Source organism: Adiantum capillus-veneris, chromosome 8 (assembly GCF_014529385.1).
Source record: "Adiantum capillus-veneris isolate H3 chromosome 8, ASM1452938v2, whole genome shotgun sequence".
NCBI classification, from domain to species: domain Eukaryota; kingdom Viridiplantae; phylum Streptophyta; class Polypodiopsida; order Polypodiales; family Pteridaceae; genus Adiantum; species Adiantum capillus-veneris.
In genome coordinates, this window is record NC_140938.1 from 28,638,345 (window position 1) to 28,782,523 (window position 144,179).

General features: G+C 43.0%; 1 protein-coding gene and 3 pseudogenes across 14 annotated transcripts; 3 read left to right on the forward strand and 1 right to left on the reverse strand.

Moving 5' to 3' along the window:
• Positions 1 to 2,839: 2,839 nt before the first annotated feature.
• On the reverse strand, positions 2,840 to 67,458 carry LOC147451865 (paramyosin-like protein). 14 transcript variants are annotated; one of them, XM_086517737.1, is made up of 14 exons: positions 67,172 to 67,458; positions 46,393 to 46,552; positions 46,215 to 46,283; positions 8,066 to 8,130; positions 7,873 to 7,966; positions 6,824 to 6,940; positions 6,529 to 6,636; positions 6,168 to 6,338; positions 6,009 to 6,088; positions 5,742 to 5,889; positions 4,749 to 4,829; positions 4,361 to 4,483; positions 3,398 to 3,461; positions 2,840 to 3,264 (listed from the first exon to the last, which is right to left on the reverse strand). In XM_086517737.1, the coding sequence occupies exons 1-13, from the start codon at positions 67,363 to 67,365 to the stop codon at positions 3,408 to 3,410; spliced, it is 1,464 nt and encodes a 487-aa protein (XP_086373863.1). In that variant the 5' UTR covers positions 67,366 to 67,458; the 3' UTR covers positions 2,840 to 3,264; positions 3,398 to 3,407. The 14 variants fall into 14 exon arrangements, with proteins under 14 accessions (XP_086373863.1, XP_086373866.1, XP_086373864.1 ...); XM_086517740.1 differs by having other exon boundaries at positions 2,840 to 3,307; XM_086517738.1 differs by having other exon boundaries at positions 3,393 to 3,461.
• LOC147451866 (putative pre-mRNA-splicing factor ATP-dependent RNA helicase DEAH5) lies at positions 8,201 to 20,928 on the forward strand (annotated as a pseudogene).
• Positions 67,459 to 67,807: 349 nt separating the features above from the next.
• On the forward strand, positions 67,808 to 73,763 carry LOC147451867 (uncharacterized; annotated as a pseudogene).
• Positions 73,764 to 74,236: 473 nt separating this feature from the next.
• Positions 74,237 to 75,418, forward strand: LOC147451868 (uncharacterized; annotated as a pseudogene).
• The last annotated feature ends 68,761 nt before the right edge of the window (positions 75,419 to 144,179 follow it).

Below are 144,179 nucleotides of genomic sequence, written 5' to 3' on the forward strand. Positions count from 1 at the left end.
CGTGTCCCAAGGGCTCCCGCACGCAATGGGACAGTTCCCTTGTGAATTGGACGAGTTTTCACGCGAGAAAACTCTCCAAACTCGCAATCTTTCGTGATGGAACTGTGCGTACCTGTGGGGGATTAGCAATTACCTAATCCGGTTCCTGTTCAGAAGGCTCTTGCCTTGGCAAACGCGCATAAACCCCCAGAACTGTACATAGGTCAAATGAGAAGCCCACTAGTGGGGCATAACATACTGTACGTAGGGGAGAAAGAGAGCAGTATGTAGCGTGCGGGGCATCACTCCCGTCACCATACTGTGCATAGAGGGCAAGGTAAGCATTCCATAGCTTCTGTACCTGCTACAATCCACCTGAGGCTGAAAATGGTGTCCCCTTTGTTGATATGCAGCTCGTTTTTGCCTCCCAGAGTAGCAAAATCGCTCACAGGCTGACACGTCGCCCAGTTACCGAGTTTGGGCTTTCCCTGCTAAAAATATCTCAACTGGTGCGTCAGTTGACTTGGCAGCAGAGCAATAAAATGTTCCCCTTGTCATTCCAGAGCTAATGACGCGAACACATTTTCTGGTCAAAAATAGCAGTTCCCTAAATTTTAGGAGATGCTTCCATGGCGTCCCTATCGGTCTCCTGACCATCATTGAAGACTACCATTTCACCAACATCTACAATGTGGGTTAATTTACTGGCCCCTTTCAACTTATAAAGTTGCAGTGACTTGACGAGTGGCCCAAATTCCAGTTTGGCGCACACGAGCTTCCGTACTCATCAGAATTCAGTGCTAACTCGCCCGGGCAGTCCCTGTCTGACCGACCTAGACCCCCAATGTGAGAAACCCATTTGGCTGCAACCGTTTCACACTGGCCATGTAATGTCCACTTGCACCTTTTCAAGGGTTTTGGGACAAACAAGTAAAAATAAAATAAATATATCTAATACTTATTTATGGAAGGCAACAGGAAAAATACACCTCCTTGTGACAAGCTCCCACCTGTATCCACTGATGTGAGGCATGGATTGCCCAGGGGCTTGGTGTGTCTTAGAGTAGAAGATGATGTCTCTTCCAGTAAAGCTATCCTCAAAAGCACTCACATCAAGACGCATAGATCCATTGCAGTTCTAGGCAGCTACTTTGAGTGTGGTCCCATAAGTCTAGCACCGTCATGTGGAGCGTCACTCTAGTATTACCACTTTTCCGTCTCGGTAAAAAGCGATCTTGCCTTTTCCCCTTGCCGCTCTAATCTCCGGCATTACTTCCTGCATATGAGCGATCTGCGAGAGGGTGAGATCATCCCCGAGAAAGATGCCAGTCTCTTTAAGAGTTGGTCTTTTCTTCAAGAATGACTTCTTTGCTTCCATGGAGGGAAAACGGAGGATGAGTGCTCTTTCTTTTGAGGTTTCTCCACTGCCTCCATTTTTCTTTATGTTGCCCACTCTCCATGCCCTTGTGTGTGTCGGCTCATGAATCTCCATCAAGGTTGTGAGTTCTTTTACTTCTTCGTCCACATTGCCTTTGTCTTTAAGACCGCAAATTCTCACATGTAAAGCGCGCACCCTTCTCCTCTGCTCCTCCTTTAGTGTCTGGTTAATGATGTTGTTGGGTGTGGAAGTGGGCGTTATCTCCTTGTCTTTTCCTTTCTTGGCCACCTTGATCCATTTCTCGGCTTCGTCCGCCTTTTGTTGGGTTTTGGTAAGAACATCCACCCAAGAAGTCGTCATTTCTTTGTGCTGTTCTTCTCCCTCTTTGATGCACCGTACTTGCTCCTTGATCATGTTGATTTCTTCGATTACTGAGGGTTGCAGTTCGCCCTCTTTCAGTGTGTTTCTTGATCGTGCTTTGGCGAGTTCTTTCTTGAGTGACGTGATCTCTTCCTCTTGGGTCGTCACTCGGTCTTCCAACGTGCTTATCTTGCTCTCTTGGATCAGCACGCGTCCTTCGAGCATGTTTATTGTGCCCCAGAGATTGCGGTTCATCTTGGTAATGATCTCCGTCAGAGAGAAGCAACACTAAAAAAGAGGGCAGCGCAATAGGCGATAAGAGTTAAAATATAAAGAGTTTAGAGTTTAGTAGGTTAAAAAATTATTAAAAAGGAGGGGTGCGATAGGCGATGGCGGAGGGGGGTTGGGGGGGGGGGGGGGGGGGGGGGGGGGGGGGGGGGGCAACACGCAGGGTAGCGGGAGCGCAGGGGCAGGGGGAGCGGGTGCGCAGGGGCAGAGGGTGCGAGGCAGGAGAGGGAGAGATTTCCCTGCGGTGCGGGGGTGAGCGGAAGCGGGAGCGCAGGGGCAGCAGCGGGGGGGGGAGAGGAAGCGGGAGCGCAGCAGGGGGGGGGGGGGGGGGGGGGGGGGGCACGCGGGGCAGAGAGAGAGAGAGAGAGAGAGAGAGAGAGAGAGAGAGAGAGAGAGAGAGAGAGAGAGAGAGAGAGAGAGAGAGAGAGAGATGAAATGTTATATTAAACGTCTTTAAAAGGCCAAAATAACCTATGAAACCAAATCGACCAAATTGATACAATCCTTGTGGATCTAATCCAATGTCTGGTTACAAAAATAAAATAAAATAAAATGAAGTAAAGTGAAAGACTAAACTAAAAGACTAAAATCGTCAGATTGAAATCATCATCATCATCATCCATGCCCAGGATGCCCAGCATCGGGCGTTGTCCGAGAAAGTATTGCATCGATCGCTGGAGAGAGAGAGAGAGAGAGAGAGAGAGCTTTTTAACGTCTATGCGAGGTCGAAGTCGGCCCATGAGACAAATCAAGCATACATGTGTGTGTCCTCTGTCTATCCGAAAAGACAAAATAGTTCAGACTGGTCCAAAATAAAAGAGAGAAGAACAGAGATGAAATGAAATGTGCTATTAACATCTGAAAAAGGCCAACATGACCTATGAGACAAAAAGTTACAATCATCCTAGTGTGATACAATTGTTTGAAGCAAAAATAAATCAAGGTGACCTACAACTAGGAAAGCTACTCCAAATGCATCCGGTGTGACAATAAGAATCAAAATCATAAGGGCGGGTACAATACAAGGAGGGGAGTTCATCCCATAAACTGTGGCATGGGTCTCTATAGCGTAATATCTATTTTCCCCATCGTAAAGAGAAGAGAATGAGAGAGATTTCTTCATTCAATGGGTGAACTTCCACTGGATCTGCACGAGTGCCAGGGAGGTATATTTTCGAAATTACATTTTGTGGATTCAATGCTGCTGGTTGGAATTGGAGTTGTGGAGTGGAGAGAAGCAGCCGTTCATAAAGGTGGCACTGCTCCAAAAACAGTTCACATGCTCTTCACCTGTCAAATAGTCTATGCGGGGGGCCACAAGAGACAAATGCAAAGATTTCTCGAGCGGTGGACATCGAAACAGAAACTCCTTTTAGGGAGTGCTTACCTTACCTGGCAATCATCAAGTGGTCTGATGAAGGGACGATCGTAGCACCTCATTCCTCACAGATTCGTCCTGCAAAATTACACATGAAGAGAACGTGAGAGGCAGCTTCAGATCAGTTTCTCAGGATGTTGATTACTCACTGAGCAAGCAAACCAAATTGCAAGGAGAACCATTGATGCATGATACTAAGCACCCATAAGGTCATTTGGCAAAAGGAAATTAAACTGCAACTTCTTAAGCCACTTCAGCCTCAACCCAGCTGACGTGAAACCCTCGGCATAATTTATTTACTTCCAAGGGAAAATTACCAAAGTACCCCTGAAATTTGTGAAAATTCCCCCAAAACCCAATGAACCCCTTAAATTTGCCTGAAAATTCCTATAACGCCCTTCAATTTTCCAAAATTCCCAAAATACCCCTCATTAACCTTGAAAACATCTCCAAAAAGAGTTTGTTGTAGAACTGTTTATAGGAAGATTGGGTTCTCCCTCAACAGAAAACCATAGAACTAGGCTTCTAGATGGCATTGTGGGCTCTAAAGATGAAATTTTTAGACACAGATTCATCTATTTGTAAGCTAATAGGTGGATAGTTTTGTCTAAGACACTTAACAATAAATTTCTATTGTCAAAGAGATTAGAGTACGCAAAAACTGGGGCAATCCATCCAAAAATGGGTATATTCGGGATTTTTTAAAATTTGAGGGGTATTTCAGGAATTCCACAAATTTCAGGGGCATTTTGTTAATTTTCCCTTACTTTAATTAGATTTCCTGGGGAATTTTTAAGTGAGCATTGTTATTCTCACAAATGCTTTCTGACCCAAGGTGTTCATAATCCATCTGAATTGTTTAAAAAGTTGCCCACTTTTTATAAATCAGATGTGCTTGAAGTCACATCAGCAGGTAAACATAAACCACACAGGAGGGTGCCTCAAACACAAAACGTGCGAAAAAACAGTCCACTTACTTGAAAGAGATTCATTAAATTTTCATAACGCCTTCTTTCTGCAACCAGCTGGTCGTGTCTCTCCTTTAGAGCAGATAAATCATTTTGCTCTGTCAGCAACCTGGCTTCCATTTTCTCTGCCTTCTGCAAACAGAACACCAAGGCAAACGCTTGATGAGACGTACATAGCAGTAAATAATATGAGCTAAGTTTCAAAATTCCATTCAAGTCTGACAAGACAACTATTTCAACAGACTTACAAAAAAATAGTTGAAACACAAACTTCCACCTTGTGAAGTCAAAACAGTGACTGTGTAGCAAAGTCTCTTGTGAATACAAGCATTCTCTACAAAAGTCTTTTGAGTTCAAGAATTACACAAACTCTACAGAGCTATAAACCATGGTTTACCTGACCCACTCCCTTTCCAATGTCGCTCATTGAGGCCACAAAATTTGTGTGTCCTCTTTGCGATGTCACGACTTCCTCAAACTGCGAAAACAGCAATAACTTGAAATGTCATTAAACATGTCATTTGTATTATTACATCAGATAAACATTTCTGGTTGACTGTTAAAAACCACCAAACATGACAAAAAGAGAGAAAAGGAAACCACCAAGGTCCTTCACAGGTCTCCTGCAAGGCTGATCAAAAACCAAACGGACCAGAAGAGATAATAAAGATCTTCAGTCTCTTAGAGAAAGGCTGGACATTTATGAACAGACTATTTGGCAAGCTCAGAAGAAATTAAAAGATCTGCAGACTGTTAGAGATTCTAATTTCACAAACAGATTAATCTGTAAGCTTTATTAGAAGCAATGAGAGGTTCTTAGGACAATGAGAGAATAAGAATGTAGGCAAGGTTGCAATTCAACTAGTTCTGTACCATATGATCAGTACAAATCCTTAACGGCTGTCGTTCTATGAGTTGCACAAACAAAACTCGTCTATGGATGTCCTTAATATTCAAAACATGTTACCTTTTTTGGCCATTAGCAGTGATTCTTAATGTCAAACTTGCAAGCAACAGTCCTAGTAGTCCTTCACATACTTGAGAACTACTAGGACGGTTGCTTGCAAGTTTGACATTAAGAATCACTGCTAATGGCCAGAAAAGGTAACATGTTTTGAATATGAAGGACATCCATAGACGAGTTTTGTTTGTGCAACTGATAGAACGACAGCCGTTAAGGATTTGTACTGATCATACGGTGCTGATCATATATAAGTTTTTTCTGTACTTTACCAACCCATTATGTTCCATGCTTTTTTTTCTCCGTAGCATATTAGCAGACAACCTTACAAATAAGACCCATTACTGTGAACTTAGTATGTCTAAAGAAAAAGGAAACAAAAACAAACAATGCATTACCATTTCTTCCTTCTAAGTACCAGAATACAACCTGAGCATGAATGGAATTAAGCAAAGAAATCTCCTTCAATGTAAGCTCGTTTGCTTCAGCTAAGGCATTATATGTTGCAAAGTGCTTCCTTGTTTCCTGCAGCTTTGCCTGTATATGAAGATAAAGCTCCACAAAACACCGCTCATACCTACAATCACCCATCCCATAACATTCTCAAACTAAAATGCACTTGAGATGAGTACCATTTTTCAGTGAAAGAAAACTTCTACAAATAAGCACCATCCTAATAAGAAAGGCTAAGCATACTGCATCAGCTCTGAGTGGGATGGCACTTCATCGAGCTTTCGACGATAGAGTAAATAATTTTGATTCTTTACTGCCAGGTCCTACATAAAACATTACATGCCTTAAATTCAGAATATTCCAGGTAGAGGGTTCATCACCAACGAATTTAAACTGTCATACCCCTCTTAGCAGCTTAAGTTTTATAATATCTCGCTGCAATAAATTCTCCACATCAGCTCTGTGACATCTCTCTTTACAAGGTTTTTCTTCACCCTCAAGGTTCTGAACGTGTGTCAACTGTTCTGTATGGTTCTGTTTGCAGCTCACTCGTAAACTATGTTCTTCAAGACTCTGAAATATTCGACAAAGCAACAGCAAAAAAAATTATATGACCCATGAATCACAAGATGAAAATCAAGACTGACAGATACAATAATATGAGAAGCTCTGTCACCACTACGCAACAAAAACTGTGTGTACCACTCTTACAAGTGCAATAAGAAGAGTTTTCAAAACCTTTTAACCCAAAAGATTTTCCTACTTTTCTCTGTTCTAATAAGGGCAACAATTTCTCTCCCAGCTCCCCTGCTCCTTCTACTCTTTCTTTCAATATCTTTGTTTCCAAAAACAGCTCAGATTCTTCCCTCCCCTGCCATTTGCACGAATTTTTAGTGTGTAAACAAGAACATGCGAAAATTTGGCCATTACTATTCTACAGAGACATGAAAAACCATAAAACAAACAGATGACAAATGCGTTGGACAAGTTTCAATGAGAATCTCCTTATATGCTTCTCAAAAGCTTGCAAAACTATGTTTTCATGAGCAAGCTAGTACCTGATATTTTCTTACCTCCTCTGTTTTCAACAATTCTGCTTCAAGGTCTGCTTTCTGCTCTCGTAAAATTTTATTAAGCTTCTCCGCCTCAGCAATCTGTTTCAACAGAGCAGCGGCCTGTCAACAAAACAGAGATGCTATTGGAACACAGAAAAATATCTTTCCAATCACTCGTTGCCCCTAATCCACCATTGAAGCTTCCTCTCAAATCTTGAGATGTGCATATATCTGGTGTGAGCATGTGTTTGCATGAATGGCCACTGTGGAGAACAATGCTCTAGCCCACATAGAGAGTACAAAAGAAGGGCTTAGGGTTCATTAAGGATAAGCTGAAAAAGTACAAGAGACCCAGGAGGGGTGCCAACATTGCAGGCTGGCTGTACCTGTGTTTTTGTGTAAGCCTACAACAGCCCAAGTGCCTCTATCTCCAGCCGTTCCTATAGAAGAATTACAGCCCCAGGACAAATCAGAATGAGCCAGTTGACGTTGGAAGTACAGCCTAAGAACCAGCAAATCCCACATTTTTGGGTACATATTGAAGATCTGACACCAGCCTTCAGATACGCCAGTGGCAGCCCTAAGATTGCAACCCTGAAGTCCTGAGCAGTGGTCTTTTACCCATCCTTTTTGCAGCCTACAGATCAGCCCTCTGATCTGCATATATCAGCCCCAGAATGTCTCAAAGATGGGCCCCAAAGAGGCCTTCTCTTCTGTGTTTTTGCTAACACACCACTCCCAAGATCTGCAAGTTTCCAGCCCTTCGATCTCCCTAAGTGCTGTCGAAAGTAGCCTGAATCAGGGCCTATTCACATCAGACCCTCAGATATCTCCACAGAATCAGTGATAAGGGAGATTGTGGCCAGGCAGAAGCATACATCCCTACAATGAGGGGATCGACCCATGAAGGTAGGAGGCTCCATTTGGAATCATGCCACTAAAGCACGATGTATTGTCTACCCCAAAGACCCAGCCACTACTTCCATTCAACGTCAGACTCCCAGCCAGAGTTAAGGAGATAAAGATTAGGGTTCCTGTAAGAAAGATGGTACCTGCCTTTGATGACTTGATTGAGCATTAGGAAAACGCTGACTCTGAGACTCCATTTCCCCAGATTTTTCAGAGCTAAGTCCAACTACAAGCTCTCTGAAGTGACAAAGCAGAATGCTTTGACCGTTACCAACCTTTTACGACTGAATGCCCCTAAAATACTCTTGAAGCGAGAATGTCTTAAAGAGAACTTACTTTTTCCGCCTATGCATATCATCCTCTTTCGGCAAGGGACAATCTGATGCTACACAGGAAGAGGCCTGCAATGAGAACAAAGACTTCAATTACAATAACACATAATATCGCTGTATGAAACATTATAAAAACTATATGAGGGCAGGCAGTAAGCCTCACAAGTGGCCATCCTCCAGGACTTGGGCGGCTAGGACTTCCTTGTTTGTCTACACATCCTTTCATTTGCCCTAGGAGATTAAACATGCCCAAAAAAAACTTTTGACCTGATTACTTGGTTGGCCTAAGGGTTTTTCCGGAGACGAGGCTACAGGATACTACTTGGCGTAACAGCATTCATGGATCAAAAAACGATCGGATTATGCAGCTGCATGCCATGCTCCATGCGTTTTTGACTGTTGAGTGCATCAAAAACTTTTAAAAGCTGGTCTTGCAGTGGATACGCTTTATAAACAAAGCTTGCGGAAAAACGGCAGATTCAGCTTCCCTGGGCTTTCTGTCCCTGATGACAGGGAGAATCAAAGGTCTGCAAAAGGAGCTTGAGCATGAGGCTAAGTTGAAAGAGGAGGAACAACACAGAAGCAGTGGTGATGGTAGACATGATAGCAGAAGTGGGCATGACAGTTGACACGATGGCAGACGCTGTAGAAGAGATGATGATGGAGATAGCACACATGACCGACATGATGATGGAGATCGTTGATCGACATTAGAGAAGGTATGAAAGACGAAGACACAATACGAGAGAGGATGAATATAGAAGGGATCATAGCCACAAGGACGGTGATTGAAGAGAGCATGATGATTGCAGGGATAGATACAATGGATATGCTGGCAGTGACAATGACGATGAGCGCAGAGACTAGAGCAAGAGGGATCGAGATGATAGAAACCCTAGCTCTTCAAAGGGGTATGAACCACAGGAACTTGAGTTTGTTCAATATTTACGGAGGTAGGGCTTCACATGTTATGGATCATGGGTGCTTTGTGCAGCTTGCGGGCTTCGTGATTGAAAGGAAGGGGACTGTGCCTGTGTCGCAAATTGCTGTAACAGACTTGGACACTCCAAGTCGAGAATCTACCACGACAGCACAAATAACCACTTCAAAACCGTTCACAATTGATTCGACACTGGCCCGACGGAGTTCCGTGCCTAGAGATATTGGCCCCAAAGACTGGCGCCCCTTTCGGTATTTCTTTTTGTATTAATCTGTGTTCAAAGTACAAGAGTGCAGGCAGGCGCTCACAATCAGACTGTGTCCAGATGCTCTGAGTTGTGAGAGGCAAGCCCGCTTATTTAAAGGTTACATGGGATGCCAAAAGCAGAGCCCCAAAAGCTGGTAAACTCAAAAGCTTTGAAAATAAAGCAAAAGCCTTTTCCTCTCTCTCTAAACACTTGCCTAAAAATAAAGCAAAAGTTGTTTCTTTCTTGCTTTAATAAAATAAAGCAACCTTCAAAAACTCCAGCGTAAAACTACAGCCAGGATTGCATAGCCAAAAAGACTGCCCAAAAAGCAAAGCTGCTGCAGATTTGCAGCCTCCGCCATTTCCGCCACGATTCGTGGGCTACCACGTCAGTAGACTGTACGGAATTGCCACATCAGCAGACTTTCCGCAATTTACGCTGCAGCCAGCCAGGTCAGCAGCCACGTCACCATTTCAACCCGCAAAAAGGGGGTCCTTGCGAGGGGGGGGTGTGTGTATTGGGCAGCCACGTCACCAGTTTGTGACATACCCCCCTCTTGAAAGCATTGTAATCACTCTCGATTACGCCTGCAAAACAGACGAGCCATAAACTGCCTTAGCAGACACTGACTGTTAGTACCTAGGCACTAGGAACACACATCTAGCACATGTACCAATCGACAGTCACATCATACGACATCAGAGAACATCACTTGACATCACAGGACATCACATGACAAATCACATTCAACATTCATTCGGATCTTAGACCATGATTTATCGGCAATGCAGTTAGCAATCGCATCTAGATCCACTTAGGACCTCGTAGATGCCCGATTGACTAACCCCTATTGCAACCATGTCTATTCGAGATCATTCAGACCAAAATGCTGCAGTCATTTGGTCTATCAGTTCCTGCACTTAAAAACAACAAGTCAAGAACAAATCAATTTCATATTCAGGAATTCCATTTCATAAAGTCATACAGCAAAATACTGTCAGCTCTCAGTATCCCTAAAGCTCAAAGAGACATCAGTGACTCTAGTATTCTAAAAATCGAGGCATCTGTTGACAAAGGAGCGGAGTAACTCCCCTCTTGTGCAACCCACTGCACCAGATCTCCGGCCAAGCTGAATTCTGGGTTCCATTTGGAATAGACTATGCTAAACCAAAAGCTTCAAGGTAAAGTTTCACAATCTGAGGAGTATCTGCTAGGTCCTCCTCCTCCATCCACTTCGCATCCAACGCAGGATAGTTCTTGAATTTAACCAAGAACTGCCTTCTTACTTTACCCTTATTCTTTGTGTCCTTATGTGCCAAAATCTGTTCAGGAACAAGGATCTCCTCGTTTTCTTCCACTTCGGGTTGCTCATCAGGCTCCCCATCTTCGGGCACATCACCTTTGAAAGGTCTCAAGAGACTCACATGAAATGCATTGTGAATCCTCTAAGTGTCAGGCAGTTTCAGTCGGAAGGAGACATCATTGATCTTTTCATAGATCTGGAAAGGTCCATAGTATCTCATACTAAGCTTTGGAAAAAGCCTCTCCTTTCCCTTCTTCTTTTTCAGGCATGCCTTCTCAAAACGTAAGAGCACCCAATCATCCTCCTTCAATTTTAAATCGTGACGATGGCGATCCACTGCCTTTTTCTGTCATTCTTGAGATTTCTGCAAAGCCTCGCGGACCTTGGCAAAAGCTGTGTCTAAGTCGCGGATATACTCATCAGCTTCAAAAATCTTATCCTTCGTGCTTAGGAAGGGTGGAACCTTTGGAGCACCTTCAATAATCTCAAATGACGCCTTCCCCATCGAAGAGTGTATCGTGTTGTTGTAGGCAAATTCCACCAAAGGTAGATACTTTTCCCATTGAGTCTTATGATTTGAGATATAAGACTTCAATAAATCTAAAACCACCGAATTGGCAATCTCAGATTGCCCGTCAGTTTGCGGGTGGAAAGATGACGAGAACTGCAACCGCGTGCCAATGTTCTCCCAAATTGCCTTCCAAAACAAACTTGTAAATCTGGGGCCCCTCTCGGAGACAATCGTCTCAAACATGCCATGTAATCTGAAAATCTGGGCCACAAACAGTCTCGCTAAGTGATCCGGCTTGACTATTTTTTCTTCACTGAAATGAAATGAGCTTGCTTGCTAAATCTGTCAATAACAGTCTAGATACCATCGTGACCACTCTGTGTTCTCGGGAGATCAAAAATGAAATCTATTGCAATACTTTCCCAGGGACGGGTGGATATGGGTAAAGGTTGTAACAATCCCTGTGCTTAATGCCTATCAAACTTGACCTTCTGGCATACCCAAGCACCTGCGCACAAATTCGTTCACATCCTTCTCGAGTCTCGGCCAAAAGAAGTATCTCTCTACCCCTTTCACGGTGGTAGCAATGCTGCGGTGACCTGTAAAAGGCGGACAGTGGCATTCAGCCATAACCTTTTCCCTCAACGCCTGTGTAACGCACAACATGGTTTTCCTCATCAAGTAACCATTTCGAATGGAATATCCCGCTATTGTCTCCCCATCCAGTATCCGTGTGAAAACGTTTGCAAAATCCGGATCTGTGGCATACTGGTCGACCATATCCTTGAAGCTCCTATGATGTATCGCAGAAATAGCCAGAACCAACGGCTTCCGAGACAAAGCATCTGCCACCAAATTCTTTTGTCCCTGAACATGGACAATCTGGAAGTGAAACTGTGACAAGATGTTTGCGCACCGCATCTGCTTTTCTGATAGCTACTTGTGTGACAAGTAGTAGTGTAAACTCTGATGGTCTGTAAAGACATTAAAATCCGCTCCGAGTAGGTAGTGCCGCCACTGAGTAAGAGCATGGATAACCGCCGAAAGCTCTTTCTCATAAATTTGTGCTGTCAATTCCGGCTATGAGAACAATCGGCTCCCGTAAGCAATGACATGGCCTTCTTGCATTAAGATTGCACCAAGAGTACGACCACAAGCATCACAATATACTTCAAATGACTTTTTCAAGTTTGGCAAAGTCAAACTGGTCTCGTAGTCAATTTCTCTTTCAAAGTCTGAAAGGCAGTCACCTCTGTGGGTCCCCACGAGAAAGGGACTCCTTTCTGTGTCAAGATATTGAAAGGGGAAGCAACCTCTGCAAACTTTTGAATGGACCGCCTGTAGTACGAACACAATCCCAAGAAGCTTCTAACTTCATGGACATTCTTCAAATTGGGCCAATCATAGATAGTCTCTATCTTGGTCGGATCCATTTGCACTCCTGCTGACACAATGTGTCCCAAAACGTGTATCTAAGGTAAGAAAAATTCACTTTTCTTTGCATTAATCACTAACTTGTGATCTCGTAATGCCTGAAAGACCTGAAGCAGATGATCTCTATGTTCTGCCTCATTCTTGGAGAAAACAATGATATCGTCAAAGAAAGTGCCAACAAATAGTCTGTACTCTCAAAAAATCTTGTCCATCATCCGGTTAAATATCGCAGGAGCATTGGTTAGGCCAAAAGGCATCACCAAAAACTCAAATAAACCAAAAATCGTCTGAGAGGCTGTCTTGTAGACATCTCCCGACGCGATTCGAATCTGATGATATCCCACTCTTCAAATCAATCCTGCTAAGATACGAGGATCCCTGTAATCTGTCGAGTATATCATCGATCCTAGGAATCGGAAACCTGTTCTTGATGGTAATTTTGTTGAGAGCTCTATAATCGATGCACATTCTCCAAGATCCGTCTTTCTTCAAAACCAACAACAACACTGGAGAGCAATACGGTGAAGTACTAGGCTGGCCAAGACCCTTTTCCAAGAGGTCTTTCACTTGGTTCATAATCTCTTCGTTCTCGGCTCGGCTCACAAGGTAAGGTGGCCGGTTCGGTGGTGTGCTTCCAGGTATCAGATCAATGGTATGATCTTCAGGACGAGCAGGTGGTAACTCGCCTGGCAGGCCTTCTAAGAAGCAATCGGCATGAGAGTGGAGAAAATCTTGGCATTCTTTATCAAATTCGGACATATTTGTCCTATCTTCATCACTCAACTCTTTCATAAAGATCGAGTAAACAAACAGACTGGATTTCATTACCTTTGAAATGATCGAAACCTGATACAGTAGGGACAGGCTCGCCCTTAAGTTTAAAGTCAAGCACAATGGTTGTAAGCTGTAGCGGAATGGTTGTTTGAACTTTGCTCAAGATGAGTGCTCCGAACTGTGCTCAAGGTTCTTTTTTGTTCTTATGGAAGGGAGAGCCTTCCGTTCTTCATGAGAGAGTGCAATGATCACAAACAAGAAGATGGACACTGTGCGTGAAAGTGTATGAGATTGAGAGATAGAGAGAGAAGAGAATACGACACCAGAGACGTTGAAAAACCCTCCTCCGAAGGTCCCACTCTCGTTGGCGAGAGTGGTCTACTATTGATTGCACAAACTGGTACAAAGTGGATGCATGTGACTGACGCAAATCTAGGCTATGTCGATGTTGACGACGGGGATGACGAGACCGACTCAAGGGCTGAAAACTAATGCAATCTATCTACTGTCCAAAAACGCAAATCGCTGAAATCTGCTGGGATCAAAAACGCTGGTTTGGCTGAATTCTTGCTGGCTGAAAACCACTGTTTTGGGGCGGTAAAAACGCTGAAATCTGCTGCTATGCTCTGCTGAAAACGCCAAGGTTGTGGGCGATTGTGGTATGCTGAAAACACCAGCAAGGGGGGTGATCTATGGCGATGATTTCTTGGAGGAAAAAACGCTAGGGGCTGAGATTGTCTAGCGATGAAGCTAGGATGAAAAACGCCAAGGCTTGGGACTGTATGGCGATGGGTACTGCTGAAAACGCCAGCCAAGAGAGGCCTAGAGCGATGCTTGATGGAAACGCTAGAGAAGGTGAGGTTCTTGCTTGGAGGGAAAACACCACCAAGGGGATCTTGCTGAGAAGTTGATTGTTGAGCAAGGTGCTCCTGTTGCCTCTTCTACCAATTAGTGCTAGTCTAGGTTTGCTTATATACAAACTTACTCAATTTGCCCTACCTACTTTCCAACAAAAGTCACTTAAATTAATAAGTGAAAAATGTCAAAAATAGGGAAAATAGGTCAAATACACTGAAAAATTCCCTTGAAGGATTCTGATGGGAATGCTTATGATCATGCTGTGTGCAACCAGAGGATATGCATCTACAGTAAGTGCCTGGGCATGCACGGTCTACGAACAGACTCACAAAAGTGTCAGAACACTCGCTAATCTAAACTGACTGGACTGACTAAACCCTTGTCGGGCTGTAGCTTGTCCACGGACACATAGGGTTGGATGTGTCACGTGACATCCCCTCCTTTTCAAAGTGAGGTACTGGTACCGAATTGTATGGCGTCGAGGGAGAGCGCCAATAACATCTGGAATCCGGAAAGGGACTCTTCGGCCGCCCACTCTGATGTGTGGGTCGTGCAGTACTTGAACTTCATAAAGGTCTGCAACGCTTGCTTCTTTAGGCCGCGTCGAAAGCGACATAAAGTCTTGTGTGGCTCCTTCAATGCTTCGACTTCGTCGAGTGTCATGCTTCTTTCTTCTTCAAGAATCTCCATGGCTGAAAATTCCTGAAACCATTTTCAACACAAAACCATGAACATACCTATTCCATGTAAAGTGATTGGAAAAAATCATGTCGTCCTAATAGACTATGCATGCAATGTAGATGAACAAAGAGACGGAGTGCCAAACCGTTCACCACACACACGCAAACAATGAGATCGAATCTTTCTCTTATGAACTAGAGCAATCAACTGTGGCAATTCACAACGGAAATGCCCAATGCTTGGTGCTCATACTTTCATATGCTCTTTCTACAAATGTGTCATGCCAAGGAAGAGATATGGAATGTGACGTCCTTGAATGCATACTTTTCAGCTTTCATGAACAATCCGCATACAATTGTGCTCATTCATGAGTGAAACGTTCTCAACGTAAAATATGTCATGCCTAAGGATTCAGTCGTGATACAATCATTCATGGATATGCTTACTGATGGGAGTGAGTTGGAACTGGCAAGGTACATAGCTGCCGTCAAAACCTTGCTATTTCCTGTCTTCTTAGTTGTCACAAAATAAGCATTAAATTGATGCAACCAAGAATGAATAACCGTAGCATCCATTTTACCATCATACTTATTGAAAGTCAACTTCTCTGTGACTGGGTTGTTGGATTCCGCATCCCGGCTTGCGCCACTTGAGAAACTACCAACATCTTTGGCTGGTTCAGACTTTGAGGCAAGAACTTGTTGAACCAATTCTTGAGTGCGTAGGTCTCTTTGAACCTCACGATCGGCCTCCAAGGCCACTCGTCTAGCTTCGGCTTCCTTCTTTCTTTGTGCTTTTCTTTCTTTTCGTTCATCGTGCTCGCGTTCCAAGGTAATGCGAGTCGCTTCTTGTTGTATTGCCTTTCTTTCTTTTCGTTCATAACGCTCGCGTTCCCTGTCCATGCGAGTCGCTTCTTGTCGTGCCATCATGTCCAACATCAACTTGACCATCGCCTCCATAGAATTTGGTACAACTCGTGGCGTAGATGGAGAAGGGGGAGGGTCGGAAAAACCTCCTGGTGGGAAACATTCTTCGTCGCCTCTCTCATGCTCATCACCTGTATGCGAAGTATCCATTCCGCTTCGGGTGATGACCATGCACTATGATCTTTGGTTCTTAAGTTCACGAGGAACTTGGGTTCTTGAGGGTCTTGGGTTCTTGAGGTCTTGAGGTCTTGAGGTTCTTGAGGGTCTTCTTTTGCTTGCAATCTCTATTCGAGAAGGATCTTCTCTTCACCCGAGTTCTGCTCTTTTCCGCGGGCGCACCCCTTGGCGGCCTTGTGCTCACACCAAGGTTGCTTTTTCTCACCTCACGTCGATTGGCCGGCCGCTAAGTGCACAAACCGCTCTCAATGAGTGAAAAGAGGCACAAGGGGAGGCTGGACAAGCCCTTCTTTCCTGGAATTCCTGTCACTCTTCAAAAACACGATTACGAATCGACACGCCCAAGCGAACTTGGGTTCGTGCAACCGCAACAAGCAAAAAAATTCTTGTGATTCTTGTGGTTCTTTACTTGAGTGATACAGAACATTGCCAAAGCTCCGGTACCAATGTAAGGTGCAGCGGAATGAATGTTTGAACTTTGCTCAAGATGAGTGCTCTGAACTGTACTCAAGGTTCCTTTTTGTTCTTATGGAAGGGAGAGCCTTCCGTTCTTCATGAGAGAGTGCAATGATCACAAACAAGTGAATGGACAATGTGCGTGAAAGTGTATGAGACTGAGAGATAGAGAGAGAAGAGAATACGACACCAGAGACGTTGAAAAATCCTCCTCCAAAGGCCCCACTTTCGTTGGCGAGAGTGGTCTACCATTGATTGCACAAACTGGTACAAAGTGGATGCATGTGACTGACGCAAATCTAGGCTAGGTCGATGTCGACAACGGGGATGAAGAGACCGACTCAAGTGCTGAAAACTGATGCAATCTATCTGCTGTCCAAAATCGCAAATGGCTAAAATCTACTGGGATAAAAAACGCTGGTTTGGCTGAATTCTTGCTGGCTGAAAACCACTGTTTTGGGGCAGTCAAAACGCTGGAAATTTGCTGCTATGCTCTGCTGAAAACGCTAGGGTTGTGGGCGATCATGGTATGCTGAAAACGCCAGCAACGGGGGTGATCTATGGCGATGATTTCTTGGAGGAAAAAACGCCAAGGCTTGGGACTGTATGGCGATGGGTACTGCTGAAAACGCCAGCCAAGAGAGGCCTAGGGTGATGCTTGATGGAAAGGCTAGAGAGGTGAGGTTCTTGCTTGGAGGGAAAGCGCCACCAAGGGATCTTGCTGAGAAGTTGCCTTTTGAGCAAGGTGCTCCTACTGCCTCTTCTGCCAATTAGTGCTAGTCTAGGTTTGCTTATATACAAACTTACTCAATTTGCCCTACCTACTTTCCAACAAGGATCGGTACCCACGCAATTTGGAACCAGTCCTGTTTTCATCTTGCCTTTTCTTCCACGTTCCTCAGCTGCTCTCGAACTCTCAGGCCTTTCGTTGTCCTTGTCGTTCTGTTCTTTCTGTGTCTTTTTAGGGCACTTCGTGGAGATATGTCCAGTTTCCCCGCATCCAAAGCACTTCTCTTCCCTGATGTAGCGAGCCCGCTTCTGAGGAGTAAGCTTGGGTCTTGCATCTTTCTTTTCTGTGTTGCTCTTTCTCTTTCTGCTTTCACTTTCATTTGTCGAAGTCTGTTCGGCTCTTTGTGTCATGATCTCATCGGTGGGGTAGGTCAAACTGCCAGAGTGAATGGCAAAACCCCGTTTCTCATGACTCATCAACTCCTGAATGGAAGCTGACTTTTGTTCCAAGTAGTGATCTCGGATCTCTGTAGGAAGACCCAAGGTAAACCGCTCAATTTGTTCCTTGAACGTGATCTTCTTAAATGAAGAGGCGAGTAGAAAAGAGCTCCAGAATCTCTCGCAATAAGCGTCCACTGTATCCTTCTCGGTCATCCGAAGATGGTTCCAAGCAGTTTGTTTATCGCGTTCATACTCTCAAGTCAGCCAAGAAGAAATAAAAAGCCTCTTGAATTTCAGCCATTTACTGGCACAGTCTTGTTTAATAGAAGCGTGGACCACCAAGTTCGAGCATTCCCCTTCAAGTAAGAGGCAGCTCTCCGAATCTTAGAGTACTCTGAGTAACAACCTCTCGCGACAGCAATGTCAAACTGTTGTACAAAAGAGAAAGCCTTCGAAGCATCTCTATATCCTGAAAACGTGTCAAATTTAATTGACTGTCCACCTTCCTTAAACTCTTGGACTTTCTTGCTTTTGTCTTCCAGAAAGTCATACTGGTTGGCTTTATCAAAATTCTTCTTCTTTGCATCAAAGTTGTTGTCATCAGAGTCCGAACTGTCTGTAGACGAGTTCTATGTAGAACTGTCAATCACGAGGCGAGATTTTGACTTCTTTTCCATTTTCTTGCCCTTTCCAAAGCGCTCCTTCTTGCTTCGCTTTTTGCCTTTTCGGTCTTCTTCACTTGAGTCAGATGAGCTAGAAGAACTGGGTACTCCTTCAAATCGAACACGCTTCTTTTGCTTTCTTGCCTTTTCAAAAGTAGACTGACGACCCAAATAACCCGGGAAGCCAGTGCCTTTCTTCTGCTTTTTGTCGTGCTTTTTAGCTTTGTTTTGCGCGTCAAAAAGATGAGCAATTCGTGCATCAACCACCTCTTCTAATTCCTTCTCTGTATACTTCTTGGGAGTAGGAGGTTTCTTGAGAGCGGGTTTTCGGGGTGGTTTTGTGGTCTTTTGTTTCGGGCACCTCTTCAAAAGAAGTCTTGCTCATATAATTAGCCAATTTTGGATCCTTCGCAAAATTGAGCATCATCTTTGTTGCATCGCCGATCAATTGTCGACGCTCCATCTCTTGACGCTCCGCTTGAGTAGGCCGAGGCGGGCCATACTCCTCGCATGAATCTTCGTTGTGATCCCTTCCTTCCCGCATCTCCGGATGCAGAGGGAGTCGACTGATCTTTGCTTAAAGCCATAGGTGCCGCGGAAATAAAAAAATTAGGGATCGGATTTCCCGTAGAAGAGAAATCGGCCGTGCTCTGATACCACGATAACAGACTTGGACACTCCAAGTCGAGAATCTACCACAAATAACCAATTCAAAACAGTTCACAATTGATTCGACACTGGCCCGGCGGAGTTCCGTGCCTAGAGATATTGGCCCCAAAGACTGGCGCCCCTTTCGGTATTTCTTTTTGTATTAATCTGTGTTCAAAGTACAAGAGTGAGGGCAGGCGCTCACACACAGACTCTGCGTCCAGATGCTCTGAGTTGTGAGAGGCCAGCCCGCTTATTTAAAGGTTACATGGGATGCCAAAAGCAGAGCCCCAAAAGCTGGTAAACTCAAAAGCTTTGAAAATAAAGCAAAAGCCTTTTCCTCTCTCTCTCTCTCTCTCTCTCTCTCTCTCTCTCTCTCTCTCTCAACCCTTGCCTAAAAATAAAGCAAAGGTTCTTTCTTTCTTGCTTTAATAAAATAAAGCAACCTTCAAAAACTCCAGCGTAAAACTACAGCCAGGATTGCGTAGCCAAAAAGACTGCCCAAAAAGCAAAGCTGCCGCAGATTTGCAGCCTCCGCAACTTCCGCCGCGATTCACGGGCTGCCACGTCAGCAGACTTTCCGCAATTTACGCTACAGCCAGCCAGGTCAACAGCCATGTCACCATTTCAGCCCGCAAAAAGGGGTCCTTGCGAGGGGGGGGTGTGTGTGTACTGGGCAGCCACGTTACCAGTTTGTGACAATTGCCCCATGTATGATTGCTAATGCAAAAGATGTTGTGAAGAGAGACCAAGAGGTATTGGTCAAGGTTGTTTCCACGATGGAATAAAATTAACCTTTCCATGAGGGATATGGACCAGCAAACAGGGAAAAATCTTCTGCCAATAAAAAGAAGCTCTTTAATTAAGAAATCTAATCTCTCTAGTAGGCCTTCAACAGGTCGAAAAGGGCTTTCTTGGATTATCATCACAGAAAAGGATGAAAATGGCTCTTCTAGCCGACCACTAAAGGGAATGAATTCACTTGAGACATGGGAATCTAAGCAGATAATAGTGTCAGGGGTCTTGGATGTGAGGGATTACCCCAATTATGATGCTGATGGATCTAGACTCTTGTAACAAGACGAAGGTGCTGAAGACGAGCTTAAAATTGAGTTCAATGAGGATGAACCAGCCTTCTTAAGAGGGCAAACAGGGTACTCCATTGATGTTCGCCTGTGAAAATCGTAAGAAATCCAGATGTCTAATTTCAGAGAGCCGCAATGACACATTTGATTTAGCCAAAGAGAGGAGAGAGTTGCGAGAGCAGCAGCAAAGGACCATGCTTGATTCCATCCCAAAGGATCTGAACCATCCTGGGGAAGACCCCACGCCAGAAATAGGAGAGCAGCATCTCACTCAAGAACTTTGTGGTGTAATCTCTGCATATGACATGCCAGAGTCGAAGAAGGATGCATTTGATAAGGCACCCACATTTGGCTAGAGGTCAAAGCTATAACTACAGGAGCCAAGACAAAGTCTTCCCATTTGCAAGCTGAAAAATGAATTGGTTAGCAGTCCACGAGAATCATGTTTTAGTTGTGATTGAAGAAACTAGTTCAAGGAAAACAACACAGGTTACACAATATCTAGCAGAAGCACGGTACACAACAAAAGGAAAAATTAGCTGCACACAACCTCAAAGAGTGGCCACAACGTCTATAGCCTTTGGTTGCTGAATAATTTGGTTGCAGGCTTGGTGAAGGGGTTGGCTACGCAATTAGGTTTGAGGATTGCGTGGGTCCTGAGACAGTAATCAAGCATATGACAGATGGAATACTTCTGAGACAAGTGCTAGTGGATAGCCAGCTCTTAGCGTATTCTATTATCGTGCTTGATGAAGCACATGAAAGGACAATACACACTGATGTTCTCTTTGGGCTTCCTAAAGGACCTAGTCAGGCGGCGAAAAGATTTGCGTCTAATAATCACCTCAGCTACACTTGCACTATTCCAAGAAGAATGGTTCATGTCAAGATTTTGCATGCAAAAGCAACAAAAGAGAGACTATCTAGATGCTGCTAACGTACGGTATTTTAAAAGAATGTTTGACCCAAACATTCTTGTCTTTTTGAAAATCTAACAAACCTTAGAATTTCATCTCAAAGGTATCGCTCACTGCTGCTGTGCTCGCCCCTCCTTGCTCTCTTCGCCATCGCACCCCCTCTCCCCCCCCTTCCTGCTTCGTTTCTCCTCGTCGCACGCTGGTGACAGTACCCTCGCCCAAGAAGACGTATGTCAATGATCTTTCCCACCTTTGCTAGGAGACGGGCCTGTAGGAGGTCGTGCACCTCGTCTCTGCTAGATCGACTGCCAATGATCTCACAGATAATAGAGGTGGCCTGAAGGCACTCCACCTCTGTTGCAAGGCTCGCTTGCTCTGCTAGCGACAGAGCAAGTTGGATGGTGGGCTAGGTGGGGTCGGACGAGGGGACTTCATCCGAGTCCCTCTGAGGCGGCGTATGAGCTTCCATCTGTGTCTGCATCTGCAAATGAAAGTGAAGAGACAGAGTTCTCCTACTGGAGCGAACCTCACCTAGCGAGTCTGAGGAGCTGTTGACGAAACCTCGTCGACTACTATCTATCCTTTTTGTTGATTTCTTTCTTATTATCTATTTACTTTCACTTTTTGGAAACACCCCTCGAGAAATCTAACTGCCCTGCATTGCATAACTAGTGTGGAACTATCCAGAGGGAGTCCAGGCCTGAGGGCAAAAGAGCACTAAGGTTGGACAAGGACTATGGTTAGCCAAAGTGGGGTCATTGACTAGCCAAAGTGGAATCCTTTGCTACAAAGGCTACATTTCAGTTCTGGGTGTGGCTGCAATGTACAAAGGGGGTCAGATGACCTAGAAAGATACAATGGCAGCATCTCCTAAAATTTAGGGAACTGCTATTTTGGGACCTGAAAATGTATTCGCGTCATTACCTCCGGAATGACAAGGGAACATTTTATTACTCTGCCGTGAAGTCAACTGGGCAACCGGTTGGGAGATTTTTAGGCGGCAACCCTGAAACGGGAAAATGCTTGTAAATGCGCCAAGTGGCACATTTCTGTGCACTTGCCTCCTCAAGGAAGAAGTGGCGCTGAATTTATAGCTGGCAGGCTCATTCTGCAAGTTTCTATCACAGGTTAAGAGCTATGGAGTGCTTCCTTTCCCTCTTATGTACAGTGCGGTGCCAGGAGTGATGCCCTGCACGCTACGCACTGCCCTCCCTCTCCTCTATGGCAGTATGTTATGCCCCTCTACTGGGCTTTTCAATTGACCAATGTACAATTGTGTGGGTTCATGCACGATTGCCGAGGCAAGAGCCTCTTGCACAGGTACTGGATTAGCTAGCGGCTAATCCCCCGCAGGTACAGGTGAATTCGGAGAGGTTTCACGCCAGAAATCTCGTCCGATTCAAAGGGCAAGTAGCCCTACAGGTGCGGGAGCTCGAGGACTTGCTACGGATGCGACCGGCACGCGAAACGGAGCCTGAAACAGTAAATTACAGCCTGCTGTGTATTTTTGCAGGTTTAGGGTTTTGGCCCTAAACGGTCCCTAATACCCCCACGAGGTTCGGGGACGCGAGGGGACCGCTGTACAGGTGATCTGGCGCATTTTCGGGGCTGAAAACAGAGAATTCAGCGTGCTGCAGATTCTCGCCAGGTTTTGCAAAGTGCCCGTATGCATCGGGAAGGTCATTCAATGCGTGGGAATACTAGCTGTGAAGGATCCTAGTACAGTTATGCTGCCGAAATCGGGCCGGAACAGTTGAAATTCAGCCAAGTTTGTGCGGGGCAGCTTGTAGGGAACCACAGCGTTTATTCCCTCTTTTAAATAATAAAGAAATACCGAAAGGGGCGCCTAAGTTGAGGGCCAATCTGGTGTCGGTCTTCTCATACAGGTGCATTCTAGCAGCCTGTATCTCTTTCCCCCATGTTGTGTCTTGAAAGTACAGGTAGAATAGACGACTAATAATGGGTGAAAGCTAAATCAAGGTTTGAAGTAAAGTCTACCACCCTTTTTGAAAGTACAGGCCGGTTTCATGGTTCCATCGACGGGATTAAATCACTTTTTCCCATAGAAGTGAGCCTTGGTCAGTTTGGGCTTGAAGACACAGGGGATAATAGACAAGACACAAGGAATTGCAATTATGGCTGACAGACCAGATGATGTGACTGAAGAGGTTTCCTCTTCACAGGGTCAACAGACACATGAAGTGGGTGAGTCTTCAAGACCACCACAGACGGATGATGATATATTCAGGACCCAGTTGGCTACTGTTGTGGCTATGTTCACACAAGTAATGCAGAACCTGAGGTTTTTAGCCTTTCTGCAACCTCCTCTTCGTCTCACCAAGTTGGGTCACTGGATCGTATTCAGAAGCCTGTTAAGGCTCAAGCACAGCTGATTCATACTGCACAGTCAATGGAAATACCTGTACACTTGACAGAGAACATGCAGTCTCCACAACCCGTGCCTAAGGTGCAAGAACAGGTGGCTGAGATGCCAGTCTTTCAAGCTGTACCAGTTCAGCCAGCCACTTTTCAACACCCTATAGTTGGTTCTAATGGGCAGGGAAGCAACCTACAGGCTATGCAACAGGTCTTCCCACCACCTTCAGTACACCCTGGCTATTTTGGAGGTGGATCGGTATTCCAGAGCATGGCTGGTCATGCACCTGGAAATCAGTTTTACACACCAGGAACAGTGTTTGGGGATGCTCAAACGATGATGCCTAACCCCATGTATGGTGTCACGGGCATGCTACCAGGGTTTCAAAGCACTCAGGGCCAATTTGAGATGCCACATGCAAATTTTGGTATGGCTGGAATTACAAATCAGCAGCCAAATATGGCATTTCCAGGTCAACTTAATTGCGGTCAGGGAACACAAATGAACCCTAACAGTGTTCTCATGTTTCAGTCACTTCCATATGACAATTTAACGCCGCTGGAGAGGCCAACTCCGTACAAAGAAGGTGGCAAAGGTGTGACATTCACGACCTTTACAGGGTTTGATGACAGGAATAAGGCTCTCTCATTCCTCTAGCAGTTTGACAAGGCCTATGCAGGGGGAAACTTTACAGAGGCTTCAAAGGTCCGCAAGCCAGCCACTTTCTTGACAGGGAATGCGGGACAATGGTGGACAACTTTATTGCTTCAAGGGCAAGCTCCGTCCACATGGATTTACTTCAAGCATATTTTTGCAGCAGCATGGTTATTTGATGACTTCGAAGCAAATCACATGACAGAATGGCACCAACTTAATGCTGCTACTTGCAAGAATCTGGATGACTACAATCGGAAGTTTTGGAAAGCTCTACTTCTGGTAACTTCCTATAGGTTTGTGCCATTGACAGAACAGATTGAAAAATACTGTTGTGGCCTACCCAAAGGATTGAGAAAGTACTGCACGAAGACCAAAGTCACTACTTTGACGCAACTCATCGAGGTAGCAAACACTGGCAATGGTTTGCTCAAGGGAGAAGATTGTGAATTCAATACTGGCGTCAAGGAAGGATAAGCCAAGAAAAATTCAGCGAAGAACTACGTTCCCAATGAGGTTCCTAAAGGGACTCGGGAGCCGGCCAATGCAGGGAAAGGCAAAGCTACGGCTGAATCAGAAAAGGGACCAGCGAAGAAATGGAAAAGACGTTTTCCTCGCAAGTCGGAAGAGCAAAAGAAGGTCCCGAGGTCAGAGAACAAATGCTTCATCTGTGAGCAGCCTGGCCACATTGCTTACAATTGTCCTACAAAGAAAAGGCCAGCTCATTCTAAAGACAAGGAGGACAGGAAAGGAAAGGAGCCCATGGCTGGTCTAGTGCCAGATATGGTGGGCGACAAGGCAAATTCAGATGCAAGTGAGCTTTGCAGAGCATGGGGAAAGGTCAGGGATCAAACAGTGCTTATCTTCTTTGATCCAGGTGCCAAAGCCAACTTCAATTCCCCAGAATTGGCTTCAAAGTTGGGAATCAGACCAGAAGAGATGGGGTATACAGCAGAGGCAGGTTTAGCATGTCCTGGCCATACAGAGGCTGTGACACCAATCATCGAAAAGTTGCGCCTACATATCCAATCCTATGTAGATGCTGAAGAATTTTACATCATGCCACTGGACGGATGTGATGTGTTGTTAGGTATTCCTTGGTTGTTTCGTGTACAGGGAATCATGGATGCCTACAACAAAAAGATCACTGTACAGAGCAGGGGAAAGACTCACATTTTGGATGTAAAGCTTAAAGGGGAGTCTATTCCCACTGTATCAGCTTCTGCTATTACTTCTGTAATGAAAAAGCATCTTTCTGCGTACTTGGTTTTTGCACGTGAAGTTTCAGATTGTGATGAATCAAATTTATTTGTGCTAGATAAAGAAAGGTCAATGTTTTTACAACAGTATAGTGACTGTTTTTCCGATTCATTACCGTCTCAGTTATCTCCACAGAGACCTGAGGATCATGCGATAGATGTGGTGCCACGCAGTAGCCCACCAAATAAGTGTCCGTACAGGGTTAGTGCGGCTCAGCAAAAAGAGATAATGGGCCAAGTATAGGAGCTGTTAGAAAAGGGGCTGATTCAGCCCAGTTCATCTCCATTCTGTTCTCCAATGTTGTTGGTGCAGAAAAAGGATGGCTCATGGCGTATGTGCATCGACTACCGTGCACTGAACAAGAATACCATCAAGAATAGGTTCCCTATACCTAGAATTGATGATATTCTGGACAAATTAGAAAGAGCAGCTATGTTTAGCAGGATAGATCTAAAGAGTGGGTACCATCAGATCCGCATTAGATCAGAGGATGTGCACAAGACTGCTTTTAGAACGACGTTTGGCCTTTACGAATTTTTAGTGATGCCCTTTGGTTTCACAAATGCTCCTGCTACGTTCAATAGGATGATGGACAGAATTTTCCGTCCACACCAGCAGTTTGTTGGTACATTCTTTGATGACATGATAGTCTACTCAAAGAATGAAGAGGAGCATAGGCATCACTTGGCCATTGTGTTCAAAGAGCTACGCAGTCATAGGTTGCTCATCAATGCAAAGAAAAGTGAGTTTTTTCTGGAAGAGATTCACTTTCTGGGACACATTGTCTCAAAGGATGGTGTCAGAATGGATCCTGCAAAAGTTGAAGCGATGAAATCATGGCCAGATTGAAGACGGTGCACGATGTCCGAAGTTTCTTGGGACTATGCTCCTATTACAGAAGGTTTATCCGAAATTTCGCTGAGATTGCTTGACCTTTAGATGGACACAGAAAGAGATTTCAACTTTTAATCTCTTAAAGGAAAAGATGACTTCAGATCCAGTCATTGTGTTGCCAGATCTTAGGAAGTCATTTGTGGTCCAGTGTCACGCCTGTGGTAGTAGCATTGGTGCAGTGCTAATGCAAGATGGCAGGGTAGTAGCCTATGAGAGCAGAATTTTGCAAGGGCCAGAGATGACCATGCAGGTCTATGAGAAAGAGTTACTGGCTGTGATTCATGCGCTCTTAAGTTGGAAACTGTCACAAAGTGATGACGTGGCGGACAGCAGAAACCCTAATTTTTGCCAGAAACCCTAAAATTCCTGCAAACCCTAATTTTTGCCAAAAACCCTAAATTCCGGAAATCGCGGAGGCGGATTATTATTAAAAAAATAAAAATAAAAAAATTTGGAAAATGATGAGCGACGCGAATTTTGCTTTTGCTTTTTTTTTTTGTAAAAAAAAAAGAGAAAAGACTCTCTAAGAGAGAGAGAACTGATGCTTTTGATTTTAAAAGCTTTTGGGGCTCTGCTTTTGGGCATCCCTTGTAACCTTTAAATTAGTGGTGAGGGCCTCACTTCTGAGGGCATCTGGACGCAGAGTCTGAGAGTGAAACCCTAACCGCTCTCTTGTACTTTGATGATTGATTGATACAAAAAGAAATACCGAAAGGGGCGCCAGTCTTTGGGGCCAATATCTCTAGGCACGGAACTCCGCCGGGCCAGTGCAAATCTATTGTGATCTGTGAATTGTTTTGAAGTGGTTATTTGGTGCTGTCGCGGTTGATTCTTGACTTGGAGTGTCCAAGTCTGTTACAGTGGTATCAGAGCACGGCCGATTTCTCTTCTACGGGAAATCCGATCCCCGAATTTTTTTCCGCGGCACCTATGGCTTCAGGCAATGATCAGTCGACTCCCTCTGCATCTGGAGATGCGGGCTGGGATCACAACGAAGATTCAGACAGAGAGTATGGCCCGCCTCGGCCTACTCGGACTGAGCAAAGAGAGATGGAGCGTCGTCAATTGATTGGCGATGCAACAAAGATGATGCTCAATTTTGCCAAGGACCCGAAGATGGCAAAATATATGAACCAGACCTCTTTGGAAGAGGTACAGATGGAGTGGCAGAGAACCACAACACCACTCCCGAAACCCGCTCTCAAGAAACCTTCTGCCTCCAAGAAATATACGGAGAAGGAACTGGAGAACGTGGTTGATGCACGGATTGCTCAGCTTTTCGACGTGCAAAAGAAAGGCAAAAAGCACGGCAAAAAGCAGAACAAAGGTACTGACTTCCCGGGATATTTGGGTCGTCAGTCGACATTCGACAAAGCAAAGAAACGGAAGACGCGTGTTCGATTTGAAGGAGTACCCAGTTCTTCTTCTTCTTCTTCTGGCAGTTCTTCTAGCTCCTCGGATTAGAGCGAAGAAGACAGAAAAAAGCAAAAAGCGAAGCAAGACACAAAGCTTTGGAACGGGCAAGAAAAAGGCAAAGAAGGCTACATTTCGCCCAGAGACTGACAGTTCTACTGAGGACTCGTCTACAGAGAGCTCAGATTCCGATGACGGAAAGTTTTATGCGAACAAGAAGAATTTTTACAAAGCCAACCAGTATGACTTTCTCGAAGATAAAAGCAAGAAAGTCCGAGAGTTTAAGGAAGGTGGCCACTCGATCAAGTTTGATACTTTTCAGGATACTCAGATGCTTCGAAGGCTTTGTCTTTTATACAGCAGTTTGACATCGCTTTCGCGGGAGGACGCTATTCAGAGCACTCCAAGATTCGGAGAGCTGCCTCTTACTTTAAGGGGAATGCTCGTACTTGGTGGTCCACGCTTCTATTAAGCAAGACTGTGCCAATTACATGGCTGAAATTCAAGAGGCTTTTTATTTCTTCTTGGTTGACTCAAGAGTTTGAGCGAGATATACGAGCTGCTTGGAACCATCTCCGGATGACCAAGAGCGATACAGTGAATTCTTATTGTGAAAGATTCTGGAGCTCTTTTCTACCCGCCTCTTCATTCAAGAAGATCTCGTTCAGAGAACAGATTGAGCGGTTTACCTTGGGTCTACCTACAGAGATCCGAGATCACTGCTTGGAACAGAAGTCGGCTTCTATTCAAGAGTTGATGAGTCATGCGAAGCGGGGCTTTGCCATTCACTCTGGTAGTCTGACCTACCCCACAGATGAGGCCATGACACAACGAGCCGAACAGACTTCTGGGAATGAAAGTAGAATGAAAAAGAGCAACCCAGAGAAAAAAAAGGATGCACGACCCAAGCTTACTCCTGAGGAGAGAGCTCGCTTCATCAGAGAGGGGAAGTGCTTTGGATGCGGGGAACATGGACATATTTCCGCGAAGTGCCCTGATAAGGCACAGAAAGAACAGAATGATAAAGACGACGACAGGTCTGAGAGTTCGAGAGCAGCTGAGGAATGTGGCAGAAAAGGCAGATAGAAAAGCAGAACTGGTACCACATGGCGTGGGACTTGCACCGAATCAAATGAATGAAAGTACAAACTTTGCCGTTTTTTTTTTGGGGCAAAGTGAAGGATCAGGAAGCTCTTTTGAAGGAGCCAAGGCCAACTTCGTTTCACTTGGAATTGGCGGCTCGATTTGGAACTGCGCCCGACAGACTGACGCCACAGGCGGAGGTAGTTCGACTGGCACCCGGATGGGATGTTGCCATTACACCGAGCATTGGCAAACTTCGTTTGCAATGACAGGGGTGTTCAGGGCACGTGAGTGACGTTCTACTCGGGATCCCTTGGTACCACAAGAACTACGCCGTGGTTGACTACCGGGCCGAGAAAGCGACTTTGATAAATGAAGGGCTTAGAGATTGTACTTGATGAACTTCAGTTTTCTTACTCATTCTTTTGGGAGAACTGAACGATGGATAAAGGTTGAATATGTTTTGACCTGAAGAAAAGAACGCCAAGATTTTTTTTCTCCACGCTCATGCCAATTGCTTTTGAGAGGGCCTGAAGATCATACCATTGATCTGATATCTGGAAGCACGCCACCGAATCGGCCACCTTATCGTGTGAGCCGAGTACAGAATGAAAAGATTATGAACTCAGTGAAAGACCTCTTGGAAAAGGGTCTTGTCCAGCTTAGTACTTCACCGTATTGCTCTCCAGTGTTGTTGGTTTTGAAGAAAGACAGATCTTGGAGAATGTGCATCGATTATAGCACTCTCAACAAAATCACCATCAAGAACAGATTTCCGATTCCAAGGATCGATGATATACTCGACAGGTTACAGGGATCCTCGTGCTTTAGCAGGATTGACTTGAAGAGTGGATATCATCAGATCAGGATAGCACCAGGAGATGTCTACAAGACAGCTTTTCGGACGACTTTTGGGTTATTTGAGTTTTTGGTGATGCCTTTTGGCTTAACCAATGCTCCTGCGACATTTAACCGGATGATGGACAGGATTTTTCGAGAGTACAGACTATTTGTTGGCACTTTCTTTGACGACATCATTGTTTTCTCCAAGAATGAGGCAGAACACAGAGATCATCTGCTTCAAGTCTTTCAGGCATTACGAGATCACACGTTAGTGATTAATGCAAAGAAAAGTGAATTTTTCCTACTAGAGATACACTTTTTGGGACACATTGTGTCAGCAGCAGGAGTGCAAATGGACCCGGCCAAGATAGAGACTATCTGTGATTGGCCCGATTTGAGGAATGTCCATGAAGTTAGAAGCTTCTTGGGACTGTGTTCGTACTACAGGCGGTTCATACGAAAGTTTGCAGAGGTTGCTTCCCCTTTGCATACCTTGACACAGAAAGGAGTACCTTTTTCGTGGGGACCCACAAAGGTGACTGCCTTTCAGACGTTGACAGAGAAATTGACTACGGGACCTATTTTGACTTTGCCGGACTTGCAGAAGTCATTTGAAGTATTTTGTGATGCTTGTGGTCGTAGTCTGGGTGCGGTCTTGATGCAAGAAGGCCATGTCATAGCTTACGAGAGCCGTTTGTTCTCTAGGCCGGAGATGACAGCACAGATCTATGAGAAAGAGCTTTTGACGGTTATCCATGCTCTTACTCAGTGGCGGCATTACCTACTCGAAGCGGATTTTACTGTCTTTACAGACCATCAGAGTTTGCGCTACTTCTTGTCACAGAAGCAGCTTTCGGAAAAGCAGATGCGGTGGGTGAACATCTTGTCACAGTTCCACTTCCAGATTGTCCATGTGCAGGGACAGAAGAATGTGGTGGCAGATGCTCTGTCTCGAAAACCGTTGGTTCTGGCTATTTCCGCGATACATCATAGGAGCTTCGAGGATATGGTCGATCAGTGTGCCACAGATACAGATTTAGCAGATATTTTCACACGGATACGGGATGGGGAGACAATAGCTGGATACTCCCTTCGGGAAGGCTACTTGATGAAAAAGACTATGTTGGGCGTTACACAGCCGTTGAGGGAAAAGGTTATGACTGATTGCCACTGTCCACCTTTTACGGGTCACCGCGGCATTGCTACCACCATGAAGGGGGTACAGAGATACTTCTTTGGGCCGAGACTCAAAAAGGATGTGGAAGAGTTTGTGCGCAGTTGCTTGGTATGCCAGAAGGTCAAGTTTGACAGGCATAAGGCACAGGGATTGTTACAGCCTTTACCCACCCGCCCCTGGGAAAATATTGAAATGGATTTCATTTTTTTTTATCTCTCGAGAATACAGAATGATCACGATGATTTTCCGATTACATGGCACGTCTGAGACGATTCTCTCCGACATAGACCCCAGATTTATGAGTTGGTTTTGGAAGGCAATTTGGGAGAACATTGGCACGTAGTTGCAGTTCTCGTCATCGTTCCACTTGCAGACTGACGGGCAATTTGAGATTGCCAATTCAGTGATTTTAGATTTATTGAAGTCTTGTATCCGCATCAGAAGACTCAATGGGAAAAGAACTTACCTTTGGTGGAATTTGCCTACAATAACACGATACACTCTTCGACGGGGAAGACGCCATGAGAGATTGTTGAAACTGCTGCGAAGGTTCCATCCTTCCTGAGCACGAAAGATTAGAAATTTGAAGCGGATGAATATTCGCGAGATTTGGATACGGCTTTTGCCAAGGTTCGCGAGACTTTACAGAAGTCTCAAGAACGACAGAAAAAGGCAGCGGATCGCCATCGTCGCGACTGGAAACTGAAGGAGGATGATTGGGTGCTCTTACTTTTGAGAAGGCACGCCTAAGAAAGAAACAGGGAAAGGAGAGGCTTTTTCCAAAGCTTAGTATGTGATACTACGGACCTTTCCAGATTACTGACAAGATAAATGATGTCTCCTTCCGATTGGAATTGCCAGATACTTGGAGGATTCATAATGCATTGCATGTGAGTCTCTTGAACCCTGTTAAGGGTGATGTGCCTGATGATGGGGAGCCTGATGAGCAACCCGAAGTGGAAGAAAACGAGGAGATCCTTGTTCCTGAACAGATTTTGGCACATAACGATACGAAGAAGGGTAAAGTCCGAAGGCGGGTTCTTGGTTAAGTTCAAGAACTTTCCTGCATTTGATGCGAAGGGGATGGAGGAGGAGGACCTAGCAGATACTCCTCGGATTGTGAAACTTTACCTCGATGTTTTGGTTTAGCATAGTCTACTCCAAACGGAACCCAGAAACTCAGCTTGGCCGAAGATCTGGTGCAGTGGGATGCACAAGAGGGGAGTTACTCCGCTCCTTTGTCAACAGATGCCTCGATTTTGATACTAAAGTCATTGATGTCTCTTTGAGCTTCAAGGATACTGAGAGCTGACAGTATTCTGCTGGATGACTTTATAAAATGGAATTCCTGATTATGATACTGATTTGTTCTTGACTTCTTGTGAGTGCAGGAACTGATAGACGAAATGACTGCAGCATTTTGGTCTACTTGATCTCGAATAGACATGGTTGCAATAGGGGTTAGTCAATCGGACATCGATGAGGTCCCGATTGGACCTAGATGTGATTGCTAGCTACATTGCCGATAAATCATGGTCTAAGATCCGAATGAATGTTGAATGTCATGTGATGTCTGGTGATGTCCTGTGCTGTCGTGTGATGTGACTGTCGATTTTGTACATGTGCTAGATGTGCGTTCCTAGTACGTAGGTACTAACAGTCAGTGTCTGCTAAGACGGTTTATGGCTTTTGTCGGTTTTGCAGGCGTAATCGCGGTCGATTACAATGCTTTCAAGAGGGGGGTATGTCACAAAGTGATGACGTGGCGGACAGCAGAAACCCTAATTTCTGCCAGAAACCCTAAAATTCCTGCAAACCCTAATTTTTGCCAAAAACCCTAAATTCCGGAAATCGCGGAGGCGGATTATTTTTTTTAAAAAAAAAAAATAAAAAATTGGAAAATGATGAGCGACGCGAATTTTGCTTTTGCTTTTGTAAAAAAAAAAGAGAAAAGACTCTCTAAGAGAGAGAGAACTGATGCTTTTGATTTTAAAAGCTTTTGGGGCTCTGCTTTTGGGCATCCCTTGTAACCTTTAAATTAGTGGTGAGGGCCTCACTTCTGAGGGCATCTGGACGCAAAGTCTGAGAGTGAAACCCTAACCGCTCTCTTGTACTTTGATGATTGATTAATACAAAAAGAAATACCGAAAGGGGCGCCAGTCTTTGGGGCCAATATCTCTAGGCACGGAACTCCGCCGGGCCAGTGCAAATCTATTGTGATCTGTGAATTGTTTTGAAGTGGTTATTTGGTGCTGTCGCGGTTGATTCTTGACTTGGAGTGTCCAAGTCTGTTACAGAAACACTACCTGCTAGGTGCAGACTTTGTTGTCCAAACGGACCATCAGACCTTGCGATACTTCTTGACACAGGCAAAGTTATCTGAGAAGCATATGCGATGGGCAAATATATTGTCCATGTTCCACTTTCAGATTGTGCATGTGGAAGGCAAGAAGAATGTTGTGGCTGATGCCTTGTCAAGGAAGCCACAAATTTCAGCTGTGTCAATTCCTTATCATCATGAACTTGATGATATGAGGGAACAGTATGCAAATGATGAAGATTTTGCAAGGGTCTTCGACTTCGAGCAGCTAATGGATGGACAACGTCATGAACACTATCTTCTCAAAGATGGGTTCATGATGATGCATGGCAGATTGTGTGTCACAAAGCCATTGCGACGCAAAGTTATGGAAGAGAGTCATGTCCCACCGTATGCAGGGCATCGTGGTATTGATGCTACAGTTAAAGCGGTTGAGACATTCTTCTACTGGCCTACATTGAGAAGAGATGTGGATGCCTTTGTGCGAGAATGCCTAATTTGCCAGAAGGTCAAGTTTGACAGGCAAAAGGCACCAGGGTTATTGCAACCACTACCTATTCCAGATAAACCATGGGAAAGTATTGCTATGGATTATATCTTTGATCTTCCGAGAACGCAGACAGGAAACGATGGTATTTGGACCATCATTTGCAGATTCAGCAAGCAGGCTCATTCTATTCCTGTCAGGAAGAAGATAAAACCAGATCAGATGGCATGCTTGTTTATGAGCAATATTTTCAAGTATCATGGCATGCCACAGTCGATTGTTAGCGACCGTGATCCACGCATGACAAGTTTGTGCTGGAGAGGCTTGTTTGAGAATATGGGCACCACGCTCAAATTCTCTTCGTCATTTCATCCTCAAACAGATGGGTAGTCAGAAGAGGCAAATTCTACTGTCCTAGATCTGCTGAAGTGCTATGTGTCAGAGCATAAAGGAAAGTGGGAGCAGTATTTGCCATTGGTGGAGTATGCATATAATAATACAGTGCATTCATCAACTGACAAGGCACCTTTTGAGATAGTTAAAGGTGGCAAGAAAGTTCCTCCCATACTGCATACAAAGGACAAGATATTTGAAGCAGATAAGTATGTTCAGGACATGGATGAAATGTACAAGAAGGTCAAAGTGGCCTTAGAAAAGACACAGGCAAAGCAAAAGAAAGCAGCTGATCGTCACCGTCGTGAAGTGGTATTTTCACTTGGTGATTGGGTGCTTTTACGCTTTGAAAAGGCAAGGTTAAAAAAGATGAAGGGCAAGGAAAGACTGTTTCCAAAGCTCAGCATGAGTTACTATGGGCCTTTTCAAGTGTGCGACATAATCAGTGATGTTGCATATAGGCTGAAATTGCCTGACAGCTGGAAGATTCACAATGCGTTTCATGTGAGTCTTCTCAGACCCTATGTGGGTGATGTGCCAGAAAATATGCCAGCTGAAGATCAGCCGGAAGTCGAGGAACTTGACGAGATCTTGGTCCCCAAACAGATTTTGGCACATAAGGAAAGAAAAGTGAAAGGCAAGGTTGCTAGGCGCTACTTGGTAAAGTTCAGAAACTATCCACCAATGGATGCTAAGTGGATGAAAGAAGGTGAACTTGTAGAGTCACCAACTGTGTTATCACTTTACCTTGAAGCCTTCGATTTGCAACCTACCTTGACCCCTTGAGTTTCAAAGCTACATGGATTGTCACTGTGACAATGGAGCTATACAGATTGTCAGTTTGGCAATTGCTCTTATGGAATGTCCAAAAGTTTGGTTAGTGCTATAGAAGTAAGTATTTCTTGTCAGTTTGTCAAGGATACAGTAATTACTTCTATTAAAGAGTACATGTGTAACTGCATTCTTAAACTGTTGGTTTGGGTATGCTCGAAAGTGTTACTGGGCCCAACGTGTACTATAAGACAGTGGCAAAATGTGTGGCTATCATTTTGTCATTGGAAAGTTAGTGACTCAAAGCAATGGCAGAGTGCGAAGCTACCGCTATGTCATTGGGACAGGGTTCACACGCAGGCAATACATGTGTCGACGAGGTGTTGAATACACCAGGGTTGACAATGAGCATGTATGTGTCGTACATGTGTCGACAGGTGTTGAATACATCAGTGTTGACTGTGAGCATGTACGACATAGATGCAAACGAGGACGTTTGAGATTTCAAGAGGGGGGTATGTCACCAGCGTGTGACTACTATCTATCCTTTTTGTTGATTTCTTTCTTATTATCTATTTACTTTCTTTTTTGGAAACACCCCTCGGAAAATCTAATTGCCCTGCATTGCATAACTCGTGTGGAACTGTCTAGAGGGAGTCCAGGCCTGAGGGCAAAAGAGCACTAAGGTTGGACAAGGACTATGGTTAGCCAAAGTGGGGTCATTGACTAGCCAAAGTGGAATCCTTTGCTACAAAGGCTACATTTCAGTTCTGGGTGTGGCTGCAGTGTACGAAAGATACAATGGGAGCATCTCCTAAAATTTAGGGAACTGCTATTTTGGGACCTGAAAATCAATGTGCCTCCTACTTCTTGCCCCAATCTTGCACTACATCGCAATGCGCACCTACCGATACCCTTTGCTTCACTCTCTCTCTCTCTCTCTCTCTCTCTCTCTCTCTCTCTCTCTCTCTCTCTCTCTCTCTCTACATGCAAGACGCCCAACCAGAGTACTGAGCATTGAGGAGGTCGATGAGATCCGACAGCGACCAATGAGAGATTTCATCTGAACCCACCAACCCACCCCTTCCATCCTTTCTCCTTAGTGTTTTAGTGTTATCTCTTTGTAAATTTGTAAATTCCGTACTCAGACATGGTATCAGATTCACCAATTGTAACTTTTTGGTCTCATAGGTCATTTTGGCCTCTTGAAGACGTTAATATAACATTTCATTCATTCTATCTATCTATTTATCTATATACCTTCATAAGTTCACAATAGTCTGAACTCACGAATTATAAGAGGGAATAAAGCACTCATAAAACTATAAAAGCAAGGGACTAAGAAAAGAAAAGAAAAACAAAAACAAACAAACAAAACAAACTAAATCACTTTGTTTGCCACGAAACAAAACTAGATAAAACAAAACATTATTAACTTAAAAATGTTTTTAGAAAAGGTATGTGTAAAATAAGTTGACGCAAGCCTGCTCGCTGTTGCCCCCCCCCCCCCCCCCCCCCCCCCGCCATCGCTGCTCTCCCCCCCCCCTACCCTCGCGCGCCTTGTGCCTGCAGCTGCTGCTCGCAGCACCTTCACGCGCGCCCCCACCCCACACGCTGCCCGCTGTTCCGCCCAGCCTGCCCGCAGCCCCTGCCGCTCAGCCCGTTTCCTCGCCCGCCCGCTGCCTTTGCCGCTCAGCCCGCCTTTCGCCCATCCCGCCCGCTGCCTCTGCCGCTCAGCCCGGTACCCCTCTGCCGTTGCCTTATCCGCATTGCCGCTGCCAGATCGAGTTTGAGACCTCCAAGATGGCGACCAAGGTCATAGCTATGAGTCCATTGGCCATCCGAGCATCACGTGCCCACTTTCAACAGTGGCGACATGGTTTTGACCCGACTTCGGATGTTCGAGTAGAGGAGGCAGACATCCCCATCTCAGTCTCCTTTCCGGATTTACGGAGGGAGTACCTACCACTTCTCTCCAGGATCGGCTCCGCCATCGGGACTGTCCTGGAGACACCTCGTACGGCAGCATCAGTAGCTGCCAAGGCGGCTGGCATCCCCTCAGTTCGAGTTTTGGTCAGAGATACCCACACGCTCTCGAAGGTCATCCTTTTGCCTCCGGTGAGTGGGGGTTGGTTCACACAGAGTGTGGAGTACTCGGGCCTCCCGAACCAGTGCTTCATTTGCCGATAGATGGGCCACCTAGCGAAGGCCTGTCCACGGAGGAGGCCGAGACCTGCACCACAGCCTCAGCCCCAGCCTACCAGGGCTGGGCCGCAACCACAGTCAGCAGCACAACGCACAGATTCAGAGCCACCCTCCGAGCCTGGGGCTCCAGCGGAGGAGGGGTGGCAGCAGGCCCGTGGCCATCGACGCCAGGGGCCACAGCGACAGCCTGGCACTCAGAGTGGCCCCCAAGTGCCTACTCAGCAACAGTGGGTTCCCACATGGAACTGCTTTGGTCCTCTTGAGCAGGAGGAGTCCCCTACGCCAGCCTCCACCTCCGCTTCACCCTTGACAGCCGCTTCCCCCTCAGAGTTCCCCTCCACCTCCTCATCCCCCCCCCCCCCCCCCCCCCTCTGTCTGCTCCCGTCGCCTCTTCACCTCGCCCCTCTCTCCTCTGTCGCCCCATCCCGCCCCTCTTCTCCTCCGCCGCCCGCCCCCCCCCCCCCCCCCCCCCCCCCCAGCTCCTTCTCCCCCTCCTCCCCCCCCCCCCCCCCCCCCCTCCTGCCCAGTTCCACAGTCGACCCAGGAGACTAGTCCTTCTCCAACGGCTAGGAGATCTCTTGGCAGCGCTTTTGCCACGAGTCGCCTAGCAAGAGAGGGTCAGCCCTTCTTGCGGCCCCCTCTACAGATTCAGACATCTTCCCTTGCAGCTATCCCTCGTGGTCTGACGAGCATTGACCTCCGACGCCGCTGGGACTTCTTCGACTACGGGTTCACTCGCTTTCTCGGCGATTCCGCAGCAAACCACGAGGCAGCCTGCTTCAGGGTCCATGCTTTGTTCCTCGCCGCTAGGGGGACAGAGGCCTTGGACTCATCAGTTGGTTTCTCCTTCCCCCTCTGTGGTAGGGCCGAGACAGAGTGGTCCCTCGACTCAGTGTTGGGATGGCTGCATACACAGGTTCTCGAGTTCTCTCATCACATGGGAGAACTTGGAGTTACAGATTTGCTGCAGACTTTGTGGCCATTGGCCAAGTTTGCGGTGACACCCCCAGACACACCAGGATGTAGGCACATTGTGGTATACTTCTTTGCGGATACGCAGTGTTTGCCTTGCTATGTATACATTCATGAGGACTCCTGGACAGAGGAGGTTGCTTTACGCACGGCTCGTTCTGCTTGGGCTTGGGCTAGGCACTCACTGCAGTCTCGCCTATCTAGAGGACGCTCGGATGCGGATTACTCCCCATCCAAGCCAACCTCGAAGATAGCACGACTTGCTGCTGCGGCAATATCTGTTCTCTCTCGCTCACCATGAGGATCGTCTCATGGAACGTGCAGGGACTAGGTGGGCCCTAGTTTCAGCGACAACGGGGCCGATTGCGTCAGGAGCTTCAGCGTTGCCTTGTGGGAGGAGAGATTGATCTCCTTATGCTTCAGGAGCACCATCTGTGTGAGAGCCGCATTCAGCGATGTGGTCAGATTTTGCGTGGACGATATGATACCTTTTGGTCAGCTGCTTTTGGACCTGGAGGCATCAAGGGTGGGGTATGTATGACTATTGCGGATTCATTGCAGCAGGCCATTGTGGGCAGAGGGATTATTGTGCCAGACAGGGCTCAGTGGATTACTATGCAGGTTCAGGGTGGCCTTGTGGGCTTCCTGAACATCTATGCGCCCAATGTGGCGAGTGCTCGTGCAGAGTTTTGGTCACAGATTGTTGAGTCTTTGCCGCAGGCCGACCATCGGTGTGTAGGAGGGGACTTCAACATGTTGGAGGACCCTTCTGACAGGATTGGAGGCAGCCATGCTACTGTGCATGTAGTCGAGTTAGCAGCTTGGGAGAGGTTGTGTATGACTTTGAGGGTCTCGGATACATGGCAGCACTCTGGCTTTGTGAGGCCTCCAGACAGTCTTGCCTTCTCTAGATCGGACCGCAGAGTGGGAGGAGTGAATCTATCGCGGATAGATCGCTTCTACACTAGTGACCACTTCAGTGACTTGGGGGGATCAGTGGGCATCTTGGCAGGGACTTCCTTCTGGGACCATGCACTAGTGATCCTCACAGTGGCAGACAGGCAGAGGAGTGGGAGCACGATGCTTCGCATCCCAGAGCGGGTCTTGTTGGACTCAGCACTCAAAGAGAGGGTAGAGGCTCTCTAGACAGGGGGCATGGACAGCCAGGTTCCACCTGCAGACAGAGTGGCCTTAGGCCTAGCTCAGCTGAGCCACTTTTTTCTTCAGGAGTCTATGGCTCGCCGGGCTGCAGCAAGAGAGGAGGAGCAGCGTCTCAAACGAGGCATTGCTTCACTACAGAGGATGCAGGAGCAGCATCCAGACAGTCCATGGTTGGAGGAGCAGTTACAACAGGCTCGACAGGAGCTTGCTAGCACAAAGGAGAGGCGTCATGAGTTTGCCTTCCACGGACAGGCATCTCAGTGGACTCAGGTGGGTGACAGAGTGACTGGGGCTTTTTTTGAGACAGTGGGACCTCGGCACTCGCATGCCAAGGTCAATCAGTTGAGGAGACCCGATGGGTCAGTTGCTTGTGAGCCCGAGGATATGCGTGCAGTTGCTACTGACTTTTACCGTGATTTACTGTCAGCTGAGCCCCAGTCAGAGCGGCAGGATGCATGCAGGGAGCAGGTTTGGGCACAGATGCCTTGTCTTGTGACAGAGGAGATGCGCCAGAGGCTAGAGATGCCACTTCAGCTTGAGGAGCTGCACACGGCTCTTAGGGCCCTTCCTCGTGGTAGTTGTCCAGGTGAGGATGGGTTGACTCCCAGCTTTTTCTTGGAGTACTGGGACCTGCTTGGCCCAGATCTTTGTAGTGCCTTTCAGTACACTTTGCACACAGGAGTGATGCCTGATAGCATGAGTGAGGGCTTGATCTACCTCATTCCTAAGGAGGGTGGCTCCTTGGATGAGATTCGACAGTGGCGCCCCATCACCATCCTCAACTCAGCCTACAAAATTCTTGCCAAGGCTCTGAGTTTGAGGATTCAGCCACTTTTGGAGAGCCTTATACATGGGACTCAGACAGGTTTTGTCAAGGAACGCACTATCCTTGACAACATCTTCACTTTCTGGGAGTCTTCTGCCCTGGCATGGCTCCGTGGGGAGGACCTTGTGATTCTTCTTCTCGATTTTGAGAAGGCATATGATAGAGTTGATTGGGACTTTCTAGAGGGCACTCTACACAGGATGGGCTTCTCCAGAGGGGTGTCAGCTTTGTACAGACAGGCTCACAGTCAGGTGCTTTTGGCAGGAGGTAGAGGTGAGCGCTTCATGCTCACACGCTCGGTCAGACAGGGTTGTCCTCTTGCCCCCTTTCTCTTTCTGTTCTATGCGGAGGCGATGAGCAGATTTTTGGTGTCACAGCAGGTTGGTTTGCGGGGCTTAGCACTCCCTATTCGGGGAGATGAGCTACTGGACTCAGCCTTGTAATTAGAGGGCCAGGAGGCCAATCTGCACAGATGTGAGCAGGCTCTGGAGACCTTCTGTTGTGCATCGGACGCACTGATCAACTGGAGAAAGACAATGGCTTTCTCGGTTGGTAGTGCTCCTATGCCAGATTGGATGCCAGGCGAGGGTTTCAGGTGGATTCCGCCAGGGACTGCAGTTCGGTACTTGGGTTGTCATGTTGGTTTGGACTTGTGCCCCGAGTAGCAGATTGCTCCTCTTCTCCTGTCCATCAGGAGAAAGCTGTTACATTGGAGCTCATCACGACTTTCGCTGGCTGGTAGAGTAGTAGTTGCCAACCAGGTGTTGTTGGCGACTATGTGGTACATCACTTCTTGCTGGATCTTCTTGAGTTCTTGTATCAGCCAGGTAGAGAGATTGATCGGGAACTTCCTTTGATCAGGTCGTGACACTCAGATTGCCCGAGCCAAGGTGGCTTGGTCGGTCATCACACTTCCTTGTTCTTAGGGAGGGCTTGGGATCATTGATCCAGCACAGCAGAGCAGAGCCCTTCTTGGGAAGTTCGTAGTCAGAGGACTTCTTCCAGGAGAGGAGCCCTGGAAGGAGTTCTTGCTGCAGAGGCTTCGTGCCAGGGTGCCTCAGTCAGGAGGCCCTTGGCAACCTTCGACCAGATGGATCTTTACAAAGTTGCGCCGAGTTGGTTTGAGCAAGAGACTGGAGGACCGCTTCGCTGTGAGTTTGCTCCGATCTTGGGAGCTCTTACGGCGTGGCCTGGAGCAGAGACAGCCGACATGCACGGAGGAGCGCCTACGGCAGCCCCTCGTTTGGAACCCCATGGTTAGCACTCAAAGAGGCCACTTGGTTGGTAGTTGGCCTCATGTTTCTTGGGGTCCCATGGCAGCAAGTCCAGCGCGCTCTCTAGGTGACTGGCTAGAGGATTGTAAGAGGAGGTGCAGGGTTTCCAGCTATAGGGCATGAGAGGGGTGCAGAGCATGTGTCAAGACATCACAGAGTCAGTTCTAGCTGAGTGGCTCACGCCTCTCGAGCGAGTAGCACCCCGGTGGATGGGAGCCTTCACACAACTGGAGGTTCTCATTTCAGTCAGGGCCTGCTCAGAGTCTGTCTCAACCCTGTTCTTCGAGCTTCAGGGTGGGGGACAACTACAGCGAGTTGCAGTAGAGGCCCCGCAGGTAGCAGAGTGTTGTTTTCAGAGGATCCGAGTAGTGGGCATCTGTGGGAGGACCTGCGTCATAGACCCTGACCCAGCAGTTCTTGAGACAGGACACTGGAGGCTATGGGCTTGGGAGTGTTGTCCGCTGGCACGAGTACAGTGGGATCCTGGTGAGTGGCTATGGAGGGACCCCTTCTCTTCTGCAGACCACCCAGGAGTCCCTTTCTTTCAGTACACTGTTCGACTGGGACGTCATATACTAGCAGCACAGAGAGAGGCCCTCCCCACTGCAGCACGTCATTGGCAGGAGGAGGGTCTCACAGTCGAGTTCTTGGCAGACTTTTGGGAGAGGTTGTGGGACTCCAGACAACCGAGGCGAGTCACCTTGTTTCAGTGGCTGGTCGCACATAGAGCCACAGCAGTAGGGAGCTGGCTAGTGCATAGTGGTCTCTCGGCCACATGTGCAGCTTGTGACCATTTGGTGGAGAGGCAGCATCACTGTCTTTGGGACTGTCCCTCGGCCCAGCAGGTGTGGCTACGAGTTCTTCGGCTGATGCCTGCTCTCTCCACGGCTCGACAGTACACTTGGGGGGTAGTGGCTTGGTCCACCCTCACGGGCCCGGCACTTCAGTTTGAGCTATCTTCCACCAGCAGGATGATAGTGATACAGAGGGGACGTCCTACACTCCAGCCTGCTACAGAGCTAACTCCACAGGAGTGGTGCAGTGAGAGAGAGGAGTGTTGGGAGCTCATCAGTAGCCTGACACTTTGGTTCATCTGGCGGGCCCGCTGTTTCCGCATCTTTGAGGCTCGCCCTGTGCCACCAGCAGAGACTGTTCGTGACTTTTGGCTAGAGCTGATCCATACTCTCAGAGGACAGCTTGAGGGACTACAGGGCAGCTCCGACCGCATGCGGGAGCGTCGCGAGGCTTTCCTTCGACTCTGGCGCCTTGGGCCTTTCTACACCATTGTCCAGGGGGTGCTCAGATGGCACTAATGTCCACCTGTGTGGCTCTTCCCTCCTCCCATCTCTTGATTTAGCCTCATTGTATATATGCTGTTTTTTCATTGGGATAGTCTCCCCATCATGCTTGTTGTAGCCCTCTCTTGCAGAGGTGGTTGTAGCCCTATGGGCAGTTTTCATTAACTAATAGAAGGATCTTTTTCTCGAAAAAAAAAAAAAAAAAGTTGACGCAACTTACTTGGCACTCAACTTCAAGCAAAAAAGGATAAGACATCTTCAAAACTTAATCCTAAAAATCAAACTTCACACAACAACTTCTAACGGAACACATTCTTAAGTCCTCAAGTAAGCTAAATACGAAATCGAAAAATGAATACTACTACAAACCTACGAAGAGCAAAGAACCAAACTTGACAATATGTGATCTCAACTTCGCTGCTTGTCCAAACAGGAAGAATAAGATTATCACCTTTATCATGCATAGCTTGGACAACAGCTATGACATCCCTACTCACGTCGTCAGTGCCCAAGAGTAGGTGCAGGTTTATATAGAGGTCATTCATGCTTTGAACGTACTCTACAAAACCAACGAGCTGAGTTTTATCACCCTCCGGAGGTGATGGGCATACTCAACCATGATAAAGGCTAGCAATTTGTCAAGCTATAGTAAAAATACTAGAAGCGCTAAAGCTCAAAAGAACAACAATAAGTGGGCTTTTTAGCTCCCCACTTCTATTGAATTTACTACTAATTATCTTGAACATTCCAAAGGAAGAAACATTAAAAATAAACTTACTATGATGCAAAAAAGAACGAACGTTTTTCATGATTCTTTTGAATGAGTATCCTTTTTCAACTAGTAAAGAAATAAGATGGCAAGATTGAACACCAAAAGCAGATTTACTAGAACAAAGACGAGAAAATCTAAATAGTTGAGAGCAAATGACACCGTACTTAGCTAAAAGAGAAATGTTCGAAGAAATGTGAGGCATACGGATGATTTTTAGATTGGCATATTCGGGTTCAAGGCGCTTATCATAGATATCTACTTCTAATCCCAAGGGAGTCTGAAAAATCTTAAGGTCTAAAAAGGCACAACAATCACTATTTGTGGTACAATTAAGTTCACAAAACTCCTTGGGATACATTCCTCCGCCTACAGAACTCGAAGTCAAGTACATAAAATCTTGAAAAGAAGGAATGTCGGGGACAAAAAGATCATCTACAAAGCGTCTTACATTGCATAACTTGTGCAAAAATATTGGGCAAGTGTTAGCGAGCACAAGACGCTCCATAAAATCAAACTCATAAGTAAAAAGATAGAAATTAGCAAGAAAAACAGCACAATTGATGCCCATAGGGATACCAATTGTTTGCTTGAAAAGAGAGTCGCCGATGGTTATATATAAATTGTCCAAAAGAAAATCTAACCAAGATATGATGTCAATGTCATCTACAATCCTGGTGAATCTCTTTCTTCCTTTGTCTACATCTACATCCTTACTTTTCAGCCATAAGAAGTCAAAGTTCAAGGCTGACTTTTCTACTAGCAATGCCTTGTACCTATCCTTCTCAAGCTTGTACGCAAAAACTTTTGAAATAAGAGACTTGACTCTAAATTTAAGGTCCTCCAAATTTAGCTTCGTGTATAGCGTTGTAAAGTCAAAAGTTTGGACACATAAAGGAGAAGATTTCTCCTTAAGGCTTCTTGAAGAGTTCAAAAACTTTAAAACAGGAATCACACCTACTGAATCATTTGAAATCCAACTTGAATCGGTAGGTACGTCTGCTTCCTTTAGCATATTTTTCCACAATTCATTTACGCTAGGTAAATGGCTTTGAAACAATAACTAAGCCATTTGGAAACCTCGGTCAAAGAGGTGTTACAAGAAGCAACTATAAATCTAGGCTTTATAGGGTTCTTGTGGAACTTCCAAACGGTATATAAAAAAGGTAATTTAGGCTGACACTTGAAACCAAAAGACTTACAAAAGTCTTGATGTTTCAAGATAACCTCTTGCATTGAAAGATCACAATCAATGTAAGTCTGAGAGTTTACTTCACCTAACAAGCATTCTAAATAGAACTTTTTGCACGTAACTACGAAGTTATTAGAGCACTTATCTACATAAGAGATTACAAAATCACGAATAAATTTCCTAAGAGCATCACGATCAAAAGAAGATAAGCTATTCCTTCCTGAAGAAACGTTCCGAGAGCAAGATGCTAATTTCAAAGAAGCTTTCTTGAGGACTACAGACTTCCAATGGGTAAAAATACCTTGAACTCCTAAAGACTCCTCAAACTTTACTACGAAACTAGAAATTCCTTTTTCTATGGCTTTGAGAAGGCAAGAGTCGTTTGAGGAAGGGAGCCTATATTTAGTACCTCTTAAGAAAAGGTCTTTCAAGGAATCCGAAGGAAGGATAGAACAATAGGCAGTAACTACATGACCCAAAGCTCCATTTACATAAGAAGAAAAGACAGTTTTACTACAAGGGCAATCAATACTTGAGATTGCTAGCCTTTCTTGCTTTTTAAGATTACATCCTATGTCACTATAGTTGAAAGCTTTTTGTCCTAAAGTTTTCACATATTTGAAAGCTACGACAGGCTGGTTCTATACCTTTCTCCACAAGGAGGGAGAGGATCCAAAGCTTCTTGAGATCTCAAAATAGAGCTTAATCCAATCTTGTCTAAGTCAGGGGAGGTAAAGATAGTTATCAACAAATCTTTCTTTCCAACCAAGGGATTTTTCATACTAGGACATTTGGACTTCAGAAATTTGCCTAACAGTACTCGAAGTTGAGTACTATGAGACTCTCTTAGCTCCAAATCTTCATAAGAGTAGTTCTCAATGGTATACATCTATCTATCTATCTATCTATATCGCGACATTGTACTAGAGTCACACTTGGATATAACCTTTTGGTCTCATAGGTCATTTTGGCCTTTGAAGACGTTAATATAACATTTCATTTCTCTCTCTCTCTATCAATCTGTCTATCTATGCTGGGAGATCTATCTCTCCAATCAATATCTAGCTATTACTTTATTTGGTATAAAGAACCCTCATTAACAAATAGGAACATGAGGATTGTGATTGCGTGATTGCTAGACCTAAGCGGAAAAAATTCTAGACAGACAATCAGCTTTGAAAGCTTTCCTTGCTAGAATAAGATTTGCTTGGTTGTGGAATTCTCTATCTATGATGCCCCAAAATACATCGAATTGCATCATTTCCCTACTCTATTTTTTAGAGATCCATGATCAAGGCTGCCCTCCCACAATGCTTGAGGTAGTCGCAGAGGGTGAATGACCATATATGATCTATAGCAGCAAACTTAAATCTTGCCAAGCATATGCACGTGCACATATACTTCGACATCAATATGGAAAATAAGCCAAAAGAACTCTTGTTTAAGGCCAAGGTAGAGGGTTCAATATCCCCATGAGATGCATGGGGGAGAGCATGCACTTCTTCCATAACTTCTGCCAGCTCTATGTGCCATATGGACAAGATTACACCTGCTTTGGAGCCAAGGTAAGTTTAGAAACCAGATTATCATCACCAAAACCAGATTCTAGCACTGAATTCAGCAGATGCCTAAATTCATCTATAAAGGAAATTTTCCAAACATCCGAGAAGAATCTCAGCCAAGGCGAACTCTGATTGTTGTATCAATGCAAAACCTTGCATTCAACAAGGACCTCGCCATCTAAAGAGATTTATGCTATTTATGCTACTTTTTATTCGTACAAATTGGAATGCTCAAATAGCTTGGCCAATTATAGAGTCAAACGATACCATTGCCTGTCCCAAAAAAGATTCCTCATTCCTTGCCAAATTGCTGAGTCTCTCTAGATGTTGTTCTAAGAGAAGTCACCCTACTTTATCAGGACGATACAGTCAATATAGAGCAACAAAAGGTGATCTTTAACCAGAACACAGGGATTAAAAAAGAAGAGTATACCTCACAATTCAACTGTATTCCTGCATCTTGGGGAAGCCTACTACTTTTGTCAATTGCCAGTGAGAAAACCTGCGAAGCTGGAAGACTGTCGAATTTGTTATCTTAAAATAAAACACTAAGGTGCACTTCATGATAAGGCAAAGCAGAAACATTGCTTTAGGTCAAATGGGCACAGAACCTGATTACAGAAATTTTCCTGGTTTGTTAAAGCATGCTCGACTAGCCACTGTACAACCAGATGTACAGCTGGATAGTCCAGACCTTGAATCTGATGTACTTGAAGAGGATAAGGACATTCTATCTTCTGTAAAGCCTTCACAATTGCCTCACCAACCTTACTGAAAAAAGCAACCAGAGTTACATCTCTGATTAAGCTTGAACAAAAATAAACCAATAGACTGCTCTCCAAACAAATCAGCAAATAGAATTTGCAAGGCTTGTTGGATAACGGATCTCAATGAGAGATTCAAGATCTCATGAAGTGAATATGCCAAAGCAGCAAATACTACCATTGCAACCAACTGTCTAGACATAAGAGTCAGAAAAGTGTGAACCTATTAACCACAAGAGGCACAACAGACACATGTACAAAACATACAATCAAGGCACACTATATAAAGCTTTAACTAAGTACAAAGCCTAACAAAAACTTTATGAAGCAACAAAAAATGCACTACCAACCTGCCGAGTCCTTGCAGACTAATCAATGATAAAACAAGCGAGCACACGCACGGAAATTTATTGTGGCAAACATTTGCCACACAGTCTCCTCATCGGCTGACAATATTTGCAATACATTTCAGGATGATTTAAAACGTTCCCAACTTAAAGGCTCCCAAAATCTGGAATACACACTTTTTCCGGAGTTTTTCCAAAAGTTCAGGGTTTTCAGCAAGCTTTTCCTCTCAAGATAAATAAACAGTCTTGATTTGGGCTTAGAGGTCCGAATCAAACATGACCATTTTGTAGCATTCAAGTCTAAAATAACCAAAAAGTATCAAAATAGAGCATTTGCAAGCAAGTGCAATTTCATAGCATGATAACATCGAGCATAAGATGAATCGTGAATCATGACCACCGCAAACAAGAGTTGTATTTAGAATAGTATCAATCATCTAAGCAGAAGAAAATGCCCTCAAATAGTAAACTTCATTAGATACACCACAAAACAAAGACTCAAATGGTTGGACTTGGGGATTATAGTTCAGAAAACTACCCCAATATTTATAACCCAAGTTGGGTCAAGTTTAAAACCAATTTTCAAACACCACTTTTTTCAAATGTTTCATAATGCCTTATAAAGAACTCAAAGAGTATAAATTAATGAATGCTCAAAAGTTTCAAATTAATAAAGAATCAAAAGTCTTAATATGAATCTTGATATTAAACGCCTTTGCATGTCAAGGCTACCTACCCAAACTGAGTAATACGAGCCATGAAGAATAAGGCCCATAAATAATTGCCTAGTTTACTCTACAACAAGGTAGAATGTGCAATGCGGACACATACTTCAGGGCCAATAAATAGAATGTATCCCCCAAATGACTCACCCATTTGACCAGAGACCTGGGGAATGCCTCAGTCCTATTCATGCTAGTGTTGAACCTAGCAAAGCCTGGGGAAAAGTGTATATACTATATGTGTATATGTGTGTGTGTGTGTGTGTGTGTGTGTGTGTGTGTGTGTGTGTGTGTGTGTGTACACACACCTTCGTAAGGTCAAAAAAGTTTGAACACATGAATTAAAACATAGGCTAAAACATTCACAAAACAAGGGACACAAGAAAACAGGTAAAGGAAAAACTTAATCACTTAATTTGTTACTCGACAAAACTACATAAAAACAAACCATTATTCACTTAAAAATACTTTAGAGAAGGCATAAGCAAAATGAGTTGGAGAAGCTTACTTGACTAAAACCTGAAACAAGATCTGGACTTCAAACAAACAAGAATAAGACATCAGAAAGGCTTAATCCTTGAATTCGAACTCCACACGGCAACTTCTAAAAGAAAAAAAATTTAAATCCTAATGTAAGCTAAAGACTAGAATGAATACTCCTACCTAGAAGAGACAAAATAAAACCAAACTCAAGAACAAGATGCACTTATCCTCGTGCCATTGGGAAAGAGCGACAAGAACACGCTCTACCATAATTGGAACAAATTTCCAAACACTTCCAAATACTTGAACCGAAATAGAACTTAACACTTAAAGCAGGACACAATGAGGCAGAGTTCCCCACTCAAATGCATTGGCACCCCTTGCCATACTTCTCATTATTGCTTAAGTTGAGTTACAACTGTTGGTGTGAGCCTAGCTCTACAATACTAAATGCCCAAAGCTCAAAAGCAACTACTTTTAATAATTAACTCCCACAAGCTCCCAAAAGTCACCGCTTTCAAAACAGGCCGCCAAAAAGCATCTCCACTCAAAATCTGCCACGTCAGTAAACTATCATACAGTTCTGCGTTTTGCAACATTAATCCATCGCCTTTTAGAAGCCTAGCATGTCAGCATTGGGTCTAGTCTTTTGGCAGGGCGGCTCACCCTCTTCCTCGTCCTCTTCCTCTTCACATACATAGAGTCACGCCACATCACTCGCTTGTGACATATACCACCCCCCCCCCCCCCCCCCCCCCCCCCCCCCAACACAAACACACACACAAAGAAGTGCAAAATTAAATCCAATTCTTGGGCCAAGATGCCTAGAAAAGGAACCGAAGAAGAAGTTCCAACTTACAGAGCCTAGCCAAGTGGACCAAAGAGGAATAGGCCTAAAAACCTAATCCTCCCAACTCGCAAAACTTGGCCGAGGGGCCTAGAAGTTGAGTGGAGATACTGACAAAGACCAAGGCTCAAAGTTGCGTAGAGATGCTGACATGGCAGTGCATACGAACTGTCACAAGACAGGCACCACGTGCCAATAGAAAAGAACAGACTGAACAGACTTTTAGCACTTCAATAACAACTGAACTGAGAGAGAGAGAGAGAGAGAGAGACGACACGCGACACGGAGTGGCGGAATTCCACCCCAGAGAGTATTGGCCCCAAACCTTGGCGCCCCTTTCGGTATTTCTTTATATTGCATCAACACAGTACAAGCCGGTACTCCAGACTCTGCACCTTCTCCAGGAAGCATGCTAGAGAATGAGCCCTAACCTCATATTTAAAGGCCTTTGGCCTAAAAAGCAGTTACAGTAAAAAGCCTTCAAACTCAAAAGCATCTGGTCCAAAAGCAAAGCCAAAAAGCTACCAACATAAATCACGGAAATCCGTATAGCTGCCACGTCATCAACCAGCGCAAATCCGTACAGCTTGCCATGTCATCATGACAATGCAATTTTCGAAAATCTGCCACATCATCAGTTTTTGCGTGTGTGCAGGTCCTGCTTTATTTTAATCCTTTATGTCACTTGGGGCCCCATCGGACGGGGTCCGCATAAGTTGAGAGGATTTCTTTTGTTACTTGTTCTTCTTAGGGTTTAGGCCCCTCGGCCAGCATCTGTAAGTTGGCTCCATTCTTTAGGCTTTGACACGTCAGTAGTTTGTGACATCTCCCCTTCTTGAAAGAGAGTAATCGTCAACGATTACAGCATATCTGCAAAACAACTCAAGTTAGCTCAAAAATTTCCGAGGGACATCCCAAGGGACAATCAGTTTGCTCTTTTTATTAAGGAGTTAGCTTCTCCTTTCTTCTCTTTTGATCAAGGAGTTAGCTTCTCCTTTCGGCTGTTTTGATCAAGGAGTTAGCCTCTCCTTTCTGCTCTTTTAATCAAGGAGTTAGCTTCTCCTTTCGTCCAAATCGGAACTCTTCGTATTCCGGCGTAGTAAAATTAGTCATCACACCCAGACCCTACTGATCTTCCACGAGTGTCTTGATGCACTAAGAAATTACATACCAGGCAATCTCATCCAATCAGGAATATTCAGTATAGCTGGCACATCACAATGCAACACAAATGCTCACATATGCATGTTACAAGACATAGAAACATAAAGTAGCCAATGAACACTCCTCCCGCATAACCTAGCAAGGTCCGGGCCGGGAGATATTCAACGATTCCATCATCACTCCTCCCGCATAACCTAAAAAGGTCCGGGTCGGGAGATATAGAGGCCTTTTACAACCAAACGTCCCCCAGACCGCAGCCTGCGTCGTTTGGAGGTGCTGAGAGTAACCACTGCTTAGACTTCTTAATACTCCTCCTGCATAACCATCCAGGTCCGGGCCGGGAGTCACAACAACAATTATTTTACAAGCATACAACCAAACGCTCCCCAGGCATCGGCCTACGTCGTTCCGAGGTTCAAACAATACCAAAACAGTATTTCTCACTTCTCCACCCGGGAGTAAAATCACAAGTCCTTGAAACCAGTATCAAACCAGAGTCAAACAATTCAGATTGGCACCAAAACAGGTTCAAAATAGATACCATCCATTTCAAGCAAATTCCAAATAAGATCACCTAACAAGTTCAAACTGAACTCAAACTTAAAAAGCAATCTCGACATCAGTCGAGCTCGAAAAGTCGATTGACTTTCCATCCTAAAACCTGCACCAAAAATTAGGGTTAGGTTCATTCCATAGGGTCGTAGCTGAGCACAACATGGTCTATCAGCTCTTGGACAAACAGTGTTTCTTTGGCAGCGATGGTAGTCCCAAGATAGCAATCGCACTGGACCTTCTGCTCGTGAAGATGTCGAGAAAATTTCAAGTTATAATCTGCTAGGGTTTCCATGGCATGCATTTCAGGATACCCCACTCTGCCAGAAGTTGCACTCCAAAGGAAGATGTCAAAAACCATACAACTTCGAGCAAAAGTTTTCTTAAAAGCTTGCCAAGTCCTTGGAAGTGTGCGGCTTGGTAGCGATAGACATCTCTGCATGGCACTGCTTTTGAGAAAAACAGTGACTTGAAACAAATCTTGGATCCTTCTCTTGCAAGTGATCTTAACGGCTTATGCCATGTAAGACATGAGTGGTGAAGACGGGAGCGCGCCCGATGCGCGATGAAGTAAGGGTGGGAGTGGCTAATAAGTCCGGGATGGAGGGCGAAGATACCTCGAATAAATTCCAGCCAAAAATCTCTGGAATGCTCTGTCTACTCTTTTGTGGAATTGGTATGCTTTCAGAAAAGCACACTCCTGATGCTCTGATACCACTGTCACAAGACGGGCACCATGTGCCAATAGAAAAAAACAGGCTGAACAAACATTAAGCACTTCAATAACAACTGAACTGAGAGAGAGAGAGAGAGAGAGAGACGACACGCGACACGGAGTGGCAGAATTCCACCCCAAAGAGTATTGGCCCCAAACCTTGGCGCCCCTTTCAGTATTTTTTTATATTGCATCAACACAATACAAGCCGGTACTCCAGACTCTGCACCTTCTCCAGGAAGCATGCCAGAGAATGAGCCCTAACCTCATATTTTAAGGCCCTTGGCCTAAAAAGAAGTTACAGTAAAAAGCCTTCAAACTCAAAAGCATCTAGTCCAAAAGCAAAGCCAAAAAGCTGCCAGCATAAATCATGGAAATCTGTACAGCTGCCACGTCATCAGCCAGCGCAAATCGCGGAAATCCATACAACTTGCTACATCATCATGCTAGTGCAATTTTTCAAAATCTGCCGCGTCATCTGTCACGTGACACATCCCAACCCTATGTGTCCGTGGACAAGCTACACCACAGCAGGGTTCAGTCACTCCAATCAAGTTAGATTAGCAGTGATCTGGCACTTTTGTGAGTCTATTCGTAGACCGTGCATGCCCAGTCACTTAGCTTAGATGCATATCCTCCGGTTGCACATAGCATGATCATCGGAATTCCCATCAGAATCCATTCGCATCAGTTAAGGGATTTTTCCAGTGCATTTAGCCTATTTTCCTATTTATTGGCAATTTTGCTAAGTTAATATATAAGCAAACCCAAGTTAGCACTTTCTGGAAGAAGAGGCAGCAGGAGCTTCCCGCTCAACAGGCAACTTCTCAGCAGTACCCCCCCTCTCAGCACCCCTAGCGTTTTCAACCCTAGGCCATCCTCTCATTGGCGTTTTCTCAGCATCAGCCATCGCCATCAAGTCCCCCCCCTTTCTCGTGTTTGTTCCCCCTTCACGCAGCCCCCAAAGCCCAGCGTTTTTGGGATTGCAAAGCATCAGCAGAACCAGCGTTTTGACATCAGCAATTTCAGCCAAGCTAGCGTTTTTGCCTTGCTGCAACGTTTTGACTTTCAGCCCAACCTGCCGCAGATACACAGCATTTTCAGCCTTTAGCAAGGTAGTAGATACATCCCAGATTGGTTGCAAAAGTTCCCCCCATCTTTAGCCCAAGAAAACGCAGCCAAAACAGTCATTTTCAGCCACCGAAACAGTCCCGAAATTCAGCGATTAGAAGATCTCAGATTTCAGCCATCAAGTCATCGTCGTCACCACCATCGTCGTCATCGACATAGTCCCATTGCATCAGTCCATTACATACGCATTGTACACCTTTGTGCAATCAAAGTAGACCACTCTCGCCGACGAGAGTGGGGCCTTCGGAGGAGGGTTTTACAACCTCTTGGTGTCGTATCTCTTCTCTCTCCTTCTCTCAGTCTCATTCACTTGCACGCACAATATCCACTCACTTTGTTCGTGATCATAGCACTCTACAAGACGGAAAGCTCTCTCTTTCCCTAAGAACTAAAAGGAACCTTGAGCAATAAAGATCACTAATCTTGAGGAAAAACAACATTCATTCCGCTGCACGTAACATCATCAGTTTTTGCTTTTGTGTAGGTCTTGCTTTATTTTAATCCTTTAAGTCACTTGGGGCCCCATCGGACGGGGTCCCCATAAGTTGGGAGGACTTCTTCTATTACTTGTTCTTCTTAGGGTTTAGGCCCCTCGGCCAGCATCTGTAAGTTGGCTCCATTCTTTAGGCTTTGACACGTCAGCAGTTTGTGACACGGACAAACCATGGGGCGCTTGCTTTTGGAGCAAGGAGCTTTTGTTGGGGTAAAGGCCTGTGGGCGCCCCCTGTTCCCACTAACCACTAACTCTTCTATTGTATACTCATATATATAATAAAGAGACACACACATTCCTACCCCGCAATGTTGTGTTCCAACTTCCCCTATCTCTTGGCTCACACTCCCCCTTCTTGCACGCAAGAGCACGGGCATAGCAGCCCTCACAACTAGTATCAAAGCTTGTGTGCTCGACCCTGACCCCGAGCCCGGCCCATCCCCTCCCCTCCCCACCCGCGTGTGCACGCCTCCCAGCTTGAAAACGGAATTTTGAGGGAGATCAAGCATCTGAGCAGATAATCGAGCAGCATGGGGAATGAAGAGCAAAATCGGGCATTGGCATCTTGCAGCAACTCACGACAACTAGTAGTAGCGCTGGGCAGCAGGGCATTTGCGTGGAATTTTGAAGCAGCAGGAGTCGGGTAGAAAGTCGAGCGGGCATTAAAGGAGATTCTAGATCTAAATCGAGCAAGTGTCTGCAAAAAATCGGGAGCGTTGTAGTTGTGTGTGTGTACACGCACATTGCAAAAGCATCGGGCAATAGGAATAGAGTCAGCAGCTCGTAATTGGCAGCATTGAGGCAAGGCTTCAATCGAGCAGCGTTTTCAAATCAAGAGCAGCATGACAACTCTGTAGCGCAGAGGAGTAGACCATCAGGCAGCACCCATTGGGGGAGCCGAAGGCAGCGCCTTGATCTGCAACAAGCAGAGCATCAGAGATCTGAATTGCATTAATCGTGTGTGTGATCCAAAATCAGGCAGTCCTTTGTTTTTTTTTCGATGTGAGATTAAGCAACAGTGTGTGCACACACACCCATCGGCTCTAAGTTAGCCCTCTTTGGCATCCTCGGATGCACGGAGGGAGACAGTGAAGCTAGCCCACACACACTCATACCGACCATCGATGAGTGATCTTGCACGTTTTCGCACGGAGTTTTCACATTGGCATGGGAGTATCAGCTTCAAGCGATCGTGTGTACCTATACACACACATATAGAGATTCATCTTCGGCTTCAACTTCACATTGTGTGTACATGCAAATCCCCAGTCTTCCGAGCATCGGCGAGGCATTCTCAGCGCTCGGCATTGGCGAGGTATTTCCGTCCGGTGGTTGAAATTGGCATCGACGACATTGGCTCTCAGCATCGTAGAGAGCGAGCATAGCTCTCTAGCTACGCATACCTCGTCAGACGACACCCATATTTCCCAGCAACGACTAACTCCATTCGGCGGAGCCATGGCGACTACCTTCAGCGTTTTCCAACATCTCACATTTACGCGGCAGATTTCCAACATTGGCTACATATACGTTTCGGCTAAGTTTTGGCCTCCAGCATTGGCATTTTCGACATTTCCGTCCGGCGACGGAAGTCGGCATTAGATTCCAGTCGACACCGACATATAGGCTTTCTCATAGCAGGTTTACAGGGGGGCTTTTGAGTCCACATGTGCCTATCTCTCTAGGTTTTAGACACACACAAGTATAGCGCCTTCACATGCATTCTTTGTCACGTGGCACATCAAACCCTATGTGTCCGTGGACAAGCTATAGCACGACAAGGGTTCAATCAGTCCAGTTAGTCTAGATTTAGAAGTGATATGGCATTTTTGTGAGTCTATTCGTAGACCGTGCATGCCCAGTCACTTAGTATAGATGCATATCCTCTGGTTGCACACAGCATGATCATCAATATTCCCATCAGAATCCATTAGAATCAGTTAGGGGATTTTTCCAGTGCATTTAGCCTATTTTACCTATTTTTGACATTTTTCACTTATTAATTTAAGTGACTTTCCAGCAATTTCACTTATTAATTTAAGTGACTTTCCAGCAAAAGTAGGTAGGGCAATTTGGGTAAGAAAATATATAAGCAAACCAAAGTTAGCACTAAATGGCAGAAGAGGCAACAGGAGCCAAGCTCAGCAGGCAACTTCTCACAAGAACCTTGGTGTACTTTCCCCTCCAAGCAGCAGATTCCCTCACCTAGCATTTTTGCACAACATCCCCATCCTGGCGTTTTTGCATCAGACCTGCATCGCCAACAGTACCCAGTACCTAGCGTTCAACTGCTAGCGTTTTTTATCATTAGATCCCCTGGCGTTTTTGGTTTTCAGCAGCAGATAAAGACCGGCAATTTTCACCTAAAGTGTAGCAAAGTCAGCCTGGAAAGACCTCAGTTTTCAGCCTTAAGAAACCTCAGTTTTCAGCCATTACACTGCAAATTTTCAGCCTCAAGGAACCTCTGAAAACAGCCCACAAATCAGCGTTTTTGGATCAATCGCAGATTTCAGCCCATAGCGTTTTTGGACAGCAGTAGAAAGATTGCAGATTTCAGCCCTTAGGTCGACTTCGTCATCATCGACATACCCTAGACTTGCATCAGTCTCATGCATACCAATTGTACCAGTTTGTGCAATCATAAGTAGACCACTCTCACCGACGAGAGTGGGGCCTTCGAAGGAGGGTTTTACGTCTCTGGTGTCGTATCTCTCTTCTCTCTCTATCTCTCAATCTCATACACTTGCACGCACAGTGTCCATTCACTTTGTTTGTGATCATAGCACTCTCTCATTAAGAACGGAAGGCTCTACCTTCCATAAGAACAAAAGGAACCTTGAGCAAAGTTCGGAGCACTCATCTTGAGCAAAGCGCAAACATTCATTCCATTGCACCTAACATTGGTATCAGAGCTTTGGCAGTGTTCTGTATCACTCAAGGAAAGAACCACAAGAACCACAGAATTTTTTTTTGCTTGTTGAGGTCGCACGAACCCAAGTTCGCTTGGGCGTGTCGATCCCTAATTGTGTTTTTGAAGAGTGACAAGAATCCCACGAAAGAAGGGCTTGTCCAACCTCCCCTTGTGCCTCTTTTCACTCATTGAGAGCAGACCGTGCACTTAGCGGCCGGCCAATCGACGTGAGGTGAAAAAAAGCAACCTTGGTGTGAGCACAAGGCCGCCGAGGGGTGCGCCCGCGGAAAGAAGTAGAACTCGGATGAAGAGAAGATCCTTCTCAAACACGGTTTGCAAGCGAAATAAAACCTCAAGAACCCAAGAACCCAAGAACCAAGACCCCCAAGAACCCAAGTTCCTCGTGAACTTAAGAACCCAAGACCCCAAGAACCACAAGAACCCACGACTTCAGTGGATGGTCATCACTCGAAGCGGAATGGATACTTCGCTTGGAGGTGATGAGCATGAGAGAGGCGAAGAAGAATTTTCCCCACCAGGAGGTTTTTCCGACCCTCCCTCTTTTCCATCTACGACAAGGATTGCACTAACTCCTATGGAGGCTTTAGACTAGATGTCTATGGAAAGGAAGTTAAAACGCGAAGCAAGAAATGCAGAAAGAATGGCAGAATTTAATCGTGAATGCAAAGAAAGAAAAGCAGAAATGGATCGCAGAAATGCAAAAAGAATGGCAGAAATGGAACGAAGACACGCAAAAAGAAGAGCAGAACGAGAAGCAACAAGGAAGGAAGCCAAAGCAATACAAGAACAGAGCGACCCACAAAACACAGAGTTTTGGCGACTCTATTCTCAAGTTCAGGCACAGATGCAAGAGATTTGGGGAACGGAGACTCTCTCGGTCTCTTCTTCTCCCAAGCATGATACACATGATTTGCATGATGATAAGCATGATGATTTGAATGATATTGCTAAGCATGATGATTTGGATGCCAATGACAAGCATGATAATTTACATGATCAAGATGTGATTTCTCACAAGCATAATAATTTGCATGATCAAGATGTGATTTCTCACAAGCATGATGAGTTGCATAAAGATGATGTGATTGTTCACAAGGATGATGTGTTAGTGGATGCTTTCTCTAGCGAAGCTAACCTCCTTGTAGATTCAATCCATCACGAAGAACTGATCTTGGCTCTCGAGCCTAGGTCCAAGGAACCCTCACAGGAAGTATTATATGTTCGCATGATTGATACGCACGCATCGTACGAGTGTTTCATTCATGATCGTTTCCTGTATTTTAGTCACCGTCTTTATGTGATCCCTTTTCCTAGGCATGACATATTGTACGTTGAGCACGTTTCACTCATGAATGAGCACGGATGTATGCGGATTGTTAATGAAAAGCTGGAGAGTATGCATTCAAGGACGTCACATTCTATGTCTCTTCCTTGGCATAACACGATTGTAGAAAGAGCACATGAAAGTATGAGCACCAAGCATGGGCATTTCCGTTGTGAATTGCCACAGTTGATTGCTTTGAAACAAAAGAGGAAGATTCGATCTCATTGTGCGTGTGTGTGGTGAATGGTTTGGCACTCCGTCTCTTTGTTCATCTACATTGCATGTCCAGTCTTTGAGGAAGACAAGATTTTATCCACTCAATTTACATAGAATAGGTATGTTCATGATTTTGTGTTGGAAGTGGTTTCATGAATTTTCAGCCATGGAGATTCTTGAAGAAGGAAGATGCACGACTCTAAACGAAGTTGAAGCATCGAAGGAGCCACAGAAAACTTTGTGTCTCTTTCGGTGCGGCCCAAAGAAGCAAGCGTTGCAGACCTTTATGAAGTTCAACTACCGCACGACCCACACATCAGAGTGGGCCGGCGAAGAGTCCGTTCCAGGATTCCGGATGCTATTGGCGATCTCCCTCGACGCCATACAGTTCGGTACCAGTACCTCACTTTGAAAAGGAGGGGATGTCACGTGACACATCCAACCCTATGTGTCCGTGGACAAGCTACAGCACGACAAGGGTTCAATCAATCCAATAAGTCTAGATTTAGAAGTGATATGGCATTTTTGTGAGTCTATTCGTAGACCGTGCATGCCCAGTCACTTAGTATAGATGCATATCCTCTGGTTGCACACAGCATGATCATCAGTATCCCCATCAGAATCCATTTGAATCGGTTAGGGGATTTTTCCAGTGCATTTAGCCTATTTTACCTATTTTTGACATTTTTCACTTATTAATTTAAGTGACTTTCCAACAAAAGTAGGTAGGGCAATTTGGGTAAGAAAATATATAAGCAAACCAAAGTTAGCACTAAATGGCAAAAGAGGCAACAGGAGCCAAGCTCAACAACCAACTTCTCACAAGAACCTTGGTGGACTTTCCCCTCCAAGCAGCAAATTCCCTCACCTAGCGTTTTTGCAAAGCATCCCCAGCCTGGCGTTTTTGCATCAGACCTGCATTGCCAACAGTACCCAGTACCTAGCGTTTTGGCAAGGACCACAACTGCTAGCGTTTTTTATCATCAGATCCCCTGGCGTTTTTGGTTTTCAGCAACAGATAAAGACCGGCAATTTTCACCTAGAGTGTAGCAAAGTCAGCCCGGAAAGACCTCAATTTTCAGCCTTAAGAAACCTCAGTTTTCAGCCATTAAACTGCAGATTTTCAGCGTCAAGGAACCACCGAAAACAGCCCAGAAATCAGCGTTTTTGGACAGCAGTAGAAAGATTGCAGATTTCAGCCCTTAGGTCGACTTCGTCTACACCATCATCATCATCGACATAGCCTAGACTTGCATCAGTCTCATGCATACCAATTGTACCAATTTGTGCAATCATAAGTAGACCACTCTCGCCGACGAGAGTGGGGCCTTCGGAGGAGGATTTTACAACGTCTCTGATGTCGTATCTCTCTTCTCTCTCTATCTCTCAGTCTCATACACTTGCACGCACAGTGTCCATTCACTTTGTTTGTGATCATAGCACTCTCTCGTTAAGAACAGAAGGCTCTACCTTCCATAAGAACAAAAGGAACCTTGAGCACAATTCAGAGCACTCATCTTGAGCAAAGCGCAAACATTCATTCCACTGCACCTACATTCTTGCTAATGGTTTTGGGGAGAATTTATCTATGGATGTTATGCATTGACAAATGCATTTGTTTTTTTTTTAGCACACAATGCTATTAAGCTCTTTTGAGAGAGGTATCCCCGCAAGGATTTTGTATATTGTTTGCAACAATTTATGGTGCCTGTTTGTGTGCGGTTTCTTACTCATGTCTAATGAGTTGAGGATACTGCCCACTGAACACCATTTGGAGTTATTTCTTTGCGTTTTTTGGTGATTTCCCGGCCGTTTTGGAGACTCCGATCGAAAGAGCCCTTTTTGAGATTGTGGCTAGTCATTGTGTCTGATTAGCCTTTTGGAGAGTCTTGCGTGAGGTTTTAGTGAGCTAGGGTATTCTCGAATGTTGAGATACCTTTGGTGATACAAGTTGTTGGAGTCCCCATTACCGTATCCTCGCTATAGCTTATGTATCTAATGGAAAATTTTGCTTGACGCCGCGTATGGTAGTCGTTTGTCAATGACAATTGACAATTATTGCTAGATTTACTCTTTTACGTTGATTTCATTCATTTTATGCGTCATTTGGGTCGAGTTTTCGCTCACCGAACAAAGGGACTCTGCCAAATTCTTTCCGCAAGTCTATCTATGCATTTTATGAAATTTTGAGAGCTGTTTTGGCTTGAGATTTCGCCCTCGTTACAAAGGAGGTTCTGTCAAAATCTCACCAGGTTTCTCACCATAACTTTTGACGTTCTCGTCATAGTGCTCAAGTCTTGCGAAAATGGCATCTTTTACTAAGAACATTTACAATATTACAAAGTTCGATGGCACGAATTTCTCTACGTGGAAACAGCAAATCCAGGAAGTGCTAACCTTGAAAGGTCGATTAAAATCGTTCTTTGAGTGTGCAGAGGGAGATGGCTATACAGAAGCGTAGTGGAAGATGCTAAATGCAAAAGCCAGGTCCACTATTCGCTTACACTTAGCCGAGTCTGTGCATTTCACCATAGTGGATGAAGCTACTGCTAAATCCTTGTGGGAGAAGCTACGCATTACATATGAGAGCAAAAGCGCAAGTAACAAAGTGTATTTGATGAAGAAGCTTTTCAAGTTTCTCATGAAAGAAGGTGACAGTTTTCGAGCACTTGTTCAATGTACTTTTCAATCAATTGACATCATAGAGCTTGAATTTGACGATGAAGTGCAATCCATCTGCTTATTGTGCCCTTTACCCTCTTCTTCATGGGACATATTTTACACAATGATTAGCAACTCTGCGCCTAAGGGAAAATTGGCCTACGATGTCGTAGTTTTCAGTCTACTTAGTGAAGAGATACGCAAGAAGTCGATGGAGCCTACAAAGCAAGGTGATGCATATGTTGCCAGTGGCAAAGGTTAGAGAGGCGCACTCATAACCGTGCCAAAAGTAAGGATGGCGAGAATTCTAGAAGTAAATCTAGAGGTTCTTCGCGTAATGTCAAGTGTTATCATTGCCCTAAGAAAGGACACTTGAAGAAAGATTATCGTACATGGCAACGAGACAAGAAAAAGTCTCAAGATAACAAAAGGTCTGACAATGACAGCAAGAGCAAAGCTTAAATTGAGGAGCTCAATGTGATAGAGTCTCCTAAGATTGCAGATGTGCCTGAGGTCCATAGTTCCTCAAGTGTTCTAGTCTTTACAGCAGATCTTAATCCAAATGCTCTTATTGCACAATCAAAATGGAGTTGCAGAAAGGATGAATCATACAATTCAGGAGCAAGTCACAACCATGCTTTCTATGGTGAATCTGACCCAAGGTTTTTGAGTAGAGACAGTACTGACAACAGTACATATCATCAATCGGTCACCTAGTACATTATTGGATTACCAGTTACCAGAGGAGCTGTGGTTTTGAAAGAAAACACATTATGATCATTTACATATTTTTGGATGTGAGGCATATGCCCATGAGCCCAAAGAGCTTCGGAAAAAGCTAGACCCAAAGTCTCATGAGTGCATTTTCCTTGGTTATGGTGCAGATGGAGAGATGGGATATCATCTCTAGCACCAGAAATCTCGCAAAGTAAATTCGCAATTCACATCTTATCTTCAACGAATCGAAGATGCACAAGAAAACTATCAAAAAGTATAGAAAAGGCACATTTGAGGACGTTCCCTCAGAATCTGTGGAAACTCAGAAGATTAGTGATGTACCTTCCACTAGTTGCGTTAGGGCAAAATGCAGTAGTTGGGGTTTGAGACAATCTACTAGATCCTCACATTCACCTGAGCGGATTCAGCCAAGGATGTCATGCTGACTGACTGCAGTGAGCCATCTTGTTACAAAGAAGCCATGCAAATGGACGACAAAGTCAAGTGGGAGCAAGCCATAGTTACTACGAACGGGAAATTGGAACTCAGAACTCGAAACGGCAACTACCATGAAATGCTATGTCCTGTTACGGATACTCACGTCTGAAACACGGAACAGGGATTCAGAACGTGAACCTAGAATGGGAACGCAGAACGGAGACTTGAAAACGGTCATTCCCTGTAGCTATGGAGCAAGCCACACAATCTGAGTACAACTCGATTGTCAGTAACGAGACATGGGACTTCGTTGAGGCAAGCACGCCTTACCTTGCAAATGGGTTTACAAGAAAAAGTTTACATTTGATGATCGTAAGCCTAAGTACGAGGCTAGATTGGTTGCTAGGGGATTCAAGCAGCAGAAGGGAGTTGATTTTGACGAAATCTTCTCGCCCGTGGTCAAGATGACTACACTCCGTGCAGTGCTTGGCCTCGTAGCCATTGAGAACGTGGAGCTTGTCCAAATGGATGTGAAGACTGCCTTTCTTCACGGGGATCTAGGAGAGGATGTTTACATGAAGCAACTTGAAGGTGTTGAACAGCCTAACAATGAGCTTGTATGCAATCAGGGTTCAAGGTAGTGGTATCAAAAGTTTGATGCTTTTATGCGGTCCCGGGGTTTTAGGAGTTCAGAGGATCACTCTTTGTATACAAAGAAACTCAGTGATGGTTCTTTAGTCATTCTCATTTTATATATAGATGACATGCTCATTGCAGGAAAGTCCACTGAGGAGATTGCCGAATTGAAGCAAATGTTGGGCAAAACCTTTGCTATGAAGGATTTGGGCAAAGCAAATCATTTTCTTGGTATGCATATCAAGAGAGACTGGAAAAATGGTAGGAATTCTATATCCACAAGGTCTTACAGCGTTTCGATATGCAGGGGGGAAAGGCAGTGAGTACCCCACTACCGTCATATTTGAAACTTAGCAAAGAAGATTCTCCCCAAGTCAGATGTTGAGAGAGCAAAAACGGCAAGTGTCATATTCTTTAGCTGTAGGCAGTCTTATGTATGCTATGGTAGCTACGAGCCAGACATTGCATTTGCAATGGGAGTGGTTAGTTGGTATATGGCAAGCAGCATTGCACAACGTTGAAACACATCCTCAGATACTTCAAGGGTGCGGGTGCACCAAGAAGGTGTTTACACTTCTGTAGTAGTGCTGCATCTATTGTTGGTTACACTGATTTTCACCTACACATCTAACCCTATGTGCATGTGGACAAGCTATCTCAGATCTAGGGTTCATGTAACAAACTTGGACACCCCAAGTCAAGATTCTACCGCGACACAGCAAAGATTCACTTCAAAACAGTTCACAAAAGACGACATGGCCCGGCGTAGTTTCGTGCCCAGAGGTATTGGCCCCAAAGACTGGCGCCCCATTCGGTATTTCTTTTTATATTAATCTGTGTTCAAAGTACAAAGAGGGTCCGCGGGTGCTCACTCTCAGACTCTCCGTCCAGATGCTCTGAGAAATGAGCCCCTAAGGCCACTTATAAAGGTTACATGGGGTTGCTAAAAGCAGAGCCCCCAAAAGCTTCAAACTCAAAAGCAAAGTTGCCAAAAGCAATTGAGCTTCCAAAAGCTACTAAAACAGCCAACACAATTTACGAAAAATCCGTACAACTGTCAGCGAAAATCATGGAAATCCGTAGGCTGCCACGTCAACATGTCAACGCATTTTGCGGCGATCCATACGGCTTGCCACGTGTTAGCCAGCCAACGTGATTTCTGGTGGATATTCTGTTGCAACCACTCGGTGCATTTCTCAGAGTGTCCGGGGCCTGCCACGTCACCAGTTTGTGACATACCCCCCTCTTGAAAGGATTGTAATCGCCCTCAATTATGCCTGCAAAACAGACAAAGGCCATAAACTGTCTTAGTAGACACTGGCTGTTAGTACAGACGCACTAGACACAACACATCTAGCACTTGTACAAATCGACAGTCACATCACTTGACATGACATGACAAATCACATACAAACTCATTCCAAATCTCAGACCATGATTAATCGGCAACGTATTTAGTAATCGCATCTAGATCCAGTCGGGACCTCACAGATGCCCGATTGACTATAGAAATTTATGAGACCGAAATGTTGCAGTCATTTCGTCTTTCATTTCCTGCACTCAAACAAGTTAAGTACAAATCAATCATATTCCGTGTTGGGAATTCATGTCATAAAGTCATTCAGTAGAATACTACTCGGCCCAATAGTATCCCTGAAACCCAAAGGGATATTAGTGACTTTATTCAAAATCGGGATAATCTGTTGACAAAGGAGCGGAGTGACTCCCCTCTTGTGCAAACCCGCTGCACTAGATTCACCCATGCTGAAATCGAGGTTCTATCGGAGTAGACTATGCTAAACCGAATGCTTCAAGGTAAAGTTCCAAAATCTGAGGAGTATCTGCTAGGTCCTCCTCCTCCATCCACTTCGCATCCAATGCAGGATAGTTCTTGAACTTAACCAAGAACCACCTAATCACTTTACCTTTAATCTTTCTATCCTTGTGTGCCAATATCTGTTCTGGAACGAGTATCTCCTCGCTTTCCTCTACTTCGGGTTGCTCATCTGGCTCCCCATCATCGGGCACATCGCCTTTAAAAGGCTTCAAGAGACTCACATCAAAAGCATTGTGAATCTTCCAAGTATCGGACAGCTTCACTCTAAAGCAGACATCGTTTATCTTTTCTTTTATCTAGAAAGGGCCATAATACCTCATACCAAGCTTTCGAAAAAGCCGCTCCTTTCTGTTTCGTTGTCTTAGGCGTGCCTTCTCAAAACGTAAGAGCACCCAATCGTCCTCCTTTAATTTCAAATCGCGACGATGTCAATCTGCTGCCTTCTTATGTCTTTCTTGAGATTTCTCTAAAGCCTTCCGAACCTTGGCAAAAGCAGTGTCCAAGTCCCTCGTGTACTGGTCGGCTTCAAAAATCTTATCCTGGGTCTAGGGAATGTTCTGATCTACCAATTAATTCCCTTTTTCCTTTCTTTCCTTGTGGCCTAGGACCTGTGGGTAGCGTCTTTCGCTACCCTGTCTATTGGCATGTCAGAGTCAATCATCGAAGCCCTAAGATGCACTATCATATGATTCCTCTTTCTCTGGAATCCTTTGATGAACTTACATCTGGTTTTCTTAGTTCGTCGGAACCCTCTGATTCACCAAACTCTTGTGATTCCAAATCATTGCTTAGTCATGTCCCATGGAGTCAGACTTCTGGTTTAAAGCATAGTCTTGAATCTCTTTAGCAAATCATAGCAAAACTACTCAATCTGGTCTTTCAAAAGAATCTACACCAAGTATCCCAAAATCTCTGGCAGTAGTCATCCAATGTTATCTTTTTCAGTCATTTCCAAGTGATGCCAAGGCATGATGACATCTCTTGCATATTCATCGTTCTTTTCAAGTAAGATGCCGCCTTTCGCTCCTTGGAATGTTCTGAGAACCACGCTCCAGAGAAGGCGACGTCAAAATGTTGTTCAACTCAAGGGCTCGATGGGTGTCCTGGCCTGAATCCCTTCCTTGAACTCCTTGGTTTTCTTGTTGATCTTGTCATTGTCAAAAGAGGACGACCTCTCCTCCTTTAAACGGCTAGATGGCCTTCCATGCCTTCTAGACTTTGTTTCAAAAATCTTCTTCAAAAGAATTTTGTCTTAGGTGCTTAAAAATTGAATAAGCTTCTTAGCACCCTCGGGCACTTCAAATGGCGTCTTTCCAGTGTGTCGTTGTAGGCAAACTCCACCAAGGGCAAATACTTTTCCCATTTAGTCTTCTGATCCAAAGAAGAAGACTTCAACAAATTCAAAACCATTGAATTGGCTATGTCCAAATTGCCCATCTGTCTGTGGGTGAAACGAGGACGAGAACTGCAACCACGTGCCAATGTTCTCCTAGATTGCCATCCAAAACAACTAGTAGATCGGGGATCTTGTCCGAAACAATGGACTTAGACATGCCATATATTCGAACAGTTTTACCAAAGAATGGGGCTTAACTGTCTTGTTTATTGCAGAGCAGTGAGCCTGCTTACTGAATCTGTTGATGACCGTCGAAAGGCCATCATGCCCACTCTGTGTCTTCGGGAGATCAAATGGGGGAGACGTCTCTTTCTCCTCTCGATTCCACACATACGCACGGGATTTGTCCCAAGGGTTCTTCTTTTCCATTCTCTGCCTCCGACGCATCTCTCGTTACTATACTGCAACAGTAGTTAGCAAAGATGCAGAGGCAACTCGTGGAGTTGCGCTCCACGCAGGTCACCATGGGTACACCTTGCCTCTTCAGCTCTATTCCGACCTCTTCAAAGGGGAAATGAAAGAATGTGAAGAGACCGCTATAGACTTGTGGTTGGCGAAATGGACCGCTTTCTATGCATCGTTTTAATGGCGCCCAACGTCTTGCGCAGCTTCAATTCATGCCAAAGGGGAAGCTTACTCTTGGTGGTTGTATTACGACCGCAACCCACAACTTGAGCAGAGTTTCAACCGATCTTTCGTGCCCGCTTTGTGTAGGTCGATAGAATGGAGTTCTTCGAGAAACTTTTTCGGTGCAAAATGGGAAAGTGAACTCTGGACGCTTACTCAAAGGCCTTCAAGAACCTTCTCCACAAAACGAAGACTCTTGATGACCCTACGATCATCATGCAGATGTTGTACCTTTTTGGATTGCCACAAGCATATTAGAAAGAGATTTTACGCAATCCGATTACATCTATTGAGGGCATCTATAAGTTCACCAAGAATTATGATAATACTTTAGCGGCTTGGAGGTGGCCCCACGGATCGGGAGACTCCTCGCCGTGGTTCCTCCACATCAAAATTGAAATGCTCGAACACTTCGGCAACCACCAAAAAGGGCACCTAAATTAGAGGCCAATGCTTCTCAAGAGTCAGAGTGGAACTTTGCCACTCCATAATGAACTCCTTTACACATAGGGCGTTCCTTTAAGCTTCACACCTCCACTCATAAAAGGGAAAAATAATATCTTCAAAATTCAACATGGGCATAAGCAATGGATCTTGTAACCATGAGAAGCGTCTTTACAAGAGGTTCAATGTTCAACCACATTCAACCTTCAAATCCCCTACTTTTTCAGCCTTCGTATCTTTGCTATTTTATTCTGACATATAGGTCACCATTGAACCCCCGGTCTGTCCACAACCAAGACTTAACCCAATGCTTGGAATGAAAATGTGTCAAGCGTCAGTTGTAGTAGGTTTCTGCTCACAAAACGAAGGCAGTGCAAAGTGTGGCATATCACACAAGAAGAAGCTAAACACATCAACATTTCCATTGGCCTTGCACTTGATAGGCTGCATAACAGATTTTGTACTCAAGCTAATGTCTTCCACCAATTGTGACATGATACATAGAAACAAGGACTTAAAAGCAAACATCAATCTAATCTTTGTAATTGTCGGCATGTGCTGATGCATGTGAGCACACTCACTTTTTACACAAGCAAGTGCAGCAAAGAGCATTTCTGCTCTTCCACCCTCAATTTCCTCTTAGAAAAATTTAAGGGATGTACTATTACGTGTAAGATTAGTCATATTATGACATTTCTACTGTTTGGCATGGCATGAAGACAAGGCATTGCATGCATTTATAGGTACATAAGCTGCCCTTGAGTTTAGTCCCCCCCATCACAAGTGTGTATAAGTTGCCCTTGTGTTTACTCCTCCTCCCGCCAAATCACTAGTGTGAACACAAATTAGGTGAACACATGCATGTAACAGCATGTACATACACACATGTAATCCATAATTCATCTGTGTCTACATAATTTAGGAAGAGGAAGAAGGATGCTCACAGTTTATGTTCAAAAGTGGCATTGTCATCATAAAATAAGTCAATGTCGACATCAACATCGCAAGCGGTGATGCACCAGGCAAGACCTCCAGTGAGCTTGTCAAAAGGGGGTAGAGAGCAAACTTGAGCACGGGCGTAGCCGGCTGCAACCAACAGATCGACAATTCTTTCAAACACCTTCTCGCGCCCCGCCATCACCCCGATAAAACAATTCTATGAACTTCCGAAAATGAACTCTGCGTGCATGCGTGTGTGTGTGTGTGTGTGAGAGAGAGAGAGAGAGAGAGAGAGAGGAGAGTTAAATTACCGTCAAGGGAGTGGACCTCCACTTCCGGAGAGCTACCACTAGCCCTACACTCTCAGGCTCGTGTCACACTGGGACAGGCAAAATGCAGCCCATCTGAGATGACGATTCCTCATTGGCTACGCGAAAAGCAAAGGGACAGGCAAAATGCAACCCATTTGAGATGGCGATTCCTCATTGGCTACGTGAAAAGCAAAAGGTGGTCGCTTCACCTTGTCAGAGTGCTGGCCTTACCAGCATGGCCATGTTTTTTCTTGCGCGGCCACCTTCCAAAACTGAAGGCGCGAACGCAGCTCACGGGGCTCGAGCTTTGACAGCCAGTTGCAAACGCGGATGGACTACCATCTGGCCACAGGCCATTTGCTGATAGAAAACGCCGTTACTTTACCTAAGGCCCAGTGTGACACTGTGAGGCCGCCCGCCATCCAAAGGGAAAGTGGGCGGGTGCCCCAGTGTGACAAGGGCCTCATTATAGCAAGATTTTTGAGGCCCCTTTTTGAGGTCACATGTTTCTATCGCATGTTACTTTCATTCTCTCGATGTGGCAGGCTCAAGATTTAGAAGCTGTTTTCACTGAGTCGGAATTGTATGCCAGCTTGCTTGATTTGGGTTGATGGAGAGCTCCTGGTAGGGATGGTGTCTCTGTGGAGTTCTTATCTTTCTGGGATTATTTGAAGTTGCCTCGATTGTTCATGATGAATACAACTTGGGAACAACAGGAATTACCCTCCCTCTTGGAAAGAAGGTTTGCTCAAGCTGATTCCTAAGCATGCATTGTTTGAAGAATTTTCACATTGGCGGCCTATTACACTTATGCCTATGGTATATAAATTAATGGCAAATATGCTTGCTAACTGACTCAAATGCTTTCTGCATGAAGGCTTGCATCAATCTCAATACGGCTTCATTCTGCGACATCAAATTAGTAATAACCTCACGAATGTCATTATTGGTATGGAATATGCAAAATATACTCGATAGGATTTATTAGTCATGCAGGTGGACATTGAAAAGGCATTTGATATTGTTCTTTGGGATCACATTGCGAATACCATGCGACATTTGGGTTGTGGGCCTAGGCTATCCCGTGTCGTGCTTTTCTTGTATGCATACAGTACTTCTACAGGCTTGCTGGATGGTTCTCTCACAGAATCTTGGCCTTTGGGACGGTCGATAAGGCAGGGTTGCCCTCTGAGTGCTTTGCTTTATGCGATCGCTACTCATCCCTTGTTTATGTATTTGGATTTCTTGACCTCAACTGGTAGGCCACATGGCCTGACTTTACCTTCTGGTCGACAGTTTGCTGGCTTATGCGGATGACTCTTTGTTCATGCCTCGTAATAACTATGATGATGTACAACAGATTATGCATACTCTTCACTTCTTTGGATTGGCAGTAGGTCTCAAAGTTAACTTTTGCAAATCCAAGCTATTGCCTATGAAAGAGTGCAACTGGCATAAGATATTGTGGCCTGGGGAGATTGTTCCTCCCCATGTTCTGGTTCACCATTTGGGTTATCCGCTGGGTTGGAATGTATCAGCTATGAAGAAAATGGATTGGGTGCTCCAATGTCTACATTCCAAGTTGAATTATTGGAAATTGTCCACGTGGCCACTTCATGTGCGTCAGGATTGTCCAATGCATCCTTGTGGCTTATGTGCATTTTTACTTGCCTTTGTTATCCTGGCCTCGGTTGCGCTCGCAGTCTCTCATGTCCAATATTTTAGAACATTTTTGGCGGACCTCGTCTACCAAGAGGGGCCTTCGGCTTCTATCTATGGACAAGCTGTGTTCTCCCAAGCGGCTTGGAGGGTTGAATATTTTGGAATTGAGACGTCATCTTTTGGCTCGGAAAGCTATGTTGTTGCCAGTTTTGGTGGAGCAACAGCAACCCTAGGCTCTTATGGTCACACATTTATGTGCGCACATGGTCACCCCTTCTTTTGGTCATTGGAAACTGACTTATTGGGATGTTGTTTCTGGGAACCTTGAAGGACACATTCCTGGATGTCCCTTTACTTCTTCTCTAATTGTTGATTGGAAGGTTGTCACTTCGCATTTGGCTTGGGATGGTTGACAATCCTCTGGGGGTAACTCTCTTCGCTTGGGGAGTCTGCATTGGAGAAGGGTTTTTGCTTCGACTTTGGTTCAACGGTCCTCCTCGCCAAGCGTATTTTCTTTCCCAAAAAGGAATCTATCAAGTGCATCAAGTGGTTGATGACTCGGGTTATGTTCTTTCTTTCGCTGATGACGTCTCCCGCTTTCGGTTGGGTCTTCACTATTCTCCTATCTGGCGGGAGATTCAAAACATGCTTGCTACTCACTCGCCCATTCCTCCTCTGGATGAAGACTCTTGCGTCTCTGATTGGAATCTAGCTACTACTAGATTGGAGTGCATCTCAGCTGCCAGTGTCTATGCCATCCTTCAGTCTGATGTATGGATTGTGCATCGTGGTAATCAGTTGTGGTTGCTTTCCGAGTCATCCTTGTGGTGGCAACACACATTGTCTCGTATTTGGCAGAGTCATCTGCCTTTGAAGGAACGTGTTTTTTTGTGGCGGTGCTTGGAGGGATCTCTACCTGTTGGCAGTGTGTTGCATGCTCGGCATATTGAGCCTTCCCGCTGCCCCAGATGCCTTGAAGCTGACGAGACCGTGCCACACTTATTGTGGTGTTGTCATCACTCCAGAGCCTTCATTCGGAAAGTGTCAACTGCTCTTCGGCTGCGTTTTTTCCTTCCGGCTCTTTTCACAAACGATTTCGGCTTTTTGGGGTGCTTTGGTCACAACAATCTCAGTTTGCAGTGTTCTTCACCTGGGTCAGATTTTGGAGTATGTGGGCCATCTGGCACCATAGGAACTCCTTAATGTTCCAGGGCACTCTTGTTGACCCCTTTCCCTATTTCAAATTATCTCTTGGTCAAGCACTGCATTTTGCCTATGACGTTGGAGACATCGCTCTTGATACCTACAGGATTTATTTTGACTGTTTCTAGCCTTCGGAGCCTCATAGTGCTCCGTGTTTTGTATCCCTTTCTTTTCGTGGGTTTTCCTCGCTTTGAGGTTTCCCACTTGTAATTTAATCAAAGCAGATTTACAAAAAAAGTGTGTGTGTGTGTGTGTGTGTGTGTGTGTGTGAGAGAGAGAGAGAGAGAGAGAGAGAGAAGGAAAATGATTTACCACACTTCGAAGAAGAGCGCCATTTGTTCATTTTGAAGTTCAAAAAGTGCTCACGCACTCCATATTTTTTGGCTTTATTGTAGCCGCCTTCCTTTTCGAGCGGAGGAGTCCTGAAGTCTAGAGCAAATGTGTCTCAGCTTAATATCGTGTCGTTTTCAATTTCCGGTTGAGGGCAAGGGGAAAAGGAGAAATTCCGTCGCAAAATAGAGAAAAATAGTGTAAAAACTTGAAAAAGTAGCCTAATTTTCTGAAATTCTTCTTGGCAAATTCAAGGAAAGGAATTTCGTATGTTTGGAAAAAATGATTTTTCCCGAACATTGGTCCTGATGGCTGCAATAGAGTCTAGACTCTACACCATCCCTTAGTGAGGCCTCGACATTAAGTAACACCCAGTTTTTAATGAGGGGTGGCAAAGGGATCAAGGGGGGGAAGTGGCGCACGGTATCAGAAAAATCTGGGCATCCACCTCAGCAAATGTTAAACCCGGACAGCATGCCCGCCTGACAGTCCACCTCAGCAAAAACTAAACCCGGACAGTATACCCACCTGGCATAATCAAAAGGGAAACTTGAACAAAAAAGGCATCCACGTTGGCACGTGGGAAATCAATATACATGTATGTAGGAGAATTCAAACTCGGACGATTGCAAGATTTCAAATTTATGGGTGTTCTTGGAGGTTAACTGGCAAGAAAGAGGGACCTGAATGTAGGTTGGGTGGAAGAGGAGGTAATGCAAGGCAAAGAGAGGATCAAAGACAATTACATCATCGATTTCAATGTAACCTAGCAGGAGAAGAAGCCATGAAGGGTGAAATGGATGGGCGTATACTTGATTTGAATGAGGGTATAGAGGCAAGCAACGAATTTGAATCAGATTCAAGCCCAGATTTCGAGGATTCTTTGGGTTTTAATAATGGTTGGCTAACTGAAGGGAACTCAAGCAGTGCCGGCCATCCAAAAGCTGGAGCCCAATTCCCTCAAAAGCAACCAAGTGGGGACTCAATCCACATGGTCAAACCTAGGATCCAATCTCATGATCCATCGTTGCATCTTTCTCACCACTTCTTTAGTTTTTCTCGAGCAAGCTACGACCTAATGCTTCAAGATATGAAGGGGATTTGCAACCCAAGTTTGACTACACTTTGAGACATAGGTGTCCATGACATAAAGAGATGGAACATGATGAAGGACAATCTACATATTCGAGGACCCAAACGTGAGGGATTGACTAAGCTCTTCTTGAAGATGCCTCCCCTAGCAATTGCACTAATTGAGAAGTGGGCAGCTATCACATAAGAATGTCACATTAATCGGCAAGGGGCTCACCTAGCATGTCGAAAACTATTGATACTATCAAATTGGAATGGTGTAGAGATGTTAGAAAGCATGGCATACCTATTTCCTTTATTAGAGACGTAATTAGATCTTGCAAAGTGTGCATCAAGGATCTAACACTACTTCCCCAATTGCTTATATTAAATAAGGTTGAAGGAAACTTGAATGCTGATGAGAATAACCCAAGTGAGAAAATTTTAACAAATAAATCCCATGTGAATGATGCGCTAGAGAGTATTGCGCTTAAGCATAAGGCGAGGCTTGTCAATCTAAGATCAGTCCAAGTAAGGACATCTGTGTCTGTCATCGTGGCGGTTCAAGAAGGCATTGTGGAGAAGACAAGCGCAAGAGAGAGAAAATCAAAGAAATGTGGTTGTCCTTTCAAGGCATGAGTGCAATTCAAAGAAGAAGTCAATGAATTCACTATTGTTCTCCATGCTATGCATCACGCCCATGTTCTTGGCTCTCGGCTTGTGGCTCTCGGCTTGACTTATACTATCTACCGGTCCATCCACGAGTGCTTCACTGTTACATGGAAGATTACTTTGATGTGGTACATCTCCCCACGTTGCCAAAATGTATATCTCAAAACAAAACTTCCACATGCAACAAGTGCCTCCATTAGATTGTGTGACTTTCCGATTCTTCATGAATCCAAAGGAGGTCCAACAACTTGCATATAGCTTGTGACTTCAAGGTAGTACTTTTCATTGCTTATGCTCTCAACCTATCATTTTCTTGACCAAAGATATTTCTTTTTAGGTCGAGCATATAAAAATGATTGGTCGGGGATGTATATGGAGGCTTTGAAGCTACAAGCTGATGGGAAGGTAGCCTCTTTTACAACCATAGTTTCATTTTCATTTTTATATGTTGTCCTTGCATCCTTATGTAGAGCTTGCTGCTTTTGAAAGGTTTCATATGTCCAACCATACAATCAAAATGTATTGCAAGACATCCATAATTTATTTGTTATCATCATTCAAGATAGTTGGATATTCGAGATGTGTATTCGCTTAACACGACATAATGCATGGGTTGTGGACAACACATTCAAGACAAATGTGTATGGGTCGCCATTATATGCAGTCGTTTTGCCTAATCAAGCTGGAATCGGATTGCTTGTGTGGTTGATGATGTGCACATGTGACCCTGGGACATGTCAAGAGAGCATTGCCCTTCAATTGACCATCCGCATAATATCTCAAGGATGGGTAGTATTCGGCCGAATGCAATTCTAATAGATAAGTTCCCTCAAGAGCTGAATGCTATCTTGAGAGCCATTAGGGATGATGATGCTTGTTGGGCTCAAGACAATGGAGGGCATCAAGTGCAAGTTGCATGCCACTGCTTTGTTGGTTTCATGCCAAGAAGGCTTGGGTAGAGAATATTTTGCTCCAAGTGCCCAAAGACTTGCGAGATCAAGTATATTCTACAATGTGGAACCTTATGCATTCAAAGTGTGAGGATGATTTCCAAGCTCGCTTTCACAAACTCTTATTGGACTACTCCGAGCATGAAAATATTTAGCGTTATGTATCCAACGGATGGTGCTCAAAGTCATGTATATGGCGTGAGCGTTCGGCGCTTATTTCCCCATGGCAATGTGGACACTACAAATCTGGTGGATAGATAATGGTACTATATCAAGTACTCTTTGTTGGATGCAAGGATAAACAGGTTGGTGCTTGACCTATTGCATGCACTTGTCGATGATGCAAGGAGCGGAACCTAGATGGGGGAGTTCTTCAAGCAGAAGCAAGAGCTATGTGAGCATTGATCATTCTCCTTGCATTTTTCTCATATCAGCTACTTTCCCTGAACAAGTTCATTGTGTGTATGTTAATAGTGGACTCTGAACGTTTTGGTGTGTATGGCTCAAGCAAGAGTGCGACCAAAGCACTAGCTGGTGGGGAGAAGTTATTTCAATGATATGAGTCTAATCCATCTACTCTTCAGGTGGTGAACGAATCTACATTTCTATTCAAGATTCAGAGCATGTCTTCGAGCACTTGGTATCACGTGAGTTTACAGTCCTCCTATTGTGATTGCCCAGATTGGTCCTCCCAATGCAAGCATCTATATGGAGTGTGCCGCGCCTAATACTACAAAGCCATTTTTTGATGTTGCATGCAATTTTGCCTATTGTGGATTGTTTGCATACAATGGTTAAACTTCCTACAAACAATGGAATGCAAGAATGTCCTCGGGTTGTGGAGGTAGGGAGTGGTTGTGATGACGTAGAAATGGGTGCTGACATGCATAGCTTTGAGCAAGATATGGACACAATTGATACGGAGATAGTTTCTTGTATTGACAAGTTTAGAGATATCTTGCAGCATCTTCTGAATAATTTGTCCACATGGTCCTACTTTGTTGCTTCTTTGCTTCATCACACTAAGCATGCATGCGTAATCACTTATTCCCTTAATGGTATACATGTGCGTAAACAAAAGAGAGTTCATGATGTCCCTCCATGGCTTGAGACTGCCTTGGATGACATTGATATTGAGGATCCCTTCTAGTTTGCTCCAACAGTTTTCTCCAAAGGGTGAGGACCATGATAAAAACGTTGCTATTGATACAAGAGGAGATCTTTCTGAGTCTTTAGGCAACCTCAATCTTGATGAGGTGTGTGGGAGGTGCTTTTACGTTTATGTCTCTTGTGAGAGGAGGTTCATGACTTACATGTTCACAAGGATGTCTTGTTTATGTCATTTAAATAATGAGATGCACTTTACCTTTTAGGATTATGTACTTACTTCTCCATCCAAGAAGAAACTACCAAGTCGGGGAGGCAAGACTTCCAACGAGCCTATTGATGTAGGATCACCTAATAACTGCTCCTATATGGCCCTTGAGTTCTATGTCTCATATGGACACTTGCGCCTGGAAGAGAAGGGGAACGAAATCTTCCCTTTGTCTCCGACACGGAGCAATCGAGCACTTTATAGGTATGATTTAGAGACATCTTTAGATTTTTTGGCTTTCTTGTGCATGACAATCATTACATTGCTGGTTGTGACCTATTTGAACTAGATTCTCTTCGCATATACCCATCAGATTCATCTCCTTTCAATTTGGCATACACGTGGACGTGGATGATGAGGTGTTGCGGTTCAAACTACATAGTGAAGCCTCAACAAAGAAAATGAATTTATTTACAATTCAATCTTTTGATGTCGATCCTTTGTTGTGTTTATATATATAAGTACAAGGATCTAGAAGCATAACTTGTGTGTCTTAATATGTGGATGGAGCACACTATAGCACCGAATGTGCTAAATCGAGTTATGTTTGTCAAGTCCATGTGGGTTTCAGAGGCAGAAGCAAGTCTAGGCAAGCAAGATGGCATACATGTTATGCAAAACTTCTTTGGGGAGAAGGATATAAGCCATTGTGTGCTAACCATTTTCCGATTGTTATGAGGTCATGCTAAACAAATACACATATGTTGTTAGGAAATAAGACGTAGCTATATAGATAATTGAGTAGATTACTTAATGGAGAGAGACAGATTTCACACACAAAAGATTATAGAGTAGAGAGAGAGAGAGAGAGAGAGAGTACACACGATATATGTGGTTCACCCATTGTGGGCTACGTCCACGGGAAAGCAGCCACTCAATGGCTTTAGTACTTCAAAACAAGAAGCAGTTTACAAAGGGATTATACCCTTAATGGAGCTCCCGCCTTGCTTCACTCTCACCACCTCACACTCACCTTGTTGCATCAACTTCACACTATGAAATGTGTGTAGAAATGGCCTCCTTTTATAGGCCAAAAGGGCTGCCCTCTCTTATGAGAGGCAGCCATGTGTAGCCGCCCTTGTGTGAATAAGTCCAAATCGGACCCTTCAATCCGCCCATGTGTGACCGCGCTTGAGAAGACAAGTCCCCTTTTGAATTCGGCCACCGGCCACCGGCCATTGACTTCCGACCACCGGCCACCACCGGCCAACCGACCGGTCGTTTTTCGACCACTTTCCGGCCGCCGTCCGACCATAATATTCCGGCGAGGGAAAAAATAAGTCTCGGGGGCTTCCGCCCCCGAGGCCCCTAAAGTTGCCCCTGATTTTTGGCCATGAAAATTTTGGTTTTCAGCGAGTGATTTTCCTTCACGCACGATGGCTTCTCCTCATAATGGGGGCCTTACAAATGTGCGCTTTTACCACAGAAAATTACAAGGGTAAATCAGGCTCCATACTTAACATATGTTACATTTACCTAACGTGAGCAATGCTCTAAAATTTTCCTTCTTGTCTTTGCTGCAGAAAGCATTGGACTTTATGTGTGATGTACCTTTCCACACATATGACGATAACGGTTCTAGGTGGAAGAAAGCACTAACTGCTCTTTAATGATTCACTCGATTGTAGTGCTTCGATGGATGTTATACCTTTCTTGAACAGATACTAGCGTAATTGTGTATTTGTATTTTGCATGTCAGCTTATGTCTTGCACTCTTACAGATGATTCATGTAAGGCGTTGGGCCATGGAGCAAACAATCTTGCAGTGAAACGTGCATTGCTCGAGCCATGTAGTGAGTTTGAGATTATAGTGCTACAAGTATGGTTTATGTGTGCTCTTGTGGCTACTGCTGGAATTAGGGTTGCAGAGAAACACACACAGCTTGGAGAAGACGAAGGAAGCTCAAGGCACACAATAGAGAGTGTGTTACTTAGTGTGCAATGGAAAGATTGATAGCCCTAGAGTGATGGGCGTATATACAATGCACGGGGGAAAAAACCTCCTAAAGAGGGAAAAAATGCCCCGGCGGTCCTAGTGTGTTCACACACATCACTACCACATGTATATGGTAACAAATCCCCCCTGGAGTGATGCGGTGAACGAGAGTTGGCACATGAGTAAAGGGAAGTGCCTGAGGACAGGATCAATCCACAAAGGGAAGTAAGCCCAAAGCTTTGCGGAAAGCTTCAAGCTTCTCACGAGACAATGCCTTTGTGAAAAGATCTGCAAGGTTGTCCTGTGTTGGCACATAAGCCAAGCTGATCTCTCCTGCTGAGAGCCTCTCCCTGACATAGTGGTAATGCACCTCAATGTGCTTTGTGTGAGCATGAAAAACTGGGTTCCTCGCAATTGCCAATGCGCTCTGACTGTCAGTGTAGATAGTGTTGGCAGTGTCCTGTCCAACACCCAAATCAGCCATAAGGCGTCTGAGCCATACACACTCAACCGTAGCTGTGAAGACTGCCCTGTACTCAGCCTCACAACTCGAAGTGGCCACAGTAGGTTGCTTCTTGCTCAACCATTATATACATGAACTGCCAAGCATGAAACAAAAACCACTTGTGGACACTCGCGTGTCAAAACAACCAGCCCAATCTGAGTCCGAAAAAGCATGTAAGTCTGGCGGCAATGATCCCCCCTTGGGATAAAACAAGCCAAGATGCAAAGTGCCACGAAGGTAGCGGAAAATCCTCTTGACAACCTGCCAATGCTTAGACCCTGGGCTATGCATAAATCTGCTGACCTGTGAGACTGCAAACTGAATATCCGGCCTCGTGTTGCATACATAAATGAGGCAGCCAACAATAGTTTGGTAAAGAGTGACATCAGCAGGATCCCCAGCATCATGTAGACTCAACTTCAAACCTGTTTCCATGGGAGTGGCAATAGGTTTGCAATCCTCAAGTCCAAACTTACATAGCAATGTCTCTATGTAACTTTTCTGACACAAGGCAATACCACCATCACACTGCTTAAACTGTATACCGAAATAATGATGCAATAGCCCCAAATCTTTCATCTTGAAAGTAGCATTCAAATCAGCCTTAAATTCAGCAATATGTCTCTCATTTGGTCCAGCGATCAGCAAATCATCAACATAAAGAACCACAATGAGAAGTACATCACCCTTACGCTTTACATACAATGTGCTTTCTGTTGGACTGTTACGAAAGCCTTGTTTGACCAAATGAGTGTCAGCTTTCTCATACCAAGCACGAGGAGATTGCCTCAACCCATACAAAGCCTTGTTACATTTGCACACTTTGTCCTCTTGTCCTTTTATGACAAAACCGCGAGGCTGCGTTACATAAACTTCCTCAAATATGTCACCATTCAAGAAAGCAGTAACAATGTCTGATTGATGTACATCCCAACCAAAATGAGCTGCCAATGCACATAGAAAACACACAGCAGTCATACGAGGGGTGGGAGCAAAAGTCTCTTCATAATCTATGCCTTTTTGCTGTGCATAACCCTTTGCAACAAGTCGAGCCTTATGGCGATCGATCTCACCATCCGGCTTGCGTTTCAACTTGTAAACCCACTTCGTACCAATGGCCTTTTTGCCAGGAGGCAAATCACATAAAGTCCATGTGTCATTCTCTATAAGTGCATCATATTCTGATTGCATGGCAGCCATCCAATTTTCTGAATTCTGTGCTTCACAAAAGATAGAGGCTCCTCAACATCATGTAAACTAGACACAGCCAAAGCATAACAATCTGATGCATAAGATGCATGGCGAGAGCCTGAACGAGTACGACTAGACAAAGGTGCAACCAATTTACTATCACACAAAGTGTGCACCAGCCATTTTGGCATACCTCTAGCCTGCTCATTTTCAGCCCTTTCCTCATCAAGTAAATCATGTACATCTGCATCAGTAATAGGCTGATCTAAAACATTTTCAGAAACCGCCATAGGCTGTACATTTGCCTCATTGGAACTTACATTCGTATTTCCACCACTGAAAAGAGGCAATAAAGTGTCATAAATGTCCTGTGAGCTTACATTACTGTTTCTAGTACATGACAGCAAGGGCTGAACAGAATCTTCCACAAACACTACATCCCGAGAAACTAGAATACGTTTTGTTTGCAGATGATACAACCTGTAACCTTTGCTTTCAGCACTATAACCAACAAAAATACATTTGACAGCCTTATCATCCAATTTTCTGCGCTGCACTTGTGGCACCAAAGAATATGCCAAACAGCCAAAAACACGCATGTGCTCGATAGAAGGTTTTCTATCATGCCATGCTTCATATGGAGTAATAGATTGCAAAGCTTTCGTAGGACACTTGTTAAGTACATAAGTGGCACACATAATGGCCTCAAGCCAAAAAGAATGCGGCAAAGCTTGACTTTTGACCATACATTGTGCCATTTTCCGTCAGTGACCTGTTTTTCCTCTTAGCAACACCATTTTGCTGAGGTGTATAAGGCACTGTACATTGGTGTTTTATCCCACGACTAGCCAGAAATGCATTAAATTCATGAGACATATACTCCCCCCCTCGATCAGAACGGAGGGTGCCCATAGTACATTTCGAGACATTTTCAGCCATAGCCAGAAATTGTTTGAAGCACATAAAAACTTCGGACTTCGCTTTAAGCGGAAATACCCATGCATGCCTGGAGTAATCATCAATGAAAGTCACGAAGTACAGGTAATTGCCCAAGGACGGAGTTTGCATGGGCCCACAAACATCACTATGCACAAGCTGCAACATGCATGTGGCCCGAACTGAACCATCCTTTGGAAACTTAGAATGCTACATCTTACCCAAAATACAGCCTTCACAAACATGTTTGACAGGTGCTTCAAGAGGCGGCAAAGAAGCAACCATATCAGATTTCTGCAAACGCAGCAAACTGGCAAAATTCAGATGACCAAAACGTGCATGCCAAAGTTTTGCATCTGAAATAGCCCTTGAATTTGCAACAACATTTGCAAAATTTTGTCCACACTTGTCATACAAAGTGAGCTTATACAACCCACAGCACAAAAGCCCAGATGCAACAATTTCATCACCAAAACTGAGATCATGAACTGTACATCTGTCATCCACAAATTTGACTACAAGTCCAAGTCTAGCAAGTGCGGATACAGACAAGAGATTCTTCTTGATCCCAGGTACATAAAGTGCATCAACAAGTGTGAAGGAACTGCCATTAGCATCAGTGAGCACAATCTTTCCAACTCCCTGAACTAAATAGGAGGCATTGTTGGCACAAGTGACTGAATTCCCAAGAGGGACAGACTCGAGAGAGGTAAACAATTCACGATGTGAGGTAATGTGCTTTGTAGCACCACTATCAAAATACCACACATGTGAATCTGCAGCAATTGACAAGCATGCATCATGGACAGCAGGATTGTAAGTGCACTCTGCGCTAAAAGCCCATTCTGCATCAACATCAGCAACACAGTCTTCTTTCACAGAAGACTCAACAATGGTTGCATTTGTAGTGGAACTAGCATTTGTAGTGGAACCACTTTCTTTCTTCTTAGCCTCTTTGGCATTCAACTTAGGACACGACTTGATCAAGTGATCATTGGCTTTACAATAATGGCAACGCATCTTCTTTTTGCCCTTATCACCAGAATTGCCAGACGAAGTGCTGCCAGAAGAAGCATTAGGAACAGAATTTTTGCCACTCGTAGCAGAACCATAAGAAGTGGTTGCATTACTGTTACCACCCTTTCTTTGAGAAGCAATAAAAGCCTATTCAACTGCACGTTGCCTAGTCCTGTTTTTTCTGGAAAGTGACTCTTGCAATAGCAATGTGCATAATGCATCAAACTTGACAACTTCAGGATTTTCTTGGGTCATAAGTCTCCAAGTACTAGCAAAAGTCTGGTAGGAATCTGGTAAGGCATCAAGAATAGTCTGCACAAGGGGACTGTCTGAAATGACTTCACCTGCAGAAATAAGCTGCTCATTGATATCCTTGACACTGGCAAGGAAAGTGTCCATATCATCTTTCTGATGCATAATCTTCGACTCCAGCTCTTTACGTAGCAAAGCAATTTTAGCCTCATTGCGGCTTGCATAAAGACTTGCTAAAATATCCCAAGCCTGTTTTGCAGATTTTGCTGAATGGATGTGAGGAACAATGGTGCGCTTCACAGACAACGCAATCAATGCATGAGCCTGCGCATCCTTAACATCCCAATGAGCTTGTTCTGCCGTAGGCAAAACAACTCTAACATTTGCAATCCTTGCAGCAAGACCTGCAACATCCTCAACATCGCCTACATCCTCAAAACCAGGACGTACATCAATGCCTTGCACAATGTTCCAGACACCCTTTGACACAAGAACATGTTGCATCATATAAGCCCACATAGGGTAGTTGTCCCCATCCAACCTGTCCTCAGCAGCAAACATCTTGAACACATCTGTGTTGTTGTTGTCAGCCATGGTAAATGTTGCACCTGATGTGAAAACTGCCCGAAAATAGGAGAAATGGAGCGGGAACAACCTGTGCTATATAGCACAAACCGTAGAAGACTATAAGGCACCTGTTATGCAGAAAACGACACTGACAGAAATTCTACACAAAATGACGAAATAGCATGTGCAGTACAAAATGATGGAAACGGAGGCCGAAATGAGCCCAAATCAAAATTCTGAGCAGACCAAGCTCTTCAAGCTTACCGAAAATTTTTGTCGACCTGCGAACGCTTGCCAAAGCTCACTGAAATCGGAGAAAGTGAGCAGGCGTGTGCTGGAGCAGCTGGCGACTAAGCCCGGGAGGGCGTGACCTGCTCTGATACCAATTGTTGGAATTAGGGTTGCAGAGAAACACACACAGCTTGGAGAAGACGAAGGAAGCTCAAGGCACACAATAGAGAGTGTGTTACTTAGTGTGCAATGGAAAGATTGATAGCGCTAGAGTGATGGGAGTATATACAATGCACGGGGGAAAAAACCTCCTAAAGAGGGAAAAAATTCCCTAGCGGTCCTAGTGTGTTCACACACATCACTACCACATGTATATGGTAACAGCTACTTAAAAACATGGATCTCCCTGATCATGTCATGGATTTGATGTAGGGCTCGCGTCAGCCAAATGAGATTGACTATGGTTTCTATGTCATGGATGCCATCGATATATAATATCCTCTTGCCTTCGAGAGAAGAGTAAGGGATAGGTATGGTGCCATAACTCCCATGTGCTTGTCTAGTTGGTCCATGTCTCTTCTCATTGCTTACTTGTTGCAGTGCTTACATGTGACTGCCTATGTGTTGCAGGTAAAGAAGAAATGGTTTGACCATGATGACATATTGATGTTGAGGAAAAGTCTCCATGGACGGTGTCTTGAGGTTGTGGTAGAAAACTAAGTTTACTGTTTTGTTTCTTGTTTTGTTGGAAATGCTTGTCGAAAAGTACATTGGTATAGCCTTGCCTTGGTATAGACAAGTTAATTCTAAGGCAAAATCTCCATGGATAATGTCTTGAAGTTGACTACTCTTTGTCAAAATTTTGTTCTATCATCTATTCAAAATTTTGACTAGTCAATCTATGTAAATGGTATTATGAAATTGGACATTACAATTTGATATTACCCCAAGTTTTGCTTGAGTATTTATGGTATGCCACTTGAGTCATCGTTTATTGTGAGATCTACGGTGTGTTTAGGTTATCGCTAGTCCAAGCTTATTGCAAGGTCCAAGTGGTGAATAATAGTGTGGCGTGTTTATTATGGCGAGGTTTAGGGTTTGTGGTGTATCTAGATTTATGGCAAGTCAAGTGCCAATTTTGTTGTGGTGGTATGCGTGAGGCTGCTGCCTCTTATGTAGTTTCTTCCATACACATTTGTTATGTAGTTACTTGACTTTTGGCATTATAGGATTGAAGTGTGAATGATGATGATGACTACTTTAAGAAAGTTTTGTGAGTGTCACAGGTTGCTTTTCACTCGAGTAGTTTTATAGTATGTTAGCTTTATTGTAAGTGTATTTTTTAGAAACTTGGACCACTTGTTGCAGACAAAATGGTGTGTCCAGGTTTATGGCAAGTCATGGTTTACTGTGAGATCTACGATGTGTTGATGCTTATGGAGAGGTGTATTTTTTGTGGTGTTTTCATTTATGGTGAGGTCCAAGTTGTTTGTGTTCAATTATCATAAGGTCCAGGTTTCTAGTAGTCCAGGTTTAATGTGAGGTCCATGTTTATGTCCAGGTTTATGGCAGCCGAGGTTTATTGCAAGGTCCATGTTTATGTCCAGGTTTATGGCAAGGTCCATGTTTATGTCCAGATTTTTTGGCAATGGTGCGGTCCAAGTTTTATGGCAAGTTCCGGTTTATTGCAAGGTTTATGGCAACTTATTGCATTTTTCTTGAGTTTTGGTACTTATGTGAGTCCACGATGGCGAGTTGTTTACGAGTCCACGATGTCCAAGTTGTCTACGTTCATTTATGGCAAGGTCCAGGTTTTAAGGTGAGGTCCAGGTTTTATGGCAAGTTATGGTTTATGGAGAGGTCCATGTTTTATGACAAGGTCCAAGATTATTGCGAGGTCCATGTTTATGTCGAGATTTTATAAGTTCATTTATGACAAGGTTTAGGTTTATGGCGAAGTCCATGTTTATGTCCAGGTTTTATGGCAAGTTTTGGTTAATGGCGAGGTCCAGGTTTATGTCCAAATTTTATGGCAAGTTTTGGTTTATGTCCAAGTTGTCTACGTTCATTTATGGCAAGGTCCAGTTGGGTTTATGGCAAGGCCCATGTTTATGTCTAGGTTTTATAACAAGTTCCGATTTATGGCAAGGTCTAGGGTTATTGCAAGGTCCATGTTTATGTCCAGATTTTATGGCAAGTTCTGGTTTATGTCCAAGTTGTTTACGTTCATTCATGGCAAGGTCCAAGTTTATGGTGAGGTCCATGTTTATGTCCAGGTTTTATGGCAAGTTCCGATTTATGGTGAGCTTCAGGTTTATTATGAGGTCCATGATGTTTATGTTGAGATTTTATGGCAAGTTTTGGTTTATGGCGAGGTCCAGGTATGGCAAGTTATTGCATTTTTCTTGAATTTTAGTACTTATACAAATCCGTGATGGCAAGTTGTTTGCGAGTCCACAATGTCCAAGTTGTCTATGTTCATTTATCACAAGGTCCAGATTTATTGCGAGATCCATGTTTATGGCAAGGGCCAGGTTTATGCTGAAATCCATGTTTATGTCCAGGTTTTATGACAAGTTCCCATTTATGGCGAGGTCCAGATTTATTATGAGTCCATGATGTTTATGTTGAGATTTTATGGCAAGTTTTAGTTTATGGCGAGGTCCAGGTTTTATGGCAAGTTTTGATTTTTTGCAAGGTTTATGGCAAGTTATTGTATTTTTCTTGAGTTTTGGTACTTATGCAAGTCCACGATGACGAGTTGTTTGCGAGTCCACAATCTCCAAGTTGTCTACGTTCATTTATCGCAAGGTTTAGGTTTATGGCAGTCCACGTTTATTACGAGAACTATGTTTATGGCAAGGTCCAGGTTTATGCGAGGTCCAGGTTTATGGCAATCCAGGTTTTTATGGTAGTCCAGGTTTATGGCAAGTTATTGCATTTTTCTTGAATTATGCAAGTCCATGGCTAGTTGTTTGCAAGGCGAGTTGTTTAATAGTCCACGGGTCCAAGTTGTTTACGTTCATTTATCGCAAGGTCCAGGTTTATGGAAAATTAATGCATTTTTCTTGAGTTTTGGTACTTATGCGAGAGCGAGTTTCTAAGCCGATTCTGATGGCAACTTTGCTAGGTTACATGCTTGGTTTTTTGGCACTTTGGATACATATTGGTACATTTGCTTTATGTGTTTTGGTGAGGTATTCGTTTATGGAATTTTTCTTGAGTCGAGGTACATATGAGGTATGCATTCCAAGAAACAACAATAAAACCTCAGTTATGCAAGACCTTGTATAAACCCACACAATGGCAATGTATAAACTTGACAAGGGGCAATGCTCTCAATGTCTTACAAGGCCTTGTATAAACCCACACAATGGCAATGCTCTCAATGTCATACAAGACCTTGTATAAACCCACACAATGGCAATGCATAAACTTGAGAAGGGGTTCACAGCCCAACAACCCAACACAAACTCTTGTAGCAAAAGGAAAGACCCTTGAAAAGAATCAAGACCAAGAAGGCCACGATTGCCCGCACACAAACAAGACTGGTTGTATATACATGCTGCAATGACTAATGTATATCTCAAAATGCCTACATAGCTGATGTACAACAATCCCATATAGACATGGTGCTTGCATGTCTGACAAGACTCCTCTTGGCCGATCCTACAATAACCGCATACGCAAAGGCCCTACACGTTCATCACATTAGGGTTATGTGTATCCTTGATGCTTAGACCTTTTCACAGATTCTACCATCATCAAGCTTCACTATGAAATGTCGTTCACTTCCTTCAAGTGACACCTCATAGTCACACGCGATGATAGAACCTTTGGCTGAGTTGTTGCCATCCCATAACTGCACCAAGTGGTCCATGATTTGAGTAGTAGAAGATGTAGTCAAATGCTTTTAAGATAAAAGCAACAAAGCATGGCATGTATGGTAGCATATTATGCAAGATTCATCAACAAGAAGAGTCTTACTACAACAATGAAGACAATAAATATGCTGCCATTTTTCAAAGTGCACACGACTTTGCCCTCGCTGGTGTTTGTGCCTCAACAAACTTGTGAGTCTCCTAGTCTTGTTTGGATGGGAGCTACCATTGAGTGCATCCAAAAGAGGGTCAATGATACTTGACAGTCTACCATGCCCAAGCCGTGTTTGTGTGATGTTGGCTTGAGTTTATTTAATGCTACCTCTACATGGCATGCTCGCCTTCTTTGGCTCATGGAGAGTTTTTAGGTTCTCCACAGAGTTCTTGTGAACAATCAACGCATGACTGACCATCAATTTCTTTAAAATAAAGTCTTGAAAGGGCATGCATGTTGCATGCAGAATAAGATCAGTGTACTCCTTGGAAATTAAGCAAAATGTAACGCCCATCCTTAAATCGAACACATTATGTAGATTAAGCTTGTCATTTGGTTATGCCTCAATGGATATTGCCTCACACAAGCCAAGAACCCCATGCTCAAATTATTGCAATGTAGTATGCTCCCAAAATGTAGCTACTAATGTGATACACCTATTCATGATATGCCAATCATTGCACATTTGAGCGACTCCTTCAAGACCTTGTCTTAGAACCCAGTAGGCTAGAGTTTGGCAAATCACCACCCAACCATCCTATATATAGGTTAATCTTTTTGATGATCAACTCCCATCAGGGTAGGACCCTTATCTTGATACCATGACTATTTGTATCTTTGACTAGTGAATGATATTGGCTTGGGTCAAAATCTCTGTGTCTTTCTTGAAATGAAAATCATGATAAAGAGGGCTCTTGAAATTGATAGTATCTTACATTGAGCACTTTTTGAAATTTCTATCGTGATTTTTAATATTTGAAGAATTTACGTTTGAAATATCTAGAAAAAAATCTCGCCTAAAGTGAAAATGTACTTATTGGAAAATATTTGCCTAAAAATAACCCACCTCAAAAGGGAGGTCTTTGCCCTTAACCAATTTCCATTTGCTTTCACACTAAAATCAATGCATAACATAGAATTCTTAGTCATACTTCTCATTTATTGGAGATCTTGATGCATTCTTGCAATTAAATGGGATGTTTGATGGCTTGCAAACATCCACCTTAAAATATTGTAATGTTGCAAAGCACTCTTGACATGGCCTTCCAATACTTGGGTTGATTTGCCTATCATCGTGATGGCATTGATAAGAATACATCACAACCTATTAGTAACAAGGAAAAAAGTGTGGGAATTTACTTAATCTTCTTATGGCTCAAAGGAGTAGATAAATGCAAAGCAATAGTCATGATCATCAAAAAGAATCTACAAACTTTATGCCTACCTATAAATAACAAATTTTGAATTGGGAGGAGAGATAATGTATGGACCAAAATTCTACGTAGACAATGACCACTACGGGGTGAGGGCAAGAAGAGGTCTCTGTGTGTGTGTGTGTGTGTGTGTGTGTTCGTTCAAACAAAGAATGTTGAGAATGTGGATGTGGAGGAGTTGAAGGAACGGGAGAGACATTCCAAGAACATTGTTATTCGTGGAATTCCCGAAGAGTAGTTAGAGACACCTCCTTCTCTTGCCATTATTATCAAAGATTTTTTCAAAACCCACTTTCGTATGTCCGAAGTTATGGTCTATGGAGCACATAGAGTGGGTAAGCAAGGAACTCCTCGCTCGGGAGAACAGTGAATTGTATGCACTATGCCGGATGAGACCAAACGAAAGATTATCCTTGATAATAGTTCGATCCATTTGAGGGATACAAAATATTTTGTATGTGAAGATCGCACTATTAAGCAACAAAATATGCGTCGCAAGGCATATGAGGAAAAGAATAAGAAAAACAAGGAGATCTCTCACGAAGAAAATGTGCCCAAGAAGGAGGCAAGTCCCTCAAGCAAATAGGGACGTGTGACCTATGAGACCGAGTTTCAATTGAAAGTACGCTTTTGGAATTGTAATGGATACCCATGAATGTGGGGGTTTGCATTGATGAACCAACAAGCAAATTTGATGTTGTACTTCTTGTTGAAACTCGGGAGCATGATACACAAAGGATTAACAGCTTGGAGGATTACAATGTACATTAATTGATGTGGTCAAAGAATCTCAAGCAACAAAGAGGGCAAGAAGGGATAGCATGTATGGTTAAGAAAGGATCAAAAGATTTTGTATCAATTGTGAAAGATGACAAGTACAAACGTTATGTATGGCTGAAAATTATGACACCAAAAAGAGCACCCATTTTTGTAGCCGGTTGTTGCATTCCTCATCACGATTCCCCCTTTTATGCTTGCATGGATAGAGATCATCCATTTTTTGATTTAGAAGAGGACATTGCTTATTTCAAAGGTGAAGGTGATGTTATTGTATTTGGGGATATGAATGCTCGCACGAAAACATTTCAACATGATACTCAACAATTTGATATGCCATACATTTCAAGGGAGTTGAAAGAAGTTCACTTTTATGATCGTACTTCAATGGATGAGAAAGATCACTATGAAAAGTTACTTTTACACATGTGTAATAGCACGGGTATGCTCATTGCCAATGGTGTATCTTTGTGGAGTGGAACCAATGGATTTACATGTAGGAAACATAATGGGGATAGTGTGATTGACTATATGCTACTCTCCGAAGCCATTATGTATCGCATAAAAAGTTTTTTGTTTGGCCAATGGACTCCGGAATCCGACCATCCGACCTTATGTATTGATCTTTCATGTGGAGAAGCAACTAAGCATGATAATCTCAGCCAAGGGGAAGAGAAATTATCACTATGTATGGATTTCAAACGGGCACCAATGTACATTGAAATGGTTGAGCAAAAGTTTTGGATGATAAAGCTTCAATATGATGCATTATTGGAAATTAAATGGGAAGCTTTTAAGAAAGTTATTGTTTCTTGTGCCAAAAATGATTTGCCATAAAGCATCTCCATGGTATCAACAAAGATAGATCACGCAAAAGGTGGTTTGATAAAGAATGTCAAGATGCTCGAAAGTCCTTGATAAAGCTTGATGCAACTATGGACAAAGACAACTATTAAAGTTATTTACATGCATACAAGGCATTGATTCAAAAGAAGAGAAGAAGATGGGAAGTAAAGCAACAACTTTTTCAAGTCCAAGGAAAGGCACATGCATGTGGAAGATTTTGGAGAAACTTGAGGGACAAGCGGGTTGAGAATTTTGGTAACTTGAGTCTTGTGGATATGTACACACATTGTAGGCAATTATATGAGCATACAAATGCTAAAAAAGTGTCATTTTATGGTTCACTCCCATGTATACCCTCTTTTTTACCTATTGAGGATGTATGCGGTGGGCTTGAAAAGTTGACCACTTGCAAAGCGGAAGATTTTCAAGGTATCAAGCTGGAAATGATCAAATGGACGGGAAATTTTATCCATGAGTATTGTGTGATATGTTCAAGCTTGCACGTCAACATGGTATGCCCTATGCTTGTAGTACTAATTGGGTTAAGCCTTTGCATAAAGGAGGGGATGTAAAGAATGTAAACAACTACCGGACCTATAATGATTGGGTCTCTTATGGCAAGGTTGTTTGGGTGCATAATGGAGATGAAATTGAGTGATTGGGCTGAAGAGAATGACACGCGGGTTTTCGTTGATGTCATAGCACCATTGATTATCTTGTCACTCTTCGTGTTCTCATGGAGAAAAGTCAGTTGAAAGGCAAGCAATTGTATTGTTATTTTGTGGACTTTCAAGAAAGCCTTTGATATGATTCCACGTAACAATTTATGAAGAAGGATGGAAGAACTCCAAGTGCCAAGGGAGTTTATGCTTGCACTTTCTCGAATCTATGAGATTTGTCAATTGCACATGGGAAGAGAAATTTCAGAAATTTTTGTAAGCACTATTGGGGTTAAACAAGGGTGTCCATTGTCACCAACTCTCTTTGGTCTATGCATCGATCAATTGGAACAAATGGTACTTGACTTTATGCAAGAAGAAGGCATTGAAGAGGTGTAACATTTAATGGCCTAGTAACTTGTGTGTAGCGGAAAATAGCATAATCATAGTGAGCATTTCATTAGAATAGATTCCTAATGAGATTAACAAGAGTGCTTGGGTGGAGAAAGCAACAAAAAGCATAACACCTAGTTAGATAGCATGAACAATACTTCAAAAGAGAGAGAAATTAAGCAATTGACAACAGTTGAGGACCGGATTTGCATGGAGCCGGTCCCCCCTCCAAAAGGCTTTGTATTATGGTTTCTCCCATCAAAAGAGACATTTTACAATACAATTTCTTGTGTTCCTTCAATACTAGCTAGTGGGAAGATGGAAACTTCATGCACTAAGCAAAACACTTATCAAACACAACATCAATTCCCTCATGGTCTCAGACCCAAGACCTCACACACCTTCAAAGATGATGAGAGCTAGTGGGGTATGCGAGTAGATTGAGAGGAAGAAGGAGTATTCTTACGAGAAAGATGTACATCTCCTCACATAATCACTCATATTAGCATAGCTTAGCTTCGTAATTAGCATGGTAGAGGAGATGAGCATGCATTGAAGCTTGGCTCTTGGTTGGATTTGCATCACAAAGCCAAGAGCTTTTGGTGTAGGCCTCCCTTCTCAACAAGCTTGGAGTAGGTGATAAGCTTTCTGTTAAAGCTTGAGAAGGAGAGAGAGTCTTCTTACTCCATACATGAGCTAGTGTGAGAGTGTAGGTGATAATGCCTTTGAAAAATCATCCCCCTCTCTCTCTTGGTCGCCCCTCTTGCTATTTGCTCTTGCTAGCATCCTATTGGACCTCCCTAGGCGTAGCCAATGGTAATTAAGCAGCATAAGTGATAGCCTTCTGACATGTCTCCCCCTTTCCCCTTTTGTGAGAGATTTAGGTAATTAAAAAATGCAACTAAACTCTCATTGGACCCCTTTGCCTCCTAGCCAATAGGAATCAGGCAAGCCATTGGGTTGCTGAATGCTCATTGGGCCCCTTGGGAGACTGTCCAATAGTCTTCTAGAGAGCTTAATTCCCATTGCTTTTTTTATTAAGTGTTTTTAAATTAATTAAACTAGATTTACTCTAGCCTAATTCTCATTGGTCCACCTCAAATAGGATTTGAGTATACCTTGTGGGCATCTGGGCTAGGGAGCTGACATGTGTCCCTCATTCCCTTTGTGTAAAGGGAGCTTGTGTGTGTGTGTGTGAGTTTCTCTCTCATCCCCTACTTGCAAGGCTCGCCCCCTCCTATGTAGGCATTGATAAAGACTTTTTACGACACACACTAAGCATCCAATTTCCCTAGTGTTTGGTCTTTGGACACAACCTTTGAGTTTTGGAACCTTAGCATTTTGGAAGTCTTAACGGGCTGAACCTTAGGGTCTTTTAAGACCATTGTTGCACATTGCTCTTTTGCAGATGGCCCCCCTTTGGATCCCTATTTTCCCTCCTTTGGATCCCTACTGCGGCTGGTCTGCTATAACCAATATTCTAGTTTTTTCTCCCCTGGCACTTCCCCATATTAAATGATCAGTTTAACATGAGAAAATCATTTAGGAGAATTAGATATTGATTATTATGACATTACCTCTCTCTTGAAATCATAGTCTTCCTCGACTATGGGGTAGAGAAGATAAAGCATATTCATTAGTCCTTTTTCGTAGCGGGTAGAGGATCCCTATGTTACCCTACGACATCGTTCCACAATGGATGACTAGTCCATTTGGCACTTGAGAGCCGAAGGCTGCCGCAAGCATGTCTGCACATTAGTCCTATCATCTTCCATAGTAGAGTGACAAGCTCTACTTGGATTAGATATTGATTATTATGACATTACCTCTCTCTTGAAATCATAGTCGTCCTCGACTATGGGGTAGAGAAGATAAAGCATGTTCATTAGTCCTTTTTCCTAGCGGGTAGAGGATCCCTATGTTACCCTACGACATCGTTCCACAATGGATGACTAGTCCATTTGGCGCTTGAGAGCCGAAGGCTGCCGCAAGCATGTCTGCACATTAGTCCTATCATCTTCCATAGTAGAGTGACAAGCTCTACTTGGTGTTCGGGAGACGTCGTCTCCGTAAACTTGATCTAAGCATGCATACTACTTCATTTTTGTGCACAAGAAAGAAAAAGAGAGTCTTATAAGACAAATTTTTTTTCATTTTTAACATTTGTACATTTGCTTACTCTTGGGAAGCATTGTAAGCATTGACAAGGTTTAGGTTATCCTTATTGTATGCCTTGCATCCATCTAGCATCTTCAAAAGGATAATTCTTAAACTTAATAAGATATTGTCAGATAGTCTTACCGCCTCTTAGTACCTTGTCTTCATGTCGGAGAATGGACTCGGGCTGCAGCACCTCTTCTTGGTCCTCGATCTCCGGTGGGTCTTCAATTGTTCGTTCTTGTGGTGGCTCTCCTTTGTAAGGCTTTAGTAGGCTCACATGGAAAGCATTGTGTATGAGCCAATGGTTGGGCAACTTGAGTTGATAGGCCATCTCATTGATTGGCCTAAGAATTTGGAAGGGACCACAGTACCTTTTTGCTAACTTAGCATAGTACTTTTGGTGTCCCGTAGGATTCTTGCCCGTCGTGTGCCTTAATCAAGCCTTGGGAAATTTGAGTAAGACCCAATCATTTTCTTTAAAGGCTTGGGCTCTTCTGTGCTTGTCAGCAACAGCCTTTTTCCTTTGCTGTGAGATAGAGATAGCATCCTTAATCTTTTGGAAAGATTCTTGTAGGTCTCAACTATACTCTTCTGCAGCGAAGATCTTCCCGTGTACCTTAAGTAGCAAGGGACTTTTTGATCTTCCCTCAATTACCTCAAAAGGTGATTTTCTCGTGGAAGTATGTACAATGTTATTGTAGGCATACTCCACTAAGGGTAAGTACTTCTCCCATTGGGATCTTTGATCTACTTCCGTTACATAGGCTTTTAGTAGATCGAGAATTGTTAGGTTAACTATTTCACTTTGGCCATCCGTTTGCGGGTGATAGGCCGATGAGAAGTTTAGCCTTGTTCCTAAATTCTCAAAGAGACCCTTCGAGAAATTACTGGTCATTCTAGGATCTCTATCCGACACTATGGACATTGGCAAGCCATGGTACTTGAAGATTTGTGAAATGAAGAGGGTTGCCATTTGATGGGCTTTGATAGTCTTTTTGATAGGTATAAAATGAGCTTGTTTACTGGACATGTCTACTATCGTCCATATTCTCGTATTCCCATGGATAGACTTAGGCAATCCAAAGATAAAATCCATGGATATGCTCTCCCATGGTGAATTAGGGATTGGCAAAGGTTGAAGCAATTTGCTTACCTCTATCAAACTTCATCTTTTGGCATACCACACATTTAGAAACATGCTCTTGTATGTTTGCTTTCATGGTAGGCCAATAGAAACATGTTTCAATTCCCTTTAGGGTAGACTGAATCCCTCTATGTCCTACATAAGGAGGAGCATGAGATTCATACATTACTTTCTCACGTAGTGAGCTAGTAATGCATAGTCTATTGCCATAGAGAAGATAACCATCTTGTAAAGTAAATGGTTCCTCTTTCTTCCCTAGGGCAAGGGCTGAAATCACATCTCTAAAATCGGGATCAATAGCATACTCATCTATCATAGAAGATAGATCATTGTGAGTGGCTATGGAAACCGCATTCACTCTCGGCCGTCTTGAGAGTGCATCAGCTACTTGATTATGCTTTCGAGCAATGTGAGCAATATGAAAATGAAATTGTGAAAGAAAATTTGCCCACCTCATTTGTTTGTCGGAGAGCTTGGTCTGCGTCATGAAGTACTTAAGACTTGGGTGACCCGTTCGCAGAATGAAAGGAGTCCCCAATAAATAGTGCTTCCATGAGTCTAAGGCATGTAGAACTGCAAGGAGTTCCTTTTCATATATGCCTAGAGCTTGCTAAACAGGGTCGAGCCTTAGAATTTCATAGCCTATGTCATGCCCTTCTTGAAGCAAAAAAGGCAATCACCACAAGCATCACATTGGACCTCAAATGGCTTTGAGAGATCCGGTAATGTAAGCACAGGTTGAGACATAAGCTTTTCTTTAAGCTTTTCAAAAGCATTGTTCTCCTTGGCAGACCATGTGTACCTAACGTTTTTCTTTGTTAGGTCATGTAATGGTCCTTCTATTAGTGAGAACTTTTCTATAAAGCGTCTATTGTATGCACACATACCTATAAAGCTTCTTAACTCATGAAGATTCCTTGGTTTAGGCCATCCTTTTATTACCTCTAGCTTTGATGGGTCCATTTGGATGCCATCTTGAGAGATAATGTGACCTAAATATTGAATCTCTTGTAAGAAAAATTCACTTTTTTTTCGATTAACATAAAGTTTATTCCCTCTTAGAATTTGAAATATTACCTGGAGGTGTCGCTTGTGTTCGTCTAATGAATTAGAGTAGATGATGATATCATCAAAGAACACTCCAATAAAGGCTTGGTGAGGCCTGAATAGCTTCTCCATCAAGCGGTTGAATGTGGCTGGTGCATTGGTCAAGCCAAAAGGCATGACAATGTATTCGTAAAGACCAAACGTAGTGCGGTTTTTACAATGTCTTGATCAACTATCCTTATTTGATGATAGCCACTTTTTAGGTCAATCCTACTGAAGTAGGTGGACCCTTGTAGCTTATCAAATAGGTCTTCTACTCGTGGGACAGGAAACCTATTCTTGATAGTGATCCTATTTAATGCTTTATAATCGACACACATACAAATGTGCTGTCTTTATTTTGCAATAATAGCACAGGAGAACAAAATGGATATGAGCTAGGCCTAACCATGCCCTTCTCAACTACTCATGCACTTGCTGCATAATCTCCTCTAGTTGAGCTTGAGAAACTCTATAAGGAGGTTTGTTAGGCGGTGAACTTCCTGGAAGAAGTTCAATTGCATGGTCATCATTACCTCCTTTAGGAGATAGCTCACAAGGGATGTCGTCAATAAATACATCTTGAAACCCCTTGAGAAAATTGGATAACTCTAATTCCTTTTGATTGTGTATATTTTCTTTTGCTAAAACATTAGGTTCATTTTGAGAATCTTTACCAAAAATCATGTACACGAAAATAGAGCTCTTTATTGACTTGTTGAAAGCTTGTGTATGTACAATGGGTATAGTGTTACCCATTTCCTTAGCATCTATATACATATCTTTTTCCCTGAACTTAAAGGAGATTCTTTTTTCAGGGAATTTAACATTGGCAGCCATGCGATCAAACCATGGTGCCCCTAGGATTACATCCTCATGCTTGAGAGGAGAGACAAAGAATTCCTCTTTGTCCACATAGCTTTGGACATGGAGCCTCAATTTCCTGATTGAGGGAGTAACTGAAGTTTCTTGCCCCTTGAAAGCACCGTCTGCGTGTAGGACATCTCCCATGCTTGTATGCCTAGCTTGGTGGCCAACTCTATAGATATAAAATTGTGAGTAGAACCGGGGTCAAAGAGAATAAAAGCATCATGTTCTCTTACCTTTCCCCAAGCATGGCATAGAGGAGATCCTTTGTGGTGAGTTTCCTCCTCTTGGATTTTGACCAAGGTAGCTCTAGGAGGATCATGGCGGTTATTCTTTTGGGGATAAGCGCGGTACGCATGCCCTTGTTCGTCGCACTTGAAACACTGGTTATCCTTGCGATAACGCTCAAGCTCTTCAGGAGAGATTTTATTTTTGCCTTTGTAAACTCCCTTCTCCTTAGCTTTGTTGGAGTTGCCCTTAGGAGACTTTTGGACATTGTCCTTCCCCTTAGGCTCATTGGAGCCCTTGTTTTCAGGGGGCTTAGAATTCCTCTTAGCCCCTGTTTTGAAATTGATTTGAGAGGCCACCATAGTATGATGTATTACCGCCGATATGGTGCGTGGCCTTTGGGAGTTGACATACTCCACCATTTCTTCGGTTAAGCCCACACAAAATTGCTGCTTTTGCTCTCCAAAATCCAACTTTTTGAAGACAGCGGCTTTGAGTTGTAGGTCCCAAAACTTGTCTACCATCGAGGTGGCGGGAGACACACTTCATTCTCATGCCTTCGGTGGAGGCTCTTGAGTTCTCCTTTGAGAAGGAGATGCGTCATCAAGGAGTAAATTTTTGAGCCCTTCATATGGATCCTCTTCTTCTTCCCGAATCGGAGAGAGACCTCTTTTGGAAGTCCCGCAAGGAGGCTTCCTAGGTGTTCTCTCGTCATGGTAGGGAGCTTGGAGAATCCCATGAGCACGAAGCTGTCGTTGCACTTCACTTTGGAGGGATGGATTGCCCATGGCTTGTTGAAGCCTAGAAACAAGATAGTTAACAAGCATCGGGCCATCATTAGTAGCTTGCTCATTAGCAAAATCAAAGTTATCAACATTAATTTCACTCTCTTTACTATTGTCAGCCATTCTAACAACTTTTAGGTGTAAACTTTTTAGGTGTACTTTTGCACTTCAAGCCCTAGTTGCTACTCCTCTTTACCCCTTTAGAAAATGCACTCAAGCTACTGTACTCGCGGCTCAAATACCATTAATTGCAAGGAATAGAAGAGAGGGTCGTTCAACACCAAAACAACAACGACTCCTGTCAAGCTTCTAATAGCTCAATAGTTGAAGCCCCATAGGACTCCACTATTAAGACCATAGATCTCGACGGTGATGCCTTGTTAACTGCACAAAGACAGGCGCACTGCAAGGCTGAAAAATCCCTATTCTACTTACTCACATGCAATTAATAGTACCAACCATTTATAGCTAGCTTGAGGACCTCCCTTCTTGAGCAAGAAAAGAGAAACCTTGTGCTCTGATACCAATGTAACATTTAATGGCCTAGTAACTTGTGTGTAGCGGAAAATAGCATAATCATAGAGAGCATTTCATTAGAATAGATTCCTAATGAGATTAACAAGAGCGCTTGGGTGGCGAAAGCAACAAAAAGCATAACACCTAGTTAGATAGCATGAACAATACTTCAAAAGAGAGAGAAATTAAGCAATTGACAACAATTGAGGACCGGATTTGCATGGAGCCGGTCCCCCCTCCAAAAGGCTTGTATTATGGATTCTCCCATCAAGAGAGACATTTTACAATACAATTTCTTGTGTTCCTTCAATACTAGCTAGTGCAATGAAGATGGAAACTTTATGCACTAAGCAAAACACTTATCAAACACAACATCAATTCCCTCACGGTCTCAGACCCAACACCTCAGACACCTGCAAAGATGGTGAGAGCTAGCGGGGTATGAGAGTAGATTGAGAGGAAGAAGGAGTATTCTTACGAGAAAGATGTACGTCTCCTCACATAATCACTCATATTAGCATAGCTTAGCTTAGTAATTAGCATGGTAGAGGAGATGAGCATGCATTGAATATTGGCTCTTGGTTGGGTTTGCATTACAAAGCCAAGAGCTGTTGGTGTAGGCCTCCCTTCTCAACAAGCTTGGAGTAGGTGATAAGCTTTCCATTAAAGCTTGAGAAGGAGAGAGAGTCTGCTTACTCCACACATGAGCTAGTGTGAGAGTGTAGGTGATAATGCCTTTGAAAAATCAGCCCCCGCTCTCTCTTCGTCGACCCCTCTTGCTATTTGCTCTTGCTAGCATCCTATTGGACCTCCCCAGGCTTAGCCAATCAAATTAAGCAGCATAAGTGATAGCCTTCTGACATGTGTCCCCCTTTCCCCTTTTGTAAGAGCTTTAGTAATTAATAAATGCAACTAAACTCTCATTGGACCCCTTTGCCTCCTGGACAATAGGAATCAGGCCAGCCATTGGGTTGCTGAATGCTCATTGGACCCCTTGGGAGATTGTCCAATAGTCTTCTAGAGAGCTTAATTCCCATTGGTTTTTTTATTAGGTGTTTTCAAATTAATTAAACTAGATTTACTCTAGCCTAATTCTCATTGGTCCACCTCCAAGGCCATCCAATAGGATTTGAGTATATCTTGTGGGCATCTAGGCTAGGGAGCTGACATGTGTCCCTCATTCCCTTTGTGTAAAGGGAGCTTGTGTGTGTGAGTTTCTCTGTCATCCCCTACTTGCAAGGCTCGCCCCCTCCTATGTAGGGATTGATAAAGACTTTTTGTGACACACACTAAGCATCCAATTTCCCTAGTGTTTGGTCTTTGGACACAACCTTTGAATTTTGGAACCTTAGCATTTTGGAAGTCTTAATGGGCTGAACCTTAGGGTCTTTTAAGCCCATTGTTACACATTGCTCTTTTGCAAATGGCCCCCTTTGGATCCCTATTTTCCCTCATTTGGATCCCTACTGTGGCCAGTCTGCTAGCTTAACCAATATTCTAGCTTTTTCTCCCCTGGCACTTCCACATATTAACTGATGAGTTTAACATGAGGAAATCATTTAGGAGAACTAGATATTGATTATTATGACAAGAGGTCACTATTTGCAATGCGGTAATCATGATTTTGTTGTATGCAGATGATGTAGTGCTTCTAGCACACACTTTAGAAGATGCACAGAAGCTTATGGTTGTCCTTGAGAACTTTTGCTTGCATAGTGGGCTGATTGTGGATGAATCCAGAACAAAGGTTATGCTTGTGAAAACCAACCATAAGGAGAAGCCATGCATTGTGTACAACAATGAGACACTTGAAGTTGTTGAGAGATTTAAGTACCTTGGCCTTGAGGTTCCGTCCAATCACAAGTGGCATGAATGTGCTATGTGTTGTTTGGAAGTAGGAAAGAGAGCATCTTAAAGAGGAACAAAGCATATATAGTTTGGAAATCATGTACATGTGATGTTAAAGCACACAAGTAGGGAGACCAAGGAAGCAAGAGAAAATGTGACATGTGAACCTTCTAAAGCAGAGTGTTGCTACACAGGCACGTGAAAGAGCAGATGAGATGGGCTAAGAGGAGAGGAGAGTGATACAAGCTGAGGGGAAAGATTACTACCCACCACATGGCCCCTCAATGGACCCATATAAGACCTCTTTAATAGTGTGAGAGATGTTGTAAAAATGGAAAGGTTATAAAGATAGAGGAAGGTGTCTATTAATAAGACCATAAAATTATCCATGTGCATCCATTGTGAGAGGTTTGATCTCAGTAAGAATCCACTAGTAGAGAGATCCACAATCCCCTGTCGCATTTGAGAACATGTGTAATGGGGGAAACATCAAGTGTTGGGTTCTCAAGAAGTACCTTTTTGATGCATTGGTGACACCACTTCTTCTTTATGGAGTTGAAGTGTGGGATGGGAGCATCTCAAAGTCTACTTGGAAAGAGTTTGAGAACTACAATTGCATGGGAAGCAAGCAAAAAAGCTCAAAAGACGCATAAAAGCAAGATCTTGAGCACGGGATGGATGCAAGAAGAAGTGGTTTGGGAGATGGGATGCATTACACTTGCTACATGATGCTTCAGTTGACTCCCAAATGAATGAAGCTTTTCTACAACACCAATGTACTATGGCTTGGGAGAAATCCGGTGGGTCACGCTTCATACATTACACCACCCACATTGACCCCAACTACAAAACCATGTTCTTCGTTGAAAGAGGAAACCTCACACTTACATGCTTGAGCCTATCCCCTTGTCGATGATACACACTATTGCAGCCATTTGGCTTAGCTCCCATTTCCTTCGATGCGAGACGGGGCGTTGGGGAAATGAAGAAGAGTCAAATCGACTGTGCACATTATGCTCACTACAAATTCGAGAGTTTGAGCACCACACACTACTAGAGTGCTCAGATTTTGGTCACATCCAAAATTGCTTCTCTCACATTTTCAGCCATGATTTAGACCTACACACTTTCCTCTCCCAGCCACAGTGTGGGCTCTCCATTGCGACTCTCATCACCACAATTTTGGAGCATCGAGAGTCACTCATCAACCATACACATACTACATCACATGTAACTTTGGTCTCATAGGTCATATTTGACCTTCGAAGACGATAATAAAATCTATCTCTCTCTCTCTCTCTCTCTCTCTCTCCCTTTGTCTCCAACCATCTCCCTCTATTGCTCTCTTTAGATTCGGGCTTCCATCAATCTTCCTTTGCACCAATACTTTTTAGATCTATAAAGTAAGGTCCTTTGCATATGTTTGTGGTCCTCACTTGTATTACTTTTGAAGCATCTGCCTGCCATTTCAATAGTCTTGATGGAATATGTGTGAAGCTGCAGGGAGAGGACCATTGTGTTTTTGTTTACTAGCTCAGTGGATGACGTTTCTATAATTGGCTGGCACTGCATGTCAAGCATGAAAATGATAATAGATATAACCAAAGCAAAAACAAAAGGACAGTTTCACAATTGAAATTATAAAAGGCACATGAGAGGTGGAGTTTATCTCATAGAGTGTTGGTTTTTGTGTTGATAGTGCCACAACACCAGGTTTGTACGACGTGATAGCCCGCAAGAAGAGCCACTCAATTAACACCCCGCAGGTGAGTCAACAAGTTGACATAATGGTTCACTTGGTGACGTACTTAGTTAGGGAGAGAAGAATGAGTTGAATGGTGGGGGTAGTAGTCTTTAGGTGAGTTTTTGTTAGCTCTATTTGACATGGGGGTAATTTGTTTTGTCTTTTCAGGTCAAAAGACTACTTTAACAAAAGTTAGATTTAATGGGTATCCACAAGATCAAGTTCAAAACAAAATCTTAATATGGTGCCCATTGGAGTCTCAGTTGAAAGAGACCCATGTATGCCTTTGTTGACCATGACTTGGACAAGGGTTTCTCTCATTTACAAATTTCAAAGGTTTGTGAGTCAAATTCACAAAGATCTCTAGCAAGGCTTCATCGCCATCTTAGAGATATGTTCCTTTCTAAAACAATTTTTGCAATCACTTCAATTTCAACGCACAATTAGCTATTTGAGGATGTTCCCCCTAACAAGAGGATGATTCTCTCAAGTCAAAGTATGAACCTCTTTGATGATGTCATAATCAGCATACTCAAGACATTTGATACTTAATCAAGAGAACCAGCTTGTTGTCAAGTGGCCTTTAAGACAAGCTAGATACTCTCTCATGCATGTATCTCTCAAGGGAGTCTATACATGTTCATGCTCTTCTTATCAACACGGTTGTGTGTTTTCACCCTCAATCAAAAGAAGTAAAGGTTTGCCCTAGTACCAAGGACTAGACACAAAAAAAACTGAAGTGAGAGGAAAAAATTAACATTTTGTGACAATGAGGGTTGCAAATTACAAGTGAGGAAAACCCTCATTGGCGATGCCTAGTAGCTATCCAAGTGCTAGTAGCATGAGTAGTAGCATATCAACTAAAGTGGAGGAGTAAATATAGCCAAGCTTCCTTCTTTTTCTCTTTGAGGAGGGACCTCTTTTTTGCAACTAGCATAGGTGATATCAATCCATATTGAATTAAAACATTGTCTAAGATGATATGCTATATGTTATCCATCGATCACCAGTTCCCATGCTAGAAATTCAAGTTATTAGCCACAAGAGGTAGTAATAGCAGCAAGGCAAAGGGACCCTTGATAATTTATTATCCCAATGAGAAGTTAGTGATGGAAGTAATATGTGATCAATTAAGGTCCAAGACGGATAGTGATGAGCTATAAACTACTCTTAGTTTGGCTTTATTGATTAGAGTCTTTAAGCTTGGACGTGAGTAATGTGCTTTCTCAAAGAATAAACAACACACTTTGTGCTCTATATGATTGGATTTTCCATATCTATTGTGCATGTATCTGGGCGTGTATCATACAAGTGATCTCCTTCCAAAACCCTTCACCTGTAAGTTGGACGGTGTGGTGTGTCTTTCCTTGGGTAGATTGGTACTTGAAGTTCTTTCCCCTTCCATGCCTTTCTTTGTTTTATGATTTCATTGTCCTCATGGGCTATGTGCACCTCCCAATAGCCCTTCCATATATCTATGACCAAGATTTATTTGTCTTGAACATGTCCATTGTGCCACCATAATCGTAACAAACAGATCTCTATAATTGCTACCTATTTTGTGTGCTCTTGTTGTGCATGGAGCACAACGTACTTGGAGTGAAGATGTAGACTATGTTTTTGATGCCAATAACATGAGCACTTTCTTCCTTCACTTTACATTCTTCTTGCCTCCATTGAATACTTCTCAAACAAAATTCAAACTTTTTCAAGATTTCTTTGCCATGAAGGCATGAAAATCTATTGTTTTGCATCATGCTTGACCATCACATGACTTCAAAAATTCAATGGCTTCTATGTAGTGGCAACAAGAGGAATGGTCATTACAATAGTTGGCAATGGGATAGCTTGAGCTACTTACTGCTTTAGATCTTCCTTCTCTTTGTTTACAACCTCAAAAGCTACTTTCACTCCCTTGAGTTCTTCCTTAAGTCGAGAACTGGATTATTCCACTTTCTTTTGGGGCACTATTGCATTTCCTAAGATGTATCTTGTTGCCTCATATAGTCCTTTATATCTGGTCACCTCTGAGGGTGTATTGTGGTGCTCCTTCCTGACCTAAAGGGTTAAGGTCACACTATCTTGAGTAGCTTGTAGCTAGAGTCTAATATTTTCTTATAACGTGTCGGCCCCCTTCAGGTTTTCTTGAAGTAGTATCATGGCCTTTGCTAAAGATAGGTCCCATGTGACCTTTGATTCCCTTTCTATGGCTATTCAATGCAAGGTCACTCTTGAGTGTATCCTTCTCTATTAGGCTTAATACAAACTATCCTATTACATCTCTTCATAGGCCTCCCTTTGCTCTTGGGTGCTTGCAAAAATATTGTCTCATGTTTTTTGCATTGTGGTTTCAATAGTAGCAAACATTGTTGCAAGCTCCACAATAATCCACTCCTTCTCTCTTGAGTCCTTCTTTCTTGTCTTTCAATAGAGATATCCTCCCTTGTAGAATAGAGCTTGAAGTGAAGCTTGGGTACGTGTATCTTTGTTTGTTGGAGATTTTTCCCAAAAGTTTCACCATCTCTACTTTATTCACATCTTTGGAAGAGAAGTTTATAATGAACCTTTGTAATTGATGTAAAAGTTGGCCAGCCTCTTGCATTGCCTGTATCCATAATAGATCAAACTCAAGAGAGAGTTGGAGTGGTGGTGTTTTTCCCTTCTTGACATCCATCCCTCATCCATCCTTGGCCATTTGAACTATGTCTCCTTTTGTTCATGTGCTCGAGTATCTTTTACTCTTGTTGTCTCTTGCTTTTGTTTGTAGCTCCACAACTTGGCTATCACATCTTTAGTCCTTGGGTGGTACTTTGCTTGCATCAACAAAGCGTATGATTTTCCTTTGATGTCATCAAGTGACATTGGCTCAAAATCACTTTTGACTTAAAAGAATTGCCTAGCTATTATCTATAGCTTGGATTTCTGCATTGCAGCTTGGAGCATGGTCTCTTTATCTTCTATCTCATTTTGTGTCCTTGCAGGCTAAGGAACATCGACTCTCCTAGCTTGTTTTTCTTTCTTCTCCTCTAAAGCTATCTACTTTAAGGTTTCTTTTGGTTGCCTTTACTTTTTGAGATAATCTGCATACTGTTTAGGGGTGAAAAGTTTCCCCGACAAACTTGTTGGCATCAATGATGAGGATTGGCCATTAGAGTCCATAGTAGGTTATCACTCTAGTAGTTGAGTAATCTCAAAAAAAAAATCTCCAACTCCTGCATGAGCATAAATGAGTAACTCTAAATATTTAGATCTGACACACATAACTATAAAGATGATTTGTTCCTACTCGATAGAGTTTCTTGCTGGTCGAATATTAAAACATGCATTTTTCATATCTAGGGATCTCTAAGCATGATATGTAGAGTCATGTAGAGCTTAAGGGTATTGATGTTTACTCAAGGAATTTTTTCACATACTCCACAATTTCATCTCGCAATGTGGACCATAAATATCATTGCCATTTGATTTGTCTGGCCATTTGGTCGTCGGTTGACCATAATGGGACACGTGAGTATTTCTCAAGATAAACTCACAGTCATCAGGGCATGTTGCTTGCTTGAGAACTAGGTCAATGTCTATACAATGAAAATATCATATCTTCAAGGAGAATTTATTAGCTTTGGCATATAAAGTTTGCTCTTGATTAATTGTTGCATGAAGGCAACATAGAGACATCTAAAGCCACAAGTATTGGAAGATAACTAATTTTCAAGTCTAAATATTCCTTTGCATTTTTTCAATTATAAACATTAATTTTTCTTAATATTGAGTCATCGGACTTCCAGCTTGTATTGAGTCTTCCATAAGTCTATGAGCCTAGAACTTTTATTTTTTCCACTCAATAGGTATAAAAGTAAAATGGAATCCATTTCTCAAAGGCCATTATCTAACTTGAGCAACGTGCTATCATAGAGAGCTTCTATTAGAAATACAAATTGAGATATGTCCTGTCTAATTCATTTGTTTGTGTTTTGATTGCACATTGGCAATCTCTTTTTCTTGCTCATCAATTTACCTGCTCTCATTGCCTACCTACCAAAATATATATTTATTATTTGAGTGGTTTACTTGAAGTATTTGTCACAAATTTTGATTGGACAAGAATTAGAGTAGTGCCCCCCAATCTCTAAAAAATAAAACTCCTTTCAAAACATCTCAAATGTATAAGTGAAGGGTGGGTTTAGGAAATGAAAGCCCTATGAAAATGGAAAGCCAAAAGGATTTTCATGTCGATATAAAGAGGTGCATTGATGCCTTTGTGTGTTTTTTTTTTTTCAAAGCCTTCCTTTAGCCTTTTGTCGTCTTTAGAGTTTCCTTGCACTACAAAATTTAGTTTTTTTGAAGCCATTACAAAATGTATTGGAAAAGGGGTAGAGATGCACTACTAACTTGCTAGATACCTTATGCACTGATTTTGAGCACCTTGAAAATGATGGGTCCCATTTTTTTTGCAAAATTAGCTTGGTCATTTATCTGGTCAAGAAGGTGGTCTAAAGCTAGCATAACACTCCCCTTTTGTTTTGTTGTATTTTGATCTTGTCTACTCATAGAAACGACCAATCTATGTACTATGTTGCAAGATCAAGGTTGTCTACTTGTTGATCTTGGTTTGTTACTTTTATTTTCTTGCTCACTAGACAATGTAGATAGGCCGCTCCTTTGTGCTTGACAAGTTGATGTAATCTCTATGCCCCAAATGGGGAATCTCATTGTGTATGGACATTGATATGTTAGTGCTCAAGATAGCCATGCTATATCATCCGTCATGCCGATGCGCTCACATTGGTGACATTATTGAGGAAAGGCTCTAGGTTGGTTGAGTGACCTATTATTAGCTTATAAACCCTCTTTTGGTTGAATAGCATAGCCTCTTTTAGTTGGTAGAGGAATTTGGAGGTTGGTAGAGGAATTGCACAAATACCAAAATGGAGTATTTGGTTTCTCTTCTGGTCAAAGGTGAACTTCAAGGTTTCCACCAATCATGACTTGGAGGTGAACACAACAATGAATGTAGGGACAAATGCATTCTATATTGGCATATTGATGAACCTTAGACTTGGTTGAGTTTTTGGGCATTGGCTAGCTAATGGAGACTCTGAGATTAGGGTATCAATTGAAGATAGTGTAAATGAAGTGGTGAGACTTTCCCCAATTCTAGAAGAGGTACCCGATACATACTTTGACACTAGTTTGGAAATGACCTCAATATCTTCTCAACCTATATTTATAGCTCACATGTATTCCATATTGAGAAGTTAAATGAAGATTTTTCCATGCTATAGGCAATGGGGGGTTGTTAAACATTGATAAGAGTAACATTGTTGAAAGTCAAATAACTTTTCTTGGCATGCCGTCTCTCCTAAGGGCATCAAGGTCGAAATTGGTAAGATTCAAGCTTTGACTACACTAACTTCACCCACTAGTGCCAAGGAGCTTGTCTCTTTCAACCAAGAGGTTAAGTATCTGAGTAGGTTTATCCACCTTCTCTCATAAGCAAGGCTACCTTTGCAACAACTCACACATATAAACACCATCAATTGGAGTGAGGAGAATGAGTAGCACATTAGGGAGGGTAAACAAATTTGAAGCTCCCTCCCTACCATTGCACCTCTTAGATGGGAGGAAACTTTCTAGTGGGAAAAAATCCTAGAGGGTCTATGTTGATGCAGAAGGATGTGGAAACTACCTTCATGCGGCCTATTTACTTCATAAGTAGCATAATGACTGCAACTAAAAGAGGCTATGCTATTGTCGAACATATGTTGATGGCTCTCATGTTTGCAATGATAGGTCTTATTTGTGGACTAAAAAGCTTGTCATTTTAAGGCCACTAGGTTTAGCTAGATAAATATTTATACTATAAGAGAAAGGCTCAAGTATGTAGGAGAGTTTCCTTGTCTAACAAAATTCAAGAAATTCTTATCTTTTACGTTCAAGAATTTGTGGCTAAAATATTCCATAGCTTATCACCTACTCAAGCTCTAAGGATTGGTAGGTTATGAAAGTGGATCTTTCACTACTTGAGTGGCACTATACATCTTAGGTTCTTTTATTTGAAGCAAGGTGATCAATCATAAGATTTACATGCTTGTTGGGCTAGGTGCAATGACACATGTCCATGAGTTGTTTGTGCTTCATGCTTGTTGCTAAGTCTCACATATTGATGTTCAACTAGCTTTTAGCATATGCCTCCATAAATTTGATGGGTTTTACTAGATAATATAGTCCTAAGCCTATCGGTATGTCCCTATCTAGGTGTCATAACACAAGAGACTCACTCTTGTATATATAGAGCTTAGATCTAATCTCACCATGCAGTACTACATGCTCACATGGGTTTTACTAGATAATTTAGTCCTACGCCTATCGATATGTCCCTATCTAGGTGTCATAACACAAGAGACTCACTCTTGTATATATAGAGCTTAGATCTACATGCAGTACTACATGCTCACATATTCATAAAATTAGAGCTACTTCATGCTTTGTATCATTTTCATGTGTTACTCATTATTATTTTTCATTATGTATCAACTCTAGTCTACTTATTTTTCCAACATGATATGAGAGCTATCTACGTCATCAAATTTATCTCATAAACTTTCACCTTTTCTCAACTTATTTGGTGGAGTATCCTTAAATACCCATTAGGTAGAATAGATATCGAGATAGATATGTAGCTCTCATCACCGCTCTCTTGCTAAATTTGATGATCTACTTTATTGTCATCTACCTGGCATAAAACTGCAGTGTGAGATGCATCAATATGTATATGAAAAGCCTTATACCAATCAGGTGATGTAAGGATTGGAGCTTCTATGTCATTCGGGTCTGGCATGACGTTTGTAGGTGCTGGTCTCTGTGGGCTTGGAGTGACATAATACTGGTGGAGTGGTCCCCCAAAGTACGTATATCCTTCCAACTCCTTTTTATCGATTGTTGCGTATCGTCTTCTATATTTGTCGTATGCGACGATTTTCATTTCTGATCCCTCTGTGTAGGTGAAGACATAAAGTCTTTTCCGCTCTGTCAACTCTCCGACGTAGGGTTCCTCGCATCCTATAATAGAGATCTTGCTCTCCATTATTATACTTGTATAACCCCACGTAGACGTTGTCTGTGTTGACTCTCAAAGTTTCATTTTCTCGCCTTAACCTCGCATCAGGGAAGCTCATTGTTGGTGCTTTCTCCTCAGGTTCCTCATCTACTTTGGCTTTCATGCCCATCAATCCCCACTTATCCACAATGTTAGGATTCAGGACTACCAAGTACATGATACCTTCGTCATCTAGGTACCTATCTCCGCTATAGCTCACAGGTACTAAGTCCTTGAACTCACTTGGTCTATCTTCTATTTTCACAGTAGCGGTCCATACCATCTTTGTAGATCTGGCACCTTGCTTGTTGTCATACTGATACTTGATGAACAATAGCTTCATTGTGGCCAAAGGGTTTGATGGTCCTGCTGCCATGTTTTCTCTTTCATTTAGGTTTAAATGTCCCATGTGTTCCATGAAATACTCGTAAGATCTCTCTGAAGAAGTATCGGAAATACTTCCTTCAAGGATCGGCTCTAACGGTGGTACTACACCTTCGTTTACACTCTCCTCCGTTGATAAAACACTTGCTTGATCCGCTAAATTTCGGTGTTGGTTGTTGATTTGTTTTCCCGATCTCAAAAATATGAAGAAAGTGGAATTTACCGATTGAACCAAACCTCTTACTTGGAGATGGAGTGATCGACTGCATGGATTGTTACTTGATCGGTCTCTGCAAATGAATACACTTGATGGCTATGAGATCACTGTATCATTCCAACTGTCAACAGATTCAACAACTTCACAACGACTTCAACACAATTTTGCTTGCAGATTATTGACAGTATGTCCAATTTGGGTTTTGACAACTCCTGATATCTTAAATGGTCTAGGTCTATGAACAGGTAAAAAATGAGTCAATTCTGGCATAGAGGTACACCGATCGCAATCGTAGTGCAGTGCCCAAATTTGATGAAACTTCACCAGCTTGTTCACCAGGCTATTTTAAGGCTATGCACCAAATACTTTGTATTCAAACCCCAAAAAGTCAAGCGTTTACCAGTTCTTGGTTGGAAGTGTCTGTTTTTTCGAATTTGTCAGTTTGACTAGATTTTGGTGTTTGTTTTGGGATATGAAAGCTATTTGGGGTTATCCTGTGTACAGGCTCTCCCTCTGTATAGTCTATACCCAATTTGATGTATACGATCCTGATGAAAGTCAATTTCTATGTCAGTATATCAATTTCTGACTTGGATCAATACTCAGATGGTTTGACAGATATTTTGAGGTTTCTGGCTCTTGGTCCTGTATACTTTTATGTTTATATACACCTGAGGATCCCACATATGAAATCTGGTCAAAATCTGGCACTTAGGTACACCGATCGCGATCGTAGTACAAAGGCCAAATCAGACCAATTTTGGTGTGCTTGTTGGCAAAGGTGTTCTGAGGCTATTTCCCCATTCACTTAGCATTGGATCACTAAAAGCCAAGATTTTGCACTTTTTGGGTTTGTTAGGCTAGTTTTGCCCAAGTAGCCTGATTTTCTTGATTTTAGATGTTTCTGGGTGTGGTTGCTCTAGACAAACTTGTTTAGAATCTTATCACGAAGGCACACAACAATTCTTGTCCAATTCTGGCACAGAGGTACATCGATCGTGATCGTAGTACATGAGCCAAATCTGATGAAATTTAGTCTGCTCTCTCTGATAAGTGTTTTACAGTGTTTTGTGCTACCACTTGGTGATTTGAATCAATATCAACCCTGTTTGGTCAGATTTTCTAAATTTCAGAGTCTTATGGCCTTTTTGCCAAAGTTATGGTTTCCTGTTTTCTCGACTCTAACTTTTGTCCCAAATCTGACTGGAATGCGAATTACTTATCCTACTCCTAAGTACAGAAATGAAAGAAATGAATTAAAAAAAACAAACAAGACAGATTTCTGGTGAGATTTCAGTACTCAATCGAATTAGAGAAATTGAAGAGCAAAAATGCTTTGAACACTGTCACTCACAGCTCCCTAAATCTCCTAAGAGAGGATCTAGCCGGTCCACTGACTCTAGACTCCACTAAGCTCTAAACCCCTGTCAAGCAGCCTAACTGAGGTGTAAAATGGATTTGTGGATTGATCTTCTTTTAAGGAAGCTAACTGCACACTCGGTCACTCATCACCTAAGGTGCATTCCCCGTCAATGGCGCCAATGTTTGCGGGTCGCCGCGACGGACGTCCGTAGCATAGCTCTCACGCATCAACATAAAATATCAATACAAGGGAAGCGACCAGGATGAGGCATGGAAACTCACTAGGGTGTCATTCCTAATGAGGTGAACTTGATGAGATGCAACTACTAACTCTGCAAGCAAATCATACGCACTAAAGCCAAGTAATTTGCCTATGTCCTTCTACACAGCTCTACAGTCATCATGCCCGTTTACCATGCAAATCATATCGGATTCGCATGAAACTTGAAGGGAAGCTACAGGAAACTATTTAGGATCTATCCTATCACTTTCTCACAGCATTCTCAAGAGGTACATGGATCGCGATTGTTCGTCCCAAAGTCAGCAAAAACAATGAATAGATGATCCCAAAGGGTCGTTTTAGGGTCCCTGAAGCCTCTCCTAGGGTCAAAACAACATAATATACGCATTTAAACACTCAAAACAACGATTTAAGGTCTCAAACGTGTAGTTGAAAACCTACACCGAATCTTGAATGCTTACACTTGAATGGAAGAGCAAAGTAAGAGGAACACAATGCAATAAATGAATCTGAATTTGGATTACCGTAGCCACAGTAGCGAAGATTACAAGTTGGAGCAAGAGGAAGCTCTCAAACGTACGCTGTCTTCTTCAAAACTTGTGATAAAAGATGATGAGGTTCAAACTTACAAAACTGACCTTTATAGTTTAGGTCTTTACAAATGGCTTGTCCGGCCAAAAAGTCCTAAACTTCTAACTGGATCTCCACTATACAAATGCTCGGAAAAATAATCAAAAATTTCTTTACAAGTTCTCGGCTTAGAGAAGCTCTTTCACAAAAGAATGAGATTTTTGCAAAAATGTAGATTCCCTGAAAAATGTGACTCTTTCTCTGGAAACCATTGCTTCAGCCAAACAACCATAGCCAATGAAGATGCATTTGTGCGACTTAGGATCCAACTTCTTTCTAAGCTCTTTAGGTACATGTGAGAATTCCTCACACCCAAACACACATAATATGTCATAATTAAGCTTCTTGCATGTCCACATCTCCTATGAAACCTTGTACTAGGAGACCTATTGATATATGCACCTCTATTATAATAACAACCTCTTTCCAAAACTTTTGATGTAAATTTTCCATAGATAGCATGGAAGTGGTCCTCTTCTGAGTAGTCCTATTCATACACTCAACAACTTTATTGTACGCTTCTATCTGTCTGTCATTGATCTCATCCTCAGAATCCTCCATGTCAGCAACAACCTTAGGAGAGGTGCCTTCATGTACCTTAGCCTTCCCTTTTGCAGCCTTGGTGAGTGTTTATTTTGGTAAAGTGGGTGATGTGGGCATACTACTGACATGTGTGGCTTGTGGAATTGAGATACTAGATGTTGGAGACACATTGGTTTGTTTATTGTCTTTTCTTGCCTTTTTTGAGATTTGTTGAAAAAATTTAGTACAAGTCTTGATTATTATTTGGTTAGTGACATTTGAAAAAATTGTTAAAACTTAGGAATACAAATTCTCACCAAACCGGTTTTGGGCCATGCGATGATGGCACCCTCTGCCTTTTTTAAGGTAACACTCTTTGTATCAATGGGAGGAATATGAGGGAGAGGAGCATCTTTGTCGTCAAACACCGCAATAACGGAAACAACATAATAACCAGAAGGGAGTTTTTTCCCATGTAAGTGGGCAAAGCTAGAATTGTTGGGGTATAAAGCCCAATGTGGTCGCCCAGGTAAGTGGGCGGGCCGCCAGGTATGTACACATATTCTTTTGTAAAAACCTAATAAGAACTCACTATGCTCTACACATTACAGTAGAGCGATCGTGCTCTTCTTCTCGCACTCTCTCTCGCGTCGCACTTCCGCTCGTACTCCTTCAACTGGTATTAGAGCTCAGTTCGAGGCTCGGGGCAGCACTGTAGGAGGCTAGAGTCACCAACTCAGATTGGAGCGAAATTCGACAGGCGAAGACACGGCCCCAAATCTCATTGTCAGAATTTCATTCTGAGGTCATCTCGGCCACCGTTCGGCTTTGACAAAGGTCTGCGCAGGCCATTTTCGACTACGTGGTCTCGGCGGGTGCAGATCCGACTTTGCAAATTTGGGGTTTTCGGCCTACGACTGCAGGTGCTGAGGATATCGACACTCCCAGGGTGTTGATTTGTGGCTGTCTACACATTGAAGGACAACTCACAGTTCTTGGAGGCGTGTCACATACGACACGCGTGCATCTACACACAGACTGTAGGCGACATCCACTAGTTCATCAGGTAGCTTGTGTTTGCTGCTTGATATTCCAGATTTCATCTTGACATTGCAGGTACTTCGACATGGGATGTATTGTCAGAGATGATGTATGTCTGTTGAGGGTTTGCTAGCTGTGAGTCACGCAGCAAACAACTGTCGCAACGGTTACAGCATACAGTGGGAAATTTGTGGATGTATGACTTTGTGGGAAGTCTATGTACTGTCAGATTTACTGCAGCCTTTGTTGAGGGTCGAGTGAGGTTTTATTGAGCTGGGGGATTCTCGAATGTTGAGATCCTTTCGGTGATACAGGTCTTGGAGCGATCCCTCGAGCACCCTTAGATAGGCAGCTAGGATGTATTGACTGTGAGTTAGACAGTTGGGATTGCATCTTTGCTTTACTGCCGTTGAGGCATTGTCACAGCCTATGCTTACAGGATAGTGACAAGACAATCAGAGACAGTACAGGTGCAGGACAGGTTTACCAGCAGCTTACAGTGTCAGAGAGGCAGTGTTTTTTGAGCTGTTTTTTGGTCTGTTTTTAGTACACCAGAGCCATTTTACAAAGGAGACTCTGCCGAAATTTATGCAGAATCTGAAGCTTTCTTGGTTCATTTGACAGGTTGATATTGGTTCAGAGGTCAGTTTACAGGGGAAACTCTGCCGAACTTTTCCCAGGAAAGTAAACCACTGTGAAGCGTAGCTATGGCTAGATCATAGGACACTGCTCTTTACAATATCAAGAAGCTGGATGGAACCAATTTCCCATTGTGGAAGAAGCAGATTTGGCACGTGTTGGTACAAAAGAAGCAGATAAAACCTATAAAGCTCAAGGGGATAAAACCAGAAGATATGGATGAAGATGAATGGAACGAAATGGATGAATTGGCACTTTCTACCATTATGCTGACTTTGGCAGAAAGCGTTTACTTCAATGTAGCAGACGAGATGTCGGCTTATCAAGCATGGTTAAAGCTGAGTGATCTTTATGAGAAGCAGAGTGCAGCTTCACAGGTATACTGGCTTAAGAAGCTTGTTGACTTGAAGATGAAAGAAGGGACACCTATGTCCAATCATCTGAATGAATTCAACACAATCTATAGTCAGTTCTCAGCTCAAGGTGTCAAGTTTGATGAACCTGTTAGAGCTATGTTCCTGTTGATCACATTGCCGGAAAGTTGGGACACTTTTCGCACAGCTTTGAGTAATTCTTCACCTCCAGATGGTTTGAACATAGCAGGTGTAGAAGGAAGTCTGCTTACTGAAGAAACCAATAGAAAGACAATGGACAAAGGCAAAGGAACAACCTTAGTTGTCAGGGGAAGGACCAAAGAAAAGTACAAAGGTGGAAAGAGGAATCAGTCTCGTAGCAAGTCCCGCAGTGCTAAAGGCAAGAGTGACATAGAATGCTACCATTGTGGCAAGAAGGGTCACATGAAAAGAGACTGCAGAGAATGGAAAGTAGAAAAAGGCAAAGAGAAAGCTGAAGACCATGGTGAGAAGAACAAGTCCTCAGTGAAGATTCAAGAAATAAATGTGACAAACACTGTTGCAGAGGATGACAGTCTAGTGTCAGAAGACATCTACTTCTTGAAGAATACAATGGACTCAGCTCTTCTTACAGCATCTGATGGAAATGCACTGAGTGACTGGATTATAGACTCAGGGGCATCACTTCATGTGTCTCCAAACAAGGAGTGGTTTACTTCTTATGTGACCACTAAAGATCATGTTCGGCTAGGCAATGGGCAGACATGTGAGATCTTAGGTGTTGGAGATGTTCAATTGAAGTTTCAGAATGGCTCTTCTTTCACGCTGAAGAATGTGAGACATGTTCTCGCAATTACAAAGAGCTTGATCAGCACAGGTTTACTTGATGATGCTGGCTACGTCACCACTTTTGGACAGAACATGTGGAAGATATCCAAGGGTTCTATGACAGTAGCACATGGAGTAAAGTCTGGAGGACTTTACATGATTTATGTATCAAATGTCTCTAAAAATGTAATCAATGTAACCGAGCAGCCGAACGTTTCTTTGTGGCATAGCCGGTTAGGACATATGTCCAACAAGGGAATGGAAATCTTGTCTCGTTCTGGTTATTTGCCTGGCTTTTCATTTAATGATTTTGAATTCTGTGAACATTTTCTGTATGGTAAGCAAACACAGCAGCCACATAAGCATAGAAGCAATAGAAGAGATACACAGTTGGCACTTGTTCATAGTGATTTGTGTGGACCTATGCCTAACCTATCTCTAGGGGGAGCTTCTTACTTTATGACATTTATAGATGATTACTCGAGGAAAGTATGGGTTTACTTTCTCAAGCACAAGGATGAAGCGTTTAGTGTTTTCAAAACGTTTGTAACACTTGTGGAGAATCAGAGTGGCAAGAAGCTTAAATGCTTACGCAGTGACAATGGTGGAGAGTATGTTTCTAAGGCCTTTCAGGACTTTTGTGAGTCAAAAGGTATAAAACGTGAACTTACTGCTCCTTACAATCCTCCTCAAAATGGTGTTGCTGAGAGGATGAATAGGACCATACAAGAGAAGGTCAGAAGTATGTTGTCTAATGCACAACTGCCAAATGGGTTTTGGGCTGAAGCTGTATCAACAGCTGTTCATCTTGTAAATAGATCTCCTAGCAAGGTTTTGCAGAAGGATTCAGTGCCAGAGATGGTATGGTCAGGCAAAATGCCCTCATACAAGCATCTCAGAGTCTTTGGCTGTGAGGCATATACTCACGTTCCAAAAGAATTTAGGAACAAACTTGAGCCAAAGAGTAGAAAGTGCATCCTTCTATGCTATGGTAATTTTGGTGAGATGGGGTACAGACTTTGGGATCCCGAATCTAGAAAGGTTGTCCGCAGCAATGATGTTCACTTTAATGAATCCAAATATCATTCTAAACCAGAGAGGGTTGAGGAGATTAGAAGAGTTGTCTTCCAAGAAGATGGACCTGCACGTGCAAGACAAAATGTCAGGGCTCAAGAGGAGCAAGGACAGGAAAGAGTGGAACCACAGGTTGTGGCTGAGCCTGAGCCACCTATTGTGTGTAGATCTGGACGTGTCACGCGACCTCCTGATAGGTTTGTTCCATCTATGAACTATGTCATGTTGACTGATTGCAATGAGCCTTCATGTTACAAGGAAGCAGTGCAAATGAAGGACTCCGGGAATGGGCAATTGGCCATGCAGTCAGAGATGACAGCTTTGCATAAAAACAAGACATGGAAGCTAGTTAAATTACCACAGGGCAAAAAGGCTCTACCTTGTAAATGGGTTTACAGGTATAAGATCACCGCTCATGATAGTCAGCCAAAGTACAAAGCAAGGCTTGTTGCCAAGGGCTTTAAGCAAGAACAAGGCATTGACTTTGATGAAGTCTTCTCTCCGGTGGTCAAGATGACTACATTGAGATGCTTTCTATCATTGGTTGCCATATTAGATTTGGTGTTGCACCAAATGGATGTCAAGACAGCGTTCTTGCATGGTGATTTAGATGTGGAAATTTACATGCAGCAGCCAGAAGGGTTTGTTGAGAAAGGCAAGGAAGATTGGGTATGCCAGTTGTTAAAGAGTCTTTATGGCTTAAAACAATCACCGAGGGCATGGTACCATAAATTCCACAAGTTTATGCTTTCTCAAGGCTACAAACGTAGTGAGTTCGATCACTGTCTATATACAAAGAAGGCTAAGGATGGCAGTTGGCTGATCCTTATTTTGTATGTGGATGACATGTTGATTGCTGGCAAGCACTTGGAAGAAATTTCAGCTTTGAAGTCAAAGATGGCAAAATCGTTTGACATGAAAGACATGGGTGAGGCAAGTCATATCCTTGGTATGCGCATTGAGAGAGACAGATCAAAGAAGTTGATTTGGTTATCTCAAACAGAGTATATTGACAAGGTTTTGCAACGTTTCAATATGGAGAAGGGAAAGGCATTGAGTGTTCCATTGCCACCATATGTGAAACTTAGCAAACAAGATTGTCCTGTGTCTGAGGAAGAACAAGCTGAAATGGATAAGATTCTATATGCGTCTGCAGTGGGTAGTTTGATGTATGCAATGATTGCTACTCGCCCAGACATTGCATTTGCAGTGGGAGTAGTAGGTCGATACATGTCAAACCCAGGCAAGAAACATTGGGAGGCAGTGAAAGGAATATTGAGATACCTGAAAGCTACAAAGAGTATGCGTATATGCTATGGGAGTCAGGAGCTAAGTGTAAAGGGTTTTACAGACTCAGATTATGCAGGTGACTTAGACAACCGAAGGTCTACGTCAGGGTATGTCTTTACATTGGCTGGTGGAGCAGTATCATGGCGTTCTAGATTACAAGATTGTGTTACTTAGTCTACTACAGAGGCTGAATATGTTTCAGCATCAGAGGCATGCAAAGAATCAATTTGGCTTAATCGACTAGTAACAGATTTGGGAATCAAAGAAGAGATGCCTGTGTTATATTGTGATAGTCAAAGTGCTATACAATTGGCTCGCAATCCAGTTTATCACTCAAAGACAAAGCATGTGGATGTGAAGTATCATTTCATCAGGGAAATGCTCGAGGATAAGCAACTTCAGCTTGTCAAAGTTCACACCACAGAAAATCGTGCTGATCTACTTACAAAAGGACTTTCCTCAGAGAGATTTGCGCATTTTCGCAAGCAGTTAGGTGTAGGATAGTACATCACTTCTCTACATCTCTTGTATATTAGCTTGTATAGTAGCTTCTCTCACACTTAAAGTACCACATTGGACTTTAAGTGGGAGGTTGTTGGGGTATAAAGCCCAATGTGGTCGCCCAGGTAAGTGGGCGGGCCGCCAGGTATGTACACATATTCTTTTGTAAAAACCTAATAAGAACTCACTATGCTCTACACATTACAGTAGAGCGAGTTCACCATATCATCGTGCTCTTCTTCTCGCACTCTCTCTTGCGTCGCACTTCCGCTCGTACTCCTTCAAGAATTCTTGTCAATTTGTCCTTGCCCAATTGCGTCACCGTTGTAAATGAATTTGACATATGCACCAACACCAGCTTTCTTTCTAGAGGCCAATGCAAATCTCTTTGAAATTGAATATATAGAACTTAACAATATCAACAATGTCTAGTTGAGTAGGTGTGTATGGCATAGAAAATTACCTCCTAATTCCTTGTTTGCTACAAAAGTCCTCAAACTTAGTGGAGAGGTACTCTCCCCTGTTGTTGGTGCGCAAAGCCTTCAACTTCTTGCCTAGCTAGTTTTCTACCATAGCTAGGAACGTTTGTAAGACGCTAAAGACTTTGTCTTTCTTCTTCAAGCGGTAGACCCACACCTTTTGAGCAGAGTCATCTATGAAAGTCAATATAATTCCCCCCCGAAGACTTATACAGCATAGGCCGACATAGATCACTATGTACTAAATCTAGAGGATTCCCTAACTTTTGATCTAATGGCAAAGTGGTAAGGTCCATTGCCTGCTAAATCAAATGATGTAAAGCAAGATGAACCTCCTGATTGATCAAGAAAATCGTTCTTGTCTTTTCTTATCACATCCCAAAACAGGGCATGCTTTGTAAAGGATTTAATGCCCTTCATATTCCATGAGTGTATTGTTAACTCCTCCATCACTAGGAGAGTGGCACAAACTCCTTTACCTCTAGGTTGGCTACATCTACATTCTCTTCTTGGTAGTTGTCCTGCATGAGATCAAGTTCCCCTTCCTTATGGTCAATGGCTACTACCTTAGTTTGGGAAGTGACCATCTTAATAGTTGATTCTCTTTGTGTTTCTCGACGTCCCGATCTTGTCATTTAAACCATTTGCATAAAATGCTAGAGATTTTTTGCCACCCACTATCCTCCTTGTTAAAGACATGCGAGAGATCAAGCTTTTGAATTTACTAGATGTGTGAGTTACTGTTTGAATGGAAGGCTTGGCACTGGCCCAAGGACATGCACGTCTGCAAACCAAAGACCAAAGACATCTATCTCTGTCTCATGGTCTTGCCGGTTTACTTCCATCCCCTCAACAAGCTTTAGGGAAAGCAATGGCTGGAGGCTAGGTGGAGGGCAACAATAAATAACATTTGGAAGGTACAATGGCCTCTAACAATGAAGATCTTTCTTTGGAAGGTGCTTTGGGGGGCCTTGCCATCAACAATGGATGGAGGCTAGGTGGAGGGCGATAAAAAATAATATCTGGAAGATAAAATGGCCTCTAATGATGAAGATGTTTCTTTGAAAGGGGCTTTGAGGGGCCTCATTTTTTAGGAGTACCCAGCTATTAGTGGGATGGCAAGGAAGACGTGCAAATGGGTTCAAAAGACCTAGAAGATTGGTTTCTTCAAGAACGGCCTAATCTTTGGAGGGATGAAGATGAAAAGACAAGTGTTACTGACTTTCACACAAATTGTAAGATTCTGCTACTTCAAGAAAATTTGGAAGGTCAAAAATTGTCGGGTCTTCAAGAATAGTCTCGAAGATCATGCAAGAAACTAGGGAATTGATCGTCTCATTTGGTAAAAGAAAGGACCCAAATGAATGGCATGGGACCATTAAAGCTATTTTGATAGGCTAGAGCTTACCTGACTCTACGGCACCTCTGGCTCCCGGTTCTATGATTCTGTGGATGCCTTGGTTTGGGTTTCGAGCAGGGCTAACTTTGTATTTTTTTGATATCTTTAATATAACAATCACTCACTTTTGTGAACTTTGCAAATAAAAATAAAAATCTAAAAGGTTTTTTGTTTTTTTGAAATTGGGGAGACCTATTAGGGCTTTCCAAAATAAAAAATGTGTTCTCATAGACCTTCCACATCGCATTACAAATGATGCACATCTTAGAAGCACCTCCAATGTAGAGGGCTCTTGAACCACTTTCTAGATTTTAGAAGGCCCTCTAAATGAAGAGTGAATTGCTAGTGCAATTTAACTATCCTTTTCAACCTACAATCACAAGTTTCACTTTTTGTCCTTTTTTGTAATTTAAACATCTAGCCCACCCACCAACTTGCTAAAGGTTGGCCTATGGGATTGGTCTAGTTTTGAACAGAGGGCCTTACAATTTAGAATGCCTCCATTTGGTAGGTCTACGTGAAGGTCATCTAAACATGCTACCCTACATGCTTCACTAAGTCTATGTCCAAATAGCACCCTTCATACTTTATGCGTGGATTTTGTCTTGAGTTTTGCTTCAGATTTTGATCTTTGTACATAGAAGACTCTGCCAGATTTTTTCCATGAGTCCTCTAGTTGCCTATAACACTCTTTTGCATTGACATTGCACTGATTTTTTTATGTTTTTAGTTGATATTTTCACCTTTGTGCAAAGGAGACTCTGTCAAAATTTTGCAAGAATTTTGCCATACATTCCTAGTCTCACTGTCTTGCATTTTCTCTTGTCAATCATGGCTAGAAAATTTGAGAAAGAAGAGTATTATATCAAGAAGATTGATGGCACAAACTTCATGATATGGAAGCAGCATATGATTGAGGTGTTGGTGAATAAGGGCCTTGCCATGCCATTAAAAGAGTGTTGAGATGTCGAGCTCTACATCTTGAGCTGGCATCCACAACGGGTCTTGGCCGCTTACGGCATTTACTCACTGGCGCATTAGGTGACCGACACAGAGGATCTCTGCCAGTGATTCTACAGCTGGACTACACTTATAGTGCCAACCTAGTATGCTTCTAGCGAGTTCACACTTAGTGACCGCATGTAGACATGTGCTACTTTTCAGCTTTAGCACTTAGTCATTTTGTACTCTCTTTTCTTAGCGAAGAAGAAGAAGAAGCTTTCTATCTCTGTGTGTTTTGTGCTTGTCTTGTGTAGCTCTCTTGCATCCTCATTCTTTACATGGTATCAAAGCCTGGTGCAGGCAAGAGAGGCTAAGAGAGCAAGAGCATCACAATCTCTTCGTTCGCAATCCACGTACCAGATTCTATTTTTTTGGGGTTTTTTGTACAAGTTTCTGAACAGGTCTCCAAAGTGTAGTATACAGAGATTTACTGTACAAGTACAGTGGTTGTATGTATGCTTGATTGTGGACACTCGTTGAGTGTAGAAAGTGTTACAGGTACCACAATAGCAGGTTCAGTAGATTTGCAGGTTTTTGTAGATTGCTGCTATTTTGTCTTAGTGCTTCAAGATGTCTGACGGTTTCAGTCAGATTGTCAGTGAGAAGCTTGAGAAAAATAAATACCCTGCATGGAAGTTCAGAATAAGTAATTTCCTAAAAGGGAAAGGTTATTGGGACTATGTAGAAGGAGACAATGAAAAGGAACCAGAGATTCCTGAGGCAAATGCTACAGCAGAGCAAAGAAAAGCTTTGAGGGACTCGCAACAAGGCCATAGCAAAGTGATGTATTGGCTTTCTATGAGCATCACAAATGGCATGATGGGCTATCTACAGGATGCTGAAACCCCCACCATTGCATGGAAAAACTTAGGCAGAGTGTTCGAGGTGAACACGAAGGCCAGGAAGCTTCAACTAAAGTCGGAGCTAAATCAGGTTAAGAGGAACAACCTCTCCATCAATGATTATGCCTTGAAGATCAAGAGTATCATTGAGGCTCTTGGATCTATTAAAGTCTCAGTGGAAGACGATGACATTGTCTGTACATGCTTGGATGGTCTAGGAGATGAGTATGTACATTTTAGGTCTTCCATGAATATAAGAGACGACGTCCCCGTGTTCCAAGAATTGATTTCTATGCTTATTCTTGAGGAGAAGAACCTTGGTCTTGACACATCTTCTTCTCATGGCAAAAATAAGTCTGAACAGGCCTTTATCCTAGCTCCAACAGAGGTAGAGGTGGTCAAGGCCCAAGTGGTTGCAGGGGCCAATCTCAAGAAGGTCAATCAAATCAAAACAATACAGGTGGCAAGGGAAACCAGTCTCAAGGCAGGGGGAGTCAAAGAGGTCGTGGTGCAGGATCAAGCAAGCAACAACATACTGCAGATAGCAGAGAATGTTGGACTTGTGGTGAAAAAGGCCACACGTCACGTGACTGTCCAAAGGGAAAAGCAAGTGGAAAGAGAGAATAGGGCAACTATGCATCTACTAGCAGAGATGCAGTTGACAGCAGAAGTGAGCGCATGTTTGTTATGCAGCATGTAATGAATACAATGACTGCAAAGAATTCCACCCAAGATTATGTTTGGTATGTGGATTCAGGTGCCTCTAATCACATGACGTCTCGTGGAGAGTGGTCTAGAGATATGCGCAAACCAGATGTGTCAGGCTATGTGCAGACAGGAGATGACACAGCTCACCCCATTGCTCATGTAGGGGACATACCTCTAAATACAAAGAATGGGAAATCAAAGTACTTAGCAGATGTACTTCATGTCCCAAACATTACAAAGAATCTTGTTTCTGTTGGACAAATGGTTGAGCAGGGTTTGCAGGTTCGCTTCAATCCGAATGGTTGTTATGTAGAAGATTTCCAGAATGGCTGTAAGCTGATCACAGAGGGCAAATGTGTGGGCAGAATGTTTCGCTGAATGTAGACATGCCTGAGGTAAAAGCTGCATTATTTGCACAGGGCACATGCGTTGTGGCTGATGTTGACATTTGGGACAAACACATTGGCCATGTCAATGAGAAGAGATTGCGCAGCATGCAATCAAAACAGATTGTTAAAGGTTTGCCCAAATTCAAGGTGGATGGTATGCATAAAGTGTGTGCAACATGCCAGTTTGGAAAATAGTCAAAGGGCTCATTTCCACATGAGCGCAATGTATGTAAAAAGCCGCTTGAGGTGGTGCACAGAGATGTTTGGGGTCCAACCGATACTGCAAGTATACATGGTTGCAGGTATTATGTCTCTTTCATTGATGACCATACAAGGAAAGTATGGGTCTACTTCATGCGTAACAAAAGTGGTGTTTGGTCACTTTCAGGACTTCAAAGTCATGATTGAGAAGAAGACAGATATGCAAATCAAGACATTGAGGTGAGATGGAGGGGGAGAGAACTTCTCCAATGATTTTTCAGATTTTTTGCGAATGCATGGTATATGCAGGCAGTTTACATGCAGATATACTCCACAGCAGAATGGGGTCGCAAAAAGGAAAAACAGGTACATTACAGAGGTTGCACCTGCATTGATGAATGAGAAGAACATGCCTCATCATTTCTGGGCTGAAGCTATAAATACAACTGTGTACATTATGAACAGGACACCTACAGCTGCGGTGCATGATGTAACACCTGAGGAAAATTTTACAGGTACAAAGCGTGATTTGGCACACTTGAAAGTGTGTGGCTGCATAGCTTACGTGCATGTACCAAATGAGTTGCGTAGGAAATTGGATCCTAAAGCAGAGAAATGTATTCTTGTGGGATATTCCCTTGAACAAAAGGGGTACAGGTGCTACAATCCTACTACATGAGAATTATGAGTGAGCAGAGATGTAGTCTTTGATGAGATGAGCAGCTGGTACAGTAATGCACATGGCACTATTGGGGCTGATGTAAAAGATGATGTGGTTGTACAAAATGTGAGGCCAGAGTCACAGGTTTTGAGTGGACCACAAGAGTCCTCTTCTCGTGGCTCTGTTGAGAAGCCATGGAATGGTAGACTACATACGCAGGTTACTCCACCAGCTGGTACAGGGAATGTATCACGAAAAGGAAAGGAAAAGGTTGATGAACCTCCCTTTATGGATAATGCATCATCAGGTTTTTCACATATAGACATGGATTCAGATGGTTTTGAACAAAGTCTTGATGAGGAATATGGAATTCCGGCTGTCAGGACACTTGGTGTAAGGAAAGTACAAGAAGATGCTAGAGGGCAAAGGAGTGACCCAGGACTGCAGAGATCTAACAGAGTCAGAAATCCAGTTCAAAAATTGACTTATGATGGGTATCTAGCACATCACCAAGCCTACATGGCTAAGGTGATACAGGATGTGGAGCCCACATGTTTTGAGGATGCAGTTGGAAATGTGCATTGGGATGATGCAATGAATGAAGAGATGGGTGCATTGGAAGCAAACGACACATGGGAGTTGGTGCCATTGCCAAGTGGCAAGAAAGCTATTGGTTGTAAATGGGTGTATAAAACCAAGCAAAAGTCTGATGGTAACATTGAGCGCCACAAGGCAAGGCTGGTCGCAAAGGGTTATGCACAGACGTATGGCATAGACAATGAGGAGACCTTTGCTCTAGTGGCAAAGATGACGACTGTGAGAGCTGTCATAGCAGTGGCTGCATCTAGGATGGATTATGCATCAAATGGATGTAAAGAATGCCTTCTTGAATGGTGAGTTGCAAGAGGAAGTGTATATGGATCAGCCACCTGGTTATGTCGATCCTGGTTACCCAGATTATGTATGCAGGCTTCTCAAAGCCTTGTATGGTTTGAAGCAGGGCTCTAGAGCATGGTATAACAAGATTGTATCATGTCAGTATTGGTTTTAGGAGAGCTCATGCTGATCATTCCCTCTATGTACGTGAGATGACCTTATTATTGTGGGTGATAATGCTATGGAGATTGACCATGTGAAGGGTCTTCTCAAACAGGAGTTTGAAATAAAAGATTTGGGCGAGTTGCGCTACTTTCTTGGCATTGAGGTGATTAGGACTCCAGAGGGTGTATGGCTATCACAGAGACAGTATGCTTTGGACATGTTGTCAAAGTATGGTATGGTTGATTGCAAGCCAATTTCTATTCCCTTGGATGTGAATGCAAAGCTAAGTGCAGAGAAGGGTGATGTTGTTGAGGATGTCAAGATGTACAGGAAGATTGTGGGTAGTCTAATCTACTTAACTGTCACGAGGGCAGACTTGAGCTACACAGTAGGCTTGGAGAGTCAGTTCGTGCAGCTTCTGAGGAAGCCACATTTGGATGGAGTACAACGCACACTTTGGTATGTGCAAGGGACTCTTGACTATGCATTGTTCTATGCAGCAGATGCGCCATTAGCATTGTATGGGTATACTGATGCAGATTGGGCAGGTAGCATTGTTGATAGGAGATCTACGAGTGGCTTTATGTTCTCTTTTGGGAGTGCTACTGTTACTTGGAGCAGAAAAAAGCAGCCTACGATTGCTTTATTGAGCACAGAGGCCGAGTACAAAGGTGCAGCAGTTGCGGCGTGCGAGGTAGCTTGGCTACGCACATTACTTGAGGACTTGGGAGTGCAGGTGGACCAGCAGATTGTCATCCATTGTGACAACCTCAACAGCATACAGTTGGCTAGGAACCCAGTGTTCCATGCCAGGACCAAGCACATAGAGGTCCATTACCACTACGTTCGAGAGCGAGTGTTGGCGGGCAACATCGACTTGGTCTACGTCAGCACAGAGGAGTAGATAGCGGGTATCTTTACCAAGGCCCTTGGAGCTGAGAAGCTTCGACGTTTTCGGACTATGCTTGGACTCTGCGACATGCAGAGCTCGAGGGGGAGTGTTGAGATGTCGAGCTCTACATCTCCACTACGGGTCTTGGCCTCTTACGAAATTTACTCATTGGCGCGTTAGGTGATCAACACGGAGGATATCTGCCAGTGATTCTATAGTTGGACTACACTTATATTGCCAGCCTAGTATGCTTCTAGTGAGTTCACACTTAGTGACCGCATGTACATATGTGCTACTTTTCAGCTTTAGCACTTAGTCATTTTGTACTCTCTTTTCTTAGCGAAGAAGAAGAAGAAGCTTTCTATCTCTGTGTGTTTTGTGCTTGTCTTGTGTAGCTCTCTTGCATCCTCATTCTTTACATACTCACTGGCGCGTTAGGTGACCGACACGGAGGATCTCTGCCAGTGATTCTACATCTGGACTACACTTATAGTGCCAGCCTAGTATGCTTCTAGCGAGTTCACACTTAGTGACCGCATGTACATATGTGCTACTTTTCAGCTTTAGCACTTAGTCATTTTGTACTCTCTTTTCTTAGCGAAGAAGAAGAAGAAGCTTTCTATCTCTGTGTGTTTTGTGCTTGTCTTGTGTAGCTCTCTTGCATCCTCATTCTTTACAAAGAGCATAAAGAGGGTGTTTACACTGTTGATGAGGGGGACGAGCTTGATGCTCGTGCTATGGTGACCATTCATGTACACCTTGGTGAGTCCATTTTCTTTATGATTATGGACAAGACTTCTGCAAAGGAATTATGGGAGTCTTTATGCTCAACATGGGATGGTAAGAGTGCGTCGAACAAAGTATTTTTTATGAAAAACATTATGAATTTGAACATGAAAGAAGGTAGTAGAATCAATTTGCATTTGGACGAGTGCAATAGTGTTTTCACATAATTGACTTCTAAAGGGCTGAATTTTGATGATGAAATGAGAACCATTTTCTTGCAATGCTCTTTGTCTGCATCATGGGATAAGTTTAACACTACCATTAGTAACTTTGTCTCTCAGGTCAAGCTTGTTTTTAGTGATGTTACTAGTGCTTTGCTCACAAAAGAGATTCGGTCAACATCAATCTCTTGACACTAGTGGGCATGGTGATGCATATACGACTAGTGAAAGTAGCCAAAAAACCCATCAATGGCAAAGAGGTCCTAGTCACAGTTGTGATCGTTCTCAGGATCACAAGAATGCACATAGCAAGAGTCCTGGATGTGACACAAGGAACATTGAGTGCTACCATTGTCATAAGAAAGGACACATGAAGAAGAATTGTTGTTTATTGCAAGAAGAGAAGGGTAAAGCCATTGTCATAAGTCTTGCACCTCCTAAGAGTAGTGTGAAGATAGAAGAGCTCAATATCATTGAGTTTCCACATGTTGATGTTGTTCCTAATGTCCCACAATCGTCAGATGTACTAGAATTCACTTTCGATTTGAGTTTAAAGGAGTTGCTAGCTCCTGACAAATGCTATGCGTAGAATTGGATCATTGACTCAGGTACCAATTTTCATGTTGCTCCTCACAAGGGGTGGTTCTCTAACTATTCTTCTACATATGGTTCAGTTAAGCTAGGTGATTCTCATCAGCTTGAGACATGTGGCATTGAAGATGTGAAGTTGTGTATGTGCATTGATATGGAGTTTATGTTGCAACGTGTTAAGACATGTGCCAAGGTTCACTAAAATCTTGGTGTCAACAGGACAACTGGGTGATCTTAGGTACACTACAATGTTTGGCAATGGTTCATGGATAATCAAAAAAGGGAATTGGTCATACTCAAAGGCTGAAAGTCTGACTCATTGTACTCTTTGTATGTCTCTAGTGTGAAAGGGAATCCTATCTATGTAGTCAAGTTGACTTTATTGAGTTGTGGCATAGCCGACTTGGTCATATGAGTCAAAAGGGATTGAAGCAGTTACAACATTTTGGCTATATCCATGTGTTTGTGTGAGCATTGCATATACAAGAAACAGACTAGGCTTACCACTTTGCCATTAGATCGAAAGTTAGGGAACCCTCTAGATTTGGTTCATAGCAATTTATGTGGACGTATTCCACATAAGTCTCTAGGGGGCATTATATTTCCTGACTTTCAGAGATGACTCTACTCGAAAGGTGTGAGTCTACTTCTTGAAGAGGAAATACAAAGTCTTTAGTTTATATAGGAACCATATCTGGTGTACATATCAACCAATACATTGCCACACACAACTTGTTTTTGCAACAACCCCCCCACATCCCCTTATTGCTTAGGTGATTGCACTTGAAGAAAGGCCTTTCCTTTGCGTGTGGTGAAAACATCTAACGTAACCCACTGTTGTGGACCTGAGTGTGTATCCTATTGACTTGGTGCAAATCCTTCTTCTCAAAATGCACTTTGAATCTTGTCAAAAGGAAAACTTGTTGCTTTTGAGGCCTCACCATGCTCTTTCTGTCACTTTGTGGACTCAAAAAGCAGGTGACAATTTCAGGATATTCATCAAACCCACGACAATTAAGCTTCAGGCTCTCAACACCGCTTTTGTTTGTTCCATGCACAAGATGCCTCGCATATGGACCACGTACTTGCAAACCCTCACCCATCAAAAACTCATTACACATACCCGCCTCACCTTTGATCAAGCCTTATGCTCCTTGGCAACTACCCAACATGACAGACTATGGGTACCCTATCTTAACTTTGTGACCCAGGCATGTATCCCATTAGAAACTTGTTTAGAGAAGGTATCTAAAATTTGATGCCTCCAAAAAGAGGATTTCATTGGATTGTTGTCGTCTTTGGTATGTTGGCAAGAGGCCGCTCTAGAGCACTATGGAGCTCTCACCTGCTACACCCTCTTGTATGGTCCCATGCTTGGATCCCCCCCCCCATGGAGCCTATAGTTGCAAACTCACCTTGTATGGACCCTTCTTGGGCTAACCCTGTATGCTTTGCCACCCCATATGCTACATCCTTGACCCCCGGTGTATCCTGTTTAGCCCTCCATGGCTAACCAGATGTAGTTTTTGATTCTCTCTAATATAAATTCACCGCGCTTATGGAATTTGAGAAAAAATCCATGATTTGCCTCCCACGAACATAGATCTTTGTAATTTTGCACCACAGATAAGTTATATAATTCTTTTCTACTCCATTATACTTTTATCGCTCTTCAATTTTGGCAAAACCTTCGGAGCTCTTAACGTTAATCTTTCAAATTTATATTGTAAGAGATCCAAATAGATAGTAGAAGTGACAATGTTTTATATGGTAAGCAAAGCCTAAATATTGCTAATGTAGTAGTTGGCACTGCTAAAAATATCAATATAACTAATAAACATCTTAGTAGGGTGCATATGAGCTTGCATATGATAAAGAAATAAAGTCACTTAGATCGAGGATGTGTATAGTAGAAGAAGAAGAAGAGAAAAAAAAAAGTGGAGTTTGCAATCCACAAGAATAACTCAATGGAACATCCCAATATATTTGAGCATTTGACTCACTCCAAAAGAATAAACTTATAGAAGAATAAGAGGAAGATAAAAGGGAAATTTTACTAACAATGTCAACTGGAGACTACCCAAGCCCGGCCCCCCTCGTGGGAACAAACCATAAAGGGCTTCACTTTTTTGGAAATTTTCTCTGCTTGTTGCAATGTCTACTATCAAGTTTGTGTTAAATTGCAACTAGCTCAAAATAGCTATAGTATGGCTTCAATTCAAGACTGACAAGCCCCGTACAAGGTGATGAACCACCGCTTCCACTCGTAGCCGAGGCGCCACCACTGTAGCTTAGATTTACCGTCCATAGCCTCAATTGCCTACCCCACTCCACAACACCAATTTTTTCCTTGTGCATTTGTGGTCTACGATGGCCGAACCTCCTCAACCACACTCAACCACACACACAATTTTTTTTTGTCTCTCTTTCTAGCTCCCTTACACACACACAACCTTTTGGGTGCTTTCTAGCTAAATTGCGCCACCTTTTTTGAGGAAGCCCACTACTCTGCATGCCATTTCCCAATTGCCAACTCACACACTCTAACATCGTGCATGGTCAAGGCGCATGCTTGCTTGAGGAATGACAACCAAAAGAGACTACCAGTTGCGTCGACGCCACCAACCACATGCATGTTGGTGCAAGTAAATGGCAGGCCCACAAATAAATAAATAAATATATATATATATATATATATATATATAGTTACCCCAACTTTTTGGCTCACCAAATATAGTGTCGTCACTAGCACTCTCATTCTCTACTTCTCACATGATGTGCCCCAACCACCTCATGTAGAGGAGCGACACTCTCTTTCTCTCTCCTTCTCTGAGCTTTTGATGCCCACCATCGTTCTCTCTCCTCCTCTATCTCCCTCTTTAGTGCAACAAAAGTTTGGCTTCTCTCTCTCTCTCTCTCTCTCTCTCTCGCTATTGTTGCCATTGAATTATCTCCCTCTCTTCCATATTCACTACATGCACACACAACCAGCCAGCTGGCTTTCTGTCCCTCTCACTCACTCACTCTTAGCCTGATAATAATACATGTCCCTTGAACTAAAGGACACATATCCTGATGTCTTGGCCCATCCCAATGCACCCCATGGTATAGAGCTAGTGACTATGCACAAGTGCAAAATATAGCATCACTGATTCCAAAACACACCTAACTTGAGCAGCATCCTCTTCACTCAATTCTAGTACTACATCACCTTGTCTAAAAAAACAACTAGAAAGGTCTTCTACAACCCTTGTGTTAAGAGCAAAAGGTGGCCCATCCTCGGGGAGATGTCAACAACTTTTACCCTTGGTAGATCATAGCCACTATCAAAAGAAGCTCGAGCAGGACGTCCATATCCAAAGCACAAGGAGAAATCTCTACAATAGCTTATTGATCAGGCCTCAAGTACAAGAAGAGGAAAATTTATAAGGAGGTCACTATCAAAGAACACTTATATGTCTAAGAACGGATCTCTTCTACAATTTGAACAGAAGGGGATGAAATGGGCGTTTAACAAGGAATTCAAAAGCTAGGGTTGATTAACAGGGAATTCAAAAGCTAGGGTTTATTGCAATAATCTTCAAGATGAACAAAGGAGAGATGTAGAGCTTCGAAAGAGAAAAAATTCCAATTGTGGGGATGAGCACTCAACAAGCATGCAGTCTAATCATCCTAATTATATAGCCCTAAATCGGCGTAAATATAGGCAGCTAGTCAAATTGTGTAAGGCACATATTTGCAAGTTGTTGTCTATCCCTCTCTAATTAAGGCTATTTTCAATGATGACATAGTTTTCCACTTCTCTTTGGATTGAGAGTGGTATGGAACTGCTCAAGTTTGTTGGCAAGACTCCCTGTTCGATATAATCCATAATGCTTCTATTATCCTAAACAATGAAGCATGTTTGATTGGCTTCTGGATGACACAAGTATCACATGAACTAACATAGTCATGGACACTTTTTTGCATGTGAGGCCAATACACCCCAAGTCTCATCAGGCTCTGGTATTTTTGCATTATGAAACCTCTTCGTTTGTACGTGAGCTTGTCTCAAGTACATTTTTTCTCAGCTGACTCTATACATAGCCCAAGTGTTCCGTCATTTCCCTGATTGTATAGTTGTTTGGCTATTAGCACTAGTGAGCGTGATTGCTCAATGATTGATGGCTGCCTTTCAATCTGTAGAGAACCAATGGTGATAAATGGTATCACATGTTCGCCCCACCTCGGTACCCTCTCGATGTTGAAAAGGTAAGAATCTGGAAAATCATCATTGATCCCAAGAGGTGCTTCACTGTGTATCAATCATGATAAATGGTCTACCCTCTGATGAGTAGTCCCTTTCTTGACCACTACAATGAAATCAAACTTTAGCAATATTATGAACCATCGAACTCTACGGCCAGTATTGCATGGTTTGTTCACTAAATACAATATTGCCCGGTGATTTGAGAGAAGGTATTGTCTAAACTTTTTGACTGAATAGATCATCCCCAAGCCTTCTCTTTTTGTGGTCGTGTAATTTTGCTCCGCACAATTAATTACTAGAGTAATAGATTGGAAAATCCATATTGTTCTCTCCAAGTTGCGCTAATATGCATCCAATAGCATAAGCCGACATATCTACATGAACATGGAAGATCTTGTTTCGATCAGGAGCTTTCAAAATCAGAGCACAAATTAGTCTCTGCTTCAATTGTTGAAACGCTTTCTCGCATTCTTCATTCCACTCAAATTTTTGATGAGAGCATAGAGAGGTTTTGCAACAACCGCATACATATTTATAAACCTTTGATAATAGCTGCAATGGCCCATAAAGTCTTATACCTCCATAACTTTGGTGGGTCTTGGAAGAGCAACAATCACCTGTGTCTTTTCAAGATCTATAGAAATGCTATTTTTGGACACAATATGCCCCAAAATCTTACCTTGTCTTACCATGAAAACACATTTTTCAAGGTTTAGACAAATGCGATAAGTTCTGTACTTCTCAAAGATCTTTTTCAAGTGTTCATCATGTTTGTCTCTTCAGAAAGAATACACACATAGTTCATCCATATAAATCTTTAAGAATTGACTTAGATACTCTTTGAACGCGTGACTCATTAGCCTCTGTAAAGTGACAGGTGCATTGGTTAAGCCAAATGGCATCACCCAATAAGCAAATATGCCCCATTTTGTGGAAAAGGTCATTTTGTATTGATCCTTTGGCTTTATGGCCAAATGGCATCACCCAATAAGCAAATATGCCCCATTTTGTGGAAAAGGTCATTTTGTATTGATCCTTTGGCTTTATGGCCAGCTGCATAGCATGAACCTTCCAGTTGGGCAGCTGGTGGTGCTTTCATTGGTTGTCCCATCCTGGGCGAATATCATCGAGGCTTGTAATTTTAGTTTTCTATGAACATGAGCATGTTTTCATCCACCATGAATTGTTTTCTAGTTGTTTGAGCAACGTATGAAGGTTCCGTAGCCTCACTTGCACTGGCCCAAAATGGACTATCCTCTGTAGCTATGCTACGTCCTTGGGTTCTCTCACGTGGGTTTTTGTTGCAGGCTAATAAACTGTTGGTGGCATCATTAGTTGACTTATGAGTGGTTTGATCCCCTGTACATATCAAATAGTAGCTCGATTGTCATGAGGAAAAGGTGGTTGTTGGCCTAATACAGGTTGTGGCTTGTCTCCTCCTTGTGCTGTGTTATTGGGTCCAATCTGGTACCTTGGAGGTGGTGGCAATTGTTGCATTGCTAGAGGCCCATATGGCCTTTCCCTCACGTAATTTTGGTTATAAAAGCAATCATTTGCTTCACCAAAAGTGTATATTTAGTGATCTGGAACCTCATTGGATCCTTTGGTATCAATTTTTTTGCCCGAAATGTCTCAGGGGGTCATGTATTGAAATCCATGTTCCTGCAACAGCTGGCTTGAAATTTTCTAGAGCAGCTCTCCCTAGCTTTGTTTACCCCCTTTTTTGCACTTATTTTTGGGTTTTTATCAACTTTTGGGTTCTGACCACCAAAATTTCAAAATTTCAGAGTTTATAGTCTCGGCTACCAAAATATGGTTTTTGTCATAAAATCTAATATATAGCCAACCCAAATGATTTTCTCATATTAAACTGATCATTTAATGTGGGAGAATAAACGGGAACAAGGGTTGGGATATAGACATGTGCTTATAGATCTGTCTCAACACAGGGCCAATGGTAATGGGGCCCAAATGAGAGATGGTCTATCAAAGAGCAAGGCTAACCAATGGAGCATAAAGACCTTAGGGTTAGCTTCATTGACCTTAGGTAAGCTAGGACTGTGCTTGAGGCGGGAACCCGGCCCAAGCTTAAGGTGCTTGACATGCCTGATGACTGAGATGCTTGAGATGCTTGATGATTGAGATGCTTGAGGTGCTTGTCATGCTTGAGATGCTAGGGCTGTACTCGAGGTGAGAACTCAACCCAAGCTTGAGGGGCTTAAGGGCCAAGCTTGTGGTGAGAACTAGGCCCAAGGTTGAGGGGCTTGAGGTGGCACAAAAGTCAAAATGAATCCCTACAAGGAGGGGGCAAGCCAAGCAACAAGGGGGGGGGGTTTGCTTGACCACTCTCTCTCCCAAAGGGCACCCCTTGTCCAAGGGGCAAGTAGGACATATGTCAAGCCCCTCACTAGGTTACCCACATGGTGTGCCTAAAGCCTATTGGTTGGCCTTCCAAGGGGTCCAATGATAATTTAGAGGATTTAATTAATTGTTTTAGCATTTATCAAGCCCTCTCCCTCAAAGGGGAAAGGGGGACACTTGTCCCAAGTCTACGCTTGTTGCTTGGTATGACTCTTACTTGTGATTGGCTAGGCTTGGAGGGGTCCAATGAGCTTCAAGCATGAGCTACAAGGGGGAGTCGACCAAAGCAAGTAGCGGGCCTACTTAGGGGGTATACTCTCCCACACACACTCACACACATTCTCATTGTGTGAAGTGCAAAGTGCAAGATCTCCCTCTCCTTCTCCAAGCAAGTAGAGAGGTTGAGAGCCTAAACCAACACTCTTAGCTATGGAATGCAAATCCAACCAAGAGCCATGCTTCAATGCTTAAGCTTGCCATCTTCTCCATCTTCATTACTATGCAATTATGTATGCTAGCAAGAAGAGTGATGATAAGTGAGGAACTAATTCTTTCTCCTATGAAATATTTCTTCTTCCTCTTCCCTACCCTCATTCCCTGCTAGCTCTCTCCACCTTCGAAGGTGTTTGAGGTCTTGGGAATGAGGCTTGGGATAGTTAATGCTTTCCACAAAGTTTATGTTATGCTTGTGATGCATGAAGCTTTACATATTCATTGCATCACCTAGGTCATAAGGAACACAAAGATTGTATTGTAACAAGTCTCTCTTGATGGGAGAAATCATAATACAAATGTCTATTGGAGGGGGGACCGGCTCCACATAAATCCGGTCCTCAACTATTGCCATGTTCTCTCAATTCTCTCTCTTGCAAAAGTATTGTTCATGCCAAGTAACTAAATGCTATGTTTATGTTGCTACCATCAATTAAGTTCACCCGCTATGCTCACAAAGTAATTTCACAAACATACTCTCTCTTATTTCCGCTACTCTCAAGTTAATAGGCCAATTCCATTACATTGGTATCAGAGCATTTGGTTTCTCTTTTCTTGCTTAAGAAGAGAGATCCTTAAGTAGCCTATAAATGGTTGATGTTGTTAATTATATTAGGGTAAGTGGAACTGGGATCTATTATCGGTTTTTTTGAGCCCACTATGTGGGATATGGTGCACACCTCGGGAGCTTTGGACTTAATAATGGAGTGCTTTTAGGCTTGCCTATGGCTTTACCATTATTGAGTCATAAGAAGTCCAAAAGGAGCTAGCCCTTGGCAACTCTGCTGCTAGACCTACTCCACTACTCTCTATAATTAACCACTTCGAGCCGTGGGTGTAGATACTTAAGAGCCGATTTTCAAAGGCTAAGAGGAGTAGCAACTAAGGTTTTGAATTTCCAAAGCATACACTAAGTACGTACACAAATTTTGTTAGCATGGCTAACAATAACCAAGAGAGTAGAATGAACATTGATAGCTTTGATTTTGCACATGAAGGTGCTAATGATGATGCCCCCATGTTTATCAATTATCTCGTTACTAGGTTACAACAAGCTATGCGCAACCCTGCTTTGCAAGTCAAAGTTACTCAACAACTTCGCGCTTATGGAATTTCCCTTCCTCTCCAAGAGGAGAGAGAGCTTAGGAGGCCTCTTGAAGAGAACCCCAGAAGAAGACTCTCTCTCATACGAGATGAGGAATCCAAAGAGCAAGAAAGTAATGAAACTTTAAGTTCCTTTGAAGATGTGGCTCCACGAAGACGGCGGTGTAGACAATCTCCAACTCCTCCAAAGAGGAAAAGATCAACACACAGTCCTTCTCCTTGTCAATCCGAAAGGGAAGAGAGGAAACAAAGGAAGAAAAGGATTAGAAATAGGTCACCCTCTTCTCATTCTTCTTCACCTTCCTCCTCTTTTGAAGAAATCTATGGCTATTCTCCTAGAGAATACAAGAGGGGAGGACATCGTAAATCATACCCTGCATGGCGAAGGTCACAAAAGTTAAAGAAGTTCAAAGAGGGAGGAAAGAGAATCTCTTTGCTCACCTATGATGGCACCTTTGGTGCTACCGACAAAGTGTGGCCTTCATCCAACAATTTGATGCGGCCTTTGGAGACGAGGGCTTCACAGAGTCCTCCAAGCTACGCCATGTAGCTATGCACTTCCAAAAATCAGCTCGTCAATGGTGGGCTAGCCTTCGTGACAACGGAAAAGCCCCAAAGATATGGAAAACTCTATGAGTTTCCATCATGAAGTGATTCCTTGCAAGTGATGCAAAGGACAAAGTGCTTATAGAATGGTGCAGCTTGAAGCTTCTCTCTCATGAGTCTATCCACAAGTATGTCGACAAGTTTTGGTATTTACATCTCAAGGCTACTGCCTTTCAAAAGATAGACTTTGCCGAGCAAAAGCAACAATTATGTGCGGGATTACATGAAGAGATGGCCGAATACATCAACTCTCAATGGCCTGGTTCTATCATCGAAGTAATCCATCACACCATGGTTGCTTCACGCATCAATTTCCATCAAGGGGCTAAACGGAATGTCAAGCCCATGGAAAACAAAGACAAAAATGATGCAAAGGGAAAAACCAATGCTCAAAATTATTCCCAAGGCACTTCCAACAACAGCAGCAACAACAATCGGTTCAAGGAGAAGGGAGTTTACAAAGGCAAAAACAATCTCTCTCCTGAAGAGCTTGAAGCTTTTCACAAGGACCATAAGCGTTTCAAGTGTGGAGAGCAAGGACATGGCTATCGTTCTTTCCCCAAGAAGAATGCTTGTAATGATACTCCTAGGGCTTTCACCATCGAAGCTCCAAAATAGGATGCTCATTGCAAAGTATCATCACTTTTTTATGCTTGGGGAAAGGTAAAAGAGCATGATGCCTTCATCTTGTTTGACCCTGGCTCTACTCACAACTTCATATCAATGGAGTAAGCCACCAATTTGGGCATTGAAGCTTTTGAGATGGGAGATATTGTAATGGAAGACACAGCTTTCAAGGGATAGCAAGCCTCCGTTACTCCCTTGATTGGGAAGTTGAGGCTTCATGTCCAAAGCTATGTCAACAAAGAAGACTTTTTCATGTCTCCTCTCCAACATGAGGATGCTATCCTAGGGGCGCCATGGTTTGATCGCATTGCCATAGCATATGAGAGCCGAAGGCTCAATACCAATGAACAAGTCTTGGGCATTTATGAGAAAGAGCTTTTAGCTGTTCTACATGTCGTAGACACTTGGAAGCACTACTTATTGGGGACTCCATTTATTCTACAAACCGACCACCAAAAGTCTTAAGTATTTCATGACACAAACCAAGCTTTCCGACAAACAAATGAGGTAGGTAAATTTTCTTTCTCAATTTAATTTCCATATTTCTCACATTGTTGGTAAGCACAATCAAGTGGCCGATGCACTTTCACAACGACCAATAGTTAATGCAGTGTCTATAGCTACTCACAATGATCTATCCTCTATGATAGATGAGTATGCTACTGACCCTAACTTTAGAGACAAAATGTCAGCCCTTGCTTTGGGGAAGAAAGAGGAACCATTCACCTTGCAGGAGGATGGTTATCTTCTCCATGGCAATAGGCTATGTGTTACCCATTCCCTTTGTGGAGAAATTTATTTATGAATCCCATGCTCCTCCCTATGCGGGGCATAGAGGTATTCAACCTACTCTTCGAGGAGTAGAGACGTATTTGTATTGGCCTACCGTGAAAGTGGACATACAAGAGTATGTTTCAAAATGTGTAGTATGCCAAAACACTAAGTATGATAGAGGAAAGCAACTTGGATTACTCCAACCTTTGCCTATCCCAAATTCACCATGGGAGAGTATATCCATGGATTTCATCTTTGGATTGCCCAAGTCTATCCATGGGAATACGGGAATATGGAGAATAGTCGACAGGTTTAGCAAGCAAACATACTTTATTCCTGTCAAAAAGACTATTAAGGCACAACAAATGGCAAGTCTCTCCATATCTCAAATTTTCAAACACCATGGATGACCAACATCCATCATGTCAGATAGAGATCCTAGAATGACCAATAATTTTTGGAAAGGTCTCTTTGAAAATCTAGGAACAAGATTGAATATCTCTTCAGCCTATCATCCACAAATGGATGGCCAAAGTGAGATATGAAGGGGAGGAACCGGGAGCACAACGGAAGCGGAAGAAGAAACGCACACACACACACACACACACTCACATGCAGGCAATGGAGTACTCAAAACCTTCCCCTTCTGCATGTTGAAACGATCAAGAACCTTGTGCACATACTCTTTTTGAGAAAGGTACAACAACTTCTTCTTACGGTCATGAGTAATGCGCATACCCAAAATGTGATTGGCTTCACCCAAATCTTTCATGTCAATTGACTTTTCAGCTTGGTTTTCAAGTTAGCAATGTCCTTCTTAGAATGACCAGCAATAAGCATGTCATCTACATAAAGGATAAGCATAATAAGTCGTCCATTGGGTTGTCTTTTCATGTAAAGACATGGATCCTCATTACTGCACTTATAGCCTAGGGAACGCAATAATGCATCAAACTTTTGATACCATTGTCTGGATGATTGCTTCAAGCCATAGAGACTTTTCATAAGCTTACAGACCAAATGTTCCTTGCCCTTTAGCACAAACATTCAAGTTGTTGCATACAAATCTCTTCCTCGAGATCACCATGTAAGGAAGTGGTAATGACATCCATTTGATCAAGCTCCATATCTTCAGTGGCAACCAAAGCAAGCAACATTCTCAGTGTGGTCATCTTGACCACTGGAGAAAATATTTCCTGGAAATTGACACCATATTCTTGCTTGAAACCTTTGGCCACTAAACGAGCTTTGTAATTGTCAATCTTCTTCTTGTAAACGAGCTTTCCTACCTTTTGGCAATGGAACAAGTTCCCATGTTTTGTTCTTTGCAATAGTGGACATCTCCCTCTTCATAGCATGTTCCCACTGAACCTTATCATTGGCTAGCATAGCCTCTTTGTAACAAGAAGGCTCGCCACTATATGTCAGCAAACAAAATCCACACCTAGAACAAAACGTTCTGGTGGATGTGAGACTCTTTGAGATCTCCGCAGCTGATCAGAACTCGTATAGCCTGTGTATTAATTAGCTCTATAGCTGTCTGGACAGGAGGTGATACATCAAAAAATGTCACTTTCCAGAATTCAACCTCTTTCACTGGCTGTCTATGCATCTTAGTCTCATTAAAGACAACATCACTCCTATGGATCACTGATCGAATTTTTGGATCCCATAAATGATAGCCAAATTGACCATCTACACCATAGCCAATGAAGGTGCATTTTTTGGACTTAGGATCTAGCTTAGCACGCAACTCCTTGGGTACATGTGCATAAGCTTCACAGCCAAATGTGGGGAGTTTTTCATAAGATAGTTTATGTCTTGACCGTAACTCCAAAGGTACACGAAACTGTAATGAAGCATGTGGTGATCTATTGATCAAGTACATGACTGTGTATAATGCTTCAGCCCAAAACGCTTGTGGTAAATTAGCATGTGATAGCATAGACATAATCCGCTCTTGGATGGTCCTGTTCATTTGTTCTGCAACACCATTTTGTGCAGGGGTATAAGGAGCTGTAAACTCACGCTTAATTCCCCTACTTGAATATAAGTATGCAAACTCTTTGGATACACGACTCCACCATTGTCTGAGCGCAAATCTTTTAGCTTATGTTCAGACTGAGTTTCAACACTAGATAAGAACTTCTTGAAGCAAGAAAAGGTCTCATCTTTAGACTTCATGGCGTAGACCCAAACATGACGTGTTGCATCGTCAATGAATGTAACATAATAGGATGCACCACCATGGGATTTAGAAGGCATAGGCCCACATAAATCACTATGCACAAGCTCTAAGGGTTTTCTTTCTTTGTCAACAGAATGTGTACGTTGTGTCTGTGTTTTCTTTCCATATTGACAGTGCTCACAAAAGGGAAAATAAAAAAATGACACGGTAAGTAGCCCAAACGAGAGAGTATCTCCATTCCCTTCTTTGACATAGGTCCTAACCGGATATGCTATAAAGCAACGGTTGGCAGCTCGGTAACAGAAAGAACACTATTTTTTATCAGATTCATAAACAGGATAAAGTGAACCAGCTTTAGAACCATGGACTATAATAAGATGACCCTTTGCAACACGCCAAGACTACTGATGAAAAGTGACTTTGTAACCCAAGTCATCAAGACGTCCACTGAAATCAAATTGTATGTCAAGGTGGGAACATGACGCACATTATGGATGATAAACTTCACCCCATTTGCCATAACCATGGCAATATCACCTACACCAACAATGTCACAAGAGTAACTGTCACCAAGTGTAATAGAGCCAATGGTTTCCTCATTTGTAGTAAACCAATGTCTATGAGGTGTGACATGCAACTAAGCACCCGAATCAAGAATCCATGTATGGGATACTTCACCACTAACAAGGAGTTCAGTTTGCATAGAACTCTCTGCAAAGATAGAATTTCTTGTGCATCATAAAAGACATCATTATTTTCAGTCAACATATTAATGTCTTGCACATCACTGTCATCCTAAACTATGTTCAGTTTTTTAATCTTAACCGAACTCTTTGGTTTCACCTCTTTATCGTCATGATCTTTGCCTTTACCTTTACCCTTCTCTTTGTCATGCTTTCAAGCACAACAATCCTTCTTTATGTGACCAAACTTATCACAATAATGACATTGAACATTGCGACAACCAATAGACTTTGATCTGCCCTTTGATGCATCTCTATTGCCCTATTTCTTGGACTCACATTGCGAAGAAAGGCCCTTATGTTTCTTATCATCCCTTTGCACATAATGAGCTTTGCCATGATGCGAGCTAGTCATGGTCTTCTGACGCATCTCCTCTGACAAAAGTGCACTAGTAATATCATTGTACTTTAGCGTACCATTAGGAGCAGAGTTCCTAAACAGCTGTGCAAAAGATATCCCAAGAGGGTGGCAACAAACAAAGCAAAAATATTGCTTTCATCTCATCATCAACGGTCATGCCCAATGCATGAATTTGGGCAAAAAGAGAATTGATATGGCTGGCAACGCTAGCTAACTCCTTCATACGGAGGTTGAAAAGTTTTCGCATCAAGAAAACCTTATTGCTAGCTGTATCCTTTTCGTAAGTGTTGCATAATTTTTGCCATAAAGCATGAGCAGTTTCACATTCTAACACTGAAAAGTACACCGACTCACCAAGGTGTAGTCTAATCATAGACCTGCATAGCTCATCAAGCTCCTCCCATTGAAACTGAGTCATGTGCATATCTTTAGTTCTAGCCGCATAGGCAATAGGCAACTTTTGCTTCTTTTGGACAAGCACATCATGCATTTGGTTCTTTCAAAGCTGAAAATTAGTGTCATCAAGCTTCTTTATGTCATAAATGTCACGGTCTTTGCTAGTAGACATGGTGACAAAACTACCAAAAGATTCTGGGAGAATTTCAGTAGTCTCCTTTGTATTTGGGAAAAAATTACCAAGTATGTCACTCACAAAGCATAAAAGAGGGCAATGCCTCTCAAAAGCACACTGTATAGAGACCAATTGAGGCGCATAAACTATCAAACTGATCATAGACCGCCAACTTGACATCAAAAGCACCTATACCACTCTATACATATCCTATGGGGAGGCCTCGTAAGGGATGCTCCAGCTACTTGTATCACCGAAGGTATCTCCACATTTGAGAATACCCCAGTTCAATGAAAACCTCACTCTATCGACCCTCAACAACATAGGTTATGCAGCAAAACATATAGCCAAGTCTTAGAAATGGTTGGGACTGCCGTACTAGCCAAAAGATGGCTCCACAAAAGCGTACAATGGCAATATCCAGAAAGACATACAAGCTTGTCAGGACGCTCAAACAGGTGTCAAAAGCATATGCATGAAAATAAACATCCATGTGGGGAGTCAAACCGCTCTCAAAAGAGCTCAAACACTGTCAAAAGTGTCAACATATGCATGTACGCATAAACAACTGCTCCCACTAGAACCAGAGTATCCCAAGCATCGAACCTATAGCCTGTTAGTTGATGCCGATTCCGTAGCTGAGGCCGAGAAGCACAGAGAAAGCTAACCAAGCCACTCTATGTACCTCTACCTATACTCGTATCTGTACCTGTGTCAAAGAAGACAATACCATCAAACTCCCACTCTATGTGTGTGTATGAAGCCACTCTGAAAGAGGCTACACAGTCCCGAATGAGCTGTGCGCTCTTGTAGATGGAAGAGACTGCAACAATGGTACCTGTAATGGCTATGGAAGCTCTGCAACAGAAACTACCAAAGAGGGCTGAAAAATTTAGCTCCTAAATCATAGCTCGAATGAGGTTTTTGATGGCTCTAATGGCTCCAAAAGGGGGAAAACACCAAGACACCTAGTGGAAACGCTCTCGAAAAGCTAAATTTATCGATATCGAAATCGGGATCCTGTTTCCACTCTTGAAAGTGCGCGCACGTGTGGAAACAATTTTGAGAATGAGATGGCTTTGATACCAGATGAAGGGGAGGAGCCGAGAGCACAGTGGAAGTGGAAGAAGAAAGGCACACGCACACACACCACCATAGCCACACACACACAGGTTGGAGGGGGAGAGCCAACACGTATTGTCTGCCCCCTTTCTTTCTTCTCTATCTTATGCACTAAGGCACAATACACATTGTACTTAGTGTTAATGGCTCGCACAAATGTATAGGGTTAGTAGCAGTTAGTGATGGCGGTCGAACACACGGCCATTAAATCGAACAAGATAGCCAATCTTACAATACTTGATCTACTCAAGACTTATGTTATCGAAGTAGATCAACGCTCACAATGGGAAAAGTACTTACCTCTTGTAGAGTATGCCTACAATAATACTGTACATACTTCTATGGGAAAAGCACCTTTTGAGATCATTGAGGGAAGACTTGAAAGTCCCTTGCTATTCAAAGTACATGGGAAGATCTTCGATGCCGATGAGTATAGCCATGACCTACAAGATTCTTTTCAAAAGATTAAAGAGACAAAAAGTTGTTGCTGACAAGCACAGAAGGGCCTTAACATTCAAAGAAAATGATTGGGTCTTACTTAAGTTTCTTAAGGCTCGATTGAGACAAACGATGGGCAAAAATCCTACGGGCCATCAAATGTATTATGCTAAGCTTGCAAAAAGATATTATGGTCCTTTCCAAATCTTGAAGCCCATCAATGAGGTGGCTTACCAACTCAAGTTTCCCAACCATTGGCTCATACACAATGCTTTTCATGTGAGCCTACTCAAGCCCTACAAAGGAGAGGCACCAAATGAACCAATTATTGAAGACCCTCTCAAAGTTGAAGACCAAGAAGAGGTGCTACAGCCCGAAGCTATCCTTCGTCATGAAGACAAGGCACTACAACATGGTAAGATTATCCGACGGTATCTTATTAAGTTCAAAATTCATCCTTTTGAAGATGCTAGATGGATGCAAGGAATACAGCTTAAGGATAATATGAACCTTGTCAATGCTTACAATGTTACATTAGAGTAAGCAAATGTACAAATTTCTTTTAAATGACCTATGTTTTTGTCTTATAAGACTAGTTCTCTTTTTTATTTGTGTACAAATTTAAATAATATGAATGCTTAGAATCACGTTTGTGATGACCACGTCTCTCAAACACCAAGTAGAATTTGTCACTCTACTTTGGGAGAATGAAATGGACTAAAGAGCAGACATGCTTGCGGCAGCTATTTCTCCCAAGCACCAAATGGATTAGTCATCCATCTTGGAAAGATGTCGTAGGGTAAAAAGGGATCCTCTACCCGCTAACTAACATTAACTAATGACTAAGGCTTTATCTCTTCTACCCCATAGTCAAGGACGACTATGATTTTAAGAGAGAGGTAATGTCATAAAATCTAATATTAACCAACCCGAATAATTTTTTTATATTAAACTGATAATCTAATGTGGGAGAATAGACGGGAACAAGGGTTAGGATATAGACATGTGCTTATAGATCTATCTCAACATGGGGCCAATGGTAATGGGGCCCAAATGAGAGACGGTCTATCAAAGACAAGGCTAACCAATGGAGCATAAATACCTTAGGGTTAGCTTCATTGAAGACCTCCAATAGTTAGTGTTAAAAGTCCTTTGACCTTAGGTAAGCTAGGGTTGTGCTTGAGGTGGGAACTCGGCCCAAGCTTAAGGTGCTTGACATGCCTGATGAATGAGATGCTTGAGATTCTTGAGGTGCTTGATGATTGAGATGCTTGAGGTGCTTGTCATGCTTGCAATCCTAGGGTTGTATGTAAGGTTCCCAAACCGTCGACACCAAAAACGGGATGGGACCATTGACAAGTCTCTAAGCCTACTAAAGTCAGAGTTCTTAAACAGGAAAAATTCCAAGGAATTCACCCTTACCATTGACAATGGTTTAGGTTTATAGCCCTAGAAAGAGACCTAGTCCTGCCTCGCAGTGGAAACGGGACTTTTAAAAAAAATTCTTAGTCTAGCCCTATAACTTCATCATTCAGATTATGGTTTCCTTAGCCAACGCTTTTTTCCCCCTAACATATGTGAGGGCACAGCCGTTGGTGGATTCTTCTCCTGCAATTGAAGAAGTTTCTCAATGTTTTAGTACGCGGTAATGAATAGTTACCTGACTAATTAGGTCCAATCGTCCATGATTGACAACCTTAGTCAATCCCCACTTACCACCCCGCACTCACACATGATTTCTGTGTTGTTTAATTACTACCACATTCTTTTCACAATTAAAACAATGATTTCTTTTTAACTTTCACAACTGAATTTCATTAAGACAACCTTTGAAAACAGTATTGAAGACATTCTTTCAGCAAACAAACATCTTTAGACTTAAGACAAGGTACTGTCATTCTGAAGTATCTCTGACCAGTACTGGCTTGTCTATACAGGGGTGAGAAAACGACACCCATTCCTTATTTATAAAAACCAGGGTGGAAAAATCCATCACCCAAAGTCCGGGCACCCATATGCCAACCGGTTGCCCATACAACCGGGCGGTTCCTCTAGGATAAACTTAAAATCTTAAGTAATATCCACAAACACAAACAAGCACGGGGTAAAGACTCCACGTGCGCTGAGGAAACCGACTCATCCATGGTGGAATCACCATCATTACTCATTACCTGGAGTAAAATATTTCCAAGGAATCAGAGGTGTCTTGAGACAAGCTGTCTTAAGGATGGTCAAACATTTCTTTCCTAGGTCAATCAGTCATAACCCAATCATTTCTTTCCTATTTACAATCATTGCTTGTTGGTTTCGCGGAAGTTACCTTCCATTTACAGCCAGTTTATCCTTCCTAACCTTACGTATGCAATGATAACTTAAAAATGAACTTTAAAAGATTTTAAGTGAACAAAATAGAAATCCACCTAGGACTGCTCATCCATGTGCTGCTGGGATGGAGCCTGCAGACTTTTCTCCGTTGGCCTATGGCTAGGCCCAACCTCATGGTCATTAGTGGCTTTATTTATTTTGTTACTAATATCCTCTTCCTTGGTAAGAGGATTTCCTCTGGTTGTCTTTGGAGCCATGTCGACAGCCTTATAAAAAGACTTAATCGATTAGAAGTTTAATTGAATAATCTCTTTTTTCCTTTTTACCCAAAAATAAGGATTTTTGGAGTAAGTAGGTATCCTTGATAGTTAATTGGATGAGATATTCCTCCTGTATCTTCCTTGGACTATAAGTAATTTCCCATAATTACCATTTAATTAGCGAAGCCAATTGACTAGGTTTCTCCTTAGTCCCCCTTTTATTTTCCCCTAAAAATAATGTAATTTCATTGAGGTGATTAGATAAACCAATTATCTGAGGGTAACATAATTATTACGGGTTTCCTAAGGTGTGATTAACACTTGATAAATAACTTAAAGAATTTCTAATCAATTTGCTAATTTTCCCCTTTTAATTTGTCCTAAAAACAACGTAATTCTGTTAAGATAATTAGGTAAATTAATTATCTAAGCTTAACATAGTTATCACGGGTTTTCTAAGTGTGACTAACCTCTGATAAATAACTCAAAGCATTTTGAATCAATTTGATTACTTTCCCCTTTATTTTTCTCAAAAAAACAGTGTAATTCTGCTTAATTAATTATGAAAATTAGTCAAAAAATTATAAGATAATTTTTCTAGCTTAATGACAGCCTAATGCAGCTCTGATAATTATCTCAACTTATTCTAAACTTAATTAAGATATTTCCCATTAATTTATGATTAATATGGATAATTTCAGTCCTAATATGATATAATAATTAATTAACTTAATATCCCTAAGCTTAATTACAACAATCAACAGAGAATATTTAATTAAGAGAGGATTTTTTAGTATACATAGGATTAATCTTTAATTTATTAAGAAAATAGGTTAACCTAGCTTTGCTAATTAAGAAGGATTAGGCTATTTACCGTTTAATTTAACCAAC

Coding starts and splice junctions, on each gene's coding strand:
- LOC147451865 (XM_086517737.1), bottom strand. CDS start 67,365: ATGGCGGGGCGCGAGAAGGTGTTTGAAAGAATTGTCGATCTGTTGGTT. Junction 46,553..67,171: donor GCCACTTTTGAACATAAACT/GTGAGCATCCTT, acceptor TGCTTTTTTCAG/TAAGGTTGGTGAGGCAATTG. Junction 5,890..6,008: donor TCCCACTCAGAGCTGATGCA/GTATGCTTAGCC, acceptor GGGTGATTGTAG/GTATGAGCGGTGTTTTGTGG.